Source organism: Simochromis diagramma, unplaced genomic scaffold (assembly GCF_900408965.1).
Source record: "Simochromis diagramma unplaced genomic scaffold, fSimDia1.1 OVJJ01000753.1, whole genome shotgun sequence".
Lineage (NCBI taxonomy): Eukaryota > Metazoa > Chordata > Actinopteri > Cichliformes > Cichlidae > Simochromis > Simochromis diagramma.
Window position 1 is genome coordinate 15,183,981 of NW_024387523.1, and position 144,179 is coordinate 15,328,159.

Here is a 144,179-nt window from a genome sequence, read left to right on the forward strand (position 1 = left end):
CCCACGGTGTGGGACAGAGAGATTTCGCAGCTCTTTCCTCCCCACTGCTGTCAGACTCCACAACAAAGACTCCAACTGATCAAACACACACATCCACACATGTGCAATAACACTAAGTGCAATACTCTTTTTCTGACAAAGAAAACTTGTATTTTTACTCAGTTGTATAAAGCATTTCTATTCTATTTTTATCCTGTTGTATATTTTATTCTATTTATTCTACTGTATATAGTATTTTATTTTATTCTATTCTGTACAGTTGGGTACAGTATTTTATTCTTATTGTATTCTAATTTTTGCTATATAACTTTTGCACTGTCCACTTCCTGCTGTGACAAAACAAATTTCCCACGTGTGGGACTAATAAAGGTTATCTTATCTTATCTTATCTTATCTTATCTTATCTTATCTTATCTTATCTTAAAACACTGTCCATCCATTATGTAGACCTGCGTGTCATTTGCAGAGTTGTGCGAGCTTCCATTGAATCCCAGCTCACATTAGATCTGATGACTTTCCCACATAGTCAGTTCTTATTTGCAAAATGCTTCTTGTTCCTACTATCAGTTTTCCTAACTTTAATATTCTCCAGATGTCCTACTGTTTTCCAAAAACCTCCACTTTTACTTGCTCTTAGTTCTCAAGATCTTCTCAAAGGAATGCCTGTCAATCAGAAAGAGAATATCTTTATTTCACGGGACCATAAACCTCCTTTTGTGCTAAAATACCTGAAACATTTCTGTGAGTAATGCCTGCACAGAAATATATTTGGTAAAAATCACATAAATGATGTATTGGCTCAGATTATAAAGGTATACTCAAAGAACACATTGATGCATAATATTAATTACTGCAGTGGGAATCTGGACCAGTAGCAGATTCCCACTGCGATAACGCACTAACAAATTAAAGACTACACTCTCAGCCACATTAGAAGATTCACCTGTTCAACTGCTCCTTTATGCAAATATCTAATCAGCCAATCACTTGCCAGCAACTCGTTCCATTCAAATATCCACTTAGAAGCAGCTCTGGGTGAAAACGCCTTCTTGATGCCAGACATCAGAAAGGTCTGAGCCTGGTTGCTTCCAGCAGATTAAAGGCAACAGTACCTCAAATAACCAGTTGTTACAACCAAGGCATGCAGAAGAGCATCTCTGAATGCACAAAATGTCAGCAGAAGACCACCCCGGGTCACACTCATGTCAACTAAGAACAGGAAACTGAAGCTACGATTCGCAAATGCTCATTAAAAACAGAAGATTTGAAAAACATTGCCTGGTCTGATGAGCCTGGTTTGGCATGCAGATGGTAGGGTCAGACTTTTGTATAAACAACAGAAAAGCATGGTTCAATCTTGCCGATATGAATGATTCAGGCTGGTCTTAGTGTACCAACTGAGCATTGTTTAAACACCACAGCCTACTTGAGTTTTGTTGTAGACCATGTCCATCCCTTTATGACCCCAGTATACCCATCTTCTCATAGCTGCTTTCAGCAGGATAACGTTGTATGTCACAAAGCTCAAATGATCTCAAACTGGTTCCTTAAATACTGGAATGAATGCACTCTACTCAAATGACCTCCACAGTTATCAGATCCCAATCCAACAGAGCACCTGTGCAGCAACTGTGTGATGTTGTAATGTCAATATGGGCCAAAATCTCTGAGGAATGTTTCCAGCAGCTTGTTGAATCCGTACTACCAAAGAATGAAAGCAGCTCTTAAGGCTAAATGAGGTCCAACCTGGTACTGGAAAGGTGTACCTAATAAAAAATAGTGTGTCCATGTGTGCGTCATTGCATTTTGCTTTAATAGTCTCAGATTGATCAAATATATTCTGATTTCTGTGCAGTATAGTCAATGCGTGCTGCGAGTACTGTTAATGGAGGCAAAGTCAGGTTATTAATCTTACTTTCTTGGACACTTGGAAGAAAAATGAAAATGTGTGAAAAAAGAAGTGGGACGTGGTGACAAGCAGGCATCCTGTTGCCTCAATCATCAGTTATTCTGACTTAGAGAAAAGAGGACCTTTATTAGTTACACTCCTGTGCCAACTAAAGGGATCGCTGGAGGTCAGAATGACCCAACCCCGAACTCTTAAAGGAACTGAAACTTAAGATGTAAAAGACAGAATTTAAATAGTAAAAATGGCAGACCAGACTGTTGTGCCGTTTGCCATTTGAAAATGTGTTGGTTTTTACAGTCAGGACCTAACTTACATTTAGTAATATTTGTAATCAAAGTCGGTGGCAAAAATCCAATTACATCATCACTCCATAATCAAATAGATAATTTCAGAACATTTGCAATACAAAAATAATGCATGTAATATTACAATGATGTCTGTTGTTTAAAACTTTCCACTGTAAAGTATGAAATTTCATAACATCTACAATTAAAGGAAGATTTCACAGATGAGTTCAGTTCAGTATCATAAATTTAGAACCAGAACATATTTTCTTTTTCTTTATGCTTTTTTTTAATGTTCTGTTTATAAATAAATATCCAAAATTTAAAAAATCACCATTGATGATTTTTAAATATGAATCAAAAACAATCACCATCATCTTTTTGTGAACAGGTATATTTGTGTTTCACCTCCTGTTTTTTACTAAGCTGTTTTTCCTCCCTGTGGTTTCTTCTTCTTTTTTAAAAAATAATTTCCCCCAATATTATTAAGAAATTGTAGAGGCACTAAAGGTTAAACTACATTCATGCATCTACATTTTCACTAATGAACATGAAAATTACTTTTATGAACTTTAAACCTCCTGATCACAGAGCCTGTTATAGTACCATATGTCACGGTCCGCGGAAGTAGACTGTGTTGGAGTGAGATGGAGGGCCCAAATGCACACCCAAAAGGAGACAGAACTGACTTTAAACAAAAGGCGAGCCGTTTATTAGGCTGGAAAAACATGAATACAAAAACAAAGCAAGGCGAACAGGGGGTGAGAACTAAAACTAAAACCTAAACTGGGAAAACATAAACTGATGACTATGACAAAAGTGACGTGAACATGATTCTGAAGAGGTACATGCGAGGAACTATGAAGAGAAAACACGAAAAATGAACATGACCTGAACAGACTCATGAAAGACTTTAAACCTGAAGTTACTTAGAGGGAGGAAAACAGACGACCTGAAAGAAAACACAGAGACTAAATATACACAGCAGGTGATCAGGGGAAGTGGACACACGGGGGAAACAGCTGACTGGAATAAACATAACGACGCCGACTCCCGACTCTTCAAAATAAAACAGGAAACATTAAGAAATGTAGACATGACAACAAAAGCTTGACAACATGGAACACACAGACCTAAAACACATGGGGAGACATGGAACACAAGGAGAGACACATGAGAACAGATAAGGGAGATGAGATCACGGGCATAATTAAAAGTAAAACACCGAGGACAAGAAAAAGATTCAAAAAAATCAGGAGAAATTGATGAAACACAAACTAGAATAAAAGTCAGCTAAATCCTAACTATTAGTACCTACAGCACAAGAACTTAACATATTTCCAATATAATATAAGAAAATCAAAAATACAAAATAAAGTCAAAATGCTGGCTCACAGACCCTAACCCTGACAACCATAGTGTAAATGTGGATGCGTGGGCGTGCATACTTAAGTGGAAACTTTCTGGTATCCTTTAAATATGAGTTCATTTATTATTTTTTTAAATTATCTTTTTGACATAAAACTCTCTTTGAGCTTAATGTTCTGGCTCATTTTAAATAAATAAATAAAGACTTAAAATTGCTTGACCACCTCAACGGTTGTGTTGTGAGGCAAGATGTGGTTTGGCTGCTGAATGAACTTTTGCTGAAAAAGACATCCGTTTTAAAGATTACTCATCACATATGAATGAATAATATTAATAAGTTCAAACAGGCAAATCTGCTCATGTCCCGAAACGGACACACAGATACACACACAGATACACGTCCCAGTGTGCTCATATGATCAGAATTAACTCCAGGAGGCGGTCTTCTGTTAGGGTTAGCTATACAGTCCTCTCAGCACTCGCCTGTAGCTTCTCCCGGACAGTGCTGTCTTTCGGGGATTTGCTTCACAGTTTCGTCATTTGCTCAAATAGCTGTGTGTGAACTTTCACTTAGAAAGCCAAAGGACTACTTTTGGATATTATTTTTTACGTCATCATCGGTCACATTCCGTTACTGACTGTCAACTCTGAGAAAGGTAAAAACTTTATTTATTGGCTACTGCGTGTCAGTCTGTGTTTCTGTGCGATGACGAGACTAAGAATGGTTTCACTGTCCCAACCTGTGTTGTTATTTTGCGGTCAAAGTATTTTTGAGTCTCCGGCTCCCTTTAAATTCATCCAAGTCATGCGTCTTGAGGCTCGTGCGCAATTGACCTCACTCATTACGCCAGCTCGTGCGCGGCCCCAGCTACTGTAGCTTGAAAGCTTGAACTGGAAAAAGTGGGCTGCCGGGAAATGGGCTGGCACACGTGTGTATGGGGGTGGTCGTGGAGCCTGAGCCTGAGCCGAAAACAGGACTGTCAGGGCCCAACTTTACCAACCTGAAGCGTCTGATTATGCTCATCGACACATTACATTACTATAGAAAATCTATCTATCTATCTATCTATCTATCTATCTATCTATCTATCTATCTATCTATCTATCTATCTATCTACTGCATGTGACAGTTATTCCTTTTATGCCCCTTGTTTCCTTGGTTCAGAACACACTAAACAAAAGAAACATGAAATATTCAGAATGTGAGCTTTTACAGTGCGAGTTTGGGGTTAAAGGACAGTCCCAGGTGACATTACGGCAGCCGCTTAATAATTTAACCCAAGTGACTCAACACAGTGAATCTATGTCAAGTCATGGTTAGTTTGCCTTAATCTTCAACGGCGAAGTTGAACATTCTTACATTTTATTCATGAGGATAGTTTTCAAAAGCCTGAGCTCCATCATCTTCTTTTATGTAACATTCCTCTACCATCTAATGCTGCGCAGCCTTCTCCTCCAAACTCCCCACCCCTCTTTATTGTACATCCAAATATTGTGAATATTTAAACAATGAAAACTGAGACTGCAGTATTAGTGGACCTTGGTGTCTGTGTGCACTCATGTTTTTGTTGTTAAAGTCGTATCCTAACATCCAGGGGACTTCCTCTATGTCCGATGAGTCACTGATTTCTTGCTATTTGGGGGTTAACACCCCCCGACACAGGCCTCTCAGTCACTCATAAACAATCAAGGGTAGAGAGCTGGAGAGAATACCAACTGGAAATCACCTACAGTTGTTTAGATATTTAAATAAAACACATTAGGGTTGCTGTTGGAGAGAAATTAAGCCCAAGCTGAAACCTTTAATTTCTTTCTCTTCCAGCCGTCTGCGGTGCTCGTCTTCTGGAGTCATGTTTTCCAAGGCCACTGCCAACTTTGTCCGTGAGATTGACCCCGAAGGACTTCTCATCCACGTCTCTCGAGTAAATGACTCTCACAAACTGGTTCCCATGGCCCTCGTGATCAAACGCAAGCGCTGGTTTTGGCAGAGACCCAGGTACCAACCAACAGATTTCACTCTCGGCGACTTGTTGCTGGGTGACAAGGAGCTCATGCCGGGTAGGTGTGCAGATTCAAACTTAAGTTGTTATAGGAAAAATGTAGTGCATGTGAGTTCCCAGACACATTTCAACAAAGCTGATATCGGGGTAACACCTTGTGTTTTTTCAGGAGTGTCAGAGTCAGAATTCTTGACCTACAAGGGGACATATGGAGCTAAACTTGCTAGTGATCTGGGCCCCGAAGCCGGCTCTGCAAGTATCAGACTGGAGGGGCGTGGCACTACCAAGCTCCAGTCATGTTTTGGCCAGCTGAAGAAAGAGGAGGTGAATGTGAAGAAGCTATTACTTGACTCGGACAACAGGTATGATGTAATATTTTAAAAACTTTTTATTTTATTTTTAAAAACTGCTTTCACATATACAGGTTGTAATCGAAGATTAAGGAGATGAGGTCATCAATGGTGATGTAATGAACTCCTTATAAATGTGGACTTCAGGCATCACATGCTAAACACCTCAGACCACAGCGGCGTGGTGTCATTTTCCATTTGTCAATCAGTCTGTCTCAAACCATTAACACCAGCTTCTCTTCACATCAGGTCGGTGGACATGCAGCACGTGCTGGTGAGGCAGATAGAGAAGCGGGCTGAGGTGGTGGGGCTAGTGAAGGAGAGGATCCTCACCACCAGCCCCTGTTCCATCACCCAGACAAAAGTGGAAGAGTGCACCTTTCAAGGGGTGCTCGGGCTGGTTGGCATGCTGGGGAGTTCGGTTAAGGTAGGCCTCTTAAAAGCTTTTTTAGTCATGATGCCATGAGAGTTTTCAATAATTCTATCAGGTAAATTATTATCAGCATATGTCTTATTTTGTAGTTTGATCGCCATAAATTTGTGAAATTCTGTTTATGCCCCCCCCCCAAAATATAAGAAAAAAAGAAATCAGTCAGCCTTCCTCTAATCAATCCTATATGTGTGTGTATATGTGTGCTCCCAGGTGTGTGTGAAGGACAGCAACAGCATTGAGATAGACAGCGATGTTTCTGTGGAGATCCCCTCTGGTACAGTCATCGCGTACAGCATCCTGGAACTGGAGGTTAAAAAAGACGGACAATACTGTGAGTGTGTGTGAGTGAGAGTGTGTGTGGTAAACCACATGTGTGGTTATGAACGTGAGAATGACAATATCACTTTAACATTCTGGTGTGATCTCACTGACCACGCATACAACCAAATCACTGAAAAACTGCTGCTGTGTGTGGCAAAGGTTTTAAATGGATATCATAGCTTTTCTACGGTCTCTGCTTTGATTAAACACACATAGGTGTTTGCTTCAATGGCCTGAAGTTACCCTGCTGATATTTGTGTGATTATAATGGCAGTCTATAGGGATTGACTCATGTTTGGAACTAGCCTCAAGTGCAACTTCAGAAACTGGGACTCCATGTTGGCTTCATTTTTTTAGTTTCCTCTTGGGGCTAGCTTATATTGCCTGGAATGCCCAGGTGAGCTTCCGACAACTATCCTACAGCAGCCTCCAAGATGGCAGCGGTAGTATTTACAACAATGAAGCAATGATGCAGGATGTATTCAATCAACAGTCTTATCAGTCTTTTTGTCCTCTGGCCATTTCCCCTGCCACGGATGAAATGCTCGCTTACAGGTACTGTACTGCTGTTAGAGACAGGAGAGGTTAATGAGGGTGTACATGCTCGTCAGGTGTTGTTGTAATTATAGTAACACATGTAGCTGCCATCTACTTATGAAGAGGGTAATCTTTTATTGTGTGGATGCCTCAAAGGCATCCACACTATTGAGTTCCTGTTTCTCTTTATTCTTTATTCCACTATAATCTAGTTGCTTCCGTACGTTTTTTGGCACTTAACTACTCCCTCAGTTTTCAGCCAATTTTCACTGTTCAAACTTTTAAAAATTCTGCTGTTTCTGCTAATGGGTCCTATGACTTTTGGTGCTCATAACTTCTATACTTTTTGAGATATTGAATTTTTTTTTTGCAATATTTTTTGCCCATTTCTTCCACATTATCATTGGGGTCACTGATTTTCCTCGCCAGGTTGACCTGTGTTTTAGCTCAGTGAGATGAGATGCCGTTCTCAGACTGAGAGGCCATTTCTTTCAGTTAACAGTTAAACTTTTTTAACTATTTTCAACACAAATTTCAGCTTTTTCATCCCTTTTCAGCAAATTTTTCAGTTTTTTCTGCTGTTTTCAGAAAAAAACTCTTTTCAGCAGAAATTCTGCTCATTCACCTCTTTTCAGCGCAATGTTCTGCTTCTTTCCATCTTTTCTGCAGAAATTCTGCTCATTCAACTCTTTTCAGCAAAGTTTACAGCCTTTTCACCTCTTATCAGCACAATTCTCAGCAGCTCCTGCTCATTTCAGCAGAATTGTCAGTCGCTCCACCTTTTCTTTATGAGAATAAGTTTGGCTCAGTGAGATGAGTAGCTGCCTTGAGACCAGGAGGGCCAGGGTTGAATCCTGCTCATGGCAAAAAAAAAATTCACCACTTTTCAGCAAAAATTTCTCCATCTTTACCCCTTTCAGTAGAATTTTTGGCTTTTCACCACTTTTCAGCAAAAATTTTCTGCTTCTTCACCTGTTTTCAGCAGAATTTTCAGTTTCTTCACCACCATATAACTTTTTGCAAGTTTTCAACTTTTTCAGCTTTTTCAGCAGGCAACTTCAGCATTAAGGCATCCACACAGCATTTTCGCAGGAAATGTAAATTTTTCTAGTTTTATCTCAGTTTACCATCTCCTGTCCAGCCATTTTGCTGCTGCTGTGTGTGTGTGTGTGTGTGTGTGTGTGTGTGTATCAGATAGGACACACTATATTACACCCATACATGGCAGCCGCACTATAAAGAGCAATTATTCTTCTCGACTTAGATGCTTTGAAAGGGAAAATAAAATGTTGGGAATAGAAAAGTGTTAGTGATAGATAGCCAAACATGGTTAGAGGATAGAATAGCAACAGTAAGTTCTTCTGTTTACACACTCAATAATCAGATAACATTTGTGTGTGATATGTGTTTGCCCATGTGTTTATGATGTTTTCTGTATTTTTCAGACATATGTCTACAACCTGGTGCAATTGGAGGCTTTGAGTCAGACTCCATCTCGAGGTCCTGGCCTTCTGATGATTGCTTCGACACAGTGGATGGAAAGTGCAACGAGCAGAAGGTTCCACAGAAAGCACCCCTTATTGCACTTCATAATGGTGTGTCCCTTCATTCATACATTCACACAATTACTTGTTGATCGAAAAAAATATAACAAATGAAACACAGTAGACTTATGGCAAACTGAGGAAGGTTCCTTTTTGTCCCAAATACAACTGTTATTTTATCCGTCTCATTGAAACGTTGCCTATGCCGTTGCATTTTGTGGTTTATTCTCAAACATTATAGCTGAGCTGACTTTCCTCAGTAGTAAATGCTGCCACTAAAACTAGCTGTAATACCTAAAAAAATGATTATGACAATATGAAAGAACAGCAGTCACATGGTTATAATAATCGATAATAAACAAACAGTATCTTCTGGTTTGTTGCAGAATCGCAGGAAAAAGTCCTTTCTCCTCTGGCAAAGCTCCCCCAGCCGACCCAATGGGCTTTATTCAAGAAGCTCCAAGAAACTCTGAATGACAGAGCTGCTCTGTCATATCTGCAGCTTGTGGTGAGTGAAACTGGTAATGCCCTGTAGACCAAAACAAATTTCCCACGTGTGGGACTAATAAAGCTTATCTTATCTTATCTTATCTTATCTTATCTTATCTTATCTTATCTTGTCTTATCTTATCTTATCTTATCTTATCTTCGTGGTGACCACTAGCCAGTCGGCTAAAATAGTCTGTCTCGCGGTTGTGTGAATAAATGTGTAACCACAGCATCCCAAAATGTTTATTTTTCCTTCTAATCTGAAGCCCTTTTTCTATGTCAGCTTGAAGATTTGTGTAGCAATGAAATACACAATGGGACCCCAAAAGAAGAGCAGCCAAGTGCAGAGAGTCCCACTGAAAGCACCCTAAATGCAGCGCACCTGTTGGTCAGTGCCATGGAAGGTAAGAGGAAGTTACAGACAAAAAAAGCTCAGCATACAAAGCAGTGCTGCAGATTTTTATTTATTTTTTATTTTTAGTGGGTTTAACCTCATCATGTGTTCTGTTTAATGTTTTTATAGAGTTGCCCAATGAAACTCTGGAACTTCTGAGCAAGAGCGCTCCTGATTTTCTGCAGGCTTTCAACATGCTGGTTAGCTAACTTGTTTCAGTTTAGTACACATTGTTGGTAATGATTGGTACCATGATTAGTACATTGGTGGTTGAGTTATTTCAATAATTCAATATGTACGCAGAACACACTCACACACAAAAGAAAACTATGTATTAAAAATAAATTTTACATCTCTAAACATGACAAGCACCTGTTTAGCTTAGTATAAACGGGGAACTAGCTAGCCTATCTCTGTTCCAGAGGTGTCAAAATACACACCTATCTGACCTTCTAAAGTTCAATTAATAATAATATTTCTACTTTATGTATTTTTTACCCCCCAAAATTCCTTGTGACTTTCTGGTGGCTGCTTTAACCAGGCTAGCTATGCTAAGCTAACTACAACCAATTATGAGGTTTTAGCTCTATAGCTAATGTTATGACATAAATTTATAGTATTTATTAAACCATTTCATCTTTCTTTATTTTAGTTCTTTAAGGAAAGTAGAATTCGAATCTGTAAACCAGCATTTTGCAACAAAGAGCTTGTCCACTGATCCACCTACCTATCTCCCCAGGTGTACAAGCTAAAGAGCTGCGATGTTCTCAACATTCAGTCTCTTCCTGCCCTGCTGCAGGATAACCAGGCCTTTCAGCTGGCAGAGCAGTTACTTTCCTCTGCCAGTGTGATGCTAAGGAGAGACGCTGACCTCCTGTGGATGGAAACCAGAGATAATGCAGGAGTCCTACCAGTGGTCCTCTTCCTCAGCATCCATGGATTGTGTTTGCTCTGCAATGCGCTTTAACAGTTGTAGTGCCTGAGTGTGCACTCCCTCTCCTTTTATATTGATTGTATTTGCACCATTTCTTTTTTTATTGTAAAATCTTATTACATGTAAGCTTGCTATCGTTTGTTACAAGACTTTTTCATATTATTATCATTATTACTTTTAACACATTGCTTTAGATTTGTTACAGAGCAGGGGAATTTTTTTTTTTTCATAAATATGTTTTTATTATTTAAAACAAACATTGTATAACATGTATTTTGAAAAAAAGAAATATATATTGATAGATAGTGATTAATTGAAGGAGGATTTGATATATTGTGGGGCAGCCTTGATATGATATACTGTTTCATTTTCTTACTTTTCACAGAGTTTGATTAGACACCTTAGCAGGGGTCTCGAACTCCAGTCCTCGAGGGCTGGTGTCCTGAAACTTTTCCATGTGTCCCTGTTGCAACACACCTGAATAAAATTAGTAGGTCATTAGCAAGAGTATAGAACTTGATTGCATGCTGACGTGGCAACCCATAACCCTACTCAAGTATAAGTGTTTGGAAAAATGTACTTCTAAAAGTACTTTTATTGCACCAGGTTCTTTCACTCATGAGCTGCTGTAACATGAATCACATGGCTGAATTGTTTCTATAGAGTCTTGCTAATGACCTACTAATTGTATTCAGGCGTGTTGCAACAGGGACACATGGAAACATTTCAGGACAGCGGCCCTCGAGGACTGAGTTCGAGACAACTACCTTACAGTAATCTGTCCTACAAGTTCAATCCAGACGTTCTTATCTGCTAGTTTTTGGTACACAATTTTTTTTAATTTTTTAGTAAATCTCATCGTTTAGAAAATTTACTAACCAGGGATCACTTGAAAGGCGATTAAGCTAAAGGTAGTTCAAATTTCTCAGCTCAAGAAATGTTTACATGTTGATGATTTTATACAGAAGCGTTGAGCTGCCACCCAGGGAAAAGAAAAATAGAGCTATATCACATTATAACGTGAAACGTTTATTGATCTAACAATATACTTTACATGTTTGTACAATATATCTTTCACATTTGAACAACATAATATCACGTTATTACAATAAACATAATTATCACGTTATAACAAAAAACCTTTTACGTTCGTACAATATAAATATTATATTGTACGAACGTGATAATTATGTATATTGTAATAACGTGATATTATGTTATTCAAACGTAAAAAAGGATATTGTACTAACATTAAAATATATGTAACAAACAAGAAAAGTATATTTTTAGATTTTTCATGTCATAACGTAATATAGCTCTGTTTTTCTTTTGCCTGGCTGGCAGCTCTACACTTCTGCAATTTTAAGCTTTTCAATTAACATAAAAAATTGAAGTTTGTTCCATGCCTATGGTATGTAAAATAACTAGCCTTTCCATATCTATGTGGTGAAAAACATGCTACATGCCAATTCATGCAAGGATTTTTAATTTTAAATGGTACGGCATTGTATTGCTGCTCATCTTAATAATCAAAATAGCATTAAACTTTTTTTTTTTTACTTAAAGAAAGCTTTATTTTTAATATTCTCTTGAAGACCAGACTTTGTTAAAACAAGCTGCACTATAAAATACAGTATTGACATTTTTAAAAAGCAGTGCTTTTATTAAGAAGATCGTGTGTTGTCATATATGAACTATATGTTTTTATGACATTCCTTTTCTCATGACCTTACTGGTACTTACTTTCTAATTTATTGTTAAGAAAGACTATATTACTGGGCTTTCAAAGGAAGTGTTTTGCATGTAGTTGTCTGTATCAAAGTATATCATTTTGATAACATGGAAAGCAAAAATAAAACTTTTATATTTTCTGTGAATTGTGTCCTCCATAGAAAAATAAATGTGATGCAAGCTACATTTTATTGTACACGTTTAGAGAAAGTAGTGCATTGGGGGATTCCTGTGTTGAAAACTATAAATGATCATCTTTTACATTTACATTTTTGGAAATTAAGAACGAGTGTGGTATAGTCGCTGTGTATCAGTGAGGTATCGATACAGATTATTTACACCATTTCTAATTATCTTAAATTAGTGTTTACTTATTTTTTTTTACATTACAGTAAGCACCGTAACTTTCTTATAGTTCCACCATAGCTTTTAAGGTTACTATTTACTGACAGCTACAAACTGTAGGTAAGAAAGTGTTTGACATCTTCAGTGTGCTTTTTTTCATAGGTTCAAAAAGTTTCTCCAACTCCGAGATTCCAAACCACAAAGGCGTTATGAAAGGTGTATCTTGGATTTTAGTCAGAGTTTGTGCAAATATTTAATAATTATTAAATATTCTAAGGTCTTACAAACATTAAATCACTTTTAACTTTAACATTATTACACATCATGCTGTAGCTGTAATTTACATTTTACAAGTGATTATTTTAGCTGAGTCATGTTTAATAAGATCTTATAAGTTACTAGCTGAGTGAGTTATTAGTAGTTGTGACATTATTTTATTTACCAAGGACTTTACCAAGTACAAATACTAATACTACTACAATTTTCAGGTATCTGTAGTTTCTTCTCCTTACAATTTGGTCAAATAAAATAAAATAAAAATACAGATTTTTTTTTCCTTTGGTAAAGGTTAAATAAAAAAAAAAAGAAATAAAATGTGTTTTTAATTTAATATGATTATGTAATTTCTTGTTATTATTATTATTATTATTATTATTATTATTATTATTATTTTATATTATTATATAACTTTTGTTAAAAATAAAAAATATCTGATAGAGAAATTATCTGGTAAAGAAATTTAAAAAAAAAAAGAATCCCACCCGAAAAAAAAGACCACGTGAGACGAGTGGTGACGTAAATCTCGTGCGACCGCAGTTCAGACACGACCAGAAAATATTGCCGAGTGGAAGTGGTGTTTTTGCGCTCTAAAAGACGCCTTTAGCACCTTTTGGAAATGCCTGTGTGCAACTTCTTTCTTCAGGGCCGCTGTCGTTACGGCGAAAAATGTTGGAATGAGCACCCAAGAGGAGGAAGCAGAGGAGGAGGAGGAGGAGGAGGTGGTGGAGGATATAACAACAACTACAGCAACCGCTCCTCTGGTCAGCAACAGCCCCGAAGTGGAGGTAACGTGTTTGATAAGTTAACATTCATCTAAACGTACTTTCAGTTTCTTTAGCATTCTTCGTGTGATGTTTTCGCTCTCTTAGCTAGCTGTTGTTAGCCTTCCTTTACTGTTCCACTGAATTGTAGGCAAATTAAGTTTGCTTCGTGGGTAGGGTATTTGAACAGTGGGCTGAGATTGTGCTTATCTAGGTAACTTAACCATGGAGTTAACCCTGGATTTTCAACTGTGGTTCACTTCTTACTGGGGTGTGTCACCGTCATGCTAACTTATTTAGAAATGGAAGGGTAGCCTGAGTATGTTGAATTCACTTCATAGCACGGGGCCCAGTCAAAAATATCAACCCTGTTAAGTTTTAAGTATGTCAACAACTTGGCATATGGTGGCTTTTTTTTTTTTTTTTTTTTTTTTTTTTTTTTTTTCCAAACTTGAATGGGCATCACAGAAGAGGTTTTCCTGTTATTCTGAAGCCACATGAATGCACATTTAGTATAGGAGGGATGGGTAATGTTACTGTGTTGTAGTTTCTTTTCCAATGCAGTTATACTGGAAACAGATACATATTTTACAAAGGTCAGGTGTGTGGTAAACAACAGCAATTTAATTTCATGTTACCACTTCATGAGACCTCATGGTGGTTATCAAATAAATGAATGTAAAGCAGACAACCAGCTTTTAGTAAAGCAGAAAGTTGAGGATAAAGCTACCCAGAGAGCTAATAAAGTGATTTAAACAAGGATTAAAATTGGTTAATAATGATGATGCACTATGGAGTGTATTTTACACAATTTGTAATGCTTTGTGACACTGGTTTGTATTTTGATTCCAGGGTTTGGAAACAGAGTCTGGGTGAATCCTTCCCAGCAAAAAGGAAACTACATCCAGCCTTCATCCTTCTCTTCTCACGGAAGTGACGACTGGGGTCATGGAGGAGGTGGGGGAGGAGGAGGAGGAGGAGGTGGTGGTGGTGGTGGTGGTGGTGGAGGAGGAGGGCGAAGAGAAAATGTGAAGAGCTCCGACTTTAGTTTCTCAAGTCAAAACAGATTTTCAGCTCTTAATACTCCCAGCACCTTTGACAGGGGAGGCAGGGGGGGAGGAGGAGGAAGGGCAGCGGGAGGAACAGTTGGTGATGAAGACGACGACAAAAAACTGTAAGTCTTTATGAGAAAACATAACGTTCTTTTTATTTATTTTTATTTTTTATCAGTCGTAAGGAAATCATTGTCATATTTGTTATCCAGGGAAGTTATTCAGATGGACATGGATGTTTGGGAGAAGTCTGGCCAGTGGGGATTCTCGTGTTATTATAGCTTCAAGACACTTGTATCTGGTGTGTATGAGATTTTTCATTTTAAATGTATATTTTTAAAAACTGAAACACTGGACCTGAACATGTTTCCTATGTTCTGACTACAGGTTTCACTGACCTCTCCCCTGAAGAGCTCCGGCTGGAATACTACTCCACAAGACCTTCAGGAGATCTGCAGGGCTACGTAAGTGCAGTGTTCCTTAGTAATGTCATGTCTGTTTGGCTTTGGGTCAGTATTCATCTTGTATAGGATAAAGGTCTAATCATCTCTTAGTTTACTCAGATTGCACAGAGTGTATATTTGTTAATAATTTGAATCATTTTGGATAAGGATAAGTGTAAGATAATGGGGAATTTCAGTTTTTACTTTATAATTTCTTTAGCGTAAGATTTACAGTTAAATTGCATTTTTTTGCCTTATTTAATTTTTACGTACTGTTCCTTTAACACACGGTAACTGTGCACGGGGGGAGCGTTCGCGACGGGCAGTGTGGAGCTACGGGGGCTTTAACTAGCTGTGGAGAAAAACAGTTTCTTACTGTGTTTGCAGTGTACAGGAACATTCAAACGGATCACTGTATTTCAAAACTGTGGAAATAAATGTTTGCATGTTTGTTTTTCGACTACAAGCGGACTTTGTGGATTATGTTCAACTGCACTAAGACACGCGTACGGCCCGACTACCAGCTAGTGCTTCCGCGGTATCACATCTTCTTCGTGGATAGAAGCATGGCCCCAAGTCTTTTTGTTACATGGGCTTGATTATTATAATCAAGCTCTAATTTAATATCGGAAGGCAAAAGGTTAAATGTGTTTAAGTATTTCTAAGAGTATAAGAAATTCCTCTTGTCTGTGCTTAGATGAATGGCATCAATCAGCTGCTCAGTCAGTGGAAAAACAGAGTCCAGGAATTGAAGATTATGAATCCAGCCACTCGTGCGGCACTGGTAAGACACACAGATCCTCACAAACACCGCTTCCCAACTTTAGATCATTTGTTACAATTCCAGAGTCCATAACTGGTCCCTAATGAGACGTGAAAACCAAACAGCACTGAGAAGATGTGTTTAGATTTTTACCATTAGGTGTGCATGTCAGCAGTGTGCAGCAATGGAAATGTCAGAATGCATTTTTGTTTAATAAAGTTTCCTTCTACTCTTCGAACGTATCGAACACCTGGTTTAGATTTAATGCTGACGTTCTGATTTCACACTAGCATTGCTCCTGTCTGTTTTGGGGCTTTTAATTCAGTGTTTTACGTTTTTTGTTTTTTTTTTTTTTTTTTTTTTTTTTTTACTTCACTTCATTTGTTTTCATTGCAGCTTGCAGAATTAAATGGTGCCGCACCTCAGGGATCTTCAGGTGGGTTTGGTTCGACAACAGCAACTGGATTTGGATCCTCCATCTCCAGCTTTGGAAGCAAAGGTAAAGATTAACGATTTCTTTATTGAATCATAAACTGTCTTTCTTTTTTGAAGGTACTTCCCATTTCTAATGAGTTATGATGCTTGAGCAGATTTTACAGAGACTGCATGTAGTTTAGTATTTTAGCACTAAATTAAAGAAAGTGTAGGTTTTCAGAATTTCATAATAAAAGGTATTTTATAAAATTATCTATCACTCCATGATAACTCTAAGTCCTTCTGTTCCTGCAGATTTTGGTGCACCAGCCCAGGCCAGCGGTTTCAGCTTTTCTGCTTCAAATAGTGGATTTGGCTCTGCAGCCACACAGTCATCTTCAACAGGTTTTGGTGACATCTTAGCAGCTCCCACACAGCCTCCCTCTGGGTTCGGCACTGCGTCCTCCTCTACACCTTCAGCTTCAAGTTTCTCCTTCGCCTCTACCACCACGGACAAACCGGCACCTGCGTCAGGATTTGGATCTGCCTCTGGATTTAGTTTCCCCACTACAGCAAGCAGCAGTTTTGGGGTTGGAGCACCTGCGACAACAGGAAGCGGCAGTCTTTTTGGGCAGACAAGTGGAGGATTTGGGGCAGCAGCCACTCAGCCCACTTCAGGAACTGGGTCTGCCGAAGGGGCGTCGGACAGTCTGTTTTCCCCTGAGAGTAAACTGACCGAAGAGGAACTGAGTCAGTTCAAGGCTAAGAAATTCACTCTGGGACAGATTCCACTGAAGCCCCCCCCCTTCTAACCTGCTAATGGTGTGATACTGTGGAGAATATGGGTAGATTATTAAACTAAAAACTATAATTTTGTGTAAACTTTAAGCTTTAAACCTTTTCCGTGCAAGTAATTTTGAAGATGTGGCTGACATCCACACACTTCTCCTCGGTGTAGGTGGAGAAAACTCAGTTTGGAAGTGTGCTGTGTACTTTCGAGCTATCTTTTGTCATAAAAAGTTCTATTTTTGAACGATTTTAGGTTGCATGGGTTTTAATTTGTTCATTTTTTCCCCTTTTATGAAGTACCTAAGGGTACAGCAAAAAAAGTTGATGAGGAAAAAAATCTTTTAAAGGTTTATTTTAATTTTTAATGATCAAACATGCAAAATTCAGCAAATCAGCTTCTTGAACTTTATGTGGAGTAAATTTAAGATTATCTGTGTGTTGGGCTAAAGGTAAATAAATGTATTTCATTTAAGGTTTCATGGGATAGGAATTCTTGCTGTAATTACATGTGTCAGTCAGAAGGTGGTGTCCCAACACAAGCTGTCCATGAGGGTTTTTTTTATTATTATTATTGTTATTATTTCTGCATTTAAGTGTACTTGTGTTTTAACCTAGAAGTACTTTTTAACTTCAGGCTACTTTTCCCTTGCAATGTAATGAGATAAAACAACAAAATCAAGGCCTGGAAACCAAAAACAAACATTTATTCACACCAGATTTCTGCTAAAAGAGAGCAAAGTGAGGCAGCTTCCAAATGACAGAGAATAAATAAGCTGTTCAGAATGTATTTATTAGGTGCTGAGCAAATGGTGGGACAGTAAGAGTGATCCATGTGACAGCAATAAACCATTCTGCTGAGGGGGCTCTACCTCTGCTGACTCGAGCATATTTTCAGCTGACGGGGAGTGCGTAGCTTCAGTCGGAGGTGAAGCTGGGTTTCGTGTTTGCCTGCGTTTGTGTGTCCGTGTTTTACAGCCAGGTCAAAAAGGCCTTGTAGATATAATTAATACAAATTTTATGTGTTCTTATAAATACTGAACATTAACTGCGAGCAACGGTGTGCAACACAGTCATTTTCTCTCCTGCTCCTCTGTCCCTCAGCAGTAACCTCCCACCCACCCCCTGCTAGAAGATGATAAATAATTCAGCTGATTAATGAACGACTGAAAAAGACACGCTCTCATGAAAAGGCACTTGCTCCCTCGTGCCGCTGAAATGTGTTTGTATTGCTGTCCTGTGACTTTTAAAGCAATCTAACTGATAAATAAGGGCGCTTGTGAGTGTTTGTTACCCCGCCCCACACCAAATAAGCAGGTTTGCTACGGCATCAAATCGATAGCATTGCTTGTGTTTATGTAGGGCATGCATGAGTGAGGGGATGAGTCTGTGGATACCTGAATACACACACAGAAACGCACGGGGTTTCATTGGTATCATTTACTCACTCTCAGATACATCACCTCAGTGATGATGTGGGATTGCTCGTCTGACCAGTTGTGCGTAATCTTAACACACATGCGTACCCTCCTTTCCTCCCATGGATCATTAAATATTCCCCAAGAGGGACCCTACATTTAAAATGATTGAAATACAGCGTCAAGACTTGAGTCCATATGCTCCTTCAGTCCTCCCTTCCCAACCCTCCTGTGAAATCACTGCTTAAACAACACAGCGTGCACTGTAATCCAATTGACTGTGCCCTGACTTCAGCAACACGGACCAGATGTACACAGTATATGGTGCTTTAATATATTTAACACACCTATCGATAAGAGGGAAACAGGAGCTGTCTGTCTGGTTGATGCCCTCTTTAGACTGCATGCTCCGGCTGTGTAGCAGCTCCAAGTGGATCCTTTGAATTATGACTTCTGCCTGCTGCTAACTTTTCCAGATCAGCAATTTTTGTCTTTATTATAGGGTGACTAAATGCACGCTGTTTCCATTGCCACTGTGGTGTCTGCATTAGCTGATGTCAGCACTGGAAAGAAAGAAACGCTTCGGTTGCCCCTCTGCACATTTCAGAGGAACTGAGTTGAATCCAAAACTACTATAAATAGGGTATGATTCCAGGTGACCCCCCCACCCCCTCCACCACACACACACACACACACACACACACACACCCCTTTTATAGTTGTAGCAGAGAACAAGGCTTAGTAATTGGAGCTATGAATCCAGAGGTAGAATTGATTGTGTTGTGCCACAGCAGTTTGCCTATGGGAAACAGGGCATTGATCCAAGGCCTCTGATTTATGCCTATCTGACTGGCTTTTTGCAAGAGGCCTTGGTGGCACATATTTCACCTGCAAATATATTTTTATAGGTCCATGTCTGGCCTTGTGTTTCCATGCTGAGGATGTTTATGGTTTCATAGTAGGATTAGTGTCGTCCGCTTAACACACTGAGAGTAAGAAACGTTGGCTTAGAGAATATACTGCACATGCTGCATTTAAGGCTGGGCTAGTCTCAAATATTGAACTGGAGATCCAAAAAGGCTGGATAGGAAATAAATTCAAAGCATCAATTTTAACTGTGCAGACACTGCTGCATACTCACTAAGTGGAAACGGAAGCATAGCCATTTCAATTTCATTAGATCTCATATAAATTCAAAATACTTTCCAGTAAAGATCATGTCTGCTTTTTTTTTTTTTTTTTTTAAATTTCATTTCACATTAATCTAGTGTACTGGTGCTGTGCAGACTGGGTAACTCAGACAGTAACAATGTGATGTGTTATGAGTCATCTCTAGCAAACATCCAGTATACTTGTTGAGTTTTATACATTACAGAAATGGAAAAATTTAAATGCTGTGTCCAAGCCAAGAGTCTCAACTTGCATAGGCCTACTGTACGTACTCCAGCCTGCGATTGCTTGCAGCTGTTTGAGTTAGATCAGAGAATAATTTCAGTCTTGCAAAGGGCAGCGACCGCCAAAGAGTTCAACAATTCTTGAAGTTCACCATGAGTGGCTGCAAAAGAAAAGCAACTGTTTTCTTCACACTTGTTGGATTAAATAACTTTAGGAGCTAGGACACATGTAAATATATATAACTCATTACAACACTTTAGAGTAAACGAGTTTGACATTTTGCCACATACACCCTTTAGTTGTTTTGTTGAAATTAACATTAGAAGATTTCTTTTACTCTCTTTTTTGTCCATTAAGTATGAGGCTGTGCAGCCAGGAGACCATTAGATTAACAAAACAGCAAGAGTGGCAAAGTTATTGCCGCTCTCTGCAAAAATGACAACACATCTAAAAATCGCCAATTAACACATTATAATGTGTGTTAACTATTTCACAGCCATGGACTGTGACTTGTTGGAGTGAGTCTCATCCCCACTGTGAATTTGCTACATGAAAACCCTAGCTATGATTAATATTTCACTTTGGGGGAATAAAAAAAGTACTATGACAAGAACATCAACATAACCTTTTTAGCTAAACCCCCCCAAAACCCTGTTTGCTTATTTACACATACAGCTGTTACTTTATGTGATTAACGTTATAAATTGGCTATTCAATTCTTCTATTCTTCCTGTTTTCTTTGCTATCTAGCTTGGTAAGCTAGCTTATATGCTAACTGCATATCAACTACTGCTAGCTGTTTATAAACTTTAGAGTGCCTAATTAAGGTTTTTAAAAAGGCAGTTCCTGTAACATATTTTTTAAATGCAGCTACATTATTATCATTAGCATTATTATTTAATAAAAGGTTGCTGTGTTTACTTTTTTATTTCACTAAAATTATAATTTTGTAAAATTTTATTTCACAACTGGGTCATGCCAGAAATAGTTTTTTTGAAAACCACTGGGCTAAAAGCTGGTGCACAGCAGTTAATAAAACGTAAAATGTAACTTTCTCCAGCCTGAAAACAGTTTCCTCCTGAGGCCGAAACGAAGAATGTCAAAGGTGAATCACAATGATAAATGTGAGGACAGGTGGACGCTTTTGCACAGGTAAACATTTACAGTTCCCTCCACGCTTTCTCCACACATGTCCACGCGTAGTCGCTGTTTGCCTGTCTTCTCCAAGCGGCTGGGCCTGCTTGTAATCCATCTCTCCTCTCCCTCCTTCCCACCCTCCTATCCCTTTCGCCACAGCAGCGCGTTTCTCGCCGCGCCTTGCATGCCGTGTGACCAGCATCACAGAGCCGACAAGCCGTCCTGCGAACCGCCGTCCTCACACCAGCACAGCGAAAATAAAACCCAAACGATGACATACTTACAAAAACGACAGAAGCAAACATTAATTTGACAACTTCCGACTCCCCGCACCTTGCCTTCGCCGCTCCTTGCTGTAAGTGGTAAGTGCACTGATTCCTTCTTAATTGCGCGGCTCGCGGTGCTCAGTGTCCGTGCAGGACAATGATCGCACCAATGGACTGATGATCGGAATAATACAACTGATATCTGAGCAGATGAGAGGAGCATGGCGCAAATATCTTAAACTGTGTTTAATCTTGCAGTGTACAGGCTATAGGCATTTTGGAGGTAGTGGACTGGATTAGATTATTTGCAGCACATCAGCTGGAAATACTTTCCTCTGTTATGCTCTCATCTTTGTTAGTAAGCAATTGCCACGATACAGCTTACAGGTTCATGTCTTCTCTTACTTTAATCTCGTTAAGTGTTTAAAGAGATTAATACGGTCATAAGAGACAGTAGATATGATGCACAGTGATGCTGTGGTGGATATAGCATTGTGGCCTAAATACTCATAGACACAATTTTCTTGCTTTCACTTTTACTAATAAAGTATTCTGATTCTGATGATTCTTAGTCTACACTGATGTTTGCTTAAGAGATGTGGAACCAGTTGTCTCTGCTGATTTAGACATGTAGGGAGAAAGTTCAGGCATGTCATAGGTCAGCTGTGCCCTTCTGGTGATCTGTGGATGGCTGCATGAGGTCAAAGGCATAAAGGTGCCTCGCTATAATTCAGTTTATGCACTGCTGCCCCTTTCTTATGGTGTTTGTTTATGCTGCACGTGACAGTGAATGGAGAGGAAGGAGGGAGTGTGAGTGAAACTGAGCATATTTTAAGATGCCTGCCCCTTGCCTGTGCCAAGTGCACGCTGAGGTGTGAGGTTGTATCAGATGGCTGCATGAACGTGTATGCACACAAATGAAGGGAGATGCAAACACCAGAATGGCAGCGCAGACTGTGCTCCCCACCTGTGGAAGGAAACTGAAACATGTGACTCAGGATCTTCTTTTGAATAAAAAGGGACAGTGCATATTAATGAACATATATCAATGTAAATATGCCAGAGTTAGCCAACAGGCTAAATTTACATCTGTAGCACCTGGCAGGTCAGACAAAAACAATAAATACGGAATTTAGCAAACCCTCAGACAGTGTACAACAATCTAGTCCAGACAACAAATACATGAAATTACAGCACAAAATGTTATATTACAATGAAATCCAAAATATGTAACATTAAAAATAACACATATTAATATAAAACTAGTGATTGCAAATCTGATTCCTGTTTAGCCATCGTTTGAGATTAGTTTTAAATGTGTTGAAGGAAGTCCATTCTCTTAATACAGCTGGAATACCATTCCACATCTCAGTATCTTTGCCAGAGGTAGTGAGATACCAAAGGTACTGTACAATCCCTTCTAGTAGAGGATCTGATTACTCTTCCACTGATATTGGATTTAAACATGATGAACTCACTCAGTGAGGGTGGAGCAAGTCCATGTAGGATCTTATAAAAAGAACAAGCAAAAGTAAATATTTAAACATTTTTAAAACTGAAGATATTATATTTCTGAAGCATGAGACAGTGATGGAAAGAAAAAGGGTTTCTCTCTAAAGCTTCTAAGGCCTTTTAAAATAAAGAGTCTTTGGTTTCAAAGTAGCTGTACTTTGACTTTCTCTCAATCGTGTGAAGGGAATAGTATGAAGGCAGTTTGATATTTGTGACACTTGTAATTGTTAGTATTAAGCATGAGTAAGCGAGAGCGAGTAAGTGCATTAACTGGCACTAAAGGACTGTATCTTCTCGGCCTGTTTCAAGGAGAAAGAGAATAATTATCCTCATGCTTAACTCTTAAAATGCTACCGTGACTCAGACTCGATCCTTTGAATAATCCAATGAAACGCAACTGAGTAAATAAAATCTTAAAAAGACTGAAACTTGTGCTGTGGAAAGCTGTGGCCCTGTACTTCCATTTAACTTGAACTCACACATTCACAGAAGCCAGTTTTCATAAATTTGCTATTCTGTACCGATTTAAGAGAGACCAAGGATCACTCATCCCATTTTATATCCTCAAAAGCTGCCATTTAGCTCACATGTCTGCTTATGAAGTATTCATGTGCTCGTGTCACAGTTTTACTCCAGATTTGGTTGGGTGTGGCTTTCCAAGCAGCTTTTGAGCTGCAAGTCTGGGATGGAACAAAAGCCTCTTATTGTAAAATATTTACTTGGATGAAATATATAGCTGTGCTCAGAAGTTTACATACACAGTGATTTCCATGAACTCATCTCACTCGCAAATAAAGGAGGATCCAAACGCAGGCACTTGTAAAGGTGTGAGGGTGGTTTATTAAACACAAAATAAAAATGGGCAAACGGCAAAAGGAACAGAAGGCTATATAAACTGAGAACAACTAAACTAGTGAACACAAACCAGGACATGAACATGAAGGAGGATGAGCAGCGGAGAATGACGACGGACAGCAGGGAAAACACACGAGTGAGACATGGTAGATACACAGACAGACCAGCAACTACAATGACAGAAGACGCGACTTAAATACTCACAGAGAAACACAGGGAGATTACACACAGGTGGTGGACACAGCTGGGAGTAATTAACGAGACGAGACAAAACTGAACACACTCACATGAGACGCTGACCTTCACAATAAAACAGGAAACAAGAAAACACTACACAAGGACGCAGACACGACACTGAGAGACAGACAGAAAATGACACATGGAACTTGAACTATACTATACAGACACAACCGAAGGACAATTCCTAAAACCTGAATAAACAGACACATAGAATTCCAATAATAATAATAATAATAATAATCAACAAAGCACAAGAGTAGCGAAAAGATAATTCAAAAATAAATCAAAACATAATAAACTCAAAATGCTGGGTCGAACCGACCCAGAACCGTGACATGGACCTGGATTTCAAGCGTAGTCTGTAGGATTGAGGTTAAGACTTTAGGAAGACCATTCCAGAAGTTTAATCCAGTCACAAACCAGTTTTGATGTGTGTTTCGGTTCATTGTCCTGTTGGAACGCACAGTTTTTTCCAAGTTTCGTCTAGTCGTTGATTACTATTTATTATTCCATCCACTTTGTGCAGTGTATGAATATCAACAAAACAGCCCCAGAGCATGATGCTACCGCTACCATGCTTGACAGTTAGTACAGCCTCATCTTTATTCCTCCTAACATATCTCTTGTCATTGTGGCCAGAAACATCAATCTTTCTCTTTTCTGACCATAAAATGATGAGTACCCTCTCAGTCAGCGTTGTTAACCTTGCTTCGCTGTGGACAGTGATGCTGGCGTTCCAACAGTTTTCAGTTCATGGCAGGCTCTAGTCTTGGTGGTTTCTGGGTTGTTCCTTAACATCCCAACAAATTTCCTCTCATCTGAGGGTGACAGTTTGAGTCTTTTTCCAGACCTGGGCAAAGTGGAGACGCGTCCGAATAACTTTGACACACCATTATTCAAACTGATGATCTTGGAGTAGTTCTTGTAGAACATCCAGCACAATTTAATGAAAGATTTAGAGTAAGTTTATGTATATGTTTGAGCCTGTATGCAAACGTCTGTTTGAATACGTCTGTTTGTATACTGTATGGATTTGAGAAAATCCAAAATAAGCCAGTAAGTCAGTAAACATGTCTGCTGTACAATAATTTCACTGTGGACAAAGAAAAGTCGAAAGAAATGAATAAAAGCCTCAAATTACCATCATATTATGTAAAGTTGTGACCACAATTGTATGATTGTGCATAGTCTTGAGTCTTAGTGGTGGGGAGAGTAGCATCACATATTATCAGATGAGCTGCTCCAAAGGCCAGCCTGACTTTTGTGCACTATATCATCTTCCATCAAAGAGCCTCAGCTCACATGCACACACACACACACACACACAATACTAAAAACCAATAGCTGGAAAGGGCAAAGGCAAAGTGCAGTGCAACACACACACACTCATAAATGCACTGACACATCTGATCACACTTCAGATCTGTAGCTGCCCGCTGCTGGTTCTGGTGCTCTTTGAAATGAAAATCAAATGAAAACAACCAAGAGGCAGAGCTAGACACTTATCATAGCAATGAACAGGCTCCGGTGTGCGTGTTTGGGTGCTTATTTATATGTGTGTTATTGTTGCACCGTATGTCGCTGCTTGCACTCGTGGATAGCCATCTGTGGGGCACAATTCACTAGCCAACTGGTATGTGTCATCAATGGCGGTGGTTGTGATTGGCTGACGATTATTGTTTGGCTTGATTCGCGCCTCACCTCCCACTCCAAACTGGACTTACCACTGAGACACTAAGGTGTTATATAAGATTATTTTGCATACTTGGACTGAACCTTGCCCAGAAGAGGTCAGCCCATATGGATGTGATGGGGGTTTTTGACCTATATTTTTGAAGTTTACATTTTTCATGACACAGTGAGGGAATTGTCCAGGTTGAAAGACCAGTAATAAAAAAAATGAAAAAACAAAACAAAATAGTGGTTATGGTGCCCCTCTGAAAACCCTTGCCAAATCAAAGATGGGGATCCATAGTGTGGCTAATGTTTCTAAAAAGGAAACAACTGAAAGAAGCTAAGGTAGGCTGCCGTTGTTTTTAATTAGTTGTCGATAGATTTTCCTCATCTTCAATCTGGGATTTTAAGAGAACCATAATGCTTTTTAGACACAAAAATTTTTATTATCCTGTTAAATTAACACTGTTAATTATGAGCCAGATAAAGTTTGGTGTCTAGCTCCCACATTAAGGTTATTTGTAATGTTGTTTCATTAATTTGCCATAGCCAGTAGCCACTACCTTAGTGATAACTTAAGAGACAGCTAATGTGGCTGACTGATAATTACCTAATTTCTAAATGACTAACATTAACATGTGCAGTGACAGGGTTAACTATGATGATAACCTTTGCTGACCTCACGAGGAATCCTAATAGAATGCTGTTCAGTGTAATAAACTACTGATCATGCTTTTAGCTGCTAGTGACGTTGGGGGTGGGGTGGGGGTGTTCTGGCCTGTGTGCAGTGATGTTATGGGCAGTTGTGTGTCAGTTAGAGGAGCGAAGATGGCAGTGTCGGTAACAGTACTGTTGCAAATGAGTATCTAATCCAACACTAACTTTTACTATCCATTAGTGTCTGTGTATTCATTTTTTGGCCCAATTATCCATCCATCCATCCAACTACCTGGTATCTGCTATTTATCAAGCACTGGGTTGTGCAGCTTTAGCCCAGTGAAGCCCAGATCTCTCTCTCCTCAGCCACACTCCTTCAGGTTAGCCAATGGAGTATTCCTAGGCCAACTGAGAGATATAATCTCTCCAGCAATCTCTCCACATAATCTCCTGAGTCTAACCCAGGGCCTTCTTTTGGTGGTATATACTTAAAACACCTCACTCTACAAGTGCTTAGGAGCATCCTAGTCAGGTGCCCAAACCACCTCAACTAGCTTCTTTCAGTGTGTAGAAGAATCGGCTCTGCTGTGAGCAGCAATATCCCACTTGCACTATTAACACTGTGTGGGCAGAGCATTGCTTCCGCCTCCCGAGTTGTGTGATGATTTGACAGAATCGCTTCAAGGCCAACTGACAGTCTGGCTCTATGGCCAAACTTCTCCCATACCTGACTTTTTGCTTTAGCTACTGCCAGAGCTGCACTTTGATTGGCCTGCTGGCATCTGGCAGCTGTCTTTGGAGTCCTGTAGGGTAACCAACCTTGATAGGACCCTTTATTCCGTTTAATGGCTCTCGTCACCTCTGATGGCCAGCTCTGTGTAGCTTCCTGAGCCATTGAACGTGGTCCATTCAGATTCAGTGTCCCCAGCCTCCCTCGGAATGCTGTCAAAGCTGTATGTAATGTGGGAACTGAAGGTCTTCTTATTAGAGTTCGGCCTCTCTTCAGGACACTAGCTCCAGAGCCCAAGCCATGAATTTGTCATCTATTAAAATTATAAATATATATTTTAACTCAAAAGTACAGTTTTTAAATTTAATGTTGCTGAAACAGCAAAATAATAAAAGAAATTAAATCTATCTGATCGAGAAATCACTCATCTTTGGAAAAGAGAGTTTATTACAGAGAAATGTCTCTTTCCAAAATAAAAGCTATACTATACGCTTCTTCTGGGCTATATTCTCAGCAGCATATTAAACATATCAGGTCCCCATAAGGAGAATCATGTGCTAACGGCTGTCTAAATGACTCGGGTAGTTTGTAGCATGCGTGCTTGTTGTTTTTGTCTGCTTCCACTTGTCTTTGCACTAGGATGATGTCGGCGCAAATGTGCAGTCATATTCGTTGTGTTCTCACTAGTGCTGTCAGCGTTAATCTCATTAAAATGACATTAACGCCATAACGCGGCAAATCTCCGTTAACGAGTTACCGCGGATCACCCTGTGTGAGGGGCTGGACGGCGTCAACACGTTAACGAGCTAACTGCGCTAACGCACTAGTTCCCACCAATTGAGCATTGCGTGGCATCCGACATACTGTTTTACTTTTGTCCATGACGCGCTTACCTTCAGGGTCATGCTTCACATGAAAACCAAGATAGTTCCAAACGCCAGATCTGAATGAGGGTGGGGGAGGTTCAGTTTTGGGTAGCGTTGAGGCAGTTGCCATGTTGCAACGAGCTTAGCTTCTGTCTTGCTAGCTTGTGCTTTGTTCAGTGGATCTGCACTCGATAGTGCAGCCTAGGCGGAGTAGTCGAACGCAGATCTGCTGAGTGCTCAACACAGACAGCATCGTCAGAAGAAAAGAATAAAAAAATATAAAATAAATTGTATTGTTCGATACATATGCATACCGAACCGAAAGCACTGTATCGAATGGTTCAATACCGATGCGAGTATTGTTGCACCCCTAATATATATGTGTGTGTATATATATATATATATATATATATATATTAGACATATAAGTAAGATAAACATGTAACTCTTATCCTGTCTTCCTGGAGGATCTGTATGCATTCCATTGCACACATCCCTTTAAAATGTTTAGCTGTAAATAAGACAGAAAGCTGTGCTTTGGTTAAACCTAGCTATCTCTCTACAGACCTACTGCAGCCCCCGAAAACCTCACAACATAAGCCCTTGCATTCTAAGTTGGAACTTGGTGATTTGACATGTTGAGCTGGGTGAGATCCTATGTGATACTCCGCCCCAGGCAGACTACCAGTGTCCCAGGTGGGATGAGACAGAGGGGCGTGGGGGCTGAGGGATAGTGAGAAAGATGTCACTGGCCACATTAGTCACCAGCAAAAGCAGGCCATGAGTCAGGAAAGCTCGCCGTCTCATCCATCACGTCCCTCTTAACCCACTTTCCTTTCAGCCCAGCCGTTCCGACTTTTATTTTTCTATTTTCTGCTGGCTCTCCATCCCCCTGCTGACTGAGTAACTCTGCATCCTTCTTTTGATGGTGATGAAAAGAGAAAGAGAGTGCAACGAGAATAGTCCAGTGCTGGACAGATTGCAGGTTGCAGTGAGAGATGAAAGCGGAAAGTGATTTAGGGTCAACCTTTGTAGTGCAACAAGGGAAACGGCGAGGAAATGGACTGTCTTCTACCAAACAGCTTTTACGATAAACATAATGATTAAAAGAAGTTTATTTCGCTCGTGTCACTACAGGCAGATAAAGAAGACAGCGCAGTGATAAAGTGTGTCTTGTTTTCACACCAGATTTCCCATGGTGATGCGTAGAGAGAAACCCTGTGAGCTAGTGAGGCTTCTGTGGGGCATGCGATGATGATATGAGCCTCATCCAAAAAGCTGTGGGCTCAAATCCAGGACAAGGTGTTTAATTCAATGAAAGTCTAATGTTTCTAGCTCAACGATAGAGAAATAGGTTTGGAAAAGTGGGGATGAGTGAGTGAATATTTAATATATTTTAACACCAACCTGTGCAGTTTTTTTTTGATATTTTGAACATTTAGAAGGTTGGTAGAGCTGATAAGCTGCAGCTGCTGCTTGTTAGTTTGATTATTGAGATGTATCCATTATGCACTGTAAACCCCCCCCCCCCCCCCCCCCAAAAAAAAAAAAAAAAAAAATCCCCCAAAAAAACAAAATGCGCTTCACAGAAAAACTGATTGGCAAGTCCTTCGTAGTTAGTTTTGCCCGTACATCCTTCGTATCTACGAGCAAAACTAACTGCTGAACTGGATGTCCATGAGGAAGCAACTTATCGATTGGAAGTGGGCTATACCTTAAAGTTTATCGTATACCATTTAGAGCCTGTTTTTTGCTCTAAATGGGTCACTTTGCTACAAAGCAAACATTAGACTTTATTAAAGAAGATTTTAATCTAAGAGCTCATCAGGAAAATGTTTGCTGAAGTCCTGAATTCATAAAGTAGCATAATTTTCTCACAACCTTCCATGCAATTGAACCTCTCTTGTTAACCAGTGGAGTCGCCCCCTGCTGGCCATTGTATATAGATTGGCCATCTATATTAAGCAATTTGTTTATTTGAGGTAGAGAAAAAGCTAAATTTCCATTTTGTTTAATACCTAACATTAGCTTTTTTTTGTGCTTTTTCTGTATTATCATCAATTTGTTTTTAATCACAAATATTTCTTTTTACAATTAAAAACAAAATTTAAAGAGATGTTGGTAATTGGCTGACATTTGCCTGATGGTAGTAAGACACAGTGTCATCCATCTGTTTGCTTACAGATGTGCACTTTTTAATGCCACATTTCATTGTTAACAACCTCCGACAGGCTAATTTGAGCTGTAATTGTAGCAGTGATTGGGGAAAATGCAAAGCTTTGCTTTCCTGCCGCAGCCGATTCAACACGATTTCAGCAGTTTGTGCGAAAACGTGGTGTGACGAATCGAATTTATGTCTGCTGTCACAAGGTGATGTAGAGGGAGTGACTTGGTGACTCACCTCATTAAAGATTTTATTGGATAAAAATTTGATTGGGCCAACGGGAGAGGGAAAGCGAAAAGCTTTCTCTTTTCTGTTCATTTCATGGCTGTTAGCGTTTGATTCAGATTTGTGTCTGTATGCATCAGGCATAATATTGCTCTGCAAAGTGTGAAATGGAAATTTGTGAATATTGAGTGGTGCTCTCACTTATTGGTCAGCGTGCCTTCTGATACTTTGTACTTTTTCAAGTCGAAGTGAGACTGAAGAAATCGGATCTGAGTGTGTGAGCCGAGTGGTTCACAGAAGATTTGGATATTAGCTCAAGACCAGCAGCCAAGACATCAGTGTCAACACCCTATGTCATTCAATACTTTGGTTCTGTCTTTTGCCCCACTCTGGCACATACGTTCAGCACAGCATATGTGTGTTTGCACTATGCTGCGTTTCTCTGTGTGCGATTACGTGTGTGATCCATTTGGCTCCCAGTTTTCCCACAGCTTGGCAGTCTTACGCTCTCCTCTGTGTGTAGCTGTATAACCGGCCTTCTGTTTCCTCGCCTTCACAGACCCCTTATGATCACAGAGATACAGTACTCCCCTAACCCACACACACACGGCATAAGGTCTGGTATAATACAATGGCAGCAGGCCCTGGGGTTCACACGTACAATATCATAACCTGGGAAGTTTCCATAGTGGCCCCAAGACGAAGTGCTTTAATGGTGCTGCCTTGCCCTTGTGTACTAAATTTCTTTCATATTTCTTTTCATTCTTCATTACTTACCAGGATGTACAAAACAAAGTGTATGATCAGGATATACTGTTTCAGCTGGTGAAGAAACTAATATACTAAGTCGTTGAAAGCGACAATGTTATTGAATTTTTATTATTTTCTACCATATATATAGGCCTACATACTGTTCTTTATGTGGGTGTTCAGTTTAGAGAAAATGATGGATGTGTAACTAATCCCTGTGAGTAAAAAGCTAATTCTTCCAACTACTGTGAAGACTCAAATTCAGACAGTTTTTCCTGTTACTCTTGGCTCTGCATGATGTTAAGGAGGGTGAGGAACATCCTTAAAATGCTCATCTCAGGCACACAGCTATAGCTGCAAGTGCAGATGGATGATCAACCTGCTGTTCAGACCTTCTGTTTGCCAGGGCAGCCAGTCAGAAGAAATCTGGCTTAAAGGGAGAGGATCTAAAATGGATTATTTCAGATATTGCAAGAATGGCATTGCTGCACCAACACCCAATCTATGGTAAATGAGGATTATTTTGAATGGTGATTCATGCTAAGCCACTCTTATTAGAGTCTAAGAATACAAATGTGATGGTGGAAAGGAGAAGAATAGGTTTGTACCTATTTTAGATTTCCATGTGTTTAAAACTCTGTCACAATGAATGACCGGACTCAGGCGCAGAACTCTGTTGATGTTGCAAAAAATAACAGTTTATTTACACAATCACCAGGTGCCATATACAAAGTGTGAGTGGAAAGGTGGTGGTGGTGGTGGGGTGGGGGGGCACACTCTTCTTCGGCCACACGCACCACTCAGCAAAGACATGCCTGGGGAGACACAGGGAACCATGACAGTACCCCCCGAACTTAAATGGGAGCCTGCTGGTGACCCATCATTCTTGTCAGGATGCAGGGGTGGAACTCTCAAAGCTTGGTTTTGTCCAGAACCACTGACCGCAAAATCCAGGAGTGTTCTTCAGGGCCATAGCCCTCCCAGTCTGCCAGATACTGAAATCCTCTCCCCCGGTGCCTGGAATCCATAGTCCATTTTATAGAGAAGACAGAGGCATGCCAGTGGCCTGGTCCCTGTGCTTCTTGGAACGATGACTCAATTTCCCATGCAATGGTCCCAATGGTGTAGGTAGGTTGCAGGATGGGTGCAGTGTCAGTTGGGTCCTCAGAGAAGGACCCAACCAGACGAGCTGGGATAGAGCGTCCGGTTTCACATAATGAGAACCTGGCCTATAGGTAATAGAAAAATGGAAACCGGTGAAAAACAGGGTCCACCTGGCTTGCCCGGGGGTTTAACAGTTTGGCGGACTGTAGGTACACTAGCTTTTTGTGATCCGTCCATGAGATGAAGGTTGGACCGTGCCCTTGAGCCGGGTCTCGAGTCCTCCGGGGCAAATTTTATTGCCAGCAACGCTGATCTCCCACGTCGTAGTTGTGTTCTACAGGGGACAAATGGTGAGAGAAAAAGGCATATGGAGGGAGCTTACTCCATCCTTTTGTTAGGAGAGCATGGCATCCACCCCCGAGTTGGAAGTGTCTACTTCCACCTTGAATTGGAGACCCAGATCCAGTTGGGAGCTGAGGCGAAGTGCTCCTTGAGAAGTGTGAAGGCAGCTTGGGCATCCTAATCCCACTGGAAAGAAATCTTAGGAGAGGTTACGTGGGTTAGAGGAAAAGCAATTTTATTAAAGTCACGAAAAGAATCTACGATAAAAGTTAAAGAAACCGAGAAAACGTTGGAGCTGCTTGCTATCTGTGGGCTCGGGCCAATTCAGCAACAGCTTGAACCTTGACGGAGTCCGGTTTCAGGTTCCCCTCCTCAATGATATACCCCAGGAAAGGAACAGTCTCAACATGGAATTTGCACTTCTCCCCCTTAATGAACAGTTTATTCTCAAGTAGCTGCTGGAGAATTTGCCTAACATGGTCCTTGTATGGTTCTTGTACAAAGACACTCACGCTCACAGTCACAACTCCAGGGGTGGAAACGGGGACGGGTCCAGCAAGATCTATAGACTAGAAAACATGATTGGAAGCCAGGAAAAACACCGGGAATGAGAATACACAAGAAAGAGATGGGGTTACACTGACAAGTGTCGTAACGATCCAGCGATGAGAAACACTGAGCCATCACCTTAAGTAGTAGCTGGAGTGTCCGGAGAACAAGAAGCAGGTGCGTGATTATTTGCTGGAACCCGCAATGAGTTCCACCCTGGCAGAGGAGAGCAAGAGAGAGAGATTACAACAACAACATCCCGAGGAGACACAGGGAACAATGACAAACTCAGATTCTGTTTTTTTTTTTTTTGTTTTTTTTTTTTTTTAATCAGTTGGCATGTTGTTCCTTTAGTCAGAATTCAGATATCAATTTCTGTGCTGGGTGGAATTTTATCTGCACAGTTCCTTAATTTATAATGAAATGAACTAGAGATGGACCGATCCGATATTACATATCGGTATCGGTCCGATACTGGCCTAAATTACTGGATCGGATATCGCAGAGAAATAAAAAATGTAATCCGATCCATTAAATATAACGAAAGCACCTCACAAAACTTGTGACATGGCGTAACTCGGCTCATAACCTTAGCACGTCGGAGCAGTATGCATCACGTGATAGAGCGGCTGTGGCGTGCGAGACCTGTCGGTGGTCTGGTTGAGCATTTGGAGCCTTGCTACCAACCCGGCATTTCATCTCCGACAAAGTTATCCCAGAGAGAAGTAAAGCAAGTGTGTAAGTTCATCTCTGAATGTTTGTAAAGCATTCCCACGTTAAGCTTAACAACCGATATATGGATCGACTGCTTCTTCTCTCTCCCTCCCTCTCGTGCTGCTACTTCAATCGTGAAACTGATCAATGATCAGCTGATCGGCTTTTCTGTCGCGACTCCGTCTCTCTTGTTTGTTTATCGCCCACTTTGCACCAGAAAGAGGAAACCAGCGGATAAACAACAGCAGCACGTTTAACCTTGATAAGCTGTTGTTAGAATTTATTTAATATTACTTTCTACACCAGGATCCTTTTCTACATAGCTGACGGCTGGTAACTGTGCAGGGGCGGATCTAGCAAAGTTTAGCCAGGGGGGCAGGTAGGGCATTAACAGGGAAAAGGGGGCAAAAATACATACTTTTCTTTCTTATTCTCATTTAAAATGTCTCGCTTGTATTAAATAATTATCTGAATCTTACACCCAAAGTTTTAATTTGATGTAAAATGAATAGAAGTCCATTACTGTATATAGTAACTATTAAGTCTAATATACCCTAGTAAGCTATACTACTTTTTCCTTTGGGAAGGCACCAACTGTGCAGTCTGCAATTCTGTAGAAGAAAGATGTTGAATCTATTTAATATTTCTTGAAAAATAATTGATTTTGGTGCATTTTTTTCCACACTGCATCAAATTAAGGTTGATTACGTCGATTAAGCATCATGAGGTGGAGCGTGGGGGGTGGTTCCCTTTTTTTTTTTTGTTGCTGGGAGTTGGAACCCTATTAGTTAGGTTGCTTAATATTTACACTAATTACTCTTTAAAATACCAGAATAGGGAGGATGGTGTAGGTTTAAGTTTATTAGACTGATCAGTATTGCTGAATTATGAAATATTTTGGGTGCAGTGTATTTTTTTGCATACAGGTATAACAGAATAGCTTTAGTGTTGTTATTTTTTTAAAATTTGAGTATGAACTTATACAAAATGCAGCAAGATATTAAAAAACAGTTTTATTGATTAAAAAAACACTATCGGATTCATATCGGTATCGGCAGATATCCAAATTTATGATATCGGTATCGGTATCGGACATAAAAAAGTGGTATCATGTCATCTCTAAAATGAACCAAAAAGTGCTGTTAGCCAGGACAGCTGTTATCAACTTCAGTAATATACACACTCTTTATAGTTAACATCTGGTTGTCATAGTGTAAGTTGTATATTGTGTGCCTCTAAATGCCTGATGTCATCTGACTGATATCAAATGAACAACACTGTCTTAATTAACACACTCCCCCATATTAATTTAGTTGTGATCTAGCTCACTTTACCCTTCACTGTCCCATGTGGGAAAATTCAGCCAAAAGCTTTTGGCAAAGATGCATGAAAATAGATATGTCTCTTAGAAAATAATATAAGCTAACTAAAAACAGTAATAACTATCAGCAGAGGGAGTAAATAGTAACAGCATTGGCAGATGAGAAAAGACAAGTTAAAATAGGTAAGATTGTTTATCGGGGTCCGTTTACATTGAGGGGTGAGTCACCTGATGACACACTCACACCTACTGTACAGTAAATCTTTAATATCTACACTGCTGCTAAATTGCCAATTAATTAAGTGCACGGCCAGTGTAGTCTGCATAGTAGAGAGCAACTTTTTAAGAGACCATTAATGGATTGCTCAGCCATATCTAATTACAAGGTTGTGGCATTTTACGAGAGGAAGAGAAAAGAGAAGTTTTTTCCCCGCTCCTTTGTTTCTCTGGGCTTTCTTTCAGCAGCTGAATTATGCTGCCTATAAACAGTCCAGTTTTGTTTTTGGTTCTTTACATGGTTTTCTGGAAGCTGATATTAGTTTAAACCTGGAAGACTCAAAACATGAAGTGTATCTGTCATTCATCCTGTTGTGTCTTTGATCCTATTTTACTCCTCTCTGCCCCAACTGGTTACACCTCCATGTGCCTGGTTCGGCCCATGGTTTCTTCCTGTTAAAAAGGAGTTTTTTCCTTCACACTGTCACCAACTACTTGCTCATTGGGGGTCATTTGATTGTTGGGATTTCCTTTGTATTACTATAGGGTCTCTTAATTACAATATAAAGCGCCCTGAGGCGACTGTTGTTGTGATCTATATAAGTAAAACTGAATTGAATTGAACTCAATTGAATATATAAATGCTCTCCTTGTTTTTTTATGGGCCTTTCTGACCAGTTAACTACCAAAATAAGCTGTTAACTGTGAAACACGTGAACATTGGTAAACATGCTTTGTGTTGTTACTGAAAGCTAAATGAGAGGACCATCAAATTCATATTTTAATGGATGCTTCTCTAATCTGTGTTAAAAACATGTGAAGGTACAGGGCAGAAAAAGACTTTGCACAAAAGCCTAAAAAAAGGTAAAGAACGAAACAGTGAATTGGTTTTGACATGCTAACTTTAAGTCATATTTAACCTTAGGGGAGTGAAAGAGGTTTTTGTTTTTTGTTTTTTAAATACAGTTGAAAACCTACTTATTCCCGTTTGCTTTCAGTTCCAGTTGAGAAGGGTACCCTGGCTTTGACTAAGCAGTCTTATTCACTTTATTTTACCGGATGAGTTGTACGGTATATTTATTGGTAATTTAGTAACTGTTATGTCTAGTGTATGTTTTGTATAACATGTACAACACTTTGATCAATTGAGGTTGTTAAAATGTACTATAGATATAAACTTTTACTTGACTCCACCTGATGCACTTTAATAAGTGAAAGCTAGGGGTTCTGCGGGCTGGAGACGGGTTATGTTGAGGTGTGGAGGGTGAGCTCAGAGCCACCAGAATGGGCAGAGAGGGTGGTTTGCTGACAGGAGGGGAAATAAATGAGCTTTGAGATGAGAAGTTAGAGAGCACAGAGACATATGGCGAGGGAGCTGTCTGACATAGAGATGAGGATGGATGGGCTCTGAGTCTGCCTGTAGGTTGAGGAAAACGCTGTATGGGGACAGGTGCATAGTGACATATTGAGCGGTGACATTATATCTTAGATTTTAGAAGTAGACAGACTGAAAGAATGTTAGGTGGTGTAACCATGTCACTGCAGTATACAAACGAACAAAAGAATTACTCATTACTGAAATGATCTGACCCACTTTAAATGTATTATATTTTATTTGGCTTGATACATCATGGCACACTGTAAGGGAAAAAAAAATCATTCCAATCAGTCCTGTTTGTGGTACATTAGTATATGTGAGGGGGCAAACTCCTCAAGATGGGTGGTGACCATGGTGGCCATTTAGAAGTCGGCCATCTTGGATACAACTTTTGTTTTTTCAATAGGAAGAGGGCCATGTGACACATCAAACTTATTGGTAATGTCACAAGAAAAACAATGGTGTGCACCGAACTGGGTCACTTTCGTATGTGGTGCTGAATCCGATACATATCTGATGTTTTAGAAGCGACTGCTGTTTGAATGGTCATGTCGCATTAAATCCGTCTTTTACGTCATCGCGAACGCTTCCTGGCCATCCAGTGTAGATGTTAGTGAAACTGTTTGGAAGACAACGTTGGAGAAACGTGAACATTTTATTTGTACTGTATAATCTGCAGGTTCTGACAGAAATCTGCAACTATCCTTTGAAGCACCGCTCCTCTAAAACAGCAATAAGGATCATTATTAGGCCATATGTAAATAACAAAATAACGTTATAACTTAAAGCAAAATTGGGAAACGTCAAGTCCGAAACAAGTCTTTATATTAAGGGCCATCAGTCAAACAATACTGTTTGGTCTGGGTCTAAACAGAGCGCGCTGTGTGTGACGTCTTCTTTTGCGCACGCGGGCGGCTTTGAGGGTTCACACTAGAGCGCGTTTGCTGTCACATTTTATTTGCAGTGTGAACAAGCAGACAGAAAATTGGAATTGAGCATTAAGACCTGCAGTGTGAACGTAGCCTCAGTGACTTTAAAGCTCATCATTATGTCTCCTTTGTTTAACAAAACAAAATGTAAAAACCGAAAATGTGTGGCTGTTTAGGAGGTTAAGGGTTTTTTTGATAGGTAGGAAATGAGCAAAGAATGAGGGATGTGTGGTATGCGACAAAGATTTGACAGTTGAAACAAACTGTGGGGGTAGCAGTTACGTGGTATCCCAAACCATTTGACTTGGTTGCCAGGAAACCACTGGAGACAACCAGAACTGCTGGTAGGCAGATTTACTATATATGGACTGAGACAGGTATGCTGTTTCTGCAGTCTTTTTGCAACGCTGGGCTAAGAAAACGTCTCACGGCTCTATATTTAAGGTACAGTGTAAGGAAGTGGAGAAGTGCTTAAGACATTGATTCTGAACCATAGCTGTATATAAAAGATGGATTTAGCCACAGTGACGCCACCCACTGGAAGTCCATTTCTGAAGCCTTAAAATAGAGACAGTATTTTGTCTTGTGGGTTTTTGTTGTTGTTTTATTTTAAACCAGATGGGTGAATCTGAATGACATGAATGTGAATCTCACATGGCTTGTTAATCACGATGTAAGCAAACCCAAAATAATATTCTTTTTCATCTTCTATTCTACTCTCCTTAAGAGCATGATTGCCAATTCAACTGAGGTCGTTTCGACAAGCAGATTAGTTTTCCCCTTGCTGGGTGCTACAATGAACACAGATTAAAGTCCCTTCTGAATTGGCTCCACTTTGCAGAGCTGGTTTCTATATCAAGTGTGTTTTCAAATTTTTAGTTAGCACCAAATAACAACTACAGTTGCCTCAAGATGCTTTAAATTTTAAAGACCCTGCAAAAATACAGAGAAAAAAGCGAAACCCCCAACAACCAGATGACCCCCTATGAGTAAGCATTTTGGTAACAGTGGGAAGGAAAAACTCCCTTTTAACAGGAAGAAGCCTCCAGCAGAACCAGACTCAGGGAGGCACAGTCACCTGTTATGACTGGTTGGGGGTGAGGGGAGGAAGACAGGACAAAAGACACGCGGTGGAAGAGAGTCCGAGATTATTAATAACGAATGAATGAAAATAAGTAATAATGAATTGTAACTGATTGTATGTACAGCCTGTTTCTAACTCTTTCTTTGTGAAAAAGAAACAAACATACTTACTTTTGTTAGCTTCTAATGCAATACATTAATGTAGTAAATTAACATATATGAAGCACACATTCAGTTTAGCTTGTGTCACATTTAAGCCTGTGATCCACACTCACTGATACTGTGGAAGATCTCATTAGAAAGAATAAGGAGGCTGGGATAGATGTCTCAGTTACTGTCACTGTCAGTGTCATATTCTTCTCCCTCTCCTCTTTCCTTCTCTCCATTATTTCACACAGATCAGACTGCAGCTTTGTGCAGTTTCCCCCCCTTTTTTACACTGTCCATTCATTATGAAGCATCTCTCCTCCTCCCACGTTTCAGTCCCCATCCTTTCATTTCCTTCACTTTTCTTGTGTGTCCTCTCTAAAACCCACAGTTATTCTATTTATCTCTCGCAGCCTTCTCTCTATCTCTATCCTATCCTCATTTTCTCCCGCTCTATCACTGCATGTTCAAAGAGAGCCAGAAAAGAGAGAGCTGGAATAGAGAAAAAGGAGAGAAGAGAAGAGAGGGGGAAAGGAGAAAGACATGAGAAGAATATACAGGGAGTACATGTTCACCTGGATTTCTGTTTTCAAGCCCCTGCTCCTCCCCCTCCTGCTGCCTCTGTTTCCTCTCAGTAACAAATGTCAAAGCATGCAGACCCGCTGCCTCACCCTCCTCCTCCTCCTCTTCAGCTTATTATTATGACTTTCATTACAAAATACCAAAATCTGCCCTTTGCTACATCAATTCATTGTTCCTCAAAATAATCCACTTTGCCTATTCTGGTCATTTTTTTGCTTTGTTTTCTTCTAAAAATCAGCCAGCTACTTTGGGCTTATGGTGACGTGGCAGAAAGTGGTTGGGAGAATGATTCACGCAGACAAATGAAACACACTGCTTTTACATGTATTCTCTTCCAAATATTGCATAAAGGGCATATTTTACTGCATGTATGTATATATTATTTATGATTTCCAGCAGTGGGGATGTTTTAATAGTAAACTCATTTTGTGCCATTTCCAGCGAAAGACTCAGTCGGTGATGACTGAGTCTTTTAGCCACACATGTGGGACAGCTGGAGAGACGGAAATTTCCACTGCTTTTTTGGCAATAATGAATAGAAGGATTGCCATGAAGTTTTCCACTGACATTTAAAATCCTAAAATGATGAATTCTACTGACATTGAGGAACTCCATAGCTCTCCTATACCATCAGATTAGGCTAGCACATTGTAGCATGCTAAACATGCATGGTAAACATGGTAGGACAGGGCGATTAAAACTGCTTAAAAGAGGGCAATTTCAGCTGCAGTGCGTCAAACACATTACTATGCATCACTGTGACATCACAGTGGTTGTAGTACAATTGTAAGGAATGATTAACTGTATTCTGCTGCTCCAATAGGTCTGACTGAATTGAGATGAAGGATTGTTGTCCTGAGTTAATTGTTTCATTTAGCATCACATGCGAGAAGACCAAAAATCCCAGACATTACTCTATTAAAAATCCAAAACCTTACCTTATACATACACTTGGACTGATCTTTCTCTTAAGATGATCTTCTCATGCACCTCTGCAATGTTATAAGCGTGCTTGCAGTTTTTGGATCACTCTGTAAAAAAACAAACAAACAAAAAAGCCCTAAAACCACATTTGTATTTATTCCTCTGCTGTGTGCTGGACCTCACTGCGTTTCACCATTGGGAAGTAAATAAAGTCACAGGGAGGCAAATTCAATTTAATTCAGTTTTGTTTATATAGCACCAATTCACAACAACAATCGCCTCCAAGTGCTTTAGACTGTAAAGATGTTAGAATAATAGATGCCCTATGAGGAGGACTAGGTGACAGTGGGAAGGAAGAAGAAGAGACCTCAGCACAACCAGGCTCAGTGAGGGGCAGCTATGTGAAAGAAAGGACCAAACAGAAGCCATTGGAGAGAGAAGACAAAACTCAATGGCATGCAATCATGGCATTTAAACACGCAGGGACTGAAAAGAGGGAAGTGGAGAAGAGGTGCTCATTGCATTATGGGAAATCTTCTGGCACGCCTAAGCCTGTGGCAGCTGATCCAACTCTAAGTATTTGCTTTATCAAATATGAAAAACTTTGAAGCCTGATCTTGAAAGTAGAGATGCTGTCTGTCTCCTGACAGCTGAAGGCTCTTACTTTTCAAAACTCTAGGAAAAACAAGTAAGCCTACAGTCTGAGAGTGAAGTGCTGTGATAGGATAATACTACTACTACTAATAATACATTTCATTTACAGATGACTTTCACCTTTAAATAAGAACACCTGACAAGGAATTACTTACCAAAGTCACAGTATACATAAAGTAGTTAAGAAACGCCATAGAATAAAAAGCTAATACATCATAACCTCAAATTCAAACAGAATAGGCCATTTTTAAATAAAATATGTGTTTTATGACTGGCTTTAAAGATCGGGAGAGAATCAGTATTGTGAGTTAGGTCCGGGAGAAAGAGACCCAAAGACAAGGGGGCACTTGGCTGAAAGCTCTAAGGCTCTAAATGAATGCAATATATTATCCTACTGTGAGGTCTTAAATTTGCAAAAGAAAGGGTGGCCAAACCGCTCTTTTCTTTTTGTTTTACATTTATTTGTGCCATTGTCATTTGAAAGAGACATCTTCTAAGGTTCAATAGATGTGTCGAAGTGATGTAATTCTGACTGTCTTAACCTAGTTCTCATCTGCATTACTTTAAGTTTAGGCATCTAAACTACCTGAGTGTGATATGTGATACAAATTTTATGAGGCAATGAGATAAGCGTTATAGAAAATGCGCAATGATGAACAAGAAATATTTAGGACGAGTATAAAAGCACAATGTCGGCCACAGCACAACTACATATTTAATGTGCCTCCAGGCTGTCGGTTTAGCCTCCGTATGATCGCTCTTGTGATGGGAGAGAAAAGGAGCAGAGTTAAAGAAGGTCCCAAGTCACAGATGGTTTTTTTTTTTTTTTGGCTTAACACAACCGCAGGTGTAAGCAATGTCTGAATCCCATTTAATAGCTAGTGAAAAAAAAGTTTTATTAGTAGAATTGTACCTCTGCCAGTACAAAAGGTGGCGTACACATCAGTTTGAGAATACAAAGGTGATCAGAGTTTGGCGAGCGAGTACACGCGCGCACTGCCATGATTCAGCCAGCCAGTGATGACTTGGCTCTGGAGTTTATCATCTGTCGCTGTTTAAGGTCAGACAAAAAAAAAAAAAAAGATAAAAAAAAATACAGGAGACAAATACCAGCTGACAGGGTCACCCCTCAACAGCAGGCCAGTCCTGACATTTGTGTGCGTGAGTGTGTGTGATGCCACAGATATAGTTTACCTCACTTGGACAGTGTGCTGCCATCTGCACTGTCCTCGCCTGCTGACCTTTGTGTTCTTTGTTTTCTCAGTTTTCAAAACTGTTGAAGATGAAAAAGACTTTTTAGAGCTTTTCACTTTTTCACTGTGTCTTTTATAGTGTAAGAACTCATTTTTGCTGCCTCTGCAGTAAGTGTGTAAAACCAAACTGTGGTTGAAATCGAAACTTGGTGTCCTTCAGCCCCGGGGAGCTGCTGCTGCGGCTGTAAGACAAGCTTTTCCACTGTGTTTTATGAGACACACTGCACGTCAAGACGTCCTTTTATTTGAGCTCTTCTCCCCTATTTGTACTTTCACGATCACCTGACTCTCTGTCCTCTCTCGTCTCTTTTGTCAAGCCAAACTTTCCAGCCCCTTCTCCCCCCCCAGCCCATCGGCCCTCCAGTCCAACAGGACCATGATGCTCAGCAGCTCCGTGGAGGTGCCCCGCCCGGGAGGGATGAGTGGCTTGAGCGGGCTTAGCACGGCTGCCCGGAACGTGGTGCGCTCCTCCAGTATCTCAGGGGCCATGTACAGCCTGGAGAAAAGTCCTGGCAGCGGGGGCCCAGACTCTGCATCGCTGACTGGGACTAAGAAGCGGCGCTCCAGTTTGGGTGCCAAGATGGTGGCCATCGTGGGGTTGTCACAGTGGAGCAAGAGCACACAGCAGCTCAACCAGCAAGGTCAGTTTACAGTCTAAACTACTTAATCTGTCAGTCGTTCTCTCTATGTATGTTCACTTTCTGATTCCACCTTTCTGACACTTTCACCAAGGCAAATTCATCTGTTTTTCCTCATTTCCCCAGCCGTCATCCTCATAGCTTCTGTTTTTTCTTTCTGTATCCTTTCCTTAGTTCTAACCTTGGTCTCTCCCCATCTGTTTTATTGTGATTTTAAAAGTTTGAAGATTTTAGATTCTTTTTAAAATTGGGGTTTTGTTATTTCGAAGAGGAAGGAGGATCATTTTTATCCTCCTGAATTTTCTTTAACACTTGTTCCTTTAAATTGATTTAAATACCTTGCTGCAATTGTTAAAATGACACTAAAACTGTTATAACAGAATAATAATTATTATAGTTAACATTAGCGTAATCCACTCTAAAGTGTATCTGGGGTTATTTTGACAGCTACAGTATTTGATTGAACAAGCTTTATCTTTTAAGGTGTTAGTATTGTAGCGAGTCCTTTTTGAAAGGCTGCAGCACATTTGTGAGCGTCGCCGTGTGTTGAACTCTGCAGCGGGTTTGCAGCGGCAGCAGCAAGTACGCATGGTGATTGTTTGGTAGCGGCATTATGTTCTAATGCGTCTCCTGCGGCGTATAATTACAGATCCTGTGCAGCTGCAAGAAAAGCGTTTCTCACTTTGCGCCTCAGTGGCGAACACAAACCTACTCTTTCCTGGTGGAAAATAAGAAAAACATGTCACACACTGAGACTTTGTAAAGGCTGAGAGGCATGGGCAGGAGGGGCAAGGGGAGCAGCGGATGCATCTTATTTGAGTGCAGCCAAATTTTTCCTTTTTTCTTTTTCATTCCTCTATCTGTCAGTATGAAAGAAGTTGTTCATCTCCTCGTGTCCTCTTACACATTCTGTTTCTCGTCTCAGCACATCAAACTGTAACTTTTACAGAACAGAGTGTTCGTGTCTGCATGTTTCTTTCTTTCTTCTTGCCTAGCTGTACACCGTCTGTGTCTAATTCTGTGTAAGTGTTGAAATATATCACAAGATCTGGCTCTCTGCTGCTTTGTGCAGCAGCGTGTTTTTACCGGTACTTTAAATTATATAAGCGCTTTATTTTAAACAAAAATGTCAAATATGTATTTATTGTACCTGCTCAGTTGTGTATATTTGTCAGTCAGACAAAACGGTGCAATTGAAAGATTTCACAATAGACGGCGTTGACTCATCTGCAAACACTTGCCATTTATTTTTTAAGCTGTTTTGAAACCAAAAAAGGTGTAGCACAAACCGGAGAACATTCACCTTCAAAGTAGAAGTTGTGCTATGCTCTTTGCGCCAAATTTAACACTAGTGACTCCCAGCAGCCTCCAGCAATCACTTGCTAACTGGTTGCAGAATACACACTTGTCCCTGGGTAACAGTGCTTACAAGTGGGCATTATTGACCGGTCTAAAGGCTTTTGTGAGTGGAGAATTCGATTTCACAGTGACTGCTCCAGCAATCGGTTGGAGAATGCACATTTTCCCCTCGCAATTAGTTATTGCCGTATGGCGCATGTTTGGCTATGCAAGTGGGGCCTAACTCTAGCCCTAGATATCTTATAGCCTTTTTCCACTAGTACCAGCGTGGGTTAATGCTGTTTTTAGGGCTTTCCATAAAGTGGTAGTACCTGGTACCAGGTACTTTTTTAGTACCTACTCGGCCAGGGTTCCAAGCGATCTGAGGTGAAAATGTGACATCAACAGACTGCATGCCACTGATTGGCTAGTCAGTGGCTTCAGTTAATGAGTCATGAGCCCCATGAGTCCCTTCATGAAAATACATTCCAGCAATATGGGAAATGGCTACACAAAAAGCAGCACAGTGGTTCCCGAGTCTGACAAAAAGCCACACAACGAGCAGCAGTTATACCATCGTCTCAACATCCTCCATTGTTGTGGTGTTGGTGTTGAATATAAATGATGTCACAGGACTTTTGGCTGCGTTGCTACAACGACCCCATGCACATTTTGTGATAGTTGATGGTATATTGCCAAGTTGAGCTAGTGGCTATTAACTGACACTGTGATACTCTGTGGGATGCTAAGTTTGGACCTTAAAGCATATTATTTTTCATAGAATTGTGATTTATTCTTAGAACTCCACCGAGTAATTGGCCAACGGCTGGCATATGACAGTTTTGTGCCCTAACCAGAGACCAGCTTTTCAGCCTAATGAAAGTCCGATTATGAACTGGTCTGCTCCATGCATGGGCAACACATGCACAGCGGCGCAGGCACATAGCTGTATGCATGCTCACATTCATACGCTAGCATGCAGTTAGTGTGGTAGCTCTTCACTCAGAGTGAAAAAACAAAGTTTGACAAAGTAAACTGTAGGGGGACAACCATGAAAATGTTCAGAAAAACAGAACTAATCAGACACTTAAATCACCTTCAGCCTGAACATGGACACTTTAAAGAGGCTTACAAAAGCAAAGTGGCTGTCCAGAGCTCAGAGCCAGCCAGAGGCCAGCTGCCCTGGTAAGAGCAAGAGGATCAAAGCAGTTATGGGGATAATTACAAAGTGCAAGTGTCTGGTGAATTTAAAAACATACTGGGAAATGATGCAAGTACTTGAAATTTGTTTTGTTATATAACTCTGTCGGCCTGGTTTTGTTTGGTAAAGTGAAAAATGTCAGGTTTGTCTGGGTAATTATTTGTGCTGCTTCTCAGTAGCAGACCACTTTATTTTGGAGCTATTTAACTGAGAGAAGCAAATTCTGTAACTGACTCCAGTTTAGGGGGGAAATTGTAACATTTAAAGAAAGCACATCTGTATCAACTCTTCAGACACAGCAGCTACATCCATCTTTTATGTACAGATTCTTTATTGAACTCATTTGGCATGTCCCGTAAGTTATAATTTGACATTATATTTATTTAAGTAAAAAATTTGGGTCAGTGTTTAAACACTGTATAGCAGCCGAAGTATAAATTTTCTGGCTATAGCGCATCTTGACATGTGTAGGACTGCATGTTTGTCAAACAAGGTCATTTGATTCACTTATTAATTGGCTTTTATTTGTACCGCAAATGTAACAAAGCCAGGCAGTTTAGCTTTTCTTTCTGTCTCCAGCGACAGCTTATCCTGAAGGATAAGTAAGAAGAAAGCAACCATTAGATAAATGCAAACACATCCACTCACCATAATTCTGCATTGTTATCCCCTATCATTACCTGCCTTTGAAATCAGCTTAAAATGGCTGTTGTAACCAGGGCTCTGTGGACACACACACACTCATACACAGTGACACAAACAAAGAGCTTGCTTCACTCATCACAGCTGACACTTGTCTGACGCAGGGAGAACTGTCGATATTTTCACCACGGGGGCTTTCGTGTCGTGTTTGCGGTGATGAAGAGAGCACAACAAAGGGAAAGTGCAGATGGGGAGGCTAGGAGGGGCTGACGAGGTAGAGAAGAGGAAGGGGAGACAAGGGGTGCATCTAAATTTAGATGTTCTCAGCTGCCGGAGCAGCACATTGTGCCTGAAACAAAATCACAGTATCGTAGATGGCTCTTTCTTCTTCTTCTTCTTCTTCTTCTTCTGTTGATACCACATCTCACCGCATTAGAAGTTCGCTAGTTTTCTCCCTTTGCTGCGCTGGCAACAGGTTATGAAATGATTTTTTTAAAGCACACCTCTGATGAGCTGAGACTCAGTACGAGATATGAATAAAGAAATCTGTTCTCAGTCCTATAACAAGATATTCTAAAGTAGAGTGGTTTAGATCATGACCGTGGACACAATATCTTATTAAAAATAAGCTACTAGCAGCCAATCTGATAAACTGAGCTATAAAGTGTCACTTAAGCAGGAGAGATGGGTCACACACACAGGTAAATTGTGTGCAGCCCATCTAACAGAATCTCATAGAGTCAACTGCAGCTTTGTAGATACAGAGCCTGGTGACAGTGGCATCAGTGTTATATCGATTTCAATGTTTTGGGGAAAAAGAGAAAACTGATGGTGCTTTGTGACTCAGTACTGATAGATATCCCGAGTATCAGAATCAGTTTGGCCATTGCATCTCCAAGCTGATTAAGTGGAGGGTAGGCTCAGACTCAGACAGTCAACATTCCAATTGATTTAGGTGTAAATTGAATCACTGTCCAGGTCTTTTTACGTAACAGTCACCCAACAAGATTATGTCACTGCTCTACTAGGAATTTGCCTGTTTCTCAAAGCTTAACCAGGTAAAGACTGAAAACCTGTTGCTGGAAGAAAAAAAACAAGGTTGTTTACACCAACCTAACATGTCATCAGCTCATAGTTTACACCAGCTAGAAGGACATATCAGATGCAGATAATTAGGCATGTGACCCACACACAACATTCCTTCTCACTTGGTCGGGTTTCGATTAGGGTCCTTTCTTTTCTTTGTGGCAGTCAATAATGACCTAGTCCGGTCAGCTCTTGGTGCTCCATGTTTAGAATGACACCAGCATCGATTGACCAGAGGGGGGTAGGTATGTGGGGAAAAGATGACCAGCTAATAACCAATAACACACAATATTGACGCAGATTTGGTCTTGGACTGGATGCATGAATGGGAAAGGAAAACGAAACCAAAACTCAACATAGATTATTTCATTAAATGACTTATTGATTGATTTGATTGGATGTTGTTGGGGAAGGGAACCTTGAGGAGAAACACAGACTCTCACAGCACTCCGCAAATCTATTAAATGCATATACAGTAACTTCAGTGTTCTGAATGTGTTGTGCTCTATTTTTTCACAACTTTTAAAATGAGATCACAAGCAGCCTTCTTGTTATCTAGTAAAAAAATGGATGGTTCTGCTGCTGCAAACAATACAGTTTGTGTGCAAAACGTGAACACGGTGAAGGAGAATGATGAAGAATGTGACTTAGCAACGAGGTAACTGGTAGAGACACCAAAATGTAAAGACATTGAAGGAATATGCCAGCATCTTACCGATAAAACGATTTTAGGAGGTAATGCACTTGTGGTATTATTGTATCACAGTTCCTACCAGGTGCGTTCTTATTTTGTGAATTGGATCCAGTCAATTTACAGCGATCTGCAGAATCACTTAAGGTAAGGTCTAATGCAAACTTTTTTTTTTCTACAGATGTGTTCAAGCACATTTATTTTATCTGATTTCCAAATAACAACATCAGCATCATCTGATGCTCTTAGTGGGGTTCTTGACCGTTTGTCAAGGTAGGCTTAATTACATTGAATCAAGTTTCTGTAGGAGTTGTCATTAGGGTTGTAACAAAGATAAAATTCCTTTCCTAATCAGCTACTTGTAAATTTCCAGGCAGAACTGCTGATTAAGTATCAGTGTTGCCACACACAACCCCTTAAGTTGGAGAGCTGGTGTTGTGTTTTTCATCAGGCCAATCATTTGAGATCAGTCCGTTTGGTTAAACCTGCTTCAGGGTAAATTTCCCAGTGGCAAAGCACTCAGGATCTCTGACACACGCTGAAATCTCCTTCGTCACAAGGTGGAAAATGAGAACAAACTGTGCGCAGTGAAAAATGCAACAAGATTATTAATTTATTTAATTAGTGCTTTTGGGAATTGACCCACCTATCCAAGTATATTATTCATACATAAACTGATTTTACATATTTGAAGTAGGGCAAGGACGTTTTCTAGGACTTGTCAGAACTGTCAGACAACAGCTGAGACCTCTGCCAGTTCGTCGTCTTAATGCGTGAAATTTAATTGCGCCCTTAGGTGTTTCCAAGAAAAAAAAAAGACTTTAGGGGTCAGGTCTCTATTTTGCAGCAAAATGGGTAATTGTCATTCAGTGGAAATGTTTCAGCAACTGTCTCTTTAAAGAGAACTGCATGAATAAAAGCATCAGGTCAGAGTAAAGACACTTACAGTATGTACATTACAAGTTTATCTAGTGGTATAGAAAATAAGGTTACATACACTGCGAGTGCCTGCATGTTGTATAAAAGTACAGTACACTTTGTGTTCTGTTGTTGTGTAACATTTGATACCATGTATAGCTCCCTATCTTGACTATTTTCACGCTTCCTACCGACTTGGTGTATTTTTTTCTTCCGTAATGCAGCTCAGTGTTCCTCATGTTATTCCATTCAAAGCCCCGACTCCCACTGTCTCATTATTCTGGGTTTTGTAACAGTGTTGGGGATGGCATTTTGGTTCTGTCTGTGTTCTATTTATTACCTGCTATTATTAGTACCGGTGAGGAGAAGGCACACACACACACACACACACACACGGAAACGGTTTCCCAGGTTTATTGGGTGAGTCACTCCTCAGCTGAACATGGTCTTATCTTCTGAGCAGGTTTATCCATGACTGCGAAAACAGAGCCAGCAGAGCGCTCCCAGTGCACTGTCTGTCTGCACAGAGGGACGTGGATTCAGAGAAACAAGCACCAATCATGTGATGCAGTGCACCAAGAGAGTTAGATTAAAGGAAACCAGGCATAGATATGCATGTTTGTGTGTCCCACTGAAAGCCCCCCCCCCCACACACACACACCCCAGCTCATATGTGTCTAAAACACCTTACTCTTTCCTGCTCTATTTAGCTCAGCGTCCATGCTTTTGTTTCCTTGACCTCCTTTTTAAAATCTTGAGTCCTGTGTGTTTATTTATTATTTATTACTATGGCGCTGTAGCTCCTGCTGGAAGGACGCCAGAGATACGGAAAAGAAACAGAGACAGAAATGGAAATATGTTTGACACGTGACGAGAATACTTGTTCCTTTGCTTATTAAAATGATTCCAGCTACGCTCTGTGACCAATAGCAACCACATTTCTGAGTATGCTGTCGTCAGACAAATATTTTTGAGCCTGTAACTCTAGCTCCAGGCTGTGAAAAATATGCAGAGGGACTTGCACCATTGCCAGTAATGTTAAGTGCTTCTGACTCATTTTTATATTTGTCTTTCAGGAAAATAACACAGGTGTTTCCTCCAGTGAATTTTACTTTGTTGTTGTATACCAAAGGAGAAAAAAAATAGAGCAAATACTTAAATTATGTTAAATTAGCCTTTTGTTTCTCAACGCAGGACAAATTGTACTTAAGCGACAAAGCTTTAGTTGTCACAAGACTAGTATTTTAAACTCAGTACCAATACCAGGAAAGTGTTTACAATTTTATTCTTGTTATATTTGGGTGGGACTGATAACTGCCTACCTTCCACATTAATGCTATCACATTATTTAGCTATAGCTGTTAGCCGCTAACTTAATGATAGCTAATGCTACTTTTGGTTAACTGCTAATAGTTCAATGGCTCGCATGCCCCGGACAGGTTAACATTTATGATAACTGTTCAACGCTGTTGAAATGTGAGCTATAGTGACCTCTTGAAATTTCTCATTAGGTGTGAGAAAAACGTCAACTACTTCAGCTGCTAGTGAGGAGAGGGGCTGTCTGAGGTTGTGTGTCAGCAGCAGGAGGCGAAGATGGCACTGTTGGTATTGATACTGTTGCAAAAGAATATTTAATTCAGTAGCAATTTCTATTATTGATTAGTGTCCGGGTGCCAATTTTTTCGACAACCGTGCACAGAATTTGGGCGCCTGACCACGAACTCCTCTCTGTACCGAAATATTAAAATGTGAGGCCATCTGTTTGACAGCTCAGCTGAAATTTTGTGATGCAGCAGGGCAATGATCACAATCACAGCATCAAATCTGAAAACGAAAGGAATCAAAGTGTTGCAGTTGCCCCAGTCAGTAAAAGCTCAGATCTCAACCTGATTGAAATGCTGTTGTGGGAACTTAAGAGAGCTTTGGATGTTCGGATGCCCATAAACCTCAATGAACTGAAGCAACGCTGTAAAGGCATGAGGGAAAGATGTGAGAGGCTGATAAAGTGATGCAGAAACAGATTACTTCAAGTTATTGCTTCTAAAGCCAATGAATCTGGGTGTGCTTAGTTTTTTTACATGACTGCACAGAGTCCAATGCAAATGTGCTTTTAGATATGACTGTACACTCTGTTAGCTACAATAAGATGCAACCAGCTGTGGATGAAAACTCAGCCAGTGTTTGACCCATATTTAGCAATTTATTGCAAAGATACTGCTTGACTCTGCACCAACATCTGCTAAGCTGTGATGCTACATGTGTGGCCGACAGTGCACAGAGCATTTTAAACAGTGGAGCCAGAGATTTGGTGACAACTTTTCTAAAATTGCTACAAGCATCAGGTTCTCAGAAAGAAAAAAAGAAGATAAGACGTTATATAAGCTGATAGCGGTATATCTGCAGGACAATGCCAGGCGGCCAGTAGCAGTTCTCCTAGTTTCCTAAATACTGATAATATGAAGGTTGTACTCCCCCAGTCTGAAAAAGCTCAGGCTAGACAGGATGATGTGATGCAGAGGGAAGATAGCAAAGGATACATTTTTCGGAGGAGCCGTTTCCATCTAGTTAAGTCTTTTTCTCTCATTTTTGAGGTTCTCTCTTCACTCTTAACTGAAAATGTTTTGAAAGGAAATGATCTCTCTCTCTTCACAATCTTGTAAATAATGTTTTCTTGTTTTTAAAGGGTGCTTTGACAGGAGAAATAAGCCCAGCAACAACACACTTAAAGGCAACAAGTTAAAGCGTGTCCTCTACACTATACTATAGTAGATTAAAGAGACCTTGCCTTTCAGTTCTGAGGGTGTTTCTGTGGTGACTCATGCCCTACTTCCAGCTCAGTTTCTGAGTCAAAGCTAGGAAACACACATTAGGAATTTTGGCAGGCGCATCTTGGAAAGCTTACAATGATTTAGATCCTTTGAGGGAAAACTCACCTCCAAAGGGAGATTCTTAAATGTCACTTTAGCTCAGAAAAGCCCGGACAAAAAGAGCAAGAGCAAAGACTATGAATAGTTAGAATAATAACAATGAAAGTTGCTGAGTCTCTGCAGCATCCGAACTGTAGTAACACACGCGCTGCCCTTTTGATAATGAAAGCTATTTCTGTGGATGACTCACTTGATTGCTATTCTTATCCACTATGACTAATCAAAGAAAAAGTCCTTGCGTCTTTCAAGCTGCTATTTCAGGTGAAACTGCTCTTTTTTTTTTGTAATTTCAAGCGCTGGCACGTCTTTTTGCTTTGAAAGCGACATTGTGTGATTGGCTCTCCTGACACATACTGTAGAAACTGAAACCTTACTCCTGTCTCTAAAAGCTTTCTCCTCCATACTGGTCCTTCTGGAGGCCGCCAAACCCACAGCTAAACTGACCGACGATCACTTTCTGTCCTCTTTCTGCCTCTCATGTCTCCACTTCCTCATTGTCCTCCCTTTGTTTCCACAAGCTCGCCGACATCGTAATTTCCCCTCCCCTTTATCTCTCCGCGATTAATCTCAATCTCTTTGGCTCTCACTTTCACGCAGCATCTATCACGTTTTCTCAATCTCGCCCACCAACCCATCAATGCTCTATTCTTAGCGAGACAGATTGGTGAACTATTTCACTCTTTCTTTCTTTGTGGCTTTGCAATTTTGGAAGTGTAGCTTCTGCATGTAAAACACTACATCTAAACAGCATGTGGATTCAAAGCACACTGCCTGCAATCTGATTCAACGTTGACATTTGATATACCGTCTTTAAGATGCAACTGTTTACAGCAGCATACTTGCCAATATTTTCAAATGATTTTCGGTGGGGAGGGGGGTTAGCTCATCTCGCCTGATATGCTAGCTGATATGGTGTCCTATGTTACCGTTATGTTATGACTTTGCAAAAAGGCTTTCCCACTGTCCAAGTGGCTATAAATCTTTTGACAACCCCAAATGCCTCACTCACACAGGCTTAAAGACAAGTCAGCAAGCGCCCGCTAGCCACAGGTCGCAAGGGAAAAATGTTCCCCGACCAGTTTGCAGGTGATTGCCAGAGATGGGTGATTGTCGCTAGATGAAATTGGTTTGTACATTTGTCCGAACACTGCCAACTAGCCAGTGAGTGGTAATGAAACAGGGAAAAGTGTGACACTTTTCTTGTCCAGTTCTAGTGAGCCTGTATGAACTGCAGCCTAACTTTCTTCTTCTTGGCCGACAGGAAGAGCACCTGGTGTGGTCTTCTGCTGTTGTAGCCTATCTGCTTTAAGGTTCAACGTGTTGTCCACTCAGAGACGCTCTTCTGCATACATCGGTGCATTGATGCAGTATTTTATCTTGTTTGTCTGCTGTTCTGTGTATTTAATAAACACATTTTGCAAAATGTTAGACCTCTACACTTGATCAAAGTCACGTAATTGTACTTGACAGCAGAGTGGTCTTTTCTCAATAAATATCCCCAAACTGCTCATGTCAATAAGCGAGGCATGAGTCAACGTGTTCATATGTAACATATCTAAGTCTAAGGTAAAATTAAAAAGCACAGTAAACACTGCGCTTACACAGAGCATACGCAAGCCTACTGCTGCCTGCCGTGCGGTGTTTTGGATGGGGATGGGGAGAACAGCTTTTGGTGCATAGGAGCAGCACACAGTTCTGCTTCCTTCTCAAGCAATGGGAACATACAGGCAGATTGATTTCTAATTCTGTTTCATGGCACAGAGACGCTGCTGCTGCTGCACTGCAGGAAGCGCTCAACAAGCGATTTAATTTCTACCCTGAAATGTTATCTCCTGTTAAACCAAAGCACAAAGTATCTGTAAGCTAGATATAGAGCTCCCCTTCTGATCAGGTTGTTTGGGGAATTTTCTTGACCTAAATGAAATTTTCTTCATGCAAAGTTATTGCTCTCATAATCCTGCTTTTATTGAAGATACACTGGCTGGAACCTGGAAAACAGCTAAATTAAATCAGAAGGAAATTAAAATATTCCATCCCAGTAGTAGAATTTTACAAAGCATTTATGTAAAGGCAGGTTTGAGATCAGTTTTGTTTTGCTCTTTACATGTTTTGCTCTGTGTGTTAGTGGTAGTTTAACAAGCAGCAGAAGGTCTTGTGATTTTGTTTGTTTTTTCGCCATATTTTGCCCATACTGTCTTATTTTTTTCTCATCTGCTTTTTCTCAAAAAAAATAAAATGCTCTGCCAATCCCTAATCCTTTGGTCATCAGCCACAGAGTCAAGTAATCAAGAGGAAATTACATCTAAATTAAATTACTCTTTTCCTCATCGTAATTAATTGCCATTAGACAAGAGCTTGTGTGGCATATTAACTCGCTGACAGACATCCTGCCATACATGAACGTTTTTTTTGATTTCATGAAATAATTTCCCATGCAACCCGATGCTGAGAAGCGCTAATCACTTACTTCACATTGACCACTCCCTAACTTAGGTCTTTGCCTGAAATGTTGCATTGCAGTTCACACACAGCGACAGTGCACACACGTGCACACAAAGGGGAAATTCGATTTGTTTAATTCCCATGCATTATCTTTAAAGACGGGGTAAGACTAGGCTACACTTAACCCTCGACCACATTTATTTGTTTTTGCATGCTCTGTTAGAGTTAAATAACTGACTTGGAAAAGAGGAACGCTGGCAGTGTTTCATAAATGGTTAAATTATAGAGAAAAGGATTCTTTTGGAAGGATAAAAATACAGATGCAGCACAGCAAATGGGGGAAAAAACAAGGAAACAAAGCTTATGATTGCACATTAATACAACATAATAAACCAATTTTGAGAAGTCACGATCATTAACCTAATTACTTGTACTGTAAATAGTTTTTATGCACTTTCTGAACTGTTGCCCCTACATTATATTCGTTCTATGGCTGTTGTTTGTCAAAAAGCTAAAATGCCCTTAAAGAAATGGTTCAAAGTGAGAAATACTTGTAGTTAGCTTATCTTAGCATACAGATGGGGAAACAAACCATGATTATGGCTGATCAAGTCCTGCTTTCACTGTACAGTAAAAATTAAAATAAATACAAATCATATCCTTGGCTGGTTTTAAAATGAGGTAAATGCAAAAAACAAATGATTACAACATTATTTAGCAAAAATCAAACCAAAATGCAAAACATTGTGTAAAAAAATTAAGTACACCCTTACTGCTTCCACAGAAATCAGGAAGGTTAGTAAACAACCAGGTGTGTTAACACAATGCCAAGATGGAAAGATATCATCAACGATCTTTGGGAAGACAATCTGGGAAAGGTTATAAGTCCATTTTCAAACAGTTTGAGTTTCAGCTTTCTACACTAAGATTTCCACTCCTGGAAATCTTAGTCAAATATTTGTGACTAAGATTTCCAGGAGTGGTCATCTCAGCAAATGCAATCCAATGTCAATATATATTCAATGATCAAAAAGAAAAAAGAAAAAAACTGCAAAGAACAAAAGGCTCTATCTCAGACTGTGCAGATCTCAAAGGATACCAAAGTGGAGGTGATTGGTCATAAAGCACAGTGTTACATTTGGTGGAGGGTGATGATTTGGCCTTATTTTACAGCCACGGGACAAAATAGGTGAGGGCATCTACCTTACAGCTAAAAGTTGCCCAACTCTGGGTTTTAAAACAGGACAATGATCCCAAGAACAGCAAAGAATCTACAACAGAATTTCTAAAGAAGAAAATAAAAATGTTGCTCTGGTCCACTCAGAGTCCAAACATCAAACTGATAACAACTGTGCATAAACAAATGCCTGCAAAATGAACTGAAGCAATTCTTTGGCCCCATGAGCTGCCCAGATTTCCTCCATGATGATGTGAAACATTGATAAAGTCATGACTAAATTTGGTTCTACAAGTTACTGAATCATGGGGTGTACTTACTAATATTTAAAACCTTAGAACTGAAAGAGGTGGACTTTTATTTTTTCGTGACTGTAGACAGATGCCCGGGGTCTCTTGGGAGGGCTGATTGGAATCAATAAAACAAAAAAGCCAGCCGAGCCAACTTGCTATTTTTTTTGCTCGGTAAATTTCTGCTGTTTACATGTTTGAGTTAACTTGGCTGTAGTGATTTTCATGCTTTTTTTTACTTGTTATACTGTTATGTGTTGCTTTGCCTTTTTCATTCCTCGGTGAAATGTTTAAGGGCAGTTCAGAAAAGACAAACCTTCATTTACCAAGACCAGCTATTCCAATTCAACTTGATTGAATAATTCATCATTGGGGAAAAAGGGGGCATTAAGTCATGTGCTTTGGGAATGTGATTATGATCTATTTAATCACATGTTATCACTATTTAAATGTTATCATAGCTATCTTCATTTAGAGGCTCCAAGTTAAACCATTGGGGTTGTGGGTTGTGTTCTGTGCTTTCCTAGGCTTGATAAGATGAGGTTTGCCTTGATAGCAGGGAGGGGAGCTACTATGGCCCTAATACAATCTGACAGATGGTGAAAAAGGACAGAAAGGTTACAAAGCAAAACCTGTGCTGTGATCGCTGACATAGACGTGGATGAAGACAAACGAATTGATGCCGTCAGGTCAACGGTAATGTCTGTGTTTGTTCTCATGGACAGCTGTAACGCTGGCAAAACAAACACTTGGAATGCATGCGTCTTTCTAAAAGAAATGCAACATCAAAGAGAAAATTAAATTTGTTGGTCACAAGCTCTACTGTCATACAGCAGTAAACCCCAATGCACTGCGTGATTTGTTAAGTTGCTCCCAGTGTTTGAAAATGTGGTTACACTTTTATCTTATTTGTGGTAGCTCAACTGACACAACGGATTGCCAAAAAGTGATTTCTGATGTTTCTTTTAGTTTTTTTTATGTCTAATATCTCTACTGATATTGGTAAATGGGCTGTAGTGAAGAGGATATTTGAAGGGGTTCTATATAAATAAAGAAATAACTGGCTTTGCAAATATCTGTATATCTCTTCATCTCTGAATCAATCCAGTCTTTAGTATTGAAATGAGAGTTGTATTTATCCTACAGACTTCTTGGCAAAAACTACAAATGCACATTTGAGACATTTATCAAAAGACAACTATGCCCTGCACTAAAAAAAATGTTACGTCTGTGTAGATGTGGTTTGGTTACATTTCACAGAGTGAAACTGGCCAGTCAACCAACTGCTATTAGACTTTTTTTTTTTCTAACTGGAGTAAAAACTGCTGATCCTCCAACAGCCGTTTGAAATTGGTTCTAAAAGCATCAGAAATCATTTTCTAAAGATTGCCACGCTTGTTTGTCCTATTTTTTTTTTATTTATTTTTTTAACAGTGTGGGCCTTTTAAGCTAATTTCACCATGTATTCATCAGTGGCTGAATTATACCGGTTTAGCTAGTTTGCTTTTTTAAGCCAATTTGACATAAAATAATAGACACATCCAATGATACTTTTGTCACACTCATTAAACCTTTGCCTTTGTAACAAGAACAAATTAATTATACGCTAAAAATCTGTGTTTACCATATCAAAATGGCTGCTGTGAAGTTTGTGTTGTGTAAGGACTTGATGCATTATCAGAAGCATGCTAATAGTGTCACGGAGGCTAATATAATTGGTGCTAGCTGTCTACCAAATTGCACCTTAACTAATTAAATTGCTTTGGGTTATTTAAAAAAATGATGTTACTAATAACATGTTTTGCTGTGAACTTAATGTATTAATCATCCATCTTTTTCTGTTACTTGAAATTCTAGGATTGTGTTTTTTCTGTGTTGTGAGTAATTGGCGGGTATATCAGTTTATATGACGCACATTGCTAATCAAGATAACCAGCATTACCTGATAATGTTTTCAGTTTTATTCAGATCTCGTCACTTCTCGACATTATTAAACCACGACAGCAATGACCAAAGCACCAGACTCGAGATGTTAAAGCAGTAGTCAAAAAAACCAATGAGTGATTTTTTTGAGTGTTCCATCTTTTATATACAGTCTGTGGTCACAAATAGTGCAATAATGCCAGGCTAATTAGGAGTTTTAATTTTCAGGATTTTAGCTTCCTAAGGTAAAGCAAAGGAGGTCGCTAGTGATTGTTGATTATTTTGTAAAAACTAGAGGGTTACATTGTGGGGTGTTCAACAAAACCTTTAAACTTAATCTAAGTTTTTATTTGCTGTTTGTTAACTGGCTTGACTCATTTTGAATAAACTCCATAATACCTGCTGCAGGAATAGCTCCAAATGTGTCATATGACACAAGAATTGTATAAACTGTAAATATGGCTCTGAATCTCTGATTCATATGTACACTATAACCTCTTGCTCTGACTTAAGCTTCCACTTTGAATCTTCCCTTAGTCCAAATTTAGCTGGGGTCTGGCAGTAAATATACCACAACATATCCTTCATCTCCAACACCCATGCTTGGTTACTGTTGCTATGCATGGTGGATCGTTGCCGTCACCGGTGCATCCAATAGGCATGTCGGCGTAACCCGGGAGTCTAAAAACAGCATTCTATATTACAGCATATAATGAGAATGGCTTCATCAGTGTGCTCTCCAAATGTCAGAGCAGTTTTAATGATCTACTGAGCACACACACACACACACACACACACACACACACACACACACACACACACACACACAAACAAAGAAGCTATATGTCATGTGTGAGTGTGCATGCAGTCACAGTGTGTGGCTCTTTTCTGCATTGTTGGCATTTTTAAGCAATCTCACCTTCCTAATAGTGTTCAGCTTTGAACCTATTAGTTCTTTCCACCCTAACACTTTTGTGTTCCACCCTTATATTTTTTTCCTCTACCATGATACATAACATGTGCATAAGCAGCTGAGAAAAAAAGTTTAGTGTTATTTATTCCCATGCTTCGCATTTCCGCGAGATTCATGAGGTTGTTTACAGGGGCGGGGTATTACTCATCATAGTGAAGCCAACAGGAGACAATTTAACTGTTTTTGCAACACACAGAAACTGAAAACCCTCTACTGTAGCACAATAAAGCACAACAGCTTATGCAATGTTTTTGTTTTAGCTGCTCAAATGGCATATATGTCAGACAACCTCTAATTACTTCTTCCGGGATGTGTGCTTTGTGTGTTTTGATGTTAACAGTATAACAGACTGAATTCACCAGCAGGTTGGGAGAAAATACACCCAAAATGATTATGAAGCAGGAAATGAGATGAGGCAGATACAATAAGAAAAGAGGAAAAGGAATTGGTTAGGAAGGGGTTCATAAGATAACTAGCAGACAAAAAGCTGGAGAGAAAGAGGAGCAATAAGAGGAGAATATGACAGTGGAAAAGAAGTGGAGGCTCGATTCAAAAAGTGGGACTTGTGGAGGGGACAATATGAGCACAGAAAGACAGAGTAAGGGGGAAAGGCTTATGAGCGAACATGCCGGCCGGGGCTCTTGGTGCAATGCAGAAGGCATTGCCATGGAAACGAATGGAGGGAAAGAGCAGACGAGGAGGAGGAGGAGGGGATTAAATAGGAAGGAAGAGATCACTGCCTCATACCGTGTAGGGGGCTGTTTTCACGAGAGGGGAGGGCAAACGAGTAACAAGTGTGGAAATGGAGTTAAATGAATAGCTTCTCGATAGTTTAACACTGGAGTTCTCCCACTTGTGTGCATGAAACTACTCATCGTAACAGAGGCGTCGTCGCACTTGTGTTAAAATTTAAACACACTCTTCAGCAGACTTGTGCGGTTTGGTTGTGAGCGAGGACAAAGTTTTGGAGAGGAAGTTAGTGCAGAAGTTACAGTCAAGTATTTCCTGTACAAGTTACGATTCTTATTTTTAAAAGAATGAAATAAAATAAAAGGCAATAGCGGATGAGCCTGTCGCTATGGCGCTAGTTGTCTCAGGTGGCATTGTCTGAGGTCCAGATCTGAGGGCGGGGGTTGTCATGGCAGCAGGAGTGCATGGAGTTTGTCTGGGTGTCATGCTACAACACATACAGACCTTTCCCTTTCTCTCTCGGTGTCTCTCTCTCGTGCACACACACACGCGCGCACACACACATACGCACACATACACACACAGGCTGTTGGAAATACTCTTTACTGCAGGATTATAAATAGAAGGTACCAGAAGGCAGCACCCCTCTCCTCATCTTCAATGCCCATGGGACCCTATCATTCTCATCTTCCTTTTCACCCATCTATCCTCAGCACTCGTCCTCTCTCTTCTTTAGAGCCCCACAGATGCAGCATTTTTTTTTGTAAAGGTTTATGCTAGTCCGCTTCAACCTAACATGCATCTGTTTAGATTGTTGCAGACATCGACAGCATTTTTGTTAACATGGGATGCATCACAGTTTATTTTCAGCTGGAACAAAAGAGCTCTGTTCAGTAACCTGTAGCATTTTAAGATTTGTTCAGGTGAAAGCAAGAGAAGGTCTAGCAGATTGATAGAGAGATACATAGATCTGTCCTCCTCTGACATTATCATCATTTTAACACCCAAAACTACCATCAAGGGCCTCTGTTTTGCTGTCTGTTTATCTCCACAGTGATGGTGATGATGCAGGGTGTCTGTGGTTGTCATGGTAATGAGCCTGGCATGGTAAGGATGCTTAATGAGACTGGAGATGCTCGGGCTAATGAAGTGGGACGGCTGGGTGTTCGCTTAACTGGCAGCGATAAGGAACCACTTGTTAAGTCTGCTGTGCCTTCACTGCGCTGTTTTGCTATATATCCAGGCTCCTATACAGGGCAGATGTACATGTTTCTACAGCAACCACCGCTGTAGTCGTAAAGGCGCTCTGTGATGTATTACTTCTCTTTGTTATTGCTTTGATAAGCAGCCATTTGCCTCATAATTAACAAGCTCAAAGAAGAGGAAAGCTTTTAATCCCCACTGGAAAGTTTTTGAAAAATATTTTTGGCCAGAAAATCTCCTTTCATAGGGTTGACCCAGAAATTAGTCAGAGCCACTGTGGAGGGTTTTCTAAAGTGAGCTTTGCTGACATGACAGCTCACAGCTGCTTTCTCATCCTCCCGTGTGACTAAACTGTCACTGTGTGGCCTGGGCTGTTCACGTGCAGACACTTTGTGCACATGTTGCACAGAGGTGTGAGTGCGCAAGCTGCATACCCGTGTAAAGGTGTGAATTTACAGTTGTGAACATCGATCTCTTATCAAAGAGTTGGCAAATGCCAACTCTTTGATAAAACTGACCTAAAACTCTATGGCTAATGCTACAAGAATGACATCGAGGCCGAGGTGTGGAGTGATAAAAGTGAAGGAAAGAGCTGCACAACCTTACACTTCATATCCTGAACCCAAATCACTTCATCTGTGCCCTGCTGCTGCTATTTCAGCATGCCGAGTCACACGGAGATACAGTGTGTCATTACAGGGGATGATGTCCTGAAAGCTTCTTCTGGGGTTAGCACTCTCTGGCTTGCTCTCATTCTCCTAACGTCAGCAGGACTTGCAAAGCCTTGATAACCCTCCCCTCTCCTCCTCTCATCTCCTCATCTTTCTGAGCTCAGCCTCTCACCTCTCCCCTTGCCCTGCCACCCACTACTCTTCCCCATGCTGCCAATTTGTGTTTCTGCCTTACAAGCCGAGGCTCAGGAGGTCCTGCTAAAGGCTTATTGCTCCCTAGTTGCAACAGCCATTGCAAAATGGGCTTTGTGCATTTAAAATGGACTGTAGTTATACCTGTGATGTGGAGCTGTTTTTCAGTAGCGCAGGGACACCCCAGTGGATATTGCCTTCTCGCTAGAGTGGCCTCGCTTCATAATAAAGAGTGCAGGGATCTGAGCTTTCAAGGCAAACTTGAATTCTTGATTATTTGTGGTAGGTAGCTTTGAAAAAGCAAACATTTTACACAGAAACACACTCACAAATAACTAAAGAGAAACATCAGACATTTTTAGGCAATTTGTGCAACTGAGTGTGTATGTGTGTAAACTTTGCTTGGCTTTACGAAGTATCTTATATTCTCATAAGGGTCACATAATTTCACCGTTAACCCCTGGCGCCCTTAACAGGCAGCTCTGATAATCCTCGGATTATTATACTTAGTGGATTAGCCTGTTGAAATAAAGGTACTTAAAGAAGGGAACATGACCTCTGTGTTCTGCTTTCAGATGGCGGGACAAAGAAGCTCCGCAGCACCATCCGGCGAAGCACGGAGACCGGAATTGCCGTCGAGATGAGAAACCGAGTGACACGGCAGGGCAGCAAGGACTCAACCGACGGCAGCACTAACTCAAACAGCTCCGATGGAACGTGCGTGTCCCGTCCGACAGTGTATCCGTTCGCTCGTCCATATACACAATACCTGTTCATCCAGCATGAGTCTGTTTCTCCTCTTGCAGGTTTGTCTTCCCTACCACACGCCTGGGCCCTGAGAGCCAGTTCAGTGACTTCCTGGACGGACTAGGCCCCGCTCAGATTGTAGGCCGGCAAACATTAGCTACACCCCCAATGGGTAAGCGTGAAGTCGGCCAGCATCACCATCTAGTCCCGTGCAGTCCACTCCATTCTCATCTGTTTTTATCATACAAAACTAGTGGAAGTCATCGATTGTTTCTACTTGATAGCGTTTGATTGAAATGTGAGGCATATAAGCGGGACAATATATCGCACACCAGCACAGTCAGATCATTCAGTTAATACATTATCAATCAGAAACTCCGGTTTCTGTTTAAAACTTTTTGCAGCATGCATCCACTTAAATGCACAACAGCATCGTGAAATACTGCCCAGTAATCGTGTATTCGCTCAGCAGGAATGAAGTTATTCCTGCGTGAGCTATAAATCTTTCATGCAAAGGTTACTGGTTTTGAAAAAATAACTACCCAGAGCAGTGCGCTCCTTTATATCTGGTGGTGAAGATGGCGTTGTAGCTCTATGTGGCCCTCTGCTGCTGGACATTGTCTGTTGCAGCTGCAGTCCAGGCTCTCGTTTGATTGTTAGCTGAGTACCATAGAGATCTCAGCTGCATTGAAACTTCAGGGTTTTTAAAAAAAAAAAAAAAAATTATTATGGTGTTATATTGAGTTTTGATTTGTTTTGATCTATAGGGGATGTAAATGTAGGCATGGTAGACAGAGGAGGGCAGCTAGAGGTGGAGGTCAACCAGGCCAGAGGGTTGACCCCCAAACCAGGCTCCAAGAACATACCAGGTACTCACTTCTTGATGAAAGCTACAATTCTGTGGGCTTAGCAGCACATGCATGAGGCTCACTTTTTCTTTTTTCATCTGCAGCAACCTATGTGAAGGTGTATCTTCTGGAGAACGGCGTGTGCTTGGCTAAGAAGAAAACCAAAGTAGTGAAGAAGACTCTGGACCCCACCTACCAGCAGGCTTTGTTGTTCGATGAGAGTCCTCAGGGCAAAGTCCTACAGGTAAGTAATCCTCTTTTTCTAGCCTTTACAATTTTCCGCCAAACATTTTAAGCTTCATCACCCAAAAATGAAACGTCTCACGCATTTTTCTTTTGATCCCAAACACCCCAAATAATTGATTTTACGCTGTCTTTGCTGGTCTCACAGGTTTAAACTGGGTGATACTGAAAGTTCTTATGCACCAATCAAAAACTTCACAGGACTTATAATTGTTGAGTTAGTAAATTTGTTGTATGAAAAATAGATTTGGGGTCTGCCAGTAGCTGAGAAGTCTCCACAGCACTGGAAATCAGTAAAAAAAAAATTTGCTGTCATTTCTCCTCCAGGTAATAGTGTGGGGGGATTATGGGCGTATGGACCACAAGTGCTTCATGGGAATGGCCCAAATCCTCCTGGAGGACTTGGACCTGTCTGCCACAGTCAGCGGCTGGTATAAGCTGTTCCCTACCTCCTCCCTGGCAGACCCCAGCATCGGACCCCTCACCCGACGCCTCTCTCAGTCCTCCCTGGAGAGCGCCACCAGCCCTTCATGCACCTAGACACCCAGAATACATACACACACGCGCGCGCAAGGCAGAGTCACGCAGACACAGGCGCACGTACTGTATATACACGACGACTATGTAAGTGCAAAGCCAGGTAGGCATACATACACAAAGCGATGCATCCGTGCAGGAAGACACACTTGACATACACACAAATACCTGATCCCAGCCACATTGACACACATGCACTCTCAACATGCTGCCATAGTCTTTACTGGAATATCCTCTCGACTGTCCGTTCACACTCTCACCCACCGCTCAGTGTTTACTGGCAAAACGATTAGCAGATCCAAAACGGGAGAAGGCGTAATTTACCTGAACATGTAGCATTTTTCCACCCACCTGTTTCCAACATCTCATACCACGAAAACCAGGATTCACCGGGTGTTCTGCAGTCCAAGATTTTCCGTGGCACAGCTCATCCCAGGGCACATCCTGATGCCAGTTTCTAAACTCTCTATGCCAAACTAAGAAAAAAAAAAGTTTATTTTTTAAACCAAAGCAATTGTTATTGTTGTTAATATTACTATTATAAGTAGTAGGTGAACTAGTATACAATATAAAATATGGATATGTAGCAGAGTCAATGACTTAGATGTAATCCAAAAAAAAAATAAATAAAAAAATGACGATACACTTTACACACACACGCACGCGCACGCACACAAGCTGGGGACGGGAGGCCAAACACATACACATACCTGGATAACAGGCTCGGATATTCACATAATGGCTATTATGTGAGGTAGCAACACTGCTATTCTATAATTTTCACAGGGCAGAGTTTATATATAGATATATATATATCAAAATAGATATATAGTTAAAAACTTACTTGTGTTTATATATATGTGTCGGCTGCATTCTGCATGTTTGCTTGCGAGACATTTTAAAGTGCTTAAACCTTTTTCATTTAGCTTGCTTTGACCAATGTGACAGCAGTGTAGTGCTGCTTTATTTTGTGCCGAGAAGGGAGCACACCGCACTGAGTTGGGGAGAAGGATGGGGTTGTGGTGATGGCGGAGCGAAGGGGTTGGCTGTCATCGCTATCTGCAGAAGACGAGAACAAAATAAGCCAGCCAGCGGACAAACACATTTATGATCCCTGCCTTCACCTTAGGCGTTCGGAGAAATGTGACCGCTTTGTAGCCCGTCCTCGCGTATTCTGGGGAAAGGGCCTCTACCAGCACCTGGACTTGTTCCAGCTTCCAGTTGAGTTCCCCATTTTTTTTCCCGTCCTACTTGATGAGGGATGTGGGGAGATGGCCGGCGTGCCTCTGCACCTCTCCTTTTCCGATCAAATGTAGCCGGTGTTGTGCCAAAAAATAAACTGTTGTAAATGGCCTTGCTGGCCTATAATCTGTGAAACATATGTCAAACCTGTTTCTCATGAATGATATCAAGTCCTTTTGAGCCACAAACAACATTCCTGTCACAAGATACATTCAGTTTTTGGCAAAGTGACTCTTATAAATCCTTTATTTATCTAGCTAAGAAGTGTCATTTACATTATAAATGTCTTATTGTAATAGAAATCCAGCCAAGAGGGCAACAGAAATTGCAACAAATATAGCATAAATGTTTTAGAAAGGCCAGAAGAGACTGGATTGATTATAATGTAGGTGCTTTCAAAACAGGTAGTTTCTTCATTTTGTATATAAGCCCTTCAGAAATCCAACAGACTCTGTAGTCTGTTTACCAATATAAGCAAAGAGATTATACATAAAAAACACACAGGAACATCGGGAATGACTTTTTGGGACAACACCGGAAACATTAACATGCGCACAGCTTGTGAAACCTTTAACCCTCCTAACTTTCCCTTTGACGCTAACTAAACCTCTTTTAAATGTGTCAACGTGAATTGAATTTCTTTGCGATAGCCGACTATTATGTCAGCACTACATTTACTAGCGTACCTGCCATATGGTGGTTTTACTTGTTTCAGGTGCAAACGTGGCAGTGACACATCTTCAGCACTCTCGTTTTATATTTCCCGTCAGGCGGCGTGTTTGCGTTTTCTTTAAATAGCACTTTACTGTAAAATATTCACGCTGAGCACGCAGCGGTTGACTGCTTCTTCTTTTTATTTTCGTTTGCATTTTTATTTGGTCACACTGCGCTGCGCAATTGTTTTGAATTGCAGCATGGAAATGTAAGTCGAGTGCACTAGAACAGCTGATCCAGGTGACTTCTGCTGCCGGATTTAGACTTCTTGAAGGCTTTTAACCTTGTTCAGCCACCTTTTCCCATTTACATTTCCTCTGAGTCCGCTTTGCACTAACTATAAGGGTGTTTGCAGAAAAAATCAACAAAACAGTTAAAGGTGTGATGATAATGGAGTCTTCACTGGCAGCGGAGGGACTAGCATCCAAATTAAGCTACTGCTTTCTTACTGGTTTATTTAAGGTGCAGATGTCTGGGGTGGAAGGGTTTATTTTATTTTTTTCTGACCAACATCAATCCTTGTATATATTTCTGATACATGAACACGGGCAAAGGCGCTAACAGAGATCATATTTTGAAGAGGTGCAAAGACACAGTCTCGAGTTCCTCTCTTAAAAGCTTCTGCGTGTTTATGAGCTCTGAATTTGCTTTTATCACCACCTCATTTATTCCTCTCTCCTCATCTTTCTGCAAAAAAAAAAGGGAAAATGCGAGGTTTCTTTTAGTCTCGCAGCACCTCAGAACAACACAATTCACGTTTCAATGCTTTTTGAACTTTGGATAAACTAAAGGGATATCTGGCATTCTTGAATTTTTGGGAGGATGATTTATGATGTTTATTTTTAATCCTCCTATCATATGTATACAAAATGTTTTCTTTGTTAAAGAGGTGTTGTCATTTGTTTTATGGTTCGGAGCTATTCCTTGCTGGATCTGTACTTGTATGGTCCCGCCTATGAAATAATTTCATGTATTGATTTGTTTTCTTGGGACAGCTGGCATGTTATACAAATATGGAAAAAAAAAGGAATAAGAATCCTCAAAAAACAAGATAATGAAATTTATAGATCTGTGTAACTTCCCTGCTGATTGTTCCACTCCTTGGTAAACTATCAAAATACTGTTGAAAATGTGTGGCCGCCTGGAAAAACTAATGTTTTTCCAGGCGTTTTGGAACTTTTATGAGACTGCGTGTGTATGTGTGTCCCTTTGCTATATATCAATCATCCTCAAAGCATTACCCATTCTAATGATTGAATAGATGCAAAGAAATGTATTATATATCTTATAAGAAAGGCAGGATTAGCCAAAACTTGCCCAAATCCTTTGATTCTTGCAACCTAGAGGATAAGTTTTAAATATTGCCTTTGTTTAAAGTGTAGTGCGGGTGTATGTCTTTTAGAGAGATGCATTTAGTGTGTTAGTGTGATGCATAATGAGCGACAGGGCAGCAAGGTGTGAGTGGATCAGAGTTTTCAGATATGAACGCCAACATTAACTTTGAACTTTCTCTTTACCTTACATTTAAAGAAGAAAAATATTATATATAAACTGTAGTGTCACCTGATCATTGTGCATCGTCTCACACAAGGTCATTTGATTTATTTGGACACACAATTAACAAAAAAAGGGGGTCGAAGCCTCATTAGCAGCAGGGATGGCGGGACGGAGATCAAGCAGGTTGCCAGTCTTCGTGCTTTTGCGGAGCTGAGTGACGCGTAGACTGTTTTCGTTTTCTTTTTGTCAATGTGAAGGTGTCCAGATGCATGAAGTCGACACGGCTCAGGTGATATTTGAATGGAGAGGCTGCCAATGCTCAGAATGTAAAACCCCACAAACTTGCTATAAAAAAAGCATCTTTTTAACCCAAAAAATGTATTGTGTGTAACGCATCTTAATAACACATACCTGAGTCATAGTTTGTGCACTATATCGAAATATAGTATTATATGTATTTTATTTTTCTAAGGACAGAGGTATTATTCAGAGAAGGAGGACAGCGTGGGCAAAACCCTGCCTTTTAGCTTTTTTTGCAAAAAAACGAGGGCTTGTTCAGTTTACAATGGCCTTACTTTGCGTAGGAGACGTTGCTTCACTCTTGTAGCACACAGCTGAAAGTTTTGAACAAATGTATTTTGCTTGAGATATTGTACCGAAGTTCTCTGTGTGTATATGTATAGTTTTATGAATGTATTTCTAAACCCTAACACCGAGGAGGAGTGTAACTCTTTTTCGTCATCTTGTTTGCTATACTGTCTCTTCTGGAGACTTTCCGGGGACCCCGCCTGCACCCAATCAGGCGGCCCCTACTTTTACTGTACTGTAATACTGTATGTCTTATGATTTGTGTTTTAAAGGAACAGCTCTGTGTTTGTAAACAAGCATGAATTCCGTCTGGCGAGATGCGGTTATTTTATTTATTTCAATCGCCAAGATGGGTTTTGAGCAGAAGGGTTTGCCCTCCCCCCGCCCCCAACCCTTTGTCTATCAAGCTGATGGAATTATTATATTTGTATTTTGATCTAGGAAATATTTGCCGCATGGTTACTCTGATCTTTGCATTTCTGACCTTGTATTTAACCTTTAATGATGGTTTGATCACGATGAGACCAACAAGCGACCGCGGTGGGGGCAATCAGACCCAGAACAGCATCCAGAGAGATGCAAAAGAACTTTTATGATTAAAAACACTGTTATCTTGCAGTAGCATGAGCCAAGCCTTACATTTTATGATGTTTTTCTTCTGGCAATAAACATTGGCTGTAGCATTTGCTGTCGTGGGCGCCTTCGCCCACGGCTTCACTCTCTCTCTCTCTCTCTCTCTCTCTCTCTCTCTCTCTCTCTCTCTCGTGACCCCAGAGCTGAGCATGTGGCGCCAGAAAGTGATTTCCGGTATTCGCCCAAAAAGTGATTGGCCTAATTTGTTTGAAAAATATATCGAACTTATTTCTCATGAATGCTATCAAGTCATTTTGAGCCAGAAAGAAGTTCCCCTTCACAAGGTAGAAGCTTGAATCAGGTTTTTTGGCAAAGTGACTGTTATATTTCCTTTATATATTCGGGTAAAAAGTCTCATTGACATTAAAAATGTCTTTTTCAAGAGAGATCTGGCCAAGAGGGCGTCAAATATAACATCACAGTTCTTGAAACATACTATAAGGGACCAAAAGGCAATGAAAAACCAGTTATTTCTTTATTTATATTTGACCCCTTCATACATCTACAGTCTATTTACCGATATGAGTAAAGATATTAGACATCAAAGAAACTCATGGAAACATCAGATATCACTTTCTGGCTTTTGGCACAACACTAGTATCAGTTGAGCTACCATAAATAAGATAAAAGTGTAACCACAAATTTAAGCGCTGGGATAAATTTAACAAAGCATGCAGTGCATTGTGATTTACTGCTGTATGACAGTAGAGCTCGTGATCAACAAGTTTAATTTTCTCTTCGACGTTGCATTCCAGACGCATGCATTCCAGGTGTTTGATTTGCCAGCGTTACAGCTGTCCATGAGAACAAACACAGACATTGCCGTTGACCTGACGGCCTCAGTTCGTTTGTCTTCATCCACGTCTATGTCAGCGATCACAGCACAAGTTTTGCTTTGTAACCTTTCTGTCCTTTTTCGCCGTCTGTCAGATTGTATTAGGGCCATAGTAGCTCCCCTCCCTGCTATCAAGGCAAACCTTATCTTATCAAGCCTAGGAAAGCACAGAACACAACCCAAACTAATGGTTTAACTAATATTTAAATGGACCACAATCACATTCCCAAAGCACATGTAGTAGACTCGATGCCTCTTTTTCCCTGCAAATTACGGATTCATCATCCCAGTTCAATTGGAATAGCTGTTTTGGTAAATGAGGGTTTGTCTTTTCTGAACAGGCCTTAAACGTTCCACCAAGAAGCAAAACAAAGGATAGCGTAGCTGCCTGGCTGATGAAAGGATGTGGTTTATGGCAAAGATGAAGGAAAAAACAAAACAAAGGGAGCTGTAATTTTATACCTGTGCTTTGTAAATGTTTTCTATGTGCAGTATTTGATAATGTAAAACTGGTATTTTTGTGGTTTGTACGCTGCAAAATTGATTACTTAAGGTGCACGTAGTTTTGTAAGAAAATAGAACCAAACTGAGGAGAAAAGGAAAAAAAAAACAATGGGATTCAGAAGCCTGTATTTGCATGCCCTTTGACATCTGGACGCAAAGTCAATAAAGTTTATTTGAATCACAGACATTCATTCTCCGTGTCTTCACTTTTCTAATGCAGGTCGTGCATTATTTGTGTATCTTTGATGAATCTTTGTTCAAGTCACGTAAAAGAAGAGCTGCATTCTTTCCGATGGCCACCAGGGGGCACCTCCTCCCTATGGAAAAAGAAGTCAAACGTATAAAAGTCTATGAGGAAAAAAAACACCATTAATGACCTCAGCAAACACCTTTCTCTTGGTTATATGGCCTCAGTTGCTGCTTTCACACATTTTTAATACAACAAGATGCTCATTTTTATAAATTATGATCTCAGTTAGATTAAAATGGACAAAGAAGTAGGCCACACAACAAAGCATATGAGTCAGCCACACATGAACATGTATGGCCACTAGTGGGCAGTAGAAACAAGCTTTATAGTATTACACAGTTGCACTTTTAGTTGATTTTGAGAGCCTACAAGGAAACCATTTACTACTGTTTAAGTCATGCACATGCAGAGCAACATTAATGTGTCTATACTCAAACTACCTTGAGCTTCGTGACCTTTGTGACCTGTACATGAAGCCGGAAAAAAATTACCAACAAACTTCCACAGTAGTATTAAACATCTGTGCAGCCACTCCTTCTTTTTTTGTTGACAGCAGTCAAGCAGAATAGGCAATTTTCTGCAGAATACAAACAATTCATGCAGAAGAATCGTGTGAACAGGCATTTGCGTGGTTTAATAGTGTAAGAAATAACGAAAAGGGACTAAAGACAAAGCCCAGCAATGTACACAACAAAACAAAACAACATAAAATTTAACCAAAACAATATTTATTTGCATGTTTTCACAGGGACAATTATCATATGTCACATATACATTGTTAAATTTGATTGAAATTGTGTAAAGTGGGGCAAAGCATGTGGAAAAGAAAAACTAATATACAGAACATGTTGTTTAAGAAACATAATATACAGCGATATTCTGATAAAGAATTAAAATATACAGTATCTTGATCGACAAGTACGTACAAAGTTACATTCCTTTATTCGTTTTTATTTCACTGAAAAAATATTGGACCAAAAAAAAAAAAAAAAAAAAAAAAAAAAGTAGCCTGATCACAAATGGAAAAGCTCAGGTGAGGCCTTAGCGTCCACAGAGGTGGACTTGCATTGCCTTTCCAGAAGCTTTTGTTGACTGACAGATTTGCTGTTGCTGTGCTGGATGTGCTCTCTCTTATATAAATGTTGCTCTCAGTGGAGAAGGTGACTGCTGCTGTCACACTGTTGTGAAATAAGTCCTTATATGCTGCACATAGGCACCTCCTATATTGCTGCCACTCACATTAAAAGCAGCATCTTACCAGCTTAACACAAGTGTCAAATAAAATTAAAATAACAGAAACACAGCATTTCCATAAGCATTTATCAGAAAAGGCAGATTTAGCAACACTTTTAAGAGAAATCGGGGCACAGAGATGGTTTGTGTGGGAGAAGCGTACAAGCATCAGCTAAAACAGATGTGACAGATTGCGGATGTACAATCGCTTTATGCTTCACGATGTGGTTTGGCCAGCTTGTTAAATACTCTCATCCCCTCTCAAAAAGAAAAAAAAACAAAAAAAAACAACAGCTCACTGTTTGCCCCCAACGTAAAGGTGAGGCCGTTACAGCAAAACTGGAAACCCACAGGATGCCATCGAGCACAGACGTTCGAGAGACACAAGGTGCACGTTTCTAGACGAGGAATATATAAAAAACAAAAACACATCGAAACACAAGTGCGCGCGATCAAACGAGTCAACCGAGATCACATTCAGAGCACATGTTTTACCCATTTTTTTTTATTGTTTTTTTGTCAGTCTTTATCAAAGACTTTGTCAGAGGGAGAAACATTCAGAGAGACACATTCGCAAATCTTAACAAACATACAGTACAGTACATACAATCAGAGCTAGATACACATTCTTTTCATGCAATTCAGTGGAAGCATCTGAAACCCGGCTGACCTTCACCTTGAAGTTTTCCGTCTCTACTCCCACTTCTCTGTTCACCTCCTATTTACAGACATTCAACGTTATTTGAGGCCACTAATGCACCAGGTAGATTCTTAACTGGAGGTGTGCGGGCACTGATGACACTGCATGCAAAATGATTTCTTTCTTCTTCTTCTTTTTTTTTTTTTAAGTGTCCTACCCTTGGTGAAAGAACAGCACAGTGAAGACAGTGATGCTGGACTGCTGAATTGCTGTTTTTTTTTCTATTAATCACTAGTTAAGTGGTTGAACAGGAAAAAGCATACAGGAATACTGTCCACTTACAGTAAAGCTAGTGTTGATCTTTGGTCTCCCAAAATATGGTTTTGGACTTTTGACATTTGAAGATTAAAGATTCTAAAAGAAGCCCTCTAGATATTCAGATGAAGACATCAATATTACGGGCTGTGTAGGTAGGATTTGTTGCTTGATTTAAATATTGTTAGATGAGTAGAATTTCTAGATATATGTGGCTAAAAATGGTTATGCGTATTTGTCTTCTGCATGCAGCATGAAGGGACTATTAGGCTAGCCTAGCTTTTATATTTTTTAATGATTATTAAGTGAATTAGCAGCAGCTCATCTCACTTATGTGAAAATACACTTTTCACATAAATCTCGAACTTGAAATTGGCTGAATAAAGTTGTAGCTGCTACACTTTGCAAATATGGCTGCTGTTAAAATGTAGCTATGTCTACGGTGGCCCTGAGAGGTCACATGCACTGCAACTGTAGAAAACACCAGCAAAACATTAAAATTTTGCAAAAGCACCACAGAAGTTGATTAAAACATAACGGACATAGAAAAAAAAAATTCTGACAAAACACAATGGACACTGTAGGTACATGGTTGCTGTTAGCCGTTTACTGTTAGCTGTTAGCCAAAAACATTTCTGTTGTGTTTTGTTTGATTTTTTTCTGTTAGCTTCTCCAGTGTTTTTCTTTCTATTTCCATTGGGTTTTATTGACCTTCCATTATGTTTTGTGTGCTTTTGCACCATTTTCCATTTTTGCTGGTGTTTTATTAGGCAGCAGTGTGTTTGACCTCTCAGGGCCACTGTATATATCATCACTAAATGTCGCCCCATCAGTTGGGTAAATACTGGTAATGTAGGGCGTAAAGTATGAGCCACCTATTTAGGTTGCCAGATTATATATCTCGGTCTATTTGAGCTTTTAAAGCTAGGCTAACCCCAATGCCAACCCCAGTGCCATCTGATTAAATATGAAACAGTGCAATTCTGCAGCTGCTTGATACCCTCATAATGTTTCTGCACACAAGCTCTCTCTCATAAAGGCTGGGCAGAAAGAAAGCTCTGGAATCCTAACCAGTGGCCTCAGAACCGCCTTGTCGTAGTCGTCATATGAAAAGGTCCTGAAGGCAAACATGGAAATCTGCAGAACATGGCTATGCATGAGACGGCAAGAGGAAGCGCAGCCAGAGAGGAGAGAGAGAGGTAGTAGTGGTTTCTCAAACCTTCTTCTTCTTCTCCACCTCAGTCTCCTCCTCCTCCTCCCTTGCATCAGAAAATGTTTAATGGAGAGTCTGATCCACGTCGTTTCTCTTCTCCTTTTGTGGGTCGTTGGCGCTCCATCGAATCTCAGATAGACAAGCTCATTTCCACACGTGCGCTGTCATGTGTGCCGAACTTGGAGCTGCTGAACCTCCCATTTGTTGACCACTGTATCCCATCATACCGCTGGTGTTGTAAAGATTCATGCCGGCCATGTGCTGAGTCATCTGAAGGGCACAAAATGAACTTTAGCAACGGATCCACTCCTCTCACAACTTTCAAAACCCCAAAAAACAAACACACACCTGACTGATGTTCCACTGTAGCTGCTGGGCTTGCTGGACTCCGTAAGTCTGCTGCTGGGGTAATGCGGGCAAACCCCCAACCTGCTGCTGCTGCCCCATCATCCCACTTTGTTGCTGTCCTATAATGCTGTTCTGCTGCTGTACCATCATTCCAGTTTGCTGCTGTCCCATCATTCCTGTCATGTAGGGCGACGGCACAACGCCGCTAGGCTGAGCCGTGACACCCTGAGCGCCCATTAAGCCATTCTGCTGCCCCATCATGCAGTTCTGCTGAATTCCAATCATGCTGTTTTGTGGCACTGCCATCACCCCGCTCTGTTGCTGCCCCATCATGGCCATCTGTGATGTCATCATAGTGCCTCCCATTCCCCCCGCCTGGGCTAAAGAATGGTATGGACCGTACGGGTGTGTTGGATATCCCATTTGGTTCATGTACAAGCCTGCTGAGAGCAATCACAGACACCAATAACGATGAGCAGACTATCACCGTGTCAACATCCAGATCTGGACCACATCTGACAGAAATCTTATAAACTCTTACCATGTGCAGCCATACTGCTGGCATGTACCGAGGGAGTGGAGGCGTACAGGGAAAGAATGGAGTCCTTGGATAGTTTCTTGACAGTGCCCTCCTCTGCTTTGGGTGCTGCGTCTAAGAACAAGCTCAGATTCTCAGGCACTGAGGCAGTCACTCTGCTCTGAGGCATGGTGCTGGAAACAGACTGGACAGACACAAGGCAAAGATGAAAGTCTGTCTGAATGTACGCAAATAAAAACTCAGCAGCTTATAGCATGTACAATGTGTTGTCTACTACCGTGCTTTTTGTAGAGGAAGCAGGGGAGGGGGCTGCGAGGGAGCTGAAGAGATCCAGGGCAGAGTGTGCAAGGGCTGCGTTAGACACCACTGGGCTCTCATTACTGTCTGGAACACATCCTCCACCATTAGACACCGCAGGGCTTGGAGCTGGGGCATCTAATAGAGGTAATGATGATAACAACCGTTTCAGGTATCCACGTTCAAAGCAGCTCATCTAATTAAGATTCAGCTTTCTGTCCTAAAATAGATGCCTGGCATGTTTATTTGCTTTTTAGGTGCAGACTTGCAACATAAAGCAGTTCTATATTAAGACAGCAGTTTCCTGGTGTGCTAATATTTTGGACTCTGTGTTAGTGTAAGCGCATGCGTGCAGGTGCATAAGGCAGAATACCTAGTCCAAGCAGGTCTGTGACAGACTGGGAATCTGTCTTTGGGCTGACGTCCTTTTTCTGTCACAACAGAGAAAATCAGTGTAATTAATGCAACAATTCTGCACTGGCGAATGAGTCTGTCTGCTGATTCTTTTACTCTTCACACTCACTAGTGGTATAAAATGACTGTTCCATTCAAGTCACCACAATAAAAGTTACCAGCTTTTCTCTGCCTTTTGTTGACGCCTTTTCAAATACAGGGATGACCAAGGTTTATAATTAAGTTCAACAAGAATGTTTCATTTTCAATGTTTGACTTAACTTTGTCTCACTAGACAATATCATAGAATTTTTAAAACAAGAATGTTTCATTTGAAAGATTCTATGAGACTGTCTAGTGAGACAAAGTTAAATTCTACAATATGCATCATCTCTCCAGATGCTAAAATGTTTATATCAGTTCAATTACATTTTATTTATATAGCATCAAATCACAACAGTTGACTCAAGTTGTTTTGTTTTGTAAGGTACAGAGTTTACAAAAATACAGAGAAAACCCCAAAAATCAGACAACCTCCTATCGGTGCCAACCAAGCACCTGGCGACAGTGTGAAGGAAAAACTCCCTTTTAACAGGAAGAAACCTCTGGTAGAACCAGGCTCAGGGAGGGGCGGCCATCTCTGGCAACCGGTTGGGGGTTAGCTTTGGACCTTTTTTTTTAAAAAAATGTTGTTCAAGACAGGGAGTGTGGTTGCGACGATTGACTACTACTCCATTAGACTTTGGTTGCCTCTTGATTTTTTTAAATTAATTTAGCAACTTAACAATATAATAAACAAAACCAAGATAACAAAGGCCAGAATGGAATCTCTGGTCTATGATATGAACATGGAATGATGCACCTACCAATTTCATCTTCTCAAATACAACTGGCTCCTTTGGGATGTTGTCACAACTCTTTTCTTTCTGCAAAAAGAAAAGAAGTGGTTTGGTTTGACGACACTCAAGGTTGGTCGAGGATAGCAGGAAAGAAAGAGAAATTCACTCTCCAAACCTGTTCTGCAGATTCTGCTGGAGACACAAGAACAAACACGTGGATCTGTTTGTGTGGACTCACCCTGAGCATCTGGATGTCAATGACTTTATCCATGTATTTCTTCTTTTCGTATTTGTCCCTAATAAAGATCTCGGCAGCCTGGTCTGTCTCGGGACGCTGGAAGCACTCGGGTAAAAAAGCCTCGTAGAGCCGTTTGGCCTTGGCATTTCCCATCTCTTGAACACACTGGGGATACCAACGGAGAACAAAATAACTGACACATTGCAAAGAAATCTGGTAATGTTCAAATGCAATATCCAAGGTGTCCTTGTTAAAGTGCGGTTATATGAAAAAGCAGGATTCTTACAGTGAGAGCTGTAGAGAACTAAAGAAAAAGTGCTGACCAAAGAAATCCCCTCACACTGAGAAGCATCACGCTGACTGTCTTGTCTATCAGACCAGACGAGATGAGCTGCATACTAAAGAGAAAGAGGCTACTCGGAGGTGGAAAATCCTCAGTTATACTGTATGTGAAAATACCAACTACCAGATAAAATAAGCATATATACATAGAGTAAAATTACTAAATTACAAAAAATTATATTGTTGTTTATTTTCTATCCATCTCTATATTGTATGGAAATCTATTTTATTTAAAGGTTTTACTTTCTGAAAGATTTTCACAAAAGAAGCAACAGCTTAAAATTTTGGGAAAACAGGTGTTTTCTTGTTAACAGTCTTATGCAATGAACAATACCGCCTATTTTAAAATTTAACATAAAAATCTAAAGATACAACCAGCACATGGTTCATTTGTGTTGCTTTACCATAAAGACTCAAAACAGAGAGTCAGCCAAACATGTCTGACCATTTTAAAACAAACTCACTGATTAACACAATAATCTTATTTACTTCAACTTTTAAGTAACCAGTTTAAAAATGAACAGTAGTGGTTTTTCTCGATCTTATGCTAAGCTAATTGGTTGATTGTGATTTGGATTATATCCACAGTATACCGCCCCCCGCCCCGCCCCCCATTACACATGTTTTACTGGGTCATAATGCATCCCCTTAGTTTATCCTCTATCTGAAATAAGCTGTCTCTTTAATGTGCCACTTCTTAATAGACAACCTTCTTCTGATTGGATGCCCCTCACTTGGCTTCCACAAACAGAACCCATGCCTTGTAAGCCACCTTCTAGTCTGAAATGACCATACAAGGAAATTTGAGCCAGGCTAGTGTCAGTTAAGCTAATTAGAGAAACTTGAAAAACAAACAGACAACCAAAAAACAAATAAGAAAGCCAACATTTATAGCGTTTAATAATCAGGGACAGTTCAAAATATTTAACCCAATATTTAAAAGCTTTTGAGTTTTTTAGTGGTTATGAAACTTTCATAGTGAAGACCACTGACCTGGACTTGCTCCTGCGTCCACTGATCCAGGTTGACAGACTTGACCTTGGAGATGTGAACCCCCAGGTTTCGATGGATACCAGCACAGCGGATACAGATGAAGATGCCCAAATTCCAGGATGCCCATCGTGGACCTGGAAGAGCAACAGGGGGGGGGATGAAATTTAGAGGACAGGAGAGAGTCTTCGCAGAGGAGCGATGCAAGGAGGTGGTGATAAGCCAAGCTAAACGTATAAAAGAGATTTAGGTTAAACAAGAAAGAGGGCTAAGTGAGTAGACTAGAGAAACATGAGGGAAAAAAACAATTAATTTTAGACCAATTATAAAGAGACAAGTCTGAAACCTCAATTATGAGTCTGAACTCAGCAGGGAGCACATCTAATCCTGTGTAAGTCATGCGGTGGCCTAACACATAATAGGATCCAATACGAGAGTTAGCCTACATAACTGAGAGGCGAGAGGAGGAGTACAAAGTCCCACAAACACGCACCTCACACACACAAGCAATCACACACACTCAGGGCCTGGATACCTGCAGGGATGATTACTCATTTGATCAAGAGCCTGTGTGTGTGGGAGCACTGTGATCTGAGCCAAACGTATGGATCCACTCAGATTTTGTGGAGACCTGTTTATTGCTTATGCTGCATATGTTTTAGCTTAAAAGCATGCTTGCAAATCTTCCTTCTATATTCAGAACATAAAAGAAATAAAAACATCATAGATGAGATCGTTATTTATTTATTTTTGCTCAAGATATGCAACCATCCTCTTTGGGGACTGCACTCAGCTTCAAAGATAATATTTGTGCTGCTCTTACATCTTTACCATATCTCCCTCCTCCTCTTTCCTTGCCTCCATCTCTTTCTGCGACTCTCTGCCTCCACTTCTCCAAACCATCTCTGCTGTGAGTCCCTGCAACCCTGCTGCCACAGGTCCGTGCACTATGGCCTTCACGCCACTAGGGGGAAGAGCAGCTTTTCGATTTGGATTTCTCCTCTTCTGGCAGATAAAGGCATTGTGCAGAGCTTAAGAAAAGGCCATTCTATGCAAATGAAAGGGGAAGTCGAGTTTGAGAAGGGAAAAACACGCAGCGCCTTCCTCTTTTCCTCTGAGAAAAACACTGCAATGAATAGGCTCCTTCTTGAATCCTACTAGAATTCTGTTTGCACTATTAAGAGTTAGTTTTCAGTTTTCTCCATCTTTTTAAACTGCGAATCACAAATGCAAAAAACAGAGTCACCATGTGCACTGGTCTTCCTCACTGTCTAGCTGCAGCATTAGCTGTCTACTGGCTAATAATAGTAGAATTACTCTGCAAAGCCTGCTTAGCCACTGCACACGCCGACACAGACATAGAGAAAGACAGAGACGCTGTCAATAGTGTTGAAGTCCCTGAACACTGGAATTAGTTTGTCCTTCTCATCTCTTATTCTAATGCTCCCTCTGTGCTCTGGCCGCCATTTCTTATCTTTCTCACTACGGCTGCCTCCCTCATGTTCTCCTTTGTCTGCTTATATCTCTTTCACACCAGTTCCATTTCTTCCTTTCTGTTTATTTTCTGCCCTCATGTTTTCTGGGATTTGTGGGAATGCTTTTTCCATTCTTTGCATATTGAAAAGTTTCTCCTTTTTTTTAATAGCAATGCACAGTTTTGACTGATGTCTCTACAAAAAAATAGGCGAGTCTATAATAACAATTAGATCAGCTGTCATGAAACATAGTTTAGGTGCTCCTGATGTTCAGAAGATGAATCATAGCTGACCTGACCTCTTCTCAGTCATCATTATGAGGCTGATGTCTGTGCTTTTAGCTGAAATGTCTTCGAAATTATGGCATGCGTTACAATAGCTTAACTTTGCTTTAACAGGCAGAGCCCAACCACTATACGCTTGTATTTTGTCCCTTTAGACACACAAAACATAGATTTCCCTAACATCTGTTACGTGTAACTCTTTATTTACTCATTTGGCCTCGTTTGTCTGACTCTCCTCGGATGGTTGTTTGGTTGTTATGTTGCCAGCAGGGAAGCTGTAGAGTGCCGTCTGGTAGACAAACTATGCAATGTAAATCCCCAAAAGTTGATTCTGTCATCTGGACGTAGCGTTTTCAGTGGGAGAAACGTTTCGTCACTCATCCAAGTGACTTCTTCAGTCTCAGCTGACTGCAGGTTTCCCCAATCTTATAGACACCTACAGGCCAGTGGACACTCTTTCAATGATGAGGATGTACACATCCTGGACAGGGAGGAACGCTGGTGTGAGCGCAGAGTCATACGAAAAGGGAAAGACCATCTCTGAATCGAGGAGGGGGCCTAAGGTTACATCTTTCGCCATCTTACAATGCTGTGATTCCAGCCATTCCCCAACTCTGTGAATGGTACTCACGGCCATGGATCAATTGTCTTTGATCAATGAGCTTTGATCAGTGGTTGTTGATCAATGGTCATGAGAATTTGCATAATTATGATGAAGGTGCCCTCCCAGCCCATTGTTCCTTCAGTGGGCTGGTTTCAGCCATTATGCAAATGTACTGTTTAAAAGTTAGGGGAAACCTGCAGTCAGCCGAGACTGAAGAAGTCACTTTAATGAGTGACGAAACGTTTCTCCCGCTGAAAACGCTACGTCCAGATGAACAGAATCAACTTTTGGGGATTTACTTACCTGGATGATATGCAATGTAAACATTGATAAATTAGTCAGGTTTGATCAAGAAGTCATAATGTGTAAAATGACAATATTCTGTTCAAGTAACTCAAAGTTGGTGGGTCCTTAGTAAACAGAACCCACTTTGAGCAGCCAAAAGAAGAAGTTTATTGGTGTGGCCCTTTACAACAGTCCCAGTTTCTCATGTCGCCCCTTGGGAAAATTAATTCCCAACCCCTGCTTAAGGGAGGTAGCCAGCCACCTATGTGACTGGAGCATGCATGTCCACTAGTAATTGACAGTGAACAACCTCACACCTTTTCTTTCTTGATTAATGGAATTACACTAAAATTCAACTGTAATTTCTATTTATTGTCAATTAGGAAACACTTGTCCTCGCTTACTTCTGTGTTACACTGTAACACAACTCAAAACCGCACACCCCTCTGAAACCCTAAGATGTAACAAACGCCGTAACAAACTACTGGAGTGGACATGAGGGAACGGAGAAATATGTTTCTGTCATGGCTGGTACAGCATTCAAAATAATTAATAACACATAATGCACCATGCACAAGCATGAATACTAGTAACAGTGTTGGCCACTTACAGTGGCTTGCAAAAGTATTCGGCCCCCTTGAACTTTTCCACATTTTGTCACATTACAGCCACAAACATGAATCAATTTTATTGGAATTCCATGTGACAGACCAACACAAAGTGGTGTACACGTGAGAAGTGGAACGAAAATCATACATGATTCCAAACATTTTTTACAAATAAATAACTGCAAAGTGGGGTGTGCGTAATTATTCAGCCCCCTGAGTCAATACTTTGTAGAACCACCTTTTGCTGCAATTACAGCTGCCAGTCTTTTAGGGTATGTCTCTACCAGCTTTGCACATCTAGAGACTGAAATCCTTGCCCATTCTTCTTTGCAAAACAGCTCCAGCTCAGTCAGATTAGATGGACAGCGTTTGTGAACAGCAGTTTTCAGATCTTGCCACAGATTCTCGATTGGATCTAGACACCAGACAGGTCAGGGATAAAGTTATTGAGAATTTTAAAGCAGGCTTAGGCTACAAAAAGATTTCCCAAGCCTTGAACATCCCACGGAGCACTGTTCAAGCGATCATTCAGAAATGAAAGGAGTATGGCACAATTGTAAACCTACCAAGACAAAGCCGTCCGCCTAAACTCACAGGCCGAACAAGGAGAGCGCTGATCAGAAATGCAGCCAAGAGGCCCATGGTGACTCTGGACGAGCTGCAGAGATCTACAGCTCAGGTGGGGGAATCTGTCCATAGGGCAACTATTAGTCGTGCACTGCACAAAGTTGGCCTTTATGGAAGAGTGGCATGAAGAAAGCCATTGTTAAAAGGAAACCATAAGAAGTCCCGTTTGCAGTTTGCCACAAGCCATGTGGGGGACGCAGCAAACATGTGGAAGAAGGTGCTCTGGTCAGATGAGACCAAAATGGAACTTTTTGGCCAAAATGCAAAACGCTATGTGTGGCGGAAAACTAACACTGCACTTCACTCTGAACACACCATCCCCACTGTCAAATATGGTGGTGGCAGCATCATGCTCTGGGGGTGCTTCTCTTCAGCAGGGACAAGGAAGCTGGTCAGAGTTAATGGGAAGATGGATGGAGCCAAATACAGGGCAATCTTGGAAGAAAACCTCTTGGAGTCTGCAAAAGACTTGAGACTGAGGCGGAGGTTCACCTTCCAGCAGGACAACGACCCTAAACATAAAGCCAGGGCAACAATGGAGTGGTTTAAAACAAAACATATCCATGTGTTAGAATGGCCCAGTCAAAGTCCAGATCTAAATCCAATCGAGAATCTGTGGTTAGATCTGAAAACTGCTGTTCACAAACACTGTCCATCTAATCTGACTGAGCTGGAGCTGTTTTGCAAAGCAGAATGGGCAAGGATTTCAGTCTCTAGATGTGCAAAGCTGGTAGAGACAGACCCTAAAAGACTGGCAGCTGTAATTGCAGCAAAAGGTGGTTCTACAAAGTATTGACTCAGGGGGCTGAATAATTACGCACACCCCACTTTTCAGTTATTTATTTGTAAAAAACATTTGCAATCATGTCTGATTTTCGTTCCACTTCTCACGTGTACACCACTTTGTGTTGGTCTGTCACATGGAATTCCGATAAAACTGATTCATGTTTGTGGCTGTAATGTGACAAAATGTGGAAAAGTTCAAGGGGGCCGAATACTTTTGCAAGCCACTGTATGTAGGTCATAGGCTCTACAAAGATTCACCACAAAAGTCCAAATCAGCCTTTACATGCTAAACCGATAAACATACCCAGTAAAAATCAGCACCGTCACTGTTAGCATCTTGACGTTAGCGCTTAGCTAAAAGCACTGTTATACAGTTCAACTGAGCTGCTAGCATGGCTTCAGAGTCTTCTTTCCATACACTGCCCGTTATTTTTCTCCCCTCATGCGAAGGTTTAATCTGCTTCCAGCTGGGTATTATGAATGTTTGGAGTCATGGTCCTCAGGTGTGCACAGGAGTGCGCTGATCCGGTGAGCCGGGGGAGCAGAAAGAGCACACAGATGAAGGCTACATTTAAGGCAGATCACACCTGCACACCACAGAGAAGCAGCCTTCTCTTGTTCCAATCAATGCTATGCTTGAGTAAGAACCCATATGCAGTGTGTCTGTCCGGCAGCACTGCACACCTACAGGTGCTTTGAACAGATATACAAGGAAGTAGGTGGAGGAGACGTCTAAAAAGGGAAGAAAAGATTGAACCAACGATCCCTATGAATCACTTTTTCTTTGTGGCTGGCATCACAGTGAGTGTAGACTGCTCCACCGTTCACCAGCAGCGGTGAATACATGTCCTCTTTTCTTGATGTGATCAAAAGAGCAAATGCCAACATCATTTAAAGGTCTAATTAAATTCTCCAGGTCTGACTAATAAGTCCCTTTCTCAGTTTTTACACGGAAAAGCATCCAAAAGCAGAGACAACTGATGAATCACCCTGGCAAAACTAAATAAATAATTAAATAAAAAAATGGCTGTGGTCATGGTTGTGAAACACGCAGGCTGAAGCACATTAGGGGTGGAGAAGGCAGAGCCACAGCGAGAGCCAAAAACAGAGACAAGCAGGAGGGGATTTTTATAGTCATCAAATGGTGGACTTTAGACGTCCTGCTGGGGTGTAACGGGGGGTATGACGAGCAGAGAGCGCACACAGAGATCTGTAATGAACTTCGCTGTCATTTACACACACGTATTTGAATACTTTTCCATACCATTTCTGGCGACTTAGTCATTAACTTCTCATCTTAAACACATCTCTGTTAAAAACCCTGTCTGAATCCTTACAGTTACAAACACACAGGTGCACACGTTACACAAATACACTGGTCCACCGACTCTCACACACATACACACTTGTTCATGAGCAGGTACATATGGTCCATTAGCCTACATCCCACAAGGATAAATGGTGCTCTCTGCATGTACCCAGTTAATCCCACGGAGCATCTCAGCCATCAGCGGATCCCATGCCCTGCTCCGCCGCCACACAAAACACACGCTCATGCATACACCCCTTTGTCCCTTACTCTCTAGCCCATTAGCATCTAAATCAATCCAGATACCCTGGAGCCACCCAGTGACCCAATCTGAACCAAGCAGATGGAACCTATTGATAATTTACAAAAGGCACACCCACCATCTGTGTTACCATGCAAACATCATGACTGTGATCCTGCAGGTGAGTAATTGAGGTCGAACAGTGTTACATATAAAAAGATGAGTAAGGCAGTCCAAATTTTTAGTCCTGCTTTTATGTCTTTTTTAATCTTATTGCCCACATATTGTTTTTATCCCCTGAAATGTTATAAGGTTATTGTGCTGAGTAGTCATCTGTGTTATTTGCTTAGCTGTTAGAGCAATCCCCTACACCAAGATAACCACTATCTATAGAACTAAAACGCATCCTTAGAACCAATTTATCACCCGGTGAAACAGTAACAGCACAATTCATGTGACATAACTTACCTTTGAGGAGCTCACAGCTATATGATTTTTAGGCTTTTAATAACTGCTCTCTTTAAGCTTCTCCTGACATTTTGTCTGCTTCCTGTGCGGCCAATTCACAGATAAAAACCCCAGCAGACTGACGTGTGACCTTATTATACTTTTGTGTGTTTTTCCTACATGGTTGTATAAGGCTGAATCACCAATCAGTCCAAACGGGCAACTCAGGACCCAACGAGAAAAGTCGTGTTTAGGATAGTCTTACGGAGGGGCAATATCTTTATGTTTTATCCTATAAATTGTTACAGTGGTCAGTGCTCATGTTAAAAATGGCCAAAGTTTCAATGTACAAGAACTCTCTAAGAGCCCAGCTCAGCCTCAGACTGATTTTCTTTTCACTCGTTCTGTGTTTATACACCACTTTGCATTTAATCATTAATCTCTGGCTCTCCTCCACAGTGTATCTTTTGTCCTGTGTCTCCATCCCCTCACCCCCAGCCAGTCAGTCATGGCAGATGGCTGCAGCTCCTTGAGCCTGGTTGTGCCGGAGGTTTCTTCCTGCTAAAACAACAGTTTTTCCTTCCCACTATTGCTTGCCGATTGCTAAGCTGGCGCTTACATACTCAGCATTCTTAAAGGGAGAGTTCACACCAAAAGCAAATGTATGGGTTTTTCCTCTGTTTTGATATTCTGTGATAATAAAGTTAACTAGTTTTGGTGATGTTAGCTGTGCCTTCTTTTCATTATAATGGAAATACATGGTTAAAAACTGCTTACTAACTCAACAGTAGAATCTTTTTCCAGAAATCGTGACCCATTTACTCCAAAACACTACGGTGAGCAGTTTCTGGTATGAGTCCTTTTCTTGGTAAGGAAGCATGCAGCTGACAACATTACAGCTCAGCTGAGGAAGGACTCCCTTAATGTTTACATCCTGTCACGCTGTCACTAGCACGAGACGCGTGTGTCCTCCTGCGCAGTGATACGATTTGCAGGTGTAAAGGCAGGATCAGGGTTGTTAAAAAGGGACCCAGCAGCTTATTTGTCCCAAAGCCCTTTGCAGCTTAATCTGGCCATCGCTGTGTATTAGAGAGTTGTGCGCACAGCAATGTAGCACGGTGCCACCCTCTCTCTGGTACTGAGGCTCTGTACTTTGTGCCAGCCAAGGACACACGCGCAAACAAACACACAGACACACACGTCCAATAACCTTCTTCTCTGAATGGAAATCTCTGCTGACTTCTCATTGGATGAGATTAAAAAGGGTCCGAGGGGAGGAGGGGACTGAGAGCTCATGGTAGAGGTAGACAGCCTGGCATCATCAGGTGATATCACCACAGCAACCAGGGCCCAGCATGAGTAAACACAAGTACAATGGAGACAATAAGGGAGACATGCTTTTATGCTCATTCAAACACACACACACACACACATGCACGCACATGTACACAGCCCCTTGAGACTGAAGCCAGAGGTTGAAGTGTTGACTACATTATGCACCCTGCCTAACCCTCTGCCTCTCCCCCTGTCTCTTTATTATTTCCTGGCAGTATTAAGGATTTACTGGAGGGGTGTCACTTTATGAGGAAGTGGTGGAAATAAATAAACAAATAGCACACAAAGTCATTCAGCCCAGAGAAACAGACAGAGACAGGAAGTTTGCAGTGCACAGGCAGTAAGCTACAGTCGGAGAAAGAGATATTGTTAAGCGGTGCAGTATATAATAGACAGGGGAATGTCTGAGAGTGCTGCTGTTGTGTGTTTGCATTCGCTGGAATAAACACGTTCTTGGCTCCATACACCACACCACTTCCTCTCTGATCATCCTGAGAGAGGGAGGGAGGGAGGTAGGTGATGAACGTGCAACGGCAATCAGGTGCAAACAAGATTAGACCAAGCCCCATCACGAGCCATATGGCCAAAAATAAAAAAAAAACCTGATAAGAGAGAGAGGGCAGGGGAGGGCACTAATGTGCTTGAGGTGTGCACTTGTGCGGCTGTGCACGACTCGAGTGTGTAGTCTGGAATCTGTACTTACAGTTTTGAGAAATGCACTACTCAGCAAAGAGGTAAAAAAAACACTCTCTGAGCATCAGCTCAGATCACAGAGTCAGCCAGGACTTTGTAACCTTTCAAAATAAAAGCTTTTTATAACAAAATAATATTTGCTGTTCTTTAAAACTGTATTCATATTTACTGGAAAAAAATGTATTTTGGAACAAAACATTATATTTTAAAAATCAAAAATAATAAGATCTGGCAACCTGTCCAGGGTGTACTCATGAATCACACAGTCGCATGTCAATCATTTTCTTTAAACCCATTGGTGGTTAATTCCCTTACTCGCCAGTGGTTATTTTTCCTGTTGCGACCACAATTCAAATTTTTACTGTCATCCCACGGTCACTGCTCGTCACATTGCTGCAAGAGCCTTCCTGTGTGGACACCCTTTTAGCAAATTGTACAAAGATTTTGTAATGTGTGAAATCTTGACAGAAAACATGTTTTTGTTTGTGTGTGTGGGTGTGGTTGGCAGGGATGTCGAGCTCTTACATTGAAAATCTAAAGAGTTCACACCAAGAGAGCCTTTGTGACCGTGATTTTAATATGCAAGAAAAAGGAGAAACGTAGTAGTAATCAAACTTGTGTAGCTAACTTAAATACCCTTTCTCTCTCCACATGTGCCTGATTTGGGAGTAAAAGGTCGTAAAATTAGCATCACATATGCAAATATAATCTTCTAAGATATCATTTATTCTCTGTGCTTCTGAAGTCTGCGTCCGAGCCTTCAAACAGCATGTAAATAAGCTGCAGGAGCCCAATCATACTGTGCTGTTTTCAAACTGTCCACTGAGCAGTCACAAGTGTGTTTGCCTGAAGGCGAACAGCATCACTTCTAAATATCTTGTTTAAAAGAGCACCCAAAGGCAATAGGAACATTAACAAAACCCTGCGTTGTTATATTCATAGATCTGGTGACTTATTCAGTTTAAATACAACTAAGACCTTGTGGTCACATGTCATCTTACTAAAGTAATGTACAAATGTGTTTTAAAAGGAAAAAAATGTCTATCACAAATTAGATATTAACATCCTCCCAGGAGAGATGATGTGCTGTACTTACTTGACAGCTGGAACAGATTTTTTCTAAAGCTTTAATTACACACTTGAACTTGTATAGACTTAGCTGACTATACAGTTTAGCCTATAGATGTTAGATTTTTTTATTAAGGCAAAACTTTGCATAGAATTCGGTATCATTATAAAAAAAGGATACTAATATGCTCACTACTAAGTCTGTGTTTTTAGTCTTGGACTCTGCTAAAGTAGCTTTGCATGAATCAGAGTTCAGAATAATCCTTATTTATCTTCATTTAGATCTTCCTATGTCTGAGACAAGCCAAATCTGATTGGTTGCCCCTTGTAAACAGAAGATTGACCATATTAAGGACATCCTGATACCAAAAATTCTCTGGGTGAAAATAGCTTGTTGATGTTGGAGGTTTGAGGAGAATGGCCAGACAGATTTAATGTTGAAACACAAAGAATCACTCGTTACAACCAAGGTATACAGAACAGCATCTCTGAAAGCACAACAAACCTTGAAGCAGATGGACTTCAAACCACAGAAGATCATACTGGGTGTAAATCCTGTCAGCTGAGAACAGGAAACTGAGGCTACAATTCATACAAGCTCACCACACATGGATAACAGAAGACGTAAAAATGTTGCCCAGTCTGATGAATCGAGATCTCTACTGCAATATTTGGATGTTAGGGTCAGAGTTTGCTAGAAACAACATGAAAGCATGGATCCATCCTGCGTGGGGAATATTTTCATACCAACTAAGCATCGTTTAAATCACCACAGCCTACTAGAGTGCTGTTCCTGAGCATGTCCATCCCTTTATGACCCCAGTGTGCCCATCTTCTGATGGTTGCCTTTAATGTTTGCCAAGTGGTCAGTAACTTTCGCATATATAGTGAATACTCCCATTTTAAACTGGGGTCTGTCTACACATATCATTCTCAAAGTTTGTATTTACCAAGGGTGTCCTCCTGCGTTACAGTGATTTGTGTACACACAGCACTTCCTTTCAAACATTTAGAGTCAGTGATGTTGATCTCGATAAGCCCAACACCGGCTGTATGCTCTACAGAATCCACCCACAAGGCCCACACAACATGCATGTAAACAAAAACATTCCTTTTCCAGAAAAATATGCAAGAGCTCTTTAACTAACATAAGGAAACAGCCCCACGGCCTCATCAACTTGTTGATGGCTCATCCGAAAACCAAATAAAGAGCAACCTTTGAATAGTCTGTTTGTTGACTCAAGACTCTGACTGAGTGTATTTGCAACCAAAACACCAGTGTTTACCCACCCCTATGGCAAAAATAAAGGTTCAAGGCCTCCTTGAGGCTACACACAAATGAACACGTAGAACACCTGACAGTCTGATTATGGTGATTCAGTGTATAAAAAGACAGCCTGGCTCCACTACAATCAAGCAACTCAATAAGTCTCCTTGCTATATAGGTAATCACTGAGAATTGCAGCTCAGTGTTGTAAGAACATTGCAGTGCCTCTTTGTTAAGAGTTGGGTTTCACTGCCTGCTCCCAGTCTGCAAGAACAGTGTGTTCAGGGTGACTCAAAGTCAGCACAGGTGCCTTCAACTCCATCTCTGTGCCTGCTTCCCTGCTCTTTCCACACCGGCTGTCAGACAACCTGAGCGGCGATAGCTGGAGTCATTTTCACTAATGAGCGCATTTTCTCACTTCATCCCGCCACGCAGTTCTCACCCTTTAAACCCTTTTTAGATCCTATTACTTGAGGTAGCTTGGCATGATGTAACTGCATGCCATGCTCCAGCCGTGTAAGGATGTGGCTCCACGTCTTTGCACCATAGTACAATGCAATTGGTCGAGGGATGATGAATGCAGTGCAGCATTTTTTTCCAGCGTAGTAAACGATCAAAGAGGGTCGATTCAAGCGCCGGGCGCGCGCCTCGGGCACAAAACCCGGGGAAACATGACCCTGATGGAAATCACCTACCTTTCGAGTCACAGTCGGCGCAGTATTTGTTCTCCTCCAGCGCCAGTAAAGAGTTGAGGACAGCCTGGTATCTGTCAACGTCTTTCACAGATTTGCCCGTCATCATCCTCCTCCACCACCACCACCAACACAACAGTTCCTGCGGTCTGTGCCGGCTATTGCCAAACGAGCCCTTAACAAAAAAAGGAAAGTGTGAGTACGGGCGATCTGCTCCGCCGTCCCTCTTCTTCCTCTTCCTCGCTGTGGAGCGCAGAGTTTGCTTCACGACGATGGGATGATTGCCTTTCAACCAACCAGCATGCGGCTTATTCGAGGTGAAAATACCCCCAATCAGGATGAAGAGGATGCCATGTGATGTCTGAGATTCAAAATGTGATGCTGACTTTGAAGCACATCTGTTACCTATCACTACTATATTCTCTCTGTGTGTGTGAACCCCCTTCCTCCGTCTTTCTCTCTCCCTCTCTCTTCCTCTCCCTCTACCTCACTTTCTCTCTCTCTTTCACACACGGACAATATCTGTAGAGTTAAAAGTTATGTTATGAGCAAGAGTAATCACTACACTTATTGAGAAAAAACTTTTTTAACGACTATAGGTTTAAATTATTTGTCAAGGAATCTTACAATTTTATAAAGCAGGCTTTTAAAACTCACAATTTATCAATATATTGCCCATATCGCCATCGTGTGGTCAATTATGGGAAGATTTTGTTGAGACCAAGAATTTGCGGTCCTCGGTTCCCCTCCAAGACGCCAGAGGGCGGTAAGATAAGCAGCTGAACAAAAACTGCGTCAAACACACCCCTAAAACTGTAGGAAAAAATGCGTTTCTTTCAAAATAAAGTGTATTATCTGGTGTTATACATAAGAGGCTACATTTGTCAAAATATCGGCAACAACAGAGTGTAATTTTAAAGGCTTTTTATTCCTCATTGCACCGTTTTCTTTAGTTTCAATGGTTTACTCGCGAATTTCCCGCAATAAAGCTTTTACTTTTAAGTAAGACCGGAAGTTCATGTTTCTATCTCATGACGCTTGATACAGCGAGAGCGACTTAAACAGGCGATTACGGAAATAACTGCTTAGCCCGAATCAAATAAATAAAGGATTAATATCGAGTGCACCACCTGTGTAAGCCCGTAACACCCGTCACAATGTCCAGACAAGCCAACCGGGCAACAGACAGCAAAAAGATGGTAGGCGACTCCCACAGGATTAATGGCAACATAGCAAGCTTAGCTAGCAGGATGCTAACCGTGGCTGTAAGGCTAAATTAACAACTCACTCATGTCTCTGACCTGAGCTACTCGCCGAATTATGCATATTTATCTTGCACGTGTGGCTAGGTACAAGAGGTATATTTGTACCTGTTTAACATTTATTTCACTGTTGCTTAATGCCGGGTTTGGCTTTGACAGGAAGTGGAGCTACAAGCTAAGCTATGACAACAAAACACAAAAACACATTTAAAAGCTATTTCTTAAAGGATTTTTCAGTTTAACGTATATGAATTTGCAATTTATTAATTGAGCTGACTAAAACTGTAATATACCTTTCTAAAAACGACGCTAAAACACTATTTTCCAAGCAGGTATCGTAGCTCCTGTGCCGTGACAGGTCATTCGTGTCAGCTGTGGCTCTAATCTTAACAGTTATTTTATGGTAATAGCATTAGATCTGTATAGCTTTTAAAGTTTGGTGTGAAAACTGAAAGATCAGCAATAGAAAAATGTGCCACATATCAATGATCTATTATTCAATCCTAAGCTGGCATCAAACGTTAGTTCAATTCTAGGAGCTGCCCTGGGACGATCTGTTTAACTTCTAGATGCTCAAAAATATCCCATCCCCAAATTATTATTTAACTTAAAAAATTTTATATAGGCTTTTCTTGCTGGTAAAAAGGTTGTCATTTGTCCAGATTTGTGTGGGGCAAACATAACATGTGATCTGTGTGGTTTCTGTTGGTTTTTTGTTTGTTTGTTTTTTAGAACTCGGAGTTGTTCACACTGACTTATGGGGCCCTGGTCACCCAGCTTTGTAAAGACTATGAGAATGATGAGGAGGTCAATAAACAGCTGGATAAGATGTGAGTACTCTTTCAAGCAGGATTTTTCCTGTCTTTGAACGAACCATTTGCTCCACATACAGTAAAGGCATTTTTTTTAAGCACAACCGACAGACAGTGCTTCAATTTGTGACCATTTGAATAACAAACTGTGAATTAAGCTCGAGTCTGGTCAAATCCTCTTTTGAGGCTCACACCCAGCTGTCGGTTGAAAATTGTGTAAATACTGTTAAATGCACTTGCTGTGTGAAACAAAAAAAGCATTACTTAATTAGAAACACAGAAGGTAAACTTTTCCATCACTTAAACAGTAACTAGGTACTTTATGAGGTACACCTATTTGCTGCCCTTCAACACAAATTCCTAATCAGCCAATCACATAACACCTCAGTTCATTTAGGTTATCCTGTCTCAAGCTGTTAGGGAGGCAACAGTAACTCAAATAAGCACTTGTTCCCACCAAGGTATGTAGAAGAGCATCTGTGAATACACGGTGTGTCAAACACTGGGATACAGCAGCAGAAGTTCAAAAGCGCAGCGCTTTTTCTGTGTTAGCTGGCTTGACACAGTCGAAAGCCCCAGTCACCGAAAATAGCCACCACAGTGCTTTTTACCACCTTTCTGTTAAGCTGGGTTTCTGCTCTGCTATGTGAATGATTACATAAAAATAGTGATTTTACAGGTCATGTGACTCTTCTTTCACACAAAGTGAGTATCACCTACTGCAATAAGAGACAGATCCTCAGATAATGATCATAAAATAGTGATTAAAAATATACCAGTAAAATGCACCATTGTCGCAAAGAGAATGCTACTGAAGAACATTAATCTTGGGATTTATTTCACACAGCGGTAAATAAACAGTTCCGTGTGCTGCTATTTATTTCAAAGGTGACCGCGGCACATTTGAGCTTTTAATCTTTGAACTAGTTCCATTTAAACATTAAAGGTTTCTGTTCTGTAGCCTAACAAAGGAGATGTGGAAATCATTTTACTTTGTCAGCAGAGGAAAGTGAAATGAATGTGTTTTGTTCTGGTAGCTGCAATTCCAGCAATGTAAAAGAGATTTGGCACCAAATTAAAAAACCTGTGCGAACTTGGTCCATCCAGCTTATTTTAAACTGAAAATTGGAACATAACCTGGTCAGGTCTTCAGCATAAGTTACCACGGTGATTTTAGCTAGGTAAAAAGAGAGCCATTTTTGTGACACAGAAAACTGACTTTTAAGCTCGTAAAAGCTTGATAAGCTATTAAATAACATGAAGGCATGAATCAGTCCGGCATCAAGCTGGTGATGTAGTAATGTGTAGTGTATCCATCTTCTGATGGTTGTTTCCAGCAGGATTAAGTACCATGTCCCAAACCTCAGATCATCTCAATCTGATGATCTGAGGTCAAAACAAAGGCACCCTTTGTTTAATTTATAGTTAATAAGTTCATCTATGTACCATTAAGTATGTGCTATCATTCAGCCTGTTTAATTTGATACATTAGGAAACATAAACCTGGCTCTTCTGGTAGATAATTCCAAGCCGCTGAAACTCACTACATAACTGTTATGATGTGCAGGTGTGCATCACAAAGCCATAATGCAATAAACACACAATTTATAACATCATACATAATTTTGAACGTATCACAGGAAGTACAATGCTGATGACAAGGTATTGCCGAGTATTCTGTACATGAGTATTTATCTGTAACAAAGTTCAGTTCTTCTGTCTCGCATATGTTGAGCCTGTGGTTTTCAATGGATGCTCTCAATCATGCATCCTTTGGGATTTTTGAAGCCTCTTGGGTGACTCTTTATAGCTGACAGCTTCATTGTACTCTTTAAGCGTTTTCCTATTTTCAGTTCATAACATAGCTTGACACAAAATGGAGCAGAGACGTAGTCTTATCGGATTTCATTTCTTACACTGCTGCTTCTCCTCTTGTAAGTTCTTTGGATGGGGTCTTTTGAAGAAGCAAATTTTTAATATTAAGACAGAAGAATCTTAGGAATGCCAAGCAGGAGACGGTACTCCCCCAGAATAAGATTAAGACAAAATGATTGGTTTCTAACTTAAGAAATTTAAATTATCCTGTCATGCTGACAGACCTTTGGACTGGATGTACTTTGTTTCTCTGGCTGTGCGGTAACCCTGAGCTGTCAGGACGAGGCTCGTCTTACCTGGCCTTAGAAGGTAGTGAATCTGCACTGCCCAATCTGCCAGATGCCATCCAGCTGGTTAGAGACGGACCATGTTAGGATTGGGATGCATCCATTGGCTTCAGACTCTGCTGTTAGGTTAAGTTGTCTGGACTCTTTAATCAGAAATGTCATTATTTGGCAAGTATATGAACCAAAAGGATTTGAAGCTGTCTGCCTTGGCTTTACAGTTTACCGCAGGTTAGCCTGTCATTTCCCCCCAACTACTTTTCCTTTAATATAAAAAGAAAACATGATTTTGTCTCTTACCCACTTCTCTCTCTCTCTGACGTTCTGACTTCCACAGGGGTTATAACATTGGTGTGCGTCTGATCGAGGACTTCCTGGCACGCTCAAGCATCGGCAGGTGTCAGGATTTCCGAGAAACAGCCGATGTCATTGCTAAGGTAACTGGAAGGTTCCAGGCCAATCAGAGCATGACCATGGACTTCTCCCAAGATAGACAGAGGGAAATAGGAGAGGGAGGAAGGGACAGAAGGGACAGATTAGAGGGAACATTTCTAATAAAACACCCTAACACAGGATGGGTGAAAGAGTGTCAGGATAAGGGTAAGGGGTAAGTAGACAAGAAAAGCTCAAAATACAGAATGAAGCATATTTCTAAACTTTATGCTAAAATCACATTCGTGTGAGTGTGTGGAAATGATCCGGTGTGAAATGTGATGCAAATTCAGTGATACATCTCTGGTTTGCCATCTTTGGACTTTTATTTTGAAAGAGAAACTGTTAAGCTTTTCCTTATTTTCTCTAACATATTTGCTGTTGCTATCATAGATGCTCACATTTGTCATGGCCAAAGTAACAAGTTACAAGTAATCCCTATGAACCAAAGGCTCTAAATACTGGCTGTGAGCACAGAAACCACACCCACCTGCTATTCAAACTTTCTGGTAGTGAGCGGCAGCCAATTAGAAGGTTACAGGCCTTAAAAGGAACAGTTTATCTATTTATTTATTGTTCGTGTAGTAGATGTAGTGATGTGCTTTACCAAGGCCCAGTATGAGAAAAATAAGAATTATTTTTCTCATACTTCAAATGTGAATTATGCATAGTTGTTAAAATAGCTGGAAGTTAACAAAATGGGTCTCTGTTCAGCTCTGGCAACAGGGCTGCATAACTGAGTCTGGTTTTATACTAAGTCACCTGGCTGTCAGTTTTTCCATATGACTTCCTTGTGACAAAAGGACACAGACAGACCAGGAAGGCGGCTCTCGGGCACGTTGAGCCCCTTCAGTTGCTTTCGAGGTGTTACATCTGCGTGCAAAGGGAGTCATTCCACAGATGTAACAACACTCCAGCTCAGGGACCTGGCTCGTGGTCATGAAGAGAGAGGTCAGCTCTGTAAATGGAGGACCACTATGGGACAGCGGTTTGGAAGGTGCAGTGAATGACTGCTTCAGAATATCTCGTGACCTCTAGTTAAACTCTGAAATCACCTCAGCAATTCTTCAGTTAAATAGACGCAGAAGAGGTCTGTTATGTGGTCACAACAGATTTTCTACAGCTGTGGATCATATTTTCATTATTATTCTGTGGCTAGTGATGTTTAAAAACTGGAATAAGGACAGCAAACATTTTACATACGAGTGCAAATCTGCCCAGGCCAGCTTAATGATGGAATTGGAATGTGCAACTGGGATTTTGTTTGCGCCATTGAAATTTTATTTGTCAGAAAATGAGAAAGCCTGCCGTTCCCTCTATGAAAAAGTGATAAAGAAGAACAAAAGCCAAAAAAACTGATGACTTTATCAGAAAATATTTGGAAATGATTAATGTTTTTTTTTTCCTTTTTTCTCTTCTCTGTTGTTAATATTGGGGTCTCCATTAGGTTGCTTTTAAAATGTACCTAGGAATCACCCCAAGCGTGACCAACTGGAGCCCTGCAGGAGATGAGTTTTCCCTTATCCTTGAGAATAATCCACTGGTAGACTTTGTGGAGTTGCCAGATAACCACAGCACACTCATCTACTCCAACCTTCTGTGCGGCGTCCTCAGAGGAGCCCTGGAGATGGTAAGATAAACCTCAGAAGTTTTAAGGTGCCGCGTGTATAGGATGTATGGAAAAATATAAAGAAACAATGGTGATATGGTTCCAGTGCAGTTACATTTAGTTTATGCCGTAAAATGATGGCATACATCTTTAATGATGTCTACTACCAATTTTATTTTGGATTTCCTCTAATCCACACAGGCTCAAACATATACATATATAAATACATTGGTAGAGTTTATTTAAATTGGTTGGTTTTCTGGCACAGACCTCGCTTTTAAGTGTAGTCCACAAATTTCCAATAGGGTTAATGGTAAATGGACTGATTCTTATATAGCGCTTTTCTACTCTCCCAAAGTACTCAAAGCGCTGTATACAACAAGCCACATTCACCCAATCACACCCATTCTCACGAGCACTTTCTCTACAAGTAGTGCTTTCTAACTACATTCACACACATTCATACTCCGATGGATGCATCGGTTAGTATCTTGCCCAAGGATACTTGACATGCAGACTGGAGGAGCCAGGAATTGAACCACCAACCTTCCGATCAGTAGGTGACCTGCTCTACCTCCTGAGCTACAGCCCCCCCAGGGCGGAGTCTTGGGAAGTTTTCAGAATGTTAATGTTGGCCAGCTTTATCCATGCCAAAACCAGTTTTGTTGTGTGTTTGGGATCATTGTCTTGTTGAACACCCAGCTGTGTCCAGCCTTCAACAGTCAAGATTTTGATTCTAGGTGAAATAGAAAAATTTCGAGATAGTTGTCCTCCTTCACTCGTATGATGCTCTCTGGGGGAAAAGCCCAAGAGCTTTTTTTTTTTTTTTTTTTCCCCCCGCTGCCAACACCATACTTGAGAGTAGGCACCGTGCTCTTAGATTTGAAAGCCTAACACATCTCTTGTCATTGTGGCCACATAGCTCAAACTTTGTCTTATCTCACATTATACTTTTCTTCCGAAAGCTGCTTGATTTTGGAGCGGGTGCTTCTTTCCTGGTCAGCACCTTGTCAATCTATGACAATGTAAAACTTGCTGTGGACATAAAACCTGATGAACATTCATGCCCATGATGAGTGTATACAACTTCTGACCACAACTTTAATAGTGGAAAATAAACAAATGAGGATAAAAGTCTGTCTTCCTTTTTGTTTTTTAAAACAAAATCTTTATGAATGTGGTTTAGGTCCAGATGGCGGTGGATGTGAAATTTGCCCAGGACACTCTGAGAGGGGACAGTGTGACAGAAATCCGCATGAAGTTCATTAAGAGGATTGAAGAAAACCTGCCTGCGGGAGACGAGTGATGGAAACGCAGAGATCACCTGCATCCCACAGAGGGAGGACTGATTTAAACACAGAACACTTTAAAAGATGAACACGATTCACACCATCAGACCGCATGCTCAACTTTAACAGGATGGTTACTTTTCTGGCAACATAACATCTCTACGAGTCGATGTGAGCATAAGAGGCTGATGGATGATTCACTAAAAATACCTGAATCGACTCGTAGCTTCAGTTTGACCATTTATTTGTTACTAACCCATGTTTAAAGACTCTCGTTGACGTCTTTTTCCCTTGAATAAAGTGTTTCGTTTATTTTTGTTCGGCACAAGGCGAGTAAGTCTTATGCCAAGTTGTTGTTTTTTTTTTTTTTTTTTTTTTTTTTTTTTTGTTTTTTTGGTCTATCTTCTCTGTTTTTTGTTTTTAATGAAATCACACTTTATTGCTGCCAATTATTTGGCATGTTAATTTATGATGATGTTCAGTAAAAGTGACATATTTGATGTGATGCTTTTCTCATCCATTTATGAGATTTGAAACCTTCTAACATGCCTGCTTGGGGACCTTGAACACTTTAAACCAAGCTCTTTCTTACACAAACACATTAAATGTTTCAGTGTACTGTGGAAGTTATTTCTTTGGAGCTGTTCTGCAAAGGCAAACAATAACCGACCTTAATTTCTCTCTTATGTTTGTTCAGGGCCCATCGAAGCAATTTGCATGGGTGCAGAAAAGTCCCCAGTTGGGGCTGTCACACCTGTGAATAGCTCCCTTACAAGTAATGAACAGAACCTCTCAGTCAGACCTGCTGCACACCTCATCAATAACTTAAAACACAGGCGGCCATTCATGAGATGTAGCACATGCACACACACAATCCATCTGTGGTTCCACATTTGAAAGGAAGAAAAAAAAACTGGTCTGGATACAATGAGAAGATTAGTAATATTTTCTTAATTCCTCATTTTTATTTATTTTTTTTATTGTGTAACAGAACAGCAAGAGTACCAAACTCACGAGTATGCTGAAAGCACTTAGAGAATGAGATTGTCAGATAGGGATTTCCTTTTGGAGAAATCTGTCAGCCATTAACTGCTGGAAACCTCGAGGCCCTACACATTCTTATTTTATAGCTACTAGTGCTATTACATGAACCCATGACAAATTCTGTTGACTTGAGGTCAATTCTCCAAACAGCCACAAGAGGTTGCTGTGTACATTAGCTTTCCTCTGCGGGCATGTGGTTTAAACGATGTACTTTTTTTTTTTCCTGCCAAAGATGGATATATTGCGGTGTGGGGGTGTACATTCCCTTACTTGTGGGAGTACTGGCCGCAAGAAAACGTAAATAATGAGGCTCTATTTTTTTCAGATGGTGCCAATAGCTTTGATCTGGCTCGAGATGAGAGAAACATTGACAACATACAGTCAACTCTGTACTTTATAAGATGTATTAGGGAGGGATTTCTCATTATTATGCATTGTCTGAAGCATCTGCCTACTCCCGTCTGGGGTAGCGCTCATTTAAAAGGATAAAGAATGGAAAGTGGAGGCACCACAAGGGCCAACAATAAACTCGACAGGCCATTAGGCGAGCACTCAACACATTACGCGCGCGTATCTATGCACCCTGTAGGCCTGTCGTGGCTGTTGGATGTAGAGTATTTCAGGAAATCTATTTTTTGGGTGGTTGTGTGCAGAAGCTTAATGTAAATGACTTGGCAGGTTTGGAGCTGGACCTGAGGGATGCATAGACAGCTGGGTTTGTGTACTTGTGAAAACCGGTATCCCTCTGCCATATGCTTACAGGAATTTACCTTGACAAATGCATACACACATGCTGGTCACGGAGCCCAAAGCGAGGATGAATTTATTACCGCCGCAGCACTCTCGCGTCGGTGTTAATGCTTTCTAGAAGGACCGATCATGCAAACAGTCGACTGTTTCTCGGCTCTTGGTGAGAGCTTTGTGTTGATTGTTTTCACAGTTTTACCCATTAAGCAAGAAAGTATGAAGACTAACTAGCGCTCTGCTTATAACCTGAGCATCTGGGATTTCTATTCCCTCTGCAGGACTGCAGATGGTGTCACAGAAGAGAGAGAGAGAGAAAAAAAGAGTTGTTTGAGGCACTTAAGACTCATCGAGCCACGAGGAACTACTTTGAAGATGCTATTCATATTTACTCCCCTTCTTTCTGTCTCATAGTTTCAAACAGTCTAAGATGCTTCCTAACATGCAGGCAGTTTGTTCGCCGTCTCCCACAAGCAGACGTGCTGCCATTTAAAAAATATTTATTAATATTATTTATTGCAGCTGCCTATATTTTTCAGAAAACTTTATTAGGACAGACCTGGAATACAAGTAGCAAATGTTACGGGCCTGAGACAGCGTGCTCTGATCTGCTTTAAGCCAGCTAAATGTTTCCATGTGGCCTTTATGGGAAACAAATGGTGAAAGGCACGCTGTGACAGTAAAGCCCAGCACACAGCCTGGTAATGGACCTGCGCTTATTGAATACCGCATCCCTTTCTTCTACCTCCACCCCATCTATTTCCAACCCCATCCTCTCAACGTTTAGCCCCCCCCCCCCCCCCCCCCTTCCCCTTTCCTTTTTCCCTCTGACTTTCACAATGTTTCCATTATTCAACCTGTTTACTTTGCAGTTTTTGGGAATGTCCTGTATCTGCTGGGAATCGTGCTGCCTCACAGGTGAAGTAAAGGCTGGCCGAAGATTCAGTCACCCAGGATTTTCAGAGGTTTCCACAATATGTGTGTGTGTTTTGCAGCTAGTCAGTGAGAACAGCTGAGATGAAAGCAGTACGGACAGCACTTCATAAAAGGAGAAAATGCAGTGAGTCAGCATACAAGTGGATTCATGGTAAATTAAAACCCTGACTAACTGAAAAATGCTCCTGGGCAGTGAAGCAGTAGAGGTGGCTGATTTAATGAGCGTGCACACCTGAAAAGATGCTCTCGCCAGTACAGGAGTTATTCATAGGAACGTCCCTTGTCTGCTAAAACACACCTCCCTGTTGCTCCGTGTGATTTTTAGTGGTTTGAGGGGACACCTCAGTAAATAAATGTGGATGTGGTTTCGAGAGGTAATTATAAGTTGATTTGGTATTCAGTCGCAGCATGTACCCACCGAGATCTGCTACAGCATCTGCAAGCCATTTGGAATATGATTCATTACCCACTTCCAGACAAACTGTTGAGCACTTCCTATAAATCTAATAACTCATGCTTCGCTCAGTCATCTACCATGGGTTGTACATCCAATAGAAAGTGAGAAGTTATTAGGCTTCCCAAAGTAATGTTTGGGTCATTAAGTGTGCTGGCAGGGAAAGAGAAACTAAACTAGCAACAAAACCCCTCAATTCCCAACAATAAAAACAGATCGGCACCTGGTAACCCACACAATGAATTCCTGGATTGCCAGTGCTCCGGGAAAGTTGTGTTTCTGTCTTTTCAACAGGAAGACATGTCAGGTTGAAGTTGGCTCTTTTGTGTATCAGCGGCGGCCTGGCTGGTTCCAGAGAGGGTTTCAGGCGGGCCTTGGACAATTCCAAGCCATTTAATGCTTTGTTTTCAGTTTTTCCTTCTTCCCTTTCTTCCAGGCTTTTTGGATAGGAGCTGCTAAGCTGCCTTCACTCTGCTTCCAATTTCCTCCTGCTCTTTTGTTCTTCCTCTTTTCTCCGGAATCTTATGAAGAGGAGGTTTTTTTAGATATTCCTGATGACACAGGTTTTACCCAATCCAGATCCTTTTTATCTTTGGCCCTTATTTTCCCACAATATTCCTCAGTTCTTGTCTTGTTTTTCTCCCTCTTTTCTTCCCTTTTTCTTGACCCCGCTCGAGCTGGAGTTTATGTAACAGCGGCAGAACTTTCCAGCTTGGAACAGCCTCACTTCAAGATAGAGCAAGGAGAATGAGAGAGAGAGAAAGAGCAAAAAGGAAAAGAAAAAGTGGTGTGTGTAATTTTACACTGGCTAGCCTGAGGGCAAACAGCACCTTAGCTAACACTTTAAGACATTATTCCTCCAAAATTCATATATGTAAGCGCTCTATGAGTCTCTGGGGCAGTAACAAATAATTTCAGTTGAAAAGCTGGAATGTGAAAGTCCTGGTTTGCCCTGGTTTGACTAAAATCAAACCAGGCTTCCCTCCCAGAGCGTAGGACTGCCTAGAGGCTGCAGACCAGCTGCACTGGACGGGATGTCACTCCTCATTGCTGCCAAGCATGAGCTGACCGTGTGTGTGTGTGTGTCACATTAATATTTTGTGTGACACACAGACTGTACACTAATTTGAGTGACAAAACAGACTGTACACTAATTAGGGCAGCTTACTTCAAATGAGTCAAGCTGGCCATCTATCTACATTTCATAGTACGTTATCCATGCTAGTATGCAAGGCATAAATCCAGACACCAGCTCTAGGATTTATATCTTCAGCAAAACATTTATTTCCCCCCGATTTTAAGCAATTGTTTTATGCAAATTATTGTGATTAGAAGGGCTCTGGATAGTCTCATTGTAGAGGCTAAACATTTTCATGCCTGAAAAACTGACTCTCTGTTCAAATACACTGGAATTTGAGGCTCACCTGACCAATAACATGATGTAGCAATATATAGTATGATTCTATTTAAATGTTGAGTGCATTTTATGCATGTTAAAAAAAATGAAAAAGTAATGGCAAATGAAGCCATACAGTAGCAAATATTGTATTTTGATAAAAGCTTGGACAGTTTATGTTTGACATTGTAACGTGTCTTGAAGTTAATTAATGAGACGTCACATAGGTCAGTGTTGCCTTCTTGGATAAAATGTAGCCACCATTTTATAATTTCATCCATTTCAAACTTAAAACAAATAAACAAACAAAGCAAAACAAAACACAGGTTATAAAGTCAAAATAAGTCAGCACATTAAATGACTTCTTCGTGTTAAAAACAAGCTAACAAGCTAACAAATGATTTAGCCATGGATGTATTTTCATTGTAAATGTTAATATTAGGTGAGTAGTGTGTTTATATTTTCTTCAAATTTTATGCTGAAAATGTTACACATGGGTGTGTAGTTAGTGCTATATAGTTATTGTTGTATAGTTAGTGTTATCTGCAAATTACCACCATCTTGTATATCTGAAAAAACTGTAGCTGTTAGAACTGCTCTCTACAGATTCAAATTTGATCTTTGTTACTCACATTTGAACACTTTTGTAATTATTATTATTTTTTTAAATCTTAATTTACAATACTGATCTTCGCCTTTCTGGGAAATTACTACCTAGCTATCCTAGTAGCTTTATGACACTAAGTACATTGAGCTAAATGCTAACACGGAAACTGACGTTGAACTGATTTTTGCTAGAATGCTCACTAACATCCATCCATCCATCCAACAGACAATATTTAATCGTGGTCACTGTCTTATTTTAAAATGTTAGATAGTTGTTATTTCAGCTAAAATATTGTAGCGGGTCAGGGCTGTTTTGGGTTTTGTTTGACAGCTGTGTTCTGTTGTTTCAGGCGGCAGCGTTATGTTGCCATGGTTACCATGTGACACGTTCTCTCTGCAACTGTGTGTTTTTCTGGTGAGAGAGCGCCTTTTTGTTGTTACGCTAGAGCTGCGCCGAGCAGTTGTGTTCGCGTGGTACATTTTGAACTAGCTATAGAGAGTATAAAGGATGGATATGGCTACTATGACATCACTGATCGGTTTCTAAAGCCCGGTTTTGAAGCCTAGAGATTAAAACTTTCAACATTGCATCACTGTAACTGTCTGTTTAGTCGGAATGTGGTTTTTACCGTAGATAATCCTCATTTTAGTAACATTGTATGACCAAGATTTACAAAATGACCTTATTTTGGACTCAAGTCAAGTCAAAACGCTTTTCTACCTTAAAGTTTTAAGCAGAAATCTTTTTAGACAACAGCTATTGCCATCTAGTGGTTTTCAGGTAGAATGCAGTTTTCACTAGAAGGCACTTTCACATTGGCTTCATTTTTGCCCTGCAGAGGCTACTGTCCATCTTTTATTTGTGGACGTAGCCAGAAGCGATTGTGGCTCAAGAGTTGGGAGTTCGCCTTGTAATTGGAAGGTTGCTGGTTCGAGCCCTGGCTTGGACAGTCTCGGTCGTTGTGTCCTTGGGCAAGACACTTCACTCGTTGCCTACTGGTGGTGGTCAGAGGGCCCGGTGGCGCCAGTGTTCGGCAGCCTTGCCTCTGTCAGTGCGCCCCAGGGTGGCTGTGGCTACAATGTAGCTTGCCATCACCAGTGTGTGAATGGGTGGATGACTGGATATGTAAAGCGCTTTGGGGTCCTTAGGGACTAGTAAAGTGCTATATAAATACAGGCCATTTACCATTTTATTGAGGTTTCTCATGTGATGTCATGTGCACAATGCTCAACAGCTGTCTGCCATATTGGATGTGATACAACCACAGGTTGTATTCCCCCCTCAGTAATTGCTTTGGTTTCTAGTAGATTGCCACATTTGCTTGTAGTAAAGTTGTGCCTCAGCATTGCAGCCAACATGTTTCCAAAGGTGCAACTTTTACTTTGAAGGCAAACAGTCTCAATTTCAATTTCACTAGTGTTGGTAGACAAGTCCATCACTTTCAACCAACTTCAAGAATTTGTTCTATAATAGTTAACTCAACATTTGTAGTAAATGAACTTGTAAGATATAATGAGGTTTAATAATCATTTTGGGACATCAACCTTTTGTCATGAATGACAAGACCAGACTATTGTTCACATTGTCACTATTAGTATTATTTTCATCAGGTGTAGTGTTACTGTGTCCCATTACTGTTGGAGTCTGTGATGATGTGTCTCTCCAACTGTAAAGTCTTCAAAGTCTTTCTATTGTTGCCAAGTTGAAGACCTCTTGTTCACCTGCTGGGCAGACACACAAAGGCCTCGGAGTGATGAGCCATTTATGTAATGGACCATTTTTATCAGACAGAGGGTTCCTCTTTGGCAATCCATAATGGAAATCAGAGATAAAATGAGGTTAGAAACACAATAGAATTAAAATTGCATGAGAAGAGTGCAGAACAGTCCATTAGTACAGTGTTTTCAGTGCAGGAAATGAGTCATATTTCTACATGTATAGATGCCTGATCTTTTCCCCCTTCATATATAACACATGCATACATATATTTGGGATGCTGTCAGTGTATTCTCCGATGGCAATGTGCTTGCCAGACATGTGTAACTTAAAGTTCAACCTCCTCATTTCCTTGTTCATGTCATTCAGTAATGTGAGCAGCGTGCCAAAATCTCTTCTTAATTTTTTATGGTCTTCAAAACATTCTGTGTGCACATGCATGCATGCGTACTGTGGAGGATATATCTTTACACACATTCATATGTACATCTGCTTCACCTGTGTGCCGTCCTTTGTGATTTCCTTGCTTAGTTGCTGAAAGGACCCGCTGCGGGCCACATAACGTACAAATCCTTTTTCTAATTAGCTTGCCCAAGTTAGGCTCAGTGGCGCATAGATCTACTGTAAATCTGACCTGCAACATCCTGCTCCAAAGGGATACATGGAGCAAGTAAAAAGGAAGGGAGTTCTCCAAAGCTGTGTAGCATTTTGTTGGATTGTTTCCAGGCCTCTCATGAGCCAGGTCAGCATCTGGCCCCACCAACTGTCAGAATCCACATCAGTTATCCGGTTAAAGGAATGTCATACGCTTTGAAACAGGAAAAAAATAGACACACATGTCTGAGTGGATGTTACAACCACAGATTAAGCAGCAAACAACCCCACATGGAGCCATTAAATGTTTCTTCTACGGACAGACTCTACCAGAAGCCTGCCTCGTGTCAGCAGAGGGGTTTTATTGTTTTCAGTAAACAGAGGGCAGTTGATTGTCATCAACTGAGATTCTCTCTGTGTTTGTTGTAGTATTTCCAGCCACCATCATTTGAGCACACTGTGGTTTCATGTTCCACTGTTACAATGAACCTCTTATGTTGCTAATGTGTTGTGAGACCATATAATTACTTCCCATTTCCTCTCTTTTAATCCTATCAAAGTGTTTCTTTGATTTAGACATTAAACCATAATAATTTAAACCAAAACTGTATTCCACAGAAACAAAAGACAATGTAACAAAATCACATAAACAGTCTGTTTTCAGAATACCACATTTGGTTTCTTTTGCACTCAAGTTGCGGCACACACCACTGAGACATTTTCAGTGGACATAAAAGCCAGTGGGGCTGAGTGAATGAGACCTGGATGTCCTTGGAGATGTGCCTTGGAAGGCAAAAGAATGACTTGTGAATGTGAAGGGATATCCAACATTCAAAATCCCTCCCACCGGTTCTATCTACTTCTTGGCAGATGTGAATGAGCACAAATAGATGACGCTGTGAGAAAAATTAGGAAGTGGATCGTCCAAGACGAAAGTGATGACACGCTCTTTCAAGCAGTCCGGTTATTTGGCATGAGTAACTAGATCATGGCTTTGTCCACATGACAGCAAATCCAGAACTTTTTCCGAAGAAGCAAATATTCTCACCACAAATCAATACATGAGTACCTCTTTAATGTGTGGATGGAGTATTTTCGTCTTGGTAAATGTTACCAACAAACATCAGCATCTTGGCACTCTCATTGTAAGGAGCATGCTCAACTGCTGGCCAATGTAAATCATCATTATGTTTAATTATAGTAGTGTTTTCTTCAAGCACTAGCAGAACTTCTGACTAGCACTTAAGAAACTGCAAGTGTGAACTTAGGTCAATGGAGTATGAGTGCAGCACACTGTGAGCAAGGCTCGTGTACTAAGAAGACTGAGCGGAAATAAGAAATTTCAGGTCTACTTGGTAGTAATGGAAATCTAGATTTGATTGATGAACAGCAAAATGTACTCTAACAAACATGTGAGGCCAGGAGCTCTAACCAATCAGATGACGACACCTCTACCATGAACCATGCTCTGGAAGGGGTCGACCTGGAAATGAAGCTCAAAGAGTGGACTGTTCAGAGACATAACCCCCATTCACACCCAGCTCCGGTACAACGTGGTCTGGAACAACTTTACAACCTGTGGGGGTTCTCAGCCTCCAAAAATATGTCACTGATTTGCACACGCAGACACACACACACACCTGTGCATGGTTCACCAACCTCTGACATGTGCTGAGAGGAAGGTGGGGCCACAGTCAAAGTGGGATACTTAAGACATCATGACATCATCGGGCCAGGTGATGGAGTGCTGTGTCAGGCTTTGTTTGGTTTTCCAGCTCTAACCATATAAGCAATAACACAGACTCTGAGAAAACATGTCAGTGGAGGATATAACTGAGACCGGCACACGAGAGAGGGAAAAAAACAAAACAAAACATAAAATAACAATTCAGGACATGAATGTGTTCGGAAGAAATCTAGGGTTGAACATAGCTGTAATTATTTAGCAACAAGGTGCCGTCAGTTTCATTTCCCGCATCTTCTTCACACCCCAGTGACCCATGAGCCACATCTGGCGAAAATACTGACACAGTGGGTCTTATGACACACGAGGCTCCTCTCAACATCTTTATACTCAACATAATGCGCTATACATTGAGTGTAGACCCCAGTATACCCAGAAGCTACAATTGCTTAAATATGCAATGTTTAGAATTTAGTAACATCTACTGGTGAGGTTGCAGATTACAACCAGCTGAATATATGTAGGAAGAAAAAACAAAAACAGAAACACTAAAGGGGCTCTGACTGACTCTCAGTGTTTGGTTTGTCCATTGTATGGACCTGCAGAAACATGAAAAGGCAGCAAAAGTTATTTTCAAATGTTTAAGCACTATGAAAACATATTTATGAAACCTTACTCCTAGTATTCGGTGCAACTCAAGTTCTGCAACTTACACAGATGAAGTTTTGAAAAAGTTACCTGATTTATTGGCGACTTCAAGGTTGTCTCCTTCTACACCTCTAGACCTCTTCAAATGCAATTTTTAATATCCTGTAAATGTGTGTCTAATATGTGTTGGATGTCCTTCAGTGTTTCAAAAATGACAAACCTTTAACTAGAATTTCTTTTTGGTGGAAGTGGACACATGTTACAGGGACCCAACTTTGGTGAGCAGGGCAGATGGGGTGCAATACTGGTACATGCCAAACTTAAGACTGGTTTGCTCTGAGTGTCCTCAGTCAGACACCTCAGGACTTTACAGTAGAGCTCCCCCATGGCAAACTTAACCTGGGGGTTGAATTTACTGGCCCATGATTAATGTTTTTTTTTCTTCCTTTTTAAGCATTTGTCACAAAGTATATTGCTCAGTTTCTGAGCAATATACTTGTCAGGAGCTCCTCACCTTTGTAGACAAGCAACTTTATTCAGATGGTTTGTGTAGAGTTAACAGAAACTGTGTAGTAGAATTTGCCTAAATCGTAGAACACATTTATGATTGGTGTGCAGACCTTCCAGAAAGACTGGTGGGACTGGTGATGGAAACAGTAACAGATGGATTGATGAAGGGGTTGTGAAAAGCAATGATAGAAGAGAGTTGGCATGATCTGTGACTAGTATTTATTGCTACTGTGATGAAAATAATAGAATTATTCTAGTCAGTAGTCAGTGGTGCAAGGTGTGGACCCAGCAAGGAAAGAATGACACGCATAGTGGAGGGTTCCATGAAGTGTGAGTCATTCATTAGCACCTCTTTATAGACTTGTGTACCTCATTTAAAAAAGGTACACTGCATCCTAAAATAGAAGCAAGAATTAGCATGCTTGGAAAACTCCATCTGATGTTTCCAACTGCACATTTTGGCCACTAATGGAAGTGTGTGACGTGTTCAAAACCAAAATGATGTGGTGGTATGATGTGTGCAGAGTCACATCACACCACACCACCTCTGAATCCACCCTCACTTCTGGTGTTCTAAAGGCCAAGCAATAGAGAATGACTTTAATTTCCCAAAGATGGTGAAAACGCCTTCAGTTTTCCTCACATACTGGAGGCCTGTGGGCTTTGAGTTTTCTGTATAATGCAACCTTGGGTTTCTTGAAAGGTGCTATATAAATATATTATATTATCAGTTAGCTAGGAAAAGTTTCAGAACAAACATGCAGACACACTACGATCTTTATAGTGATGATTTATTTAAATCATTTGATGTATGTCTTAGCCATCGTAAACTTTCTATACGCAAATAGTCACAACCCCATGTTGGGAATATTGTAGGGTGTTAACAGCGTTTCCCATCTGATGTTTCCGTTTTAGGCCACTAGGAGACTGAGGTGTGACGAATGTCCATGCCTGTAGGAAAAGGAAGTAGGATGCAGTTGTGTGACCTGTCTACCGGGGATAGGAAATGTAAGTCGTCATCTGGGGCCGGCTTAGGTCATCTCTGTCTGATTTACCTCACAATAGCGGCTGATCAGTGCAGCGTGTTGAATTTTGATAGGGCATCATGCATTGAGATTAGATTGAATCTAAACTAAGGAAATGGGAGAGGAGCCAAAAAGCTAATGACATGCAGTGGTGGTATATAAACATATAAGGAGTGAAAAGAGGGGGGAGTGGAGAAGAAATGCTCAGCGAATCACAGGATGTTCCCCAACAGCTTGAGCCTATAGCAACATAACTGAGGGATATTTCAGCATCGCCTGATCCAGCTGGAAAAGCCTTTGTCTTACATCTTAATCATTGAAATTCTGGGACCTACAACTAAGCCTGCAGTCTGGGAGTGATGTGCTCTCTGGGGATAACATGACACTGTGATCAGAAGATATAATCAGAACAACCTAGACATGATCAAGACCATCATTTTTTGTTGGTTTTGGAAAGGTGATTTTGTTAGTTTAGCAATACAGAAATGAGTCCCTAATAAGTCTATCACTTCAGTCTAATTTAGGGATCTGATTAGCTTCTCTTGACAGGCAAAGATGGGAATGTGTGTGTTGTAGTGATCCCTTTAAAGCAATTTAAAGCAAATCAGTGGTGCAGGATAATTGGTATCTATTATCCTCCTGGGTGAGTGAAGGCAGACAAAGCTGTAATGCAGAAGAGGGGAGATAGATGCTTCATCATCCTTCTGCCTTTATTACCTCAAAGTGACTTTGAGGTGAAACTGGGCAGAACATATAATGCTGTGAAGGATTTTGGGCTAGCTAGGATCCTTTCAGGTTTTTTGACCACCCTTGTTTGAACCAATGATTGGTTTGAACCCATATTAACCTTACTGATGCCTTGCTTAGAAGTAACAAATTGGAAAGTTTTCCAGTATCAGCTCTGAGATTAAAATGCTTGTTTTTTTTCTTGTGTCCTTTTGTTATTTTCCCCTCATGTTTGTAGTTATCTTCTCGTGTTTGATGCCTGCACTGTTTCATGGACTATTTCCAAGGCCATCAAAACTGGCAACAGTGCAATTAGCACTGTGCAATTAGCTGGGGCTTTTGCACACTGCTCTCTTTTGTCTGAAAGGCATCTCTATTTGAGTATTTTCCTGTATTTTATTATCGTAAATATCATCTGCCAGGTTTGTTTGTTTATTTATAAGGAACCCCATTAGCTTCCACAACAGTGGTTGCTAGTCTTCCTGGGGCCCAAACCATCAAATACCATCAAATAAAATGTTACACAATGAAGTGAATGCAAAATATCCACATAATTTGGCTCCTACATCGACAATAAGGTTTTACAATTCTGAAAATATAAGCATGTAAATATAAAAAATATATAAAAAATTCAGAAGACCCCCATGAAGAGAATATCGAGGGAACAGTTTACCCTGCCCGGGATAGGGTTACCGGGGCCCCGCCCTGGAGCCAGACCCGGGGAGGGTGCCCGAGGGCGAGCGTCTGGTGGCCGGGCCTTAGTCCATGGGGCCCGGCCGGGCACAGCCCGAAGAGGAGACATGGGCCCATCCTCCCGCAGGCCCACCACCCGCAGGAGGCGCCATAGGGGTCGGGTGCATTGTGAGCCGGGAGGCGGCCAGGAGCGGAGGCCCTGGCGGACCGACCCCCGGCTGCCAAGACTGGCAATAGGGACATGGAATGTCACCTCTCTGGTGGGGAAGGAGCCTGAGTTGGTGCGTGAGGTTGAGAGGTACCGGCTAGATATAGTTGGGCTCACCTCTACGCATTGTCTGGGCTCTGGAACCAGTCTCCTGGAGAGGGGCTGGACTCTGTCTCAGTCTGGAGTTGCCCCTGGTGAGAGGCGGCGGGCTGGGGTGGGTATTCTTATATCCCCTCGGCTTGCTGCCGGTACGTTGGGGTTTTTCCCGGTGGACGAGAGGGTTTGCTCCCTGCGCCTTAGGGTCGGGGAACGGGTCCTGACTGTCATCTGCGCTTATGCGCCGGGTGGCAGTTCGGAGTACCCAGCCTTCTTAGAGTCCCTGGGGGGGGGGTGCTGGAAGGTGCTCCACCTGGAGACTCTGTTGTCCTGCTGGGAGACTTCAATGCTCACGTGGGTAACGACAGCGAGACCTGGAGGGGCGTGATTGGGAGGAACGGCCTCCCTGATCTGAACCCGAGCGGTGCTTTGTTATTGGACTTCTGTGCTAATCACAGTTTGGCCATAACGAACACCCTGTTCGAACATAAGAGTGTTCATAAGTGCACGTGGCACCAGGATGCTCTAGGCCGTAGGTCGATGATCGATTTTGTAATCGTATCACCAGACCTGCGACCATATGTTCTGGACACTCGGGTAAAGAGAGGGGCTGAGCTGTCAACTGATCACCACCTGGTGGTGAGTTGGATCAGGTGGCGGGGGAGGACGCTGGACAGACCTGGTGCACCTAAACGCGTAGTGAGGGTGTGCTGGGAACGTCTAGCAGAGGCCCCAGTCCGCGAGATCTTCAACGCACACCTCCGGCAGAGCTTCAACAGCATTCCGAGGGAGACTGGGGACATTGAGTCCGAATGGACCATGTTCAGCGTCTCCATTGCCGAAGCTGCTGCATTGAGCTGCGGCCGCAAGGTGGTTGGTGCCTGCCGTGGTGGTAATCCCCGAACCAAATGGTGGACACCAGAGGTGAAGGGAGCCACCAGGCTGAAGAAGGAGGCCTATCGGGCTTGGTTAGCCTGTGGGACTCCGGAGGCAGCCGACAGGTATCGACAGGCCAAGCGGAATGCGGCTCGGGCAGTGGCTGAAGCAAAAACTCGGGTGTGGGAGGAGTTCGGAGAGGCCATGGAAAAAGACTTTCGGACTGCCTCGAAGAGATTCTGGCAAACCGTCAGGCGTCTCAGGAGGGGAAAGCGGTGCTCTACCTGCGCTGTGTATAGTGCTGGCGGAGCGCTGTTGACGTCGACTGAGAAAATTGTCGGGCGGTGGAAGGAATACTTCGAGGACCTCCTTAATCCCACTGACACGTCTTCCGAGGAGGAAGCAGAGTCTGGGGATGAGGGGTATGACCCGCCAATTTCCGGGGGCGAGGTCACTGAGGCAGTTAAACAACTCCTTGGTGGCAGAGCCCCTGGTGTTGATGAGGTCCGCCCCGAGTTCCTGAAGGCGCTGGACGTTGTAGGGCTGTCTTGGTTGACACGTCTCTGCAATGTTGCGTGGAGATCAGGGGCAGTGCCTGTGGACTGGCAGACCGGGGTGGTGGTCCCCATCTTTAAGAAGGGGGACCGGAGGGTGTGTTCCAACTACAGGGGGATCACACTCCTCAGCCTCCCTGGGAAAGTCTATGCCAGGGTGCTGGAGAGGAGAGTTCGTCCGCTAGTCGAACCTCGGATACAGGAGGAACAATGCGGTTTTCGTCCTGGTCGCGGAACACTGGACCAGCTCTTTATCCTCTCCAGGATACTTGAGGGTGCATGGGAGTTTGCCCAACCAGTCTACATGTGTTTTGTGGACCTGGAGAAGGCATTCGACCGTGTCCCTCGGGGTGCCCTGTGGGAGGTGTTGCGGGAGTATGGGGTGTCTGGCCCATTGCTACGGGCCATTCAATCCCTATACAACCGTTGCAAGAGCTTGGTTCGCATTGCCGGCAATAAGTCGGACTCGTTCCCGGTGGGTGATGGGCTCCGCCAGGGCTGCCCTTTGTCTCCGGTTCTGTTCATAATTTTTATGGACAGGATTTCTAGGCGCAGCCAAGTGGCGGAGGGCTTTCGCTTTGGTGGCCTCAGAATCTCATCTCTGATTTTTGCGGATGATGTGGTTCTGTTGGCTTCATCGGGTGAGGGCCTCCAGCTCGCACTGGAGCGGTTCGCAGCCGAGTGTGACGCAGCGGGAATGAGGATCAGCACCTCCAAATCTGAGGCCATGGTTCTCAGCCGGAAAAGGGTGGAGTGCCCACTCCGGGTCGGGGATGAGTTCCTGCCCCAAGTGGAGGAGTTCAAGTATCTCGGGGTCTTGTTCGCGAGTGATGGGAGAAGGGAGCCGGAGATCGACAGACGGATTGGGGCTGCGGCTGCAGTAATGCGGACACTGCACCGGTCAGTCGTGGTGAAGAGGGAGCTGAGTGTAAAAGCGAAGCTCTCAATTTACCGGTCGATCTACGTCCCTACCCTCACCTATGGCCACGAGCTGTGGGTAGTGACCGAAAGAACGAGATCGCGGATACAAGCGGCGGAAATGAGCTTCCTCCGAAGGGTGGCTGGCCTCTCCCTTAGAGATAGGGTGAGAAGTTCGGCCATCCGGGAGGGGCTCAGAGTAGAGCAGCTGCTGCTCCACATCGAAAGGAGCCAGCTGAGGTGGTTCGGGCATCTGGCAAGGATGCCCCCTGGGCGCCTCCTGGGCGAGGTGTTCCAGGCATGTCCCACCGGGAGGAGGCCCCGGGGCAGACCCAGGACACGCTGGAGAGATTATATCTCTCGGCTGGCCTGGGAACGCCTTGGTATTCCCCCGGACAAGCTGGAGGAGGTGGCTGGGGAGAGGGAGGTCTGGACCTCTTTGCTTAGGCTGCTACCCCCGCGACCCGACCTCGGATAAGCGGATGAAGATGGATGGATGGATGGATGGATGGATATAAAAAACACTCAAACAAAATACACAATTTCCATTACCCTCTTAAAAACTGCCTAAATAGGCTTTTAGGTGATTTTTAAAATTATGAATAGAAGCCAATTCTCTAATTGCATAAGGCAACTTATTCCACTGAAAAGATGCTCTAAATATAACAGAGTTTTTCAAAAAGTTACTTTTAACTCAAGGAGTTACTAAATTGTGGTTAGTTGAGAATCGTGTAGCATGATTAATGTATTTCATCTGGATACTGCAACTGAGCATAAAAAAAGTGTGGTGTGTTTACCAATATTGCTTTCTTTAAAAATACAAGTAAGCCATAGTATAATTTAGCTTGTACAGAAAGCCAAGAAAGTTTATCGTGCATTTTATCAATATTTTTATAATATGAACACCTTAACACTAATCTGGCCGCCCTACTTTGGACTAACTGAAGTCTGTTCAGATCTGTCTTATTAGCTGCTGACCAAATGATTGAGCAGTACTCTAGATGAGATAATACTAGTGCATTAATGACATCGTTCATAATTGAAGAAGTAATATAAAAGGAGCATTTCCTAGCTATAGCTATGCCCTGTCCCATTTTCTTAATAACAGAGTTGATGTGCTGAGACCATGAAAGGTGGTGGTTTATGGTAACACCAAGTAATTTAATCTGGGTGACCTGTTCTAATACCGATCCAGCTATGGAAAGATTTAGTTGTGGGCTGTTGACTAAGCGTACTCTACTTCCTATTAACATGGATTTGGATTTAGACACGTTTAAAATCGTGTTGTTTTTACTTATCCAGTCAAACACGTTCAGCAAATCTAGTTGTAATACGCTTGTCAATTCAGAGTAGCTACTGGCTGAATAAAACATGGTGGAATCATCAGCATACATTACAAGATGAGATTTATCCAGGACGTACGGCAAATCATTCGTGAAGACTGAATAGAGAAGTGGACTGAGGCAGCTGCCTTGAGACCACAGTTCATTTCACAGCCCTCCGAGAAATAACCATTATAATAAACCTTTTGCCTTCTTCCAGACAAATAACTTTCCATCCAGCACAAAGCAGCTGGTGAAAATCCATAACATTTTAGTTTATCTATCAAAAGATCATGATTTATCAAATCAAATGCAGCACTAAAATCCAAAAATACCACCCCGGCCAAATTCCCATTATCTAGATATTTATACCAGTTATCTGTCATGTGAATGGGAACTGAACTGGTGGAATAACCAGGTTTGTAAGCATGTTGAAACTGAGTGAGTAACTGATTTTCTGTTAGGTAATGTTGAATTTGTTCATAGACAATCCTCTCCATAATTTTACTTAGAACGGGGAGTAGACTAATAAGTCTGCTATTGACACCATTAAAAACGTCATTCTTGTTTTTAGGAATGGGAATTATTTTCGATTCTTTCCACTGCAATGGAAATAAGCTGCATGCCAAAGATCTATTAAATATGTGACCTATAGGAAGGGACACAAACTTTGCTGCAACTTTGAGCAGTTTACTACCCATTAAAACTTTCCACACCTTCTTGCTGTCCTTATTGGCCTCCTTGAGCTTGAGTTGATAATATTCTTTCTTCTTGAGTCTATTCAATTTAGTTACTTGATTTCTTAACTCGCGATATCTTGCCCACTCTTGTGGACTGACAGACTTATGTGCTTTTGCTATATCCCTTTCTGACATTGCAGCCTTAAGTTCATTATCTAGCCAAGGTGCGTAGTTCTTTTTAACAGTAAATCTTTTTAAGGGGGCATGTTTGTCAGCCAGGTAGCAAAAGTTTTCAATAAACATAGATAATGCCATATCAGGGTCGCGCTCGAGGCAGATGTCAATCCAATGAATTTCTTATACGTCATTAATATACTTATCTGCATTGAAATTTTTGTATGATCTATGAAAAATAATCTTTTGTGCAGTTTTCAGTGGTTTCATTTTCTTGGTCAAACCTACAAGATTATGGTCACTATAACCAACTGGAATAGAAACAATATTAGAGCAATGCTCAGGAACATTTGCATATATGTGATCAATACACGATGATGACCTATGACCTCCTGCGTTGACCGTAACCCAGGTGGGAATGGTGATCATCTGAGACAGGCAACAAGCCGACGCTGATGAACTTATCTTTTTCCTTAAAGGACAAGAAGGAGCTGACCAATTGATATTAAAGTCTCCTAATAAGAACATGTCTTTGTTTTCCTCGGTTACTCTTTCCAGCATTTCACATTCGTTCTACATCATACAACATATTACTACTTGGGGGTCTATAGCAACAACCTACTAAAACAGACCTGCCATAGAGCGGGTGTAACTGAACGCACACAATTTCCAGATCGTCAAGCGTTAAGTCCATACGTAGTTTGCTTGCCATATTATCATTAATGTATAGGGCTACGCCCCCTCCAAATCTGTTTCTGTCCTTCCTATACAATTTATAACCTTTTATTTCAAATTCATTATTCTCAAAGGCATCGTCTAAATGAGTCTCGGAAATAGCCAGCACACTTATCGTATTTGTTGACAACAGTGACTGAATTTCCAGAATCTTATATTTAAGGCTACAAATATTGACATGAGCTACTGAAAAATCTTTACCGGAGAATCCGGGAACAAATATAGAGTCGGACATTTGCAGACCGATCGATCTCAACAGCTACAAATGACAACATTGCTGAAGTCTAAGTATTAATTCCAGCGTTCTGTGACCTCGGTTTAACAATTAATTTGTCATATTTCAGGACGGCAATATCACCTCTGTCTCTGGCCGCTCTCAGCTGTGGTAACAGTTCTGGACTCTGAAAAATCCTCGTTGATGTAAAGATTGGTACCTTTCAGTTTTTTGGCAGATGAGAAAATTAATTGTTTATCTTTAAATCTTTGTAGTCTGACCACAGTCTGCCTGGCTCGTCCATTTTCCTTGTATGGACCGACTCTGTGAGCGCGTTCAATTTGAATGCTGTCACTATCCAGACCCAGCTTGTTCTTCAGCATGTGTCGGTGAGCTAGCAATTAAAGTTTGGAGAGCTGCATCAGGCTGTGAGGCCCACGATGAATAAAATAAGTAAAATTCCCCTTTGTCCAGTAAGTCATTCAAGCCTAACCCATTGATTAATTTGCCTTTCTTCAGTACTCTCCTTTATCCTCGTCTTTTACACTTCTCTGCATCATTTTCTCTTTGAGGTTTTGTGGTTGCAGTGTGATAACTTCAATTTACCTTAAGAGCATAAATCTTTTTTGTCGATCAAAGACAGTCATTTACCACTGCATAGCAGCCCCAGGCCAAACACACTTTTCTACATAAACCTCTTGATCCTATTTCCCAGACTATTATGCTTGCATATTTCAATCGGCATGGAGCACAAGTGAAGGGTGGAGGAGGGAGGCTGAGAGGGAGGGGGGGTAGAGAGGAGGAATGAAAAGCACAAGGAGGTCAGCAGAGAGACATTTCTTTCTTTCACACCATGTGTTACTGTAAGATATTCATTTCCTCTGCGACTCCTCGTCCCCCCTCCCTGCGGCCCTTTGTTTTTCTTCTCCATCACTGTCAGTGTGCACTGGCTGAGGTAGTCCAGGTCGTATCGAGTCCACTGGAACCCATCTCTATCTTGGATCCATCCTTCCAAACTGGTTTCCCAAATTGATCCGTGCAGAGTGCAGCTGCGGTAACTCGAGCGCTTTTTATTTTGAACCACCAAAGCCCTTTAAAAATGAGCATGTTGGACTTCTGGGCCTAGCTATGAGATTAAACTAAAAGGACCATTTTTTTTTAAATCAGATTGACTCTAGACGAAGATCTGTTGACTTCACGTGAGATTTAAAATGAGGCTTGGATCGACTTTAAGCCAGCTGCAACAAGACCTGCTAATGCATCTGATTTGCAAGCCAGTGACGTGTTATTAATTTATCAGACACCTTAATTCACAGATTCTTTAAAATGAGACGAGACATCGCTCCTTTACTCCTCCTTCCCCTTCATTTGTCCGTAACTACCCCTGGCCTGTTTCCTCAGCAAGCCTGCAGTTATTAACGGTGCAGTATGCCTCTGAGTTAAGACATTCTCGTCATAAAATCCTAAAAACGTGACTGTGGTCGTACTTCAAAATGCAACACATTCTTTTACACAGAGATTGAACAGAATTCATTCCAAGTAGAGGGGAGAGTTTCTGGGGGCCAAAGCTGTCACATACTTTTGTTCCAGTTGTTTGGGTCACATGAACTCTCTCTCATTAAATACAGTATGGTAATTTAAGTTTTTTATGTGCTGCCATTTATTTGTTACATTACTCAAACCACCAAAAATAAGGTAATATATGATAAATAGAACAGACATCTTACAAGTACCATACCCTCGAGTCTTTTTCATCCTCACAAACTTCTCTGATTTTGTAGTTGCGTGTGGTCGAGGAGGTTGGTGCCGGAGCTCTAATAAACAGTCTCAGTCACATATTAGGTCTGCCCTACGTGTGTGTGTTTTCAGCTTTCAGATTCAGTCAAAAATAACTACTTATTTCACAAACACACAATATGCTGCATGTGAGTGGAAAAATTGCTCCACACAGGAGCGATTGTCCAGCCCTAGCCTAGCAACTGCAACTAAACACAGCAAGCCAGTTCTCAGTGTACCAAAGCAGTGTTCTTGGGTATCTAAGGGAGCTTTTCAGCTTTCAAAGAGTTTGGAAGATATGCCTTTTCAGACACAAGAGCAAATGTGTTAAGCCTGGGCTGAATGCTGCATTCATCTGCTGTAATATAGTAACCAAATTTTTCTCCCGAGGCATCCATTCACTTCCTACCTTAGTTTCCTATTGCGGTTAGAGGTCACATAAACAAAGCCAATAAAAATGAGCCACACAACAGATGTGTAGCATTACCCCCCACTAAAAAAACAAAATTATGTATGCAAGTATTTATTATTATACATGCTTAAAGGAGACTTTTATACTTTTTGTCATTTATTTTGCATACCCTTTAATCAATGGGCTTTAATCAGTGGTTGTTGATCAATGTTCATGACAATTTGCATATTAATGATCAAGGAACTGACCTCACAGCCCATTGTTCATTCAGTGGGCTGGTTTCAGTTATTGTGCAAATGTACTGTTTATAAGGTTGGGGAAACCTGCAGTCAGCTGAGACTGAAGAAGTCTCTTGTATAAGTGACGAAGTGTTTCTCCCACTGAAAACGCTATATCCAGATGAACAGAATCAACCTTTTGGGACATACTCTAATAAATGGTAAATGGCCTGTATGGACCCCAAAGCGCTTTAATAAAGGTTATAATGTTATAAAGTGGCAGATAATAAGGTAATAGAGTGCAAAATTATGTATGCTAAATCTCAGCTTTCACATTAGTCTGAACTGTTAGAACTGCTGGCTCCATATGTCAGTGAGGGCAGAAATAGTCCCACCCATGTGCTGTTCAAATTGGCCATTTACAGCTAATAAAAAACCAAGTTGACCTTAAAAGGAAAAGAACTAAAATGTCTCTTTTTAGACTGTGGGTAAACTGAGGGGCTGCACCAAGGCCTGGTATAAGATAAACAAGGGTTGTTTAGAACTGTGACTCTTGCAATGCTAGTCCAAGAATAAGAATATGAAGATAGAAATTAGCTCAAGTTATACCTAAACTGAGAGTTTGCTAAACTTAGTTGGTAACCTTCTTAACTTATGATAGCCAGACATAAACGATAGACGATTTATGTCTGTCATAGACGATTCCAGTAAATTCCTGTATGATGTTTTAAAATGCATTGTTCCTATTTCATTGGATAATTCATTATAGTGCTAAGGATTCAACCACCAACCTTCCCATTAATAGATGAACTGCTTTTCTCCCTTAGCTACAACCACCCATTGTGTGTTCTTTTATCCAGGTATGCCTTTACTGGAGTGTTTGGGGGTCATTACCATGAAGCCATTGCCAATCAGAAACATAGTGGATCAAAAGCGGATGTTATTCTTCATTATTCATAATTCTATCAATTTTGACTAGACCCCCCAAACCACTGGCTAAAATGCAGCTCCAAACCATGACAGAGCCTCCACTGTGTTTTACAGATGGTTGGAGACACTCACTCCTGTACCTCTCTCCTTCACATATAATGACGACTTGAACTAAAAATGTTAAATTTGGATTCTTCCCTCCATAAGCCGCCGTGACGTCCTTCCAGTGTTACTATTTGTGATGAGGTTATTTCCATCTCTGCGTCACATCAAAAAAAAAAAAAAAAAAAGAAGCATTTCCTTTCTGTGAGAGATGGCAAAATTGTCATTCAGTTCTCATTTCCTCCCGCTTGGAAAACTGCAATTCACTTTATACTGGACTCACTCAGTCCTCTCTTTCTCATTTCCAGCCTGTCCAGAATGCTGCTGGTAGGCTCCTCGCAGGCACCCGACAAAGAGATCATATCACACCTGTTTTAGCTCTCCAATAGTTGCCAGTGAGGTTCAGAATCAATTTCAAGATCCTCCTGTTTGGCTACACGGCCTTCATGGTTTGGCTCGTTCCTACATCCTTCAGAAAACCTGGAGAACTGCTGCTCAAGACCACTTTAAAAAAAATTACAAAAGAGTGTGGCTCCTTGACATGAGGGCTATCTCAAGACCTTTGCCCAATACTGAATATTTATGACCTGACATTTTTAAAAAATATGAGTTATAAGTAAATATTAAGAAGTCACTGGTTTTTGTACGAAGTTTGTACAACAATTTTTTTATACTTAATTATCAGTTGTGTGTTCTGAGGATGTCACCACAGCATTGCTGGGATAATATTTACCCAGGTGCTGAATGTGGATTGGGAGACGTTTATAGAGCCGAGCGCTTTATGGAATCCACATCCCTCTTCAGCAAGCCCTCGCTGGGCTGCCTGCACAGTGTCTCAGAGAGGGAAAGAAAGGGAGAAAGGGAAAGATGGAGTGAGAAGGAAAGAGCAAGACATGATGATGGAGGGAGCAGAAAGAAAGTAGACACCAGATACGGACAGACACAAATAACCCAGAGTTTGACAGTTATAGTTAAATCCAGTTCTCCACAATGCTGCAAACCCATGCATTTCTAAAACAATTTGTTAGGAGGATAATCACGCTTTGGATCCAAAGCACTCAATGCTGCAGTGAAGTAGAACTTAAGAACTCTGCTAAAATTCCTGCCTTTGGAATTTGGATTCCTGTGTTTTGAGACATATGCTTTATATATGAGCCTGGACGTGGCCAACACGCTGCTTTATTTTCTTAACCAGACACCCACTGGCAAGTACCATAACTGTGGTCAAAAACAGGGAGAGGCTTTAGCAGCATACAGAGCCCACCCTACCAACCGACATCCATACACGGTGCCTCGCCCCATGTGTTCAGTTCGCTCGTATGCGTCTGTAAATGTGAGAGCGGCTGAGACATTCAGGAAGGAGAATAGCAGAATTTGGGCCCTACCAGAGGGCCACCTCGGCGGCTAGGGTTACCTCCACTCATTCTTCCCTCCCTTTTTTCCACATGAACAGGAAAACCCGGCCTCTCCCTCCCTCTGAGAAGTGCTGTATAACTCAGTGTATCTATGAAAAAGAGATGGGCAAGCCTGGTTTAGCTCGGCCTTGGAAAAACCACATACTAGGGCGTGCTCATCCTTCAACATGCTCCCCGCAGAGAAACGCATATCGGGGAAGTCGTTGGCCCCTCTCATAAAATCAGCACCACGCTTTCACCTTCCCTATTCTTTTCTTTTGTTTTCTGTATTTCTCCACTCCTTGCTATGTTGTTTGCCATGCCCCCTTTCCCTTCCTTTTGAAATGTGCTAACATGTCAGTGGTAATTCATGTTGATAGCAACCCTCTCTCCAAATGTTTCCACTGTAACTTTAACCCAGAAATCGGTGGTAGATCCTTTTTGATCGAGCTGTTTGCTGAGGTGGCTACTTAGCACTGCTTTCCTTGGCTAGTTGGTGGTGACCTGTTTAAATATACGCCCACTTTCTGTTTAGAGTGGCGTTTTGGATTTAAACCCTCTGCTCGCCAGTCAACGCACCTGACGGGAACAAATAGACTCAATCTGCTTAAGCTGTCAGAGTTGCTGTTGGCTCAAAGCGCAGCATGTGTGAGGGATGTGGATGTGGACTCAAGGACGTTGTCCATATAACGTTCAGGTTATTTGGTTGCACAGTAATCAAGTCTTTGCACTGTGTGTGAACTTTTACAGCATGTCTGTTGTTGCCGTTGTAGCTGGGAGAGGTGTAGGCTTTGCAGCCTTAGCACAAAGCGGGATTTCCAAGTCGTTATACCGAATTTACAAGGAGGTAGTTTGTTAGTAGTGTAATCCTTCTGAGAATGTGTGCATTCTAAAACTGCATCAGGGTCAAGATTAAGGGTGTTTAAGTTTGGACTCGATGGTGAAAAGAAAACTCTGATTCTTCTTTTTTTATACAGTTGTAATCATTATTTAAATGCACTCAAGAGGTCACTTGTCAGTTAAATGTAAGCACAATGTACACATACCTCACACATACCTCCTTTTTGTCTCTTTACACATATGATACCAATTACAGAATTATATACCCAGAAACACTGATGGCTTTGGGATTTCAGGGAGTCAGACCTGGATCACTTGATAGTGCGCATGCACACACACACACACACACACACACACACACACACACACACACACACACACACACACACACACACACACTACAGTAACCCCAGTAATTAGGGCTTATACAGTGTACATGAATTTAAATACTGTTTCACATAAATCATGGCCTACCTATTCCTTTAACTACACACAGCCACAATCTGCCAATGACGTACAAACACATGCATGCCTATACACACTCTGGAGTCTTATCTGCAGCCTGTCCCAGTCCACAGATGTTCCCTCTCAGCGTGATCTCCAGGATTTGGACTGTGTTTTGAAGCACTGGACCATCGATGCGCTGCAAAGCCTTGGAGATTTTTAGTGGCGGGCCCTAAAAGAGAATTTTGCCCCCTCTGCTGAACTCCCTAGAGAAGCTGAGCTCGGTGCTAATCATGGCATGGGATCCAAAAGTGGTGCAAATAAATGTGCATGGGTTTGTGTGTGTATGAGTACAAAAACACGCATGAATTTTCAGCCTTGTGATATGGGTAGCACATGTGTAGCACAGCAGTCATGTGAGCTTTCATTCTTGAAGTCTGTAGACTTACAAAATATTGGCAACCTTCCTCCAATACATGTGTTTTCTATTTTCTAATTGGAGAGACTCCACTTTTACCTTATTTCCATCTTTTCCCCCTCCAATAGCTGATATATTTTGTACATTCTGCCTTTCAAATGTAAACACCAATGTGGAATGTTCCCAATCAAAACCCGAAAAGTCGCTCATACACAAATCTGATCCCACGTGTTTGTTTTGGTCTGTGGAACACTTTGAGCTTCTATTTTCTATTTGTTTCCTCACCAGTGGGCATGACAAAGGGTGGGCGTTGCTTTTATTGTACACGGGAGTATTAACAGGTGGTTTCAGTGGTAGTCCTTACGCACGCCTTGAGGTTCATGGATGAAAACATTTAGCCAGACAAAATTTGCACCATAATTACCATTTCAGTCTTTGTTACATCATGTCTACACATTCAAAATAATTTTGCTTGGATAGACAATGTGCATAAAATAAATAAATAAATAAATAGAACGATAAGAAAGACCAGAGTAAAACCTTAAAGCGAGTCCAGAGTCAACACACGGTCACTAAAATGAGGTCGTAAAGGAAAATCTGAGAATCATTTTACAATTTATCGGAGCCCAGATTCTTATCAGTTTGTGCTTGCTATTAAGCCATTCATAGTTACTGCACAATGCCCAGTACAGCACAATTTGACCTACTTTGTCAACAACAACAAGACTCTACAGCTGTATAAGCAGCTGTATGAGGTCCAGACAAAAGGTTTATCAGAACTGGTGTGTTTAAAATCGGAGGAAATTGTTTTGATTTGCTCCACCAGAAGTGAAAAGTGGTCTCTCATCAACTTTTTCCAGATACATACTGCAACCCTGAACTTTCCTAAGCATTACCTGGTGTAGGTACATGTGAGAATGGTGACTGGACACTAAACAGTCTTTAACTTGCCAGCTTTTGATATGGGATAATGTTAGAATAGTGCAGGTGAACTGCAGGTCACGAGAGGTTGTCCTGTCTCCTTCATAATCTAATCCAAGCAAATTCCTCGCCTAAAACAGGCAGAGTATTTTTAATGGCTCCCTGCCTCTTGCTGTTTAAGTGAGGAAGGAATTATGAAAAATTACAGCAGTACCCAGACCTGATTATTAGACATTCTGTAGAATGAATGCATGATAAAAACACACGTTTGTGAATCTGACTCGAATATTAAATTATTTTAAATTGTGGTCAGAAACACCCCCTCCCCTCTGGATCTATGTTATTTTTGTGCCACTATTCTGGGCACACGTAAAAAAAAATTGAGCGCACGTAAAAAAAAATTGCAGTTGCAAGTGTTGCATTTTGAGGAGAAATTTATTTTGAGGAGAAATTTATTTTGAGCGAAGAAAAGCTAAATTTGAGTGAACAAACTTCATTGCTGCGTGCAAAAAATGTATTTCAGTGTTTGCTAATATCCACACACACACACACACACAATAGCAGCCCCTCTCGCTCAGTTTTTGCATTTGCGCTCGCTCGCAATGTGTTGCTCGCGCTCTCAACATTTCTGCCGGTGCGCGCTCAACTCTTTCTGTACACCGTTATATTTGTGCCACAAAACCAGCCAATCACAGACTTGGATGCAAAAAAATCTGATTGGCTGTTTTGGTCTCAAATCAGCTGGAAATGACGAAATGCAATATCCCAGAATCCATTTCGTCCAAAACTCAAACGAGGCAGTGGCGGAGGAACACAGAGTGGCGGAGTTTGAAATATTACTCTTTCTGTGTCACAAGATAAACTTTTAAGATATTTTCATGCCATAATGTAGCTGTGTAAACTTCTAATATCTGCTCGATTTATCAAGACATCACATATTTGCATAAGTGCTCTAACGTTTTCGGAGATGGCTGTTATCCACCAGCTGACCGGGTGGTCACTCGGGTTAAACATAATATATAAGGCTGAACTGACAAAAAATCACCAACTACACCACCAGGTAGAGCTGGGCGATATGAGATTTTTTCATATCACGATATGTTTTTTCATTTCAGGCGATAACGATATCTATCACGATATAAGCCAAATAACTATATTTGTAAGATTTAAATGTGCCGTTGCTCACAGGTAAAATGTGAAATAATCAGCAGCTTGTTTTTATTTAAATATTTATTTCCCATAATAAGTTCAACAGGGTAGATGTACTTAAGGAACATGAGACTTTTTCAGATAAATAAAGGCAAATATTGCAAACTACACAAAAGGCAGCCGCTAAAGCGTTTAAGTTTCAAAATAGAACAAACGAAACAGACTACTAAATTATCAAATCCACTTAGAAACAAAATATTAATTCTAAAAATAAATCTTAGTTTGTTTTACAGAAGAACAGACAAAACTGACTAACTTTTGTCAATATCAAATAAACTGAGAACTAAAAGGAAATTCTCAATCTCTCCTTGTTGTATAGCTTAGCTTTTCAAACAGTTTTAACAGTTACTTTAGTCTGACAAAAGCCGAATGACGAATTAGCGCTTCCAGTCAGAGACCGAGGCTACGTCCACACGTACACGGGTATTTTTGAAAACGGAGATTTTCCGTTTTCGTTTTAAAAAATAATCCCATCCACACATAAAGGCAGAAATGAAGGAAAACGCTGCTATGAACATGCCAAAGCAGCAGGTGGCGCTAGATTCCTAGCTGTGCAGAAATGTTGGCCAATCAGAAGTCTAGAAGCCTCGGTGGGAAAAAGTAAACAAAGCTGGGGCATAGAAGCAGAACCGAGTCGTATGTGTGGACGGACAGTAACTGTGTGTATATGTAAGCATTTAAACACTGCAGAGAGTAGAATTAACAGTAACAGTATTGTAGAACTTCATTTCACCGAAACAATAACGTGGCGCACAGTGTGACGCATGCACCAGTTTATTGTATTTCCAGACTTGCTTTCGGCACAATTTACAGTGCACGCTACTCTGTTTTTTGTCAGACTTGAAATAGCCGAAATACCTTCACACTACGGAACTTCTATGGCTCTTCCGTTCGACAATCTCTCCGGCATTGGAACCATCATCTGTTTTCTCTTCGGTCACGCTCGGTTGATTTTTCTAGTCGGCACACTCATTTCCTCCATTACGCGCTGGCTGCTTCCCAAACAAACACACGTGCGGCTTGGCACTTGTGCTGTACGTAACAAGTCACGCGACGTGACGCTGCGGCTGTGATTGGTTCGGCTCTGCGCTACTTAATTTGGATTGGCTGACCTTTTTTTTTTTTTTTTTTTTTTTTTTTTAAGAGGACAAAAGCGGCGAGGTCTATCGCGATAGCTTAATTTCTCTATCGCGTAAAAGTTATATCGCGATACATATCGTTATCGTTCTATCGCCCAGCTCTACCACCAGGTATTATAGGAAAAACCATAAAGCCTTTGAACTAAAACAAACGCTGTTGTGACAGTGATGTACACTGTCTTGTTGGTATATATGTATGATTTGTATCACCTTCACGTTTTCCTCTCACCACGTATCCAAATCGATATCATGAGCAGCTGTGGCTCCAGCAAACATCAGCTGATACTAGAAAGTAATATTAAATAAATTCTAACAACAGCTTATCAAGCTTGAACGTGCTGCTGTTGTTTAGCGCAACATTCGCTGGTTTCCTCTTTCTGGCGCAAAGTGGGTGATAAACAAACAAGAGAGATGATCAGCTGATCATTGATCAGTTTCATGATTGAAGTAGCAACAGGAGAGAGAGAATGAGACGAGAAGAGGCAGCTGACAGCGTAAAGACAGAATAACTCCAGCTTTGTGTCTTTTTTTTTTTCATTCTAGCTGAAGTCCGGGACGAATCGCGTTCCTTTTCACCTCAATACGGCTGTACTGTAATTGGTCCAGCTCAGAGTTGATCATGACCAACTGGCTAATCCACCACCTTTCATTGTTTATACCGTTACAAAAACAAACAAACAAACATAAAAATGAAAAATCACCATCGGCCCACCGGTGGGTAACAGGCATCTCCAAAAACGTTAGAGCACTTATGCAAATATGTGATGTCTTGATAAATCGAGCAGATATTTGAAGTTTACACAGCTACATTATCGCATGAAAATATCTTAAAAGTTTATTTTGTGACCCAGAAAGAGTAATATTTCAAACTCCGCCACTCTGTGTTCCTCCGCCACTGCCTCGTTTGAGTTTTTTTTTCAAGTCTGTGATTGGCTGGTTTTGTAAGAGTTTTGTAAGAGTTGAGCGCTCACAGGCAGAAATGTTGAGATCCCAAGCAAGACATTGCGAGCGAGCGCAAATGCAAAAACTGAGCGAGAGGGGCTGCTATTGTGTGTGTATGGATAACAGCAAACACTGAAATACATTTTTTGCACGCAGCAATGAATTTTGTTCACTCAAATTTAGCTTTTCTTCGCTCAAAATAAATTTCTCCTCAAAATGCAAAACTTGCACCTGCAAATTCTTTTTACGTGCGCTCAATTCTCTTTTTTTTTTTTACGTGCACTCAGAATAGTGGCACAAAAATAACGCCATATGGATCCAGCTTCATAAAGGTGAGCAGACATGTCTGTTTTTATTGAACTGAATATCTTTATTGTCATTGTCGCTTGAACAACGAGATTAACAGTTGTCTTCGATCAGCTAAAAACCTTGAAATACCAATAAAACAACAGAACATTCACATTCATTCCAATACATATGGATCAATTAGTTGCAAGTCATTCCACAGCATGGTACAGGGTACGGTTGCTAATGCTGATGTTCAAATATGATATTGCTGTTGGGTAGAAGCTGTGTTTAAGTCTGTTTGTTCTTGCTTTGTTTGTCGTATACCGTCTGCCCGAGGGCAGCAGTTTCAACAGGGAATAGCCGGGGTGAGAAGTGTCTTTAATCATGTTCTGAAATTTTTTTCAAGCAATGGTTTTCATGTAAATCCTTCAGCACAGGGAGAGGGCAGCCAGTGATCTTTTGGGCGGTGTTAATAACCCCTTGGAGTGCTTTCCTCTGAGCTGCCGTACAGCTAGGGTACCAAACGCATAGGCCATCAGTTAGTACACTCTCAATGGTAGCTCGATAGAAGGACACCATCAGTCTCTGTGTGATATTATTATTCCTTTCATTGTGAAGCCAGAGGAAGTTTGGCTCTCTTAAGTGTGGTGATAAAGGCATGGCCTATCAGGAGGAGCCACACCTAGGACATGTTGCAAAGAATATCTTTCTTGGCTGGCTTGGCTGAGTTTAAGGAACTAGTTCAAGGAGGTGGCCAGGGAGAGGCCATAGAATTACAGTAGAAAATTGATGGATGGAGTACTTAGCATGCTTGCCATTTTAGGTCAGTACAAATAAGCTAATTAGCACCATAGACTGTAGCCACAGTGAAGCCACTCATTGGCTTTTTGACTCTGTAGTGTGAAACCCTGATGTTAGCATTTTGGAAACTACCACTAGTCATTAAGCGCTAACAAGCAGATGAAAGAAAACCAAAAAAAACCCCTAATAATAATAATAATAAAAAAAAATAAAAAATTCTAGCGTTTCACACACCAGAACTGAGGCAAAATCTCTTGGATGAGCAATATTATTTTGAAATAATTCCATTAAGCTTTTAAGTGCAGTGGCTTCATTCTTAGCTTTGGGGGTCTGCACCTAAATTCCTGGTCTAGTCATTGTTAATGCAAAAAGTTAACAAGTAACAACTTTGATTCACTGCTGCTGCTTTTGGTGCTAATTAAAAAGGAACATCAATAAACACACAGATATTCTCTGTGCACTATAAACAGAGAAACATGAGAAACAAACCGTCCTATAGTTTTAAGTTTGACCCAGAGTGGCAAGTGAGACCAAAACACCACCACTGCTCCATTGCATGTCTAGAATCACAATAATTACCCCAACTCTCTCTTTCTCAGCACTATCGGGTGTGTTTTGGTTGTACCCTGTCCCTAATATCCTGTTATTACCCTGTATGAGACATGTTTTGTGTCACTGTAATCCCTGTTTATGGTAAAAGCATTTCTGCTGTATCGTTGGATTTTAATCAGATGCAAGCAGGATATGGTTGTGTTCAGGCCCACTTTGAGGTTGCACAGTCTGTGGTCGGTTGGCTTTCTTCCCTTGTGAATTGAATTGTAAATACAGATGACATTAATGATTTGATCACTCCCACCACTACCATGGAAAGGCACAAAATAAACTGCTGTTGTCCAATTCTGGCTGAATCTGCAGAGCCAAACTGGCAGTGAAGGCCTCTATCAGGCTACAATCATATCCTGCAAACTCTTTAAAAGGAGATTCTCAGGAATGATCACAGTAATGAAATGGCAAAAATATGCACCGGTTTTCTTACAGGTGAAAGGCACTGAATTTGTTTACATTTTTATAAGGACTTGAGGTAAAACTACCACAAACAGGACAACCCGGAGCTTTTGGTTGCCCTGCGACTCTTTGTTTCGCAACTTTGTTATGTAAGTCTTTCTGATTCAGCAGTGCTCACTGCTGTTGAAGAATGTACACAACTCAAAGAGAGCTGGATCTGTACCGATGTTTCAATATGTTTCCATTTTGATCCTCAGAACCCACACTGGAAACAGACAGCTCCAGCCAAGACCGTTTTTGTAACAAGGGCATACGACCGAATGTTACAGCTTAAAAACACGCTTTCCTTTTTTTGCGACATACAGCACGGAAAAGGAAAGAGCAGAATGCTTTAGGACTTACTACTGTCTTTAAATAGATCAACTCATTGGAAGGTTAGGCTTTGCTGTTCTTAAAACAGGCAGAAAACAAAAACATGAATGAGGAACATTCGGCTTTTAATCTGACACAAACATCTAAGTAGACTATTTCTCAAATTTGGAATTAAAAAAAAAAAAGCCAGTTCTCTTTAAAGGTTAAACACTTACTGATTTCCCTATCACACACATGATGAGGATATTGACAAGCTGGATAAATAAGTAGGCAGCATAGAACCTAACTAAATGAAAAGGCATTTCATGCATCAATGGGATATGTAAAATTAAAAGATCGATGAAGAAAACATGACTATAGCCATACTAATATGGAACGGGTAATGTGTTAGAAAAGAAAGGATGCCACATTGTTTAAGGGAAATAATAAATGTCAACCTACAGAGGGCTGAATTCAAAGACACCCTGAAAATCAAAGTGAAAAAAGGATACGGTAAATTCCATTGCAGCAGCTCAAAATGGTACTCATGCATGCCTAACAGTGTTAGGGCATCCTCCTGGGCAGTCTGATCTATAACCCGGCTGGGTTAGATGTACTGATACATAATATGTGAGAGGTTTTCTATTGGATTTGGGTCAGCAAGTGTGGGGGCAATTCAGTGGCATCCATTCCTTCATTGTCAAGGAACTGCCTGCACCCTCCCGCCACATAAGGCCGGGGATTGTCGTTCACCACGAAGAACCCAGGATCTACTGCACCAGCGTAGGGTCTGATACTGGGTCCAACGCTTTCATCCTGATACCTGATGGCAGTTAGGCTGCTGTTACCTATTCTACAGAGGTCATTTTGTATCTCAGGCAGTGTTCCTCTTTGCGTAAAGGAGCACATACTGGTCTTGCCGATGGGTTAAGGACCTTCTAACCCTCTGTTTAGTTCTCTTAATCCAAGTCCAGCTCGCTTGGACCAGCCTTCCCTGTATAACGCCTCAAAAATTGCTCATGGAAAGGCTTAAGGAGCACAATAACGCATTGGTTTACACTCCCTAGATTCCAGTCTGATCCAACAACTCAAGGAGAAAGCCTGATTCACAGAGATCCCACCGCTGCCGTCAGGGCAAAAAAAGACACCAACAGCAGTGACCTGTAATGTGAGAATCAGGTGGACCCACACAATATTAGGCAGGTGGTTTTAGTGTTGTGGCTGACCGGTGTGAAAGTTCTATTCTACCAAAAATGCCTTTGTTTTTGTGGTTCTGAAATTTTCCACTGAGTAGACATAGTGTAACCATGTCTTCAGGCCATGGTGTGCATGCGCGTCTGTGTGCTTTTAAAGGATAAGGATGGGATTCGTTGAGGTTTGAAATGGGAAACAGACTATTGGATACTCTTCCAGAAGTGATTATATCTGTGGGATAGTAGAGTCCATCCAAAATGTGTGTGGTGTCTTTGTCTTTGTCTGGTTTCCTAATGCCATTCGGGGGCGCAGATGAGTTTGAGGACCCGAGGACTCTTATGACAAATCAGTGAAAACAGCCTGGTGTGGAAGGGTTTGGTAAACTGCTATGCCAATAAGACCCATTCTTTACAGAAAAGATACTATTTGTACCTGCTAGGGGAACAGATGGAATACCACAAAGAGGCACTCCAACAAACACCATTACTTTAGGGGGACATTTTATCAGAACATGAGAACAAGAGATGATATAACAATAATATGACGAAGTATTGTGGCTGTCTGTTACTATGACACACACTACTAATAACTTCCTGTCTGTCCACATGATGCTGGTGGTCCTTCTCTGGATGCTGGAGCCTCCTTTTTGCTTGGAGTTCAGTGGAATTTTTTGTTTTGTTTTCTTGCAGATCAGAAACAGACCCTGTAACAGTTCACCCTGGCCCCTATTAGGAACACATTTAGAAACTACTTCACTTTGATTACTTCAATATGAGAGTTTGTGCCTAATTTGTGTTACCTGTTTATCAGTGGTGCATTAAGACCTCAGACACAAAAACATAAATCATTTGTTCGGGAAAAGTTGTGCCTTTTTTAAGTTAAAAAACCATGAGAGCAAGCTTTCCATTGCCTAACTGACAAAACATGATTACAAGCGATTAGAAATTGAAAAAAATATGAATCATTTCATGTTGCTTTGTGTGTGCAAATGACAGCTGGCTTTTTCCAAACAGTTTATTTAAAATGAGATGCACGCTGACTTTGTCTGACACAGCGTGGGAACAGGAATGGCCAGCAAGTGAGTAAGGTTTTGTTTGAGCGTGTTAAATGTTGTGTGAGTTATTTCCCCACAGGACACAAATGTCCCTACTTTCAGGGAAGTACTGTGTTTAATAAATGAACCTGTTCGTGCACTGTTTCACCACACTGCCAGTAGTGCAGAACGCTCATGCCCTCTCAGGAGCCTCCAGCCCCACAATGCCAGTTTTTTTTTTTTTGGGATCGGCACACGGGTTTCTCCTTTTAGGATGCCCATGGCAGCGAATCATAATCTGAATTGCATGTCAGAGTCTTAGTTCCACTCGCTGCCATCCTCATTCCTCTGCTCTTTCATTCCAACTTCCTCTCACTCTGTCTTCCTGACCCTGCAGCTGTTTTTGAGGAATATTTCCTTTGTTTCCCCATCTTAATATCGTACCTGTTTGAAGAGGTTATGTGACGCTTATCTCTCACTCACCCTTCGCCTCGTCTTAAGACTCCCTCTTTATCTCCACTGACAAGTAATTGCGCGAAACTGTGTGTGTGAATATGTGCACGTGTGTATGTTGTACTCCATCTGTCCACTCTATGCCGCACATCTGCACCACAGCTGAACTCTGCTCCAGGCTATGTCTGCACTGTTTGGTTTTCAACATTTTGCACGAGTGTGTGCGCGCATGTGCCGGGATCTGTGTGTGTTTGTGTATTCCGTATAAGATAGGATGACCATGAACAGTATAAACTATTTAGAAAAAGATAGCGTAATTTCCTTTTTTATTGTCTATCTAAGCTTTTTTTTCAACGTTATATAATCATAATTGCGTGCATGTGCATGCACATGGAGCATGTAAAAAACAGGTGTATGTCACTACTTTATGAACCCAGTCACCCCTGATCCTATACGGCTTCCATACTGTTCCCCCCAGAGCTGATATCCCGTTATATAATCAAATGTGAGAACTTTACATTGCAGGCTCTTTTTATTTTTAGCTCAAGAATCAGATCCCAGACAGTGAAGGCTTTTAGAGAACAACTCCTACATGCCGCAGCCTTACAACTCTCATGCGAGCTTTGAGTCTTTGGCAGGCTTTAAGGCCCATGTGAGCTGAGCCAGGTGATTGCCTTTTTGCCTGTGTATTTTCTTTGTATGAAGGTATAAATATTTATCATATGAAGAAATGGAACAAAAAACATTGTTTGTGTTCACTAACTCAGACACAGATGATTTTCTTTACTCACGTGTTATGGATTTTGCTTAATAATTCAGATTTGTTAACATAACTTTAAATTGATAGTAGCCATACAGAACATGATGCTTTGATTTCTGTTTGTTCCATAGGAAATTGTGAAAAATATAATAACTTTAGGGCCGGCTTGGGATTTAGTTTTGAAAAATTGTCTGGCTCATATAAATAAACACAAGTGAATTTCTGGAACGATGGGTATTTTGCTCCAGATATGCATGTTTTTTTATCTATTGGTCTCATTGTTCACACTTCTGTACTTCCTTATGAGTATTTCATAACCTGGCCTTATGTCAATGCTGCAGGTTAAAGTCTGGGAAAATGTGACAATATATGTTGTTATATGAGAAAACCATAAAAGGGACACAATCACCTGTTATCCTAAGAAGCGTTTCTTTGGATTAGGGACTACTTCACTCCAACCGGTCATGGCAGATGGCCGCCCCTCCCTGAGCCTGGTTCTGCTGGAGGTTTCTTCCTGTTAAAAGGGAGTCTTTCCTTCCCACTGTCACCAAAGCACTTGCTCCACTCTAACTCCCAGATAGAGACAACAGGTATCATGACAGTGATTATCAACTATGTGTTAGGTGTTGTGCCAAAAGGATAGAGACATGTTTGAGACATGCTTAGTAGATTAACAAAGCCAACAAGTAACAAACCTGACATTCATTTGCCACCACCAATCATTTAAAAAAAAAAAAAAAAAAGAAATACTGGAAATCCCTTTCTGGCTTTCTATTTCAGACTCTGCGCTCACATAAAAAGGGTGTTTTGCTGTTTTTCTGACTCTTCCCCCCCCCCACAAAAAACGTGCAAACTAGTTTTCAGTTTCAGAATAGAGGCAAAATTAGCTAGCATCTAAGGGATTTGATAAAAAAGTGGGTCCACAAAAGTGGTAAATCTTGAAAAAAAGACAGACATTAAGTTAAGTCAAACTGTTTGTACTTAAAACCCCCAAAAAACCAAAAACCAGGCTTGGAGCTCAGAGGCTGGCTCCACAGATAAAACTGTTTTTTCCTCAAGAACAATAGCTTTAGTATCCTTAGATTTCTTTTAAAAAATGTTTGAAAATTCAATTTTCTGTTAAAGACCATTAACAATAGCCGACTGTCCCATGCAGCGAAATGTCAAACTGAGTTAGTATAAAGTTTAAAACTCCTTTATGGAGAGGCGGTTTTGTAGATGGCAGGACTTTTTCTTTTCTTTCTTTTCTTTTCTTATTTTTTTAACCAAGTGCACACTGGTTGCATGTTTTCCATCTGCAGTGCTGTCATGATTTCTAAGACATCACGTTGAGTGTTATTCCTTAAGCTAACATTTCTTGCTCCTGTTGCAAGAAAAAAAAAGCTTAGAGTCCTGGATGAAACAAAGAAAAAGGAATAAAGGAAGGAGTTTAGAAAGAAAATACATTCTGACTTTCCTGAAATAACCCCCTTTTTCTTTCTGCATGTGATTCAGAGATTAAAGGATGGAGAGCAAAGTGAATCGGTATAACTGAGTTGAATGGGATTGGTATGTCTTTACATTCAAACTGTTATTAATGGAAAGGACTTTTACTTTGGCAAAAACGTCCGCTGCGCGCGCGCGCGCGCGCACACACACACACACACACGCACACACACACACACACACAGAGAAGAAGAAGAAGGGGGTGTAGTTTACTACGCATCATACAAAACGCAATCATTCATCTTCCAACTGTATCTTTCTGTTCTGAATTCAGAGTCGAGTCCTTGTTTGTTTACTGAGCCGTACTTTGGGAGTCATACTGGGAGAAACGGGGAAGGTGTGAGAGACTAAACCGTTACACACAAAACTTAAAAAATCGAAAGAGTGTGTGAGACTGCTAACTATGTTGTCCAGCAATAAACTTATCTACAATGTTACACCCCGGCCTAGGCAAACCGGCGTGAACGTGAAAAATAAATAGAAAAAAACACACGACTAAAGTCTCCACCAAATCCCACAATGAAGGTGTCTCAAATGAAATTAACAAACCCATCACAGCTATTAAGACTATTACTACAACAAAACACCAAATAGTTGGGGAGTACAAGCAGTGAACACAGGGCTTGTACATAGAGGGCAATCAGGGGGACCGGAGTGAAACACAGCTTGGGCAAATTAGTCCTGTAAGAACCCTAAGATAACAAAAGACTTCAAGTAAACGAAACACATACGTCCTTCACTGCAAACGTCAAGTGATAAAGAGTGACTTATTCTGTCCTGATGGTTAAACAATCACGCAAATAAAAGGATCTGGATTAAAGGTGTTGGATTAAGTGCAGGAAGCACTAGTATAATGTGTCTATGGAACAAACCTCCTTCAACATTCGCAACGACCAAAGTGAGGACTGCAGACATTTCTCTCAGTTGATTGTGTTTAGGGAAAAATCAGCTAAATACGTTGAAACTGCTCCACATTGTTAGTGAGTCAACTCTGGATATCTGTAGTCCAACTTGGAGTGAACAAAAACAGAAAAAAAATGCCGACAGTAAAAGTCTGGTTTATTTCATGAATACAATGAAACATTTTACAGTCCACAGAGCAAAGTAGTCGCATACATGATAATGGATACACATAACATTGACAGTGGAAAGTAAAACTCATCGTCTTACCAGTTGTTATATTCTGTAAACTTAAAATAAACCATTGAAATCAGAGTTTGGTGTTTTAAGTCATCCATTACTGAAGTCACACTTTGACGATGCTTCATATCACAGTCTTTATGATGATAAAACATGCTCTCGCGTTAGCAAATGTTGTCACGGTTCTGGGTCCGTTGGACCCAGTATTTTGAGTTCATTATGTTTTGGTACTTTTGCATCATGGATTTTCCTTTATGTTTCTCTGGTACTTGATGTTTCAGTTATCTTGGTGTTTTTTGCTATATTATGATTTATGATTTGATACTGTTGTGATTATGATTATCGTTTAGTAGCCTTTGATCAGTGTCAAGTCTGTCTATTTCATGTCTGTGGCTTATGTTGTCAGTTCAGGTTGTCATGTCTATATCTCACTGTTTCCTGTTTTATTGTGAAGAGGTCTGGTGTGTCTGTGTCATCATGTTCATTACTCTCCCCCTGTGACGTGATTATGTTCATGTGTCAGTGGGTTCCCCAGGTGCTGCCACTTCCCTCATTATCCTCCTGTCTCCATTTAGTCTGTGTGCTCTCAGCCATCTTTGTCAGGTCGTCCGTTGAATTCACCCGTTGTATTCTTTCTGTGTACTGCTCATCCATGTCTCGGCTCCAGGTATCCCTGTCAGCTTGTTATGTTTAGAGTTTGTATGTTTCGTTTTAGTCACCCAGTCTAGGTCATTGTTTAGTTTTCATCGATTCCCTATTCTTTGTACCCTCGTTTCTTGCCTTTAATAACGGTCTTGTTTGTTATTCATACCTCATTTCGGTCTGCGCTTGAGTCCTTCCCTGCAACATACGGTCTGCCCTAGCCAGACCGTGACAAATGTCTGCGCTGTCACTTGTCATGAAAATGTCCAGAGCCAGGGTTCAAGCTTCCTCTTCAATTACCATTGATCATTAATAGGGACACAAAAGATTTGTCACATTATCCCCATAAACAACATGTTTTTATAGACGTCATTGTGACACAAATATTTAGATTCTTGTTTCACAATGTGTATGAACTCAAAATCTTCAGTTTCATATTTAGAAAGTATTGAAAAGAATACATTCATACTAATGTATGAACTACACTTCTTGTAAAAACAAAAAAAAAAACTGATTGGAAATGCATTCAAAAAAAGCAGGAGCCATGACCTTCCTTCTGCGAGCGCACGTACACACACACACACACACACACACACACACACACACACACACACACACACACAGAGAAGGGAGAGAGAGAGAGAGAGGTCATTAATACAAAGGATTGCAGCAGGTTTTGGATTTTCACTTTGTTGGATTTAATATGAACAGTCACATAAAATTCATTCTAATTTTTCCTTTGCTTCAATTAAAATGTGTCTTTAAATCTACCATGCCTTTTATTGTTCAAAAAGTCTACTGACATAGTAAGGAAGTAGCTAGGGAACTCAGTAAGTATGAACAACAATAGCTTAGGGACAGTTTCTCCAATAAAGAGAAATTCATCATCTGCAGTTCGTCAAAAAAAAAAGTGCCATTAAAAACATTTCAGCAGATCCTCAAAGTATGGATACAGACTGTTTTCAGAGGTACAGGTACACTTCATGCACTTATCAACATACAGTTCAGAGGCTTGCATTAGAGTGCATTGGTGCATGGGCATCTTTTATTTAGCACGGTTATACCATTGTGAAATTAGCTATAAAAATATGCTCAAGAGTCTATCATATGTTTGTCATGCAATTAAAATTTCAAAAATATATTTTTTAAATCCGTAACTTTGCAAATTAGAAGAATTGTTTTTGGACAACAAATGTGTCACATTTTAAACAGGGTTTGAATAATCAGCGCTGACATACAGACATTTATGCGCTGGGTATAACAGACATGCTTACCGTGTGAAAGGACCGCGGATGTCTTGGAGCAGAGAAACACGCTGTATTGTTGCTTTTCTCTATTGTATAAGCAATGCCCGACTGTCAGAAATGTCTGTGCGGGTAGCAAAGTCAGCTCCAACGCACATCCAGGCATCCGTGTGAAATAAAGGTGTCGCTGCGGCTAGGCTCTCAGGATAGCCAGGCTTTTATTTATATTTGCATTCTGGTGCGTTAAAACTAGCAGCCTCAGTGTCCCGCTTGGATCATTATTCCGAAAATTCAGATAATTAAATAAAATGGTGAATTGGCTAGTGATGAGGAGCCACTTAGATCCGTAAAATGAGGTTTGATTAAATTAAACTCTTATGAACAGCGATGAATTCTACCTCTCTGCTGATGTGTTCCAAACAAACTATGTTTTCTACATGGCAAAAGTGCAGGTATATTACTACTAGCCTACTTCCCGTAATAAATGAAATCATCGTTTAAAAACTGCATTCTGTGTTTACTCAAGTTATCTTTGTCTAATAAAGTGTGACTTGCCTTTTGCTTTCATGAGTGTGATTTGCCTGATCTTTATTTTTTTTTTAACTTTGTACTTCCAAAACAACATATGCAGAATTGGGAAAGCCATTAACTAACAGATAATTAACCAGGACACCAGGAGGGTTCACTTAATTATGTGAAGATGTGTTAAGGAAAAGGCCATTCTTTTTGGATAAAGCAGAGCCTTTTCATAAGTTAACATGTTCCTCATCTAAGCCATGACTGGCTGCCTGAAAATGAGCCACAGTGACGTCAACTGAAACTTACTGAAAAGCTGAATTTTACATTCTGTAATTCATAAGACCGTAAAAGTGCAGGTATATTACTACTTAGGCTATCCAAACCTACCTGGTCCTGTTTGAAAAAGCCATTGTCCTTTTGTTAAATCATGAATTAACTGCAAATAACTACATTGTGTTTGAAAGCTGAGTGCAATTTCACTATCCACTGCCAGGCTTGATTACTGCCAGATCACAAATCACCTCAAAAAAATCTGTCTAACAAAGTGAAGTAGGCCAAAATACTTCAAAAAGCAACGTGACAAATAAAAAAAAAACAGCTGGGAAACAAAGTCAGTCTGGAAAGGGTTACAAAGCTATTTCTAAAACTTTGGGGCTCCAGTGTATCAAGGTGAAAGCCATTATCCACAAATGGAGCAAAACTTGGAACAGTGGTGAACCTTCCCAGGAATGGCCGGCCTACAAAATTACTTCAAGAGTACATCGACGATTCAGCCAGGAGGTCACAAAGGAACCCAGAACAACATCTAAAGAACTGCAGGCCTCATTTGCCTCAGTTCAGGTCAGATTTCATGATTCAACAATAGGAAAGCGAGTGGACAAAAATGGCATCTATGGGAGAGTTCCAAGGAGAAAACCACGGCTGGGCACAAAGCTCACAAAAGCTTGTCTCACATTTGGCAAAGAAACATCAGGAAGAAATCCAAGACTTTTGGGAAAATATTCTGTGGACTTAACTGAGAATTGAACTCCTTGGAAGAGTTACATCCTGTTATATCTGGCATAAAACTAACAAAACATTTCATAAATAGAAAACCATATCAACAATCAAACATGGTGGTGGTAGTTTGATGGTCTGAGGGTAGTCACAATAGATGGACCCATTCTAGTCTCTACTAGCATCCTAAAGGAGAATGTCTGGCCATCAGTTTGTGCCTTGAAGCTCAAGAGCACTTGAATTATGCAGCAAGACAATGATTCAAAACACACCAGCACACCTTTGAATGGCCCCAAAATAAATAAAAAAAATTAAAAAATAAACGTTTTTGTCAACGTCTGGACTTACATCAGATTGAGATGTTTTGGCATGACCTCAAAAACTCTTCAATGATGCTGAATTATGCAACGCTTACCCAAAGAAAAGTGGGTCAGAATTCCTCCACAGTGATGTGAAGACGTATTACCATTCATCACAAATGCTAGATTCCAGCTTATTCTGTTTGGGGGGAATTATTTTTTTTAAATCAGGCCAGGTGGGTGGATATGGCTGACTCTCTCGGTCATGGTATGATGTTTTTCTTTGTGAGATCTTCTACTTCACTTTTCAGACAGGTTCAGTTTAAGCGATTTATGGTCTGGCAGTAATTAGACCCGCGTGTGGCAAGTGAAATCGAACTCAGCTTTCCAAAAATGTAGTTGATCACAGTTAATTAATGATTTAATAAATGGAGAATGACTTTTTTCCCCCCCCCCCCCCCCCCCCACACACACACAAGACCAGGTAGGTTTGGATAGTTTTCTTCCCCTTAATGAATAAATTGAAAGACTGCATTCTGTATTTACTCAGTTAATTGCTGTCCAGCATTAAAATCTATGCCCAAGGGGTGCAACGATACACAAAATTCACGGTTCGGTTCGATACTTTGCTGTCACGGTTCGATATTTTTTCGATACAAAAAAACGTTCATGCTTTTTTAATTTGTCATTTATTAAAATTATAAATATATATTTTAACTAAAAAGTACAGTTTTTAAATTTAATGTTGCTGAAAAAACAAAGGGATAAAAAAATAAATCTATCTGATCGAGAAATCACTCATCTTTGGAAAAGAGAGTTTATTACAGAGAAATGGCTCTTTCCAAAATAAAAGCTATACTATACGCTTCTTCTGGGCTATATTCTCAGCAGCATATTAAACATATCAGGTCCCCATAAGGAGAATCATGTGCTAACGGCTGTCTAAATGACTCGTGTAAAGTTTGCAGCATGCATGCTTGTTGTTTTTGTCTGCTTCCACTTATCTTTGCACTACGATGATGTCGGCGTAAATGTGCAGTCATATTCATTTTGTTCCCACTAGTGCTGTCAGCGTTAATCTGAAATGACGTTAACGCCACAACACGGCAAATCTCCGTTAACGAGCTACCGCGGATCGCCCCCGTGCTCAAAACCATGACATGACATGCAAAGAATTTCTAAATTATGCGGTTTAAAATTATATATTTTAGTCACTTAAAATTGTGGAAAGTTGTAGATTGTTAAATTAAATTATTAGTTTCCATGAGGGAGTTTGGCACTCACACATACAGACTAATGTTTTTCTTTTTCCTTGTCTGTGTTTGTGTTGGTAACATGCTTCTGGGGTCAAGAAATCCATCACGAAACTCCAGAATAAAACAGATGAAAGTTTTACGAGACGGTGGGTTTACTTTTGTCGTATCAGCCCGTCCCAGTAGCCCTTGGTGTTAGGCATTCGTCACAATGAGTGACATTCACACAGAGTCTCTCACACACACACAAACACACACATACATTCATTAAACTTTCAACGCAGCAAGTGGTCATAACATGGGAATGCAAAAGCAAATAAAAAAGGAGGAATTCTGGGAACAACTGGGAAAACTAGCCACCAAAGCAGTAAACTGTAAATCAATAGTGTGTTCTGGCCACTGGATGATGGATGCAGGCTGCACTGTTTGTATTTACAGGAGTATCGAATGCTGTTTATAAGAGAGATGAGATCAGAGAACGGGCGTTGCCATGGGAGCAGACAGACCATCCGGGGGCTGCACGACGAAGACTCTGGGGCACTCTGTCATCACCAAGTGCAGCTCTCTACTTTGATTTCCTTTATTAGCTCCCTTATGTTTGCGTCTGTGTCTGTGTGCATGTGTGTGTCAGGGTCGATTCACTTCATGGGTGCTTGCATCCATGATGATTAATTTAAAAGTGGAATTTTATCCATAAAAGTTGAGCGACATGTTAGAGTGTTGTTACTTCTTCTTTTTTTTTTTTTTAGGCACACCACTGGCTTCTTTAATCGCCCATAGTGTGGATAAAAGAGTGTACAGTAGACCTGTTGTAGCTCACAGCATTTATTGCATGCTTTGGTTAGTGCTTTTGATTGCTCTTTTTAGGGATTTTAAGGCAGGATGATACTATACTATGCAAAAATGTAAAGAAAAATGCAGCAAAATCTGTGGTAACCAGAAATTCCACCCTAAACAGAAAAGTATGATGCCAGTTATTCAGTTGATACTGACAGCTCAGCCAAAAAACTAAAGATCAGGAAGGAAAAATCGTGGCATCCACCTGTAAAAGCATTCCTGTTATGGGTTTCTCTCATTGATGCACCTCTAATGTTGGTGATGGTGCAAAAGCATCTTTGAATGCAAGTTCATGCACCTGCACCCGTCTACCTCCTGAGGTTAAGGCTCTTACTTTGAAAAATCCTCAGGGTGAAATGGGTTGACCGAGAAAGTTCTTGTCAAATGCGTGCCTACTTTTGACTTAACTGATAACATTGCTGTGAATTTTTTTTTCCCATGAGAGACAACATAGTCATGATGGACAAACAATTTGTGCAATTTTTTGAGCAATTTGTTCTCAGAGCAATTTAAGATTCTGTAAAACAATTTTGAGCTCACAAGTAAAAAATGCCGTAAAAAAACATACCGAAAGATTTAAGTAGCTGTGGAAATGAGACCCTCTGTCTCCAAATATTTTTATAGCCAGTGCTGATGGTCTGTCTTTATCATTACATCTTGCAGTTATGTCAGTTGATGTATGTTCCTCTATCATTGGCTGTGGCCTCAGTTTACTGCTAGCTGGGAGGACAACGCAAACAAGATTTTTCATCAGACTAATATAAGAAATCTGCCAAGGCCACAGAGTAATTTTAGGTCAAACAATAATTATTGTTTACCGACTTCAGCTACTGTAGTAATCTCCTCTATTACTCTGATAACGGAAAGACTGAGGTTTTGAGGCCAATGTGACAAACTCAAACAGTTTCAGTGAAGTAAAAAGTTAAAGCTCTAATATCACAGTTATGCCATTGTAAAAATTATATCTGTGCCTTTTTTTCAAGATCATCAGCACTTTGATCTCCTCACCCACCCTCTTTCTGTTTTTCAGTTAGAAAACTCACATTGAAAAGCTGTATTTCTAGTTTACCCAACCAAAAAGCTCACTTTTCCCACGTGACCAGCCTGGCCTGTCAGATGTTTGGGAAATTAAATGCCCAATCTGCTGTTTGCGCCTAAGCCCAGACAGGATATTATGATAAGCACACTTTCGCAAACAGGAAGCATTTTAACCCAAGCGTCAGTGCAGTTTATTTTGATTACGGTTTGTTTAGACCTCAGCAAAGTTTCCTTCAACAGTATTGTATGCAAATTCATTTATTTTGATACACTTACTTTCTCCTCTGGGTGATGAAACATGGAGGCTGGATCCATTTATTGCAGTGAAAGGTCTTTTATGAAGTTTGTTTATCAAGCAGGCTTTGGGTTTTTCCTAGTTCATGAAAAATATGAAAAAGTTCATTGTTTTGTTGCGTGCAAATTAATAGTTTTTCTTTTCAGTTTCATCATATGAAAATATTTGGAATTCATTCTGCTAGTGTTTTCTCCAAAGCAGTAACTGGTTCAATAACGATTGTTTTAATATGGATTACATTTGTGCCAATATTTTCCATAGTGCTTTAAAAAACATCCATGCATTTTATGCATGTTTTTGTTTCTGCTCTGCTTTGCAGCATTGCAGCTAAATTGATTTCCTCAGATTGTCTCATCATGCAGTGAGAACAGGAAGCAGGAAGTGCCTGTTGCCATGGCGCGGTGTGAGTGTTATGTTCTGACAAACACTGCCCAGTGACACTTGGCAGGGAACGCTGTTGCTGTCTGGACCGCCTTCGAATGTGCAGACGCGCGTGCGTGCATGCGTGCGTCTGAATCTGTGCACGTTTTCCTCCCTCCTTGGTCCTCTCGCAGACGGATGGCTGTCTTTGCAAAGTGGACTCAGATAAGATTTCAACTTGTCCTGCTCTGACACTTTCAACAGCCCTGTAGACCTTTACATCACCAAATACCATCCCTGCTATTAGTAAAGCATTCGTGTGCACTCAAGAAAGTGTCAAAAATAAGACAAATGTCCACATCTTTGGCTTGGCCAAGCATATCCTTCATGCCAAATCAGCAGTGTGGGCATATGCCTCTGCTTAACAACCAATTAAGAACTGCATTCAGGAATATTACAACTGCTGACTGGAGTGGCTCTGGAGACTGCAGCTGGGGGTTTCAGGGCTCGAATGATGGATGAAGTGTGGGCCCTGGCTCCCTCTCAGGGGCTCTCTCCTCCTTATCGCTGGAAGTCACCCATGGCAGAGGCCCTGCTTGTTCAATTCACATTTGCTCTTTGTCATAAAGGCAAGTAAATGATGAGATGAAGGACAGAACAAAGTGTGTGCTATGTAACAACACCACTTTGATATTTACACCCACACACACAGCTAGAAAGTGGTTGGAATGTGCAGGACCACATGTATCAGACTGTCAAAAAGTGCTTTTGATTGCACTGAGTCTGCATGTGTGTGTCAGCCACCCCATTGTATATGTGAGAAGACCTGAGGCCCGGAGTAATCACGGTGTGTGTTTTTCTGTCTGACGAATAGGGCAGACAGACACTGGAGAAGACAAAAACATTTGAAGTCATTTATCAAATGTAATCCATGGAGTGAATTAGTATTAGCTAGACAGCATAGTGCAAAGTCTCCAAAACCATATGGAATGTGTAACAAATGTTTCGGGCCCAGTTTTTCAGTGTTTTTACATTCCAGACATACAGCGATGAGGGTCGTTTGTGTTATGTGGTCATTTGTGTGAGCGCCTGGATGCATGCATGTTTGTGTGCAAATGAGCCCTGGGCGGAGCGCATAGGATGGGAAGGGAAGCGCATTTTGGCCGTGGGATTAGGTATAAGTGGGCGCGTTGCGAAAGACGGGGAAAACAAAGTGAGGATAGATAAAGCAGAGGGTGGAGTGAGGTGGAGAAAATTAAAGGAAAATAAATGGGAGGGTAAAAAGGCAAGTATAAGTAGAAGAGTGGAGCAGGGTGGAAAATAGTGGGAAAAAAATAAGGAGGGCAGGAGGGAGGGAGGGAGGGGTTGAAGGCCTGAGGGAGTGGCAGCGAGGGCCGTTTGAGTTGGAGCGAGTGATGAAGGGGCTTTGGAAGGGGAAAGGGAGAGAGGGACACTGTGAAATGTTGAAAAACCTCACAATTGATGGTGTTTGATTTCCACAGTAATTACCATTCCTCTGGCTCCGCGCATTCCCAATCTGGCCCTATCTTATATCCACGCCACATTCCGCAAATGATTAGCTGGCCCACTGCTTCTCCCTACTACCCACGGACCGAGTTTGTGAGGAAGACATGAAGAGTCTGAGTTTTCAAAAAAACAAAGCACCCCCCCCCCCCCCCCCAAAAAAAAAAAAGCTACTGATGTCTCAAAAAACTTCAAAATAAAACTAAGATCTTTGGAATAAAGTGCTTACACTTTACACAAAAGGGCTGACACTATGCAACAATTCTACAGAGTATGTAGGATCCTCACCCTTAATGTTTGCACAAAAAAGAATGTAGAAGGGGGAAAAAAGACAGATGGAGGACACAAAAATTGCTGTGCCAAGCCTATTCGCTTGAACAGCTCCAACAGCAGCCTCTGCTCCTTAGCTGTGTGAAAAGCATTGCTCACATTATTTAAAATGTCCAGTTTACTTTTCGCTGGGAAACTATCCCAACTGTAAATAAAAACAGACTGCAATGACTGAATGGGATGGAAAAAACACTGCACAAAATTAACATTTAATGTTGAATTTGAAAGCTTTTCCCCCCAATTATATTCTCATTATTACTGTATTCTTTTGAACTTTGCACAATTTTCATAAAAGCTGTGATAGGGCAACAAAAGATGAAAAAAGTTGCTCAATGCCAAAACCCCCCCACACTTCTTATCAGATTAATTGACAACAGGTTAAAAACATGATTTGATATTAAAAGAGCATTGCATGCCGGTTTTGGACCACCCAGTCTGTCCTTGCCAAGGAAGGTCTTGCTTATTTCAGCAAGATAATGCCAAACAACATTCTGCATTTAT

The 144,179-nt window shown here is 41.0% G+C and overlaps 5 protein-coding genes and 1 long non-coding RNA gene across 9 annotated transcripts; 5 read left to right on the forward strand and 1 right to left on the reverse strand.

Moving 5' to 3' along the window:
* The first annotated feature begins 3,984 nt into the window (after window positions 1–3,984).
* Window positions 3,985–12,440, forward strand: LOC120727210 (gasdermin-E-like). The gene is made up of 10 exons (XM_040021411.1): window positions 3,985–4,217; window positions 5,384–5,619; window positions 5,731–5,923; window positions 6,161–6,338; window positions 6,555–6,675; window positions 8,648–8,797; window positions 9,133–9,254; window positions 9,519–9,639; window positions 9,759–9,829; window positions 10,369–12,440. Exons 2-10 carry the CDS (start codon window positions 5,412–5,414, stop codon window positions 10,594–10,596), a joined length of 1,392 nt encoding a protein of 463 aa, XP_039877345.1. The 5' UTR covers window positions 3,985–4,217; window positions 5,384–5,411; the 3' UTR covers window positions 10,597–12,440.
* Window positions 12,441–13,433: 993 nt separating this feature from the next.
* On the forward strand, window positions 13,434–18,405 carry nup42 (nucleoporin 42). 2 transcript variants are annotated; one of them, XM_040021290.1, is made up of 7 exons: window positions 13,434–13,704; window positions 14,527–14,853; window positions 14,944–15,032; window positions 15,119–15,195; window positions 15,872–15,958; window positions 16,334–16,436; window positions 16,667–18,405. In XM_040021290.1, exons 1-7 carry the CDS (start codon window positions 13,535–13,537, stop codon window positions 17,161–17,163), a joined length of 1,350 nt encoding a protein of 449 aa, XP_039877224.1. In that variant the 5' UTR covers window positions 13,434–13,534; the 3' UTR covers window positions 17,164–18,405. The 2 variants fall into 2 exon arrangements, with proteins under 2 accessions (XP_039877224.1, XP_039877225.1); XM_040021291.1 differs by having other exon boundaries at window positions 13,434–13,703; window positions 14,532–14,853.
* A 2,830-nt stretch (window positions 18,406–21,235) lies between these two features.
* Window positions 21,236–69,799, forward strand: rims3 (regulating synaptic membrane exocytosis 3). The gene is made up of 7 exons (XM_040020142.1): window positions 21,236–21,449; window positions 42,540–42,863; window positions 61,800–61,941; window positions 62,031–62,143; window positions 62,739–62,840; window positions 62,924–63,063; window positions 63,390–69,799. Exons 2-7 carry the CDS (start codon window positions 42,599–42,601, stop codon window positions 63,600–63,602), a joined length of 975 nt encoding a protein of 324 aa, XP_039876076.1. The 5' UTR covers window positions 21,236–21,449; window positions 42,540–42,598; the 3' UTR covers window positions 63,603–69,799.
* Window positions 69,800–71,928: 2,129 nt separating this feature from the next.
* On the reverse strand, window positions 71,929–93,236 carry smap2 (small ArfGAP2). 3 transcript variants are annotated; one of them, XM_040020139.1, is made up of 10 exons: window positions 93,215–93,236; window positions 88,973–89,144; window positions 77,252–77,385; window positions 75,917–76,081; window positions 75,706–75,765; window positions 74,820–74,877; window positions 74,427–74,584; window positions 74,153–74,333; window positions 73,612–74,054; window positions 71,929–73,533 (listed from the first exon to the last, which is right to left on the reverse strand). In XM_040020139.1, the coding sequence occupies exons 2-10, from the start codon at window positions 89,076–89,078 to the stop codon at window positions 73,408–73,410; spliced, it is 1,431 nt and encodes a 476-aa protein (XP_039876073.1). In that variant the 5' UTR covers window positions 89,079–89,144; window positions 93,215–93,236; the 3' UTR covers window positions 71,929–73,407. The 3 variants fall into 3 exon arrangements, with proteins under 3 accessions (XP_039876073.1, XP_039876074.1, XP_039876072.1); XM_040020140.1 differs by lacking the exon at window positions 93,215–93,236 and having other exon boundaries at window positions 73,612–74,051; window positions 88,973–89,462; XM_040020138.1 differs by lacking the exon at window positions 93,215–93,236 and having other exon boundaries at window positions 88,973–89,460.
* Window positions 89,992–97,247, forward strand: trappc3 (trafficking protein particle complex subunit 3). The gene is made up of 5 exons (XM_040020143.1): window positions 89,992–90,168; window positions 90,964–91,061; window positions 93,540–93,639; window positions 95,082–95,264; window positions 96,430–97,247. Exons 1-5 carry the CDS (start codon window positions 90,127–90,129, stop codon window positions 96,547–96,549), a joined length of 543 nt encoding a protein of 180 aa, XP_039876077.1. The 5' UTR covers window positions 89,992–90,126; the 3' UTR covers window positions 96,550–97,247.
* Window positions 97,248–123,416: 26,169 nt separating this feature from the next.
* Window positions 123,417–125,032, forward strand: LOC120727201. Its single transcript, XR_005694455.1, has 2 exons — window positions 123,417–123,601; window positions 125,001–125,032. It is a non-coding gene; the product is annotated as an uncharacterized LOC120727201 (long non-coding RNA).
* The last annotated feature ends 19,147 nt before the right edge of the window (window positions 125,033–144,179 follow it).

Coding starts and splice junctions, on each gene's coding strand:
- rims3 (XM_040020142.1), top strand. CDS start 42,599: ATGATGCTCAGCAGCTCCGTGGAGGTGCCCCGCCCGGGAGGGATGAGT. Junction 42,864..61,799: donor ACAGCAGCTCAACCAGCAAG/GTCAGTTTACAG, acceptor TTCTGCTTTCAG/ATGGCGGGACAAAGAAGCTC. Junction 61,942..62,030: donor TCAAACAGCTCCGATGGAAC/GTGCGTGTCCCG, acceptor CTCCTCTTGCAG/GTTTGTCTTCCCTACCACAC.
- nup42 (XM_040021290.1), top strand. CDS start 13,535: ATGCCTGTGTGCAACTTCTTTCTTCAGGGCCGCTGTCGTTACGGCGAA. Junction 15,196..15,871: donor CAGGAGATCTGCAGGGCTAC/GTAAGTGCAGTG, acceptor GTCTGTGCTTAG/ATGAATGGCATCAATCAGCT. Junction 15,959..16,333: donor CAGCCACTCGTGCGGCACTG/GTAAGACACACA, acceptor TTTTCATTGCAG/CTTGCAGAATTAAATGGTGC.
- trappc3 (XM_040020143.1), top strand. CDS start 90,127: ATGTCCAGACAAGCCAACCGGGCAACAGACAGCAAAAAGATG. Junction 90,169..90,963: donor CAACAGACAGCAAAAAGATG/GTAGGCGACTCC, acceptor TTTGTTTTTTAG/AACTCGGAGTTGTTCACACT. Junction 91,062..93,539: donor AATAAACAGCTGGATAAGAT/GTGAGTACTCTT, acceptor TGACTTCCACAG/GGGTTATAACATTGGTGTGC.
- smap2 (XM_040020139.1), bottom strand. CDS start 89,078: ATGATGACGGGCAAATCTGTGAAAGACGTTGACAGATACCAGGCTGTC. Junction 74,878..75,705: donor TATTTGAGAAGATGAAATTG/GTAGGTGCATCA, acceptor CTGTTGTGACAG/AAAAAGGACGTCAGCCCAAA. Junction 74,055..74,152: donor CAGCAGTATGGCTGCACATG/GTAAGAGTTTAT, acceptor GATTGCTCTCAG/CAGGCTTGTACATGAACCAA.
- LOC120727210 (XM_040021411.1), top strand. CDS start 5,412: ATGTTTTCCAAGGCCACTGCCAACTTTGTCCGTGAGATTGACCCCGAA. Junction 5,924..6,160: donor TTACTTGACTCGGACAACAG/GTATGATGTAAT, acceptor TCTTCACATCAG/GTCGGTGGACATGCAGCACG. Junction 6,676..8,647: donor TAAAAAAGACGGACAATACT/GTGAGTGTGTGT, acceptor TGTATTTTTCAG/ACATATGTCTACAACCTGGT.